Source organism: Haemaphysalis longicornis, unplaced genomic scaffold (assembly GCF_048455015.1).
Source record: "Haemaphysalis longicornis isolate Haplotype H1 unplaced genomic scaffold, Haemaphysalis longicornis Haplotype H1 scaffold_2, whole genome shotgun sequence".
NCBI lineage: Eukaryota > Metazoa > Arthropoda > Arachnida > Ixodida > Ixodidae > Haemaphysalis > Haemaphysalis longicornis.
Window position 1 is genome coordinate 51,018,355 of NW_027526295.1, and position 144,179 is coordinate 51,162,533.

The following is a 144,179-nucleotide window of genomic DNA, read 5'->3' on the forward strand; positions in this document are numbered from 1 at the left end:
GTTGCTCGCTGAGCAATTATGCGGTCATTCGCTCCAGTACACATGAAGGGGTACGTAACACGCCAGTTTGCTGCAAGCAGAGATCACAGGGATTGTTAAGATCACGCAGTTTTTTGTTAGTGTGAGCTGAAACAATGTTGAATTTACGTGGGGTTGTTCGTTTTCAGGTTGTATATTTTTGGGAAATGGGGGGGGGGGGTGAAATTTGGGGGCTATTTTTCAAACTTATAATCGGGGAGAAGTCGGGATTTTTTTTAATACGCCATTCCGAAATTTGGGTTTTTTAGCCTAAATATACATATGCACTATGTAATACACTCAATTGTTTATGATCATAATGATCATAACTCTAACGCGTGAAAATTGTTGTTTGAAGCTGGTAATCGGGGGGACCTCAAGGTTTTCTACCTAATCATCTCGTAAATTTGGTGTTTCTTTGGAAATGAATCAGTAATGATCACAATAAATGGCATTGCTAACTTCTAAAAATAAAATAGTTTGTTCTCAAAGGGGTGGTCAGCGATGTTTTACAGATCCTTGTTTACATACATTATCATCTGCAAGCGCAACATGTCGGTCTTCATTCGCGACATATCCGACCATTGAACGTATCTGAGATGGGAGAAAGTCATCTCGACATGACAGCTGCCGTTCGCTAGGCACAACATTGTCAGTGCAGCGCTTGCAGGCCTGCGGTAGCGAGAGATAGACTCATGACAATCCGCAATGAGTTCGAAAGCTGTGTTTGTGGGGCTTGCTTCCGGCAAATAATGGTTGAGAACGACGGACCGTCAGCCCAAGGTTGTGCATATCGCTAATTTGAAAAGATTCACACGGGGAGAAACTGGGTTTAATCCGATAGACGGGGTGTAAAAATCCCGGTTTTACCCGAAAACGAACAACCCTAAATATGAAAAGAGGCTTGTATTCACGCAATCCAATGTCTATTAGCGCGACAGTAGGGACAGTACAGCCGTTACTATCCGTAATGTCCTCTTTAACTGCAGCTATACTGCTTCCGTACGAGGTGGTAGTAATTCGAATTGCAGGGCTGAAACAAATGCCTCAGCGGCTCTGAAGAGCTCCAGTTCGCATTGTCTGCGCCACACAGCGGGTCTCAGTGGCAGAATAAATATGTCTACGGTCTATGATACTTTTCAAGATGTCCCATACATTTCAACTAAGGTTGAGGCGGGGACCTTTAGGACACTATGAAGACAGTTGCTGCCCCAGGTAATGCCATACTCTTCCGGACGCGTTAACCGGCGAATGGCCCTGTTGGAGCGGGAAGTAGCCATCAGGGAATATAAACCTCTGGTTTAAGGTCCCAGCACAACACCCAGTGGGTCACAGCACTGCATTGATATTAAAGCACGCAACGCGGTAGTTAGTACCGAGGCCATTCCACGCGTGTCAGGCGCTTAGTTGTTACACGACGAGAGAGAGAGAGAATAAACATTTATTTAAAACAACAGGTGGGATTGTACTGAAGCCTGAGGAAGGCGTCCTCAGTCCAAGATAAATTGAGCGCGGGCAGCGTCGACAGCCCTGTTAGCCAGCCCAAGCTGGTCGTCCCGGCCGGTACTCGCCAAGGCGCTCTCCCAAAGCTCGGCAGTAGAAAGTTGCAGGTTGGGGGAATCATTGGGGATTGGTCACACCCGGCGACCATACAGCGTAGCGTTCCGGGTATCCGCAAAATCGGCAAAGCGGGGATTTCTGGCGGTCAAAAAGGTGAGGCCGAATAGGATTGGGGAATGGATTCGTCTAAAGAGCACGTAAATGACGCTGGTGCTCTGGCATTGACCAGGTTACCAACAAGGCACTCATCAACCTCGATGACGATTAAATAATTGAACTTATGGCATAACTCAACGACGTGTGGCCGGATGGTATACTACCAGGGGAATGGAAAAGTGCGGAGGTTCGCTTTATAACAATACCGGGGAAACAACTATCTACTGAGAATTTTTAAGGCCAGCATCCCTCACGTCGTGCGTCAGCAAGTTAATCTTAACCGTTTGCAACCCTATCTTGAAGACTCGGGCCTATTCCTAACAACGATGGTGTTCCGTCCTCACCTCTCAACCCAAGATATCCTCCTGCAGCTTAAGGAAGAAGTCATGATACCAGCTACCCGCCATGCCCCAACGGCCATCCTGGGACTTAACCTCACGGGTGCTTTTGACAACGTACACGTGCGGCACACAAAGAGCCTGCAGAACCTCAGCGCACTTGGCTGCGGCGGGCGCGCATACAGATACGGGAGAGGCTTCCTTTCCAGGGCGAAAGCAACCATCAAATGGGTGATACGTCCGCAAAACCGTTCCTCGTGGAAGGTTGCGGTAACCTTCAGTGAGCAGTGCTCTCTCCCCTGCTCGTTAACATTGCCCTCATTGGGCTGCCGCCTCTAAGGACCATTAGCCGCCTCTCCTCAACAACATCCCGGGGATCAGGCATGGCCTATTCGCGGATGACATAACCATATGGACACCCACGGGGTAAATTGGAGCAATGCAGGATCGCTTGCGAGCAGCAGCGGATGTGGTAAGCGAGTATGCCAAATCGGGCGCCCTTTCCCAAGTTCGTTTCCAGCAATCCTGTAAAATTCCTCTCTTCCTGCGTTAAATCCACGCACTACCGATATGTCACGCTTTGCTGCGCCTTAAACCTATTTATTTCGGAATCTGGCCGTCCCCCGTGTTCGCCGCCAGTGACCATGATGGGCTTCCCTCCAAAATCTGCCCGCACATGAATCCTACCGGCTCACTGCCTCTTTTTCATCACATAGCGTTTTTCAACATGCTCATATTGGAGCTGTGCATAATGATATACTTGAACACCTTACCACATAGTCACGTTGGGCTAACGTGGCCCTCCTTGACGTGACGTGAGCCTCCTAACCTATCCCCCCTTTCCACACTAGTGGCCTCCAGTCCTCCTCTCCTCAATAAAAAAATGATCAATGAAATAATGAAATCACCACATCCTCTTGAATCATTTCTTGCGTCACGACAACACGAGGAATTTGAACGCTGCGCACAACCTCATTATACACACATATAATATATATATATATATATATATATATATATATATATATATATATATATATATATATATAGTCGTGAAGTGGAGTCCTTGTTGCTGCAGGAATACGCACAAAGTAGAAGTACGCTCTTCGGAGACCTTATTTCCAACGTTTCGACCTGAGACAGGTCTTCCTGAGGAAGACCTGTCTCAGGTCGAAACGTTGGAAATAAAGTCTCCGAAGAGCGTACTTCTACTTGGTGTATATATATATATATATTGTCACGAGAAGACGATGAAGAGGGCAACGCAGCGTGGCTCGGTAATCCCAGCCTGCGACGACGAAGAAGATCTGTCTGTGCGCTCTGCCTGCGCGGGCTCTGGCTTGGCCGCCATGTTGCAATATATATATATATATATATATATATATATATATATATATATTGAAAGGCGAATATCCGAGGCAGCCTTTTATTCAGGCAATCGGAACACCAGATCACACGATGATTATGATAATCTACAAAATGAAGAAGTGGCGGAGGCCACTGTGTGATGATGGGGATTTACAGGTGATGCATAGAAATGCGCCCTTGTGAGGGGATTGACCCTCACACTAGTTCGTCCCTCCAAGCGATGCAGCCATCTGACTTAACTCAATCCGTCCCAACACTATTTCCTCCCTCTTCGCGAAGGCAGACGCCCGTCGCCATCAGTCCTCACAATATATATATACGATAGAGAAGTCACCGAAGTCACATTGAAAAACAGTATTTATTTTAACGTTTCGACCGGGGGCCGGTCTCTGATATATATATATATATATATATATATATATATATATATATATATATATATATATATATATATATATATATATATATATATATATAGCGTAACACAATGGGAAATGAGGGGCTCGGTGAATTAAGACAGAATAAGGGTTGGCAGTCAAGAAAACTTGGGAAAGCAAAGGGTGGAATGTGGTAGGTCATAAAAACAGATGAAGAATGTTTTGAGTCGGAAAGAAAGTGGTGAAAAAATGTCCGCCGAGTGTCAACCCTTATTCTGTATATGTACATACCCACACACACACACACACACACACACACATATATATATATATATATATATATATATATATATACAGTAAAAGCTCGTTATTTCGGATTTCTAAGGACCGGAAAAAATATCCGAATTAACCGAATGTCCGTATTATCGAATGGTCGAAATAAACACAATAAATGCAAGTTTTTTTTCTACATACCTTTATTTTACGAAGTAATCGCGTATGCTTGTCTGCTTTCGAGCAGAAATTCGCGCGGACACAATTTTTCTGAGCCCTTCAAGGTGCTCAGCAACGGGAACACAGCCACAAAATGGCACCGATGGCACCGCCAAACCTACACGCGAAGAAAAGACGTTCAACCAGTCTCAAGTCAAGCCAAGTCGATAATTGATGTCCATGGCGATGCTGCGTTTGAGCTTCACTTTTGTTCTGAATTGTTCTTTTTTTCGTTTTTGAGCCTCGCCAGCGGCCTGAAAGTCGCCGAATTATCCGATTTGCGGTCGTTCAACCAGCGCGTCGTCCTGTGTATTTCTTTCTTAGTCTACGTCTTTCCGCGCCAGTTGTCGATATGAATCAGCACCAACTCGCCCAACTTGCCATCTTGTTGCGGTCAAATCTGTCCGAAATAACGAGCGCCCTGTCTCATAGAGTGATGCGTATATTTCCAGGGACCAGATGACCTGTCCGAATTGACCAATTTTCCGAATTAACCAGAGTCTAATTAACGTGCTTTTACCGTATATATATATATATATATATATATATATATATATATATATATATATATATATATATATATATATATATATATATATATATATATATATATATATATATATATATATATATATATATATATAGTTAAGAGAAAAGGTTCCTGGCTATAAGGGTAACTGTACGATAGAGAAGTCATATTGAAAATCATATTTATTCTAATGTTTCTACCGGGGGCCGGTCTTTTTAAACATACAAATAGTGCAGATCAGTTGGGTTTAAATACATTTCATTTGTGGGCGGGGCAAGAAGATTTGTCACGCAAAACGTAGGCTCTACGCGACAGAAGCATACGAAGCATACATTGGAGTCGAGGCATTACTTTGCTTTCGGCGGGCTAGAGCTGGGAATCTCCAACCCATATCATACGCTTAGCACGGAGAAATACCGCCATCCCGCGGAGCCAGATGTAACCAGTAATGGCGCATTCACATAGTTGCCTAAATGCCTGCCTCGCTATTGAAAAGAGCCATGAAGAGAAAACAAAAGTTTGTTTTATTCGAAAGATTAGGTGTTTCATAGTATCCTAAGCGCTTTCCCGGAAGCAAATGATGCTTTATTCACTGAGAAATAAGGCAATTTAAGCCACATTTTTAAATCTCCCGCTAAATTGGACATTTCGTGACGTGAACAATGGCGTCATACGAGCCGGTCCATGAAGCAGATACTTAGTATGTCGACTCCATATACACCATTTTCCATAAGCAGCCGGGAAAGGAGGAAAAATTTCCCCGCATTTCCCCGAGGGGAAGAATGTGAAAGTGCGAATGCACGAGTTGAATTTTCGCGGTTCGGTAATGTTCGCGAATAAGAGATCACACACACACACACACACACAACTACAAAGAAAGAAAGATGCATTTATTCACAGACACCTATTTGTGTTGTCATTGTACTTGATTGCTAGAGCGGATCTCAGCTTTGAAATTTCGTGTCAGTACTCCTTTAAGCGGGTGCATTAGCCCTTCTCACGCCCGATTCCTGGCCAATCGCCCACGTGGGTATGTGCCATGCACAGACACCTATTTGTGTTGTCGTTGTACTTGATTGCTAGAGCGGATCTCAGCTTTGAAATTTCGTGTCAGTACTCTAGCCCTTCTCACGCCCGATTCCTGGCCAATCCCGCACGTGGGTATGTGCCATGTCAGCGGCCAGGCAGCGCGCGCCCATCTCCCCCCATTGCCAAGGAAGACGAGGAGATTCCTGGCCAATCCCCCACGTGGGTATGTGCCATGTCAGCGGCCAGGCAGCGCGCGCCCATCTCCCCCCGTTGCCAAGGAAGACGAGGAGCGCGCGCACCCGCAGCTGTTGCTATGTGGACGGACGGCGGTCGCCGGAATTCAGGGTCGCTTATAAAGTGCATTCGCACTTAAAATACTCTCAAACCAGTTCTCTCGGCGGCCGACCAGCGTTGCCTGAGCGTGCTGGGCTGCTAACATCGCTCGGCGCGGTGTGCGCCGCTGCGTAGTTCAGGAGTATTTCGCACCGTGTGCTTAGTTTTTGCGGAACTTTCAACTGTTTTAGCCAATGATGCGATGCCGTTCAAGGCGCAAACGTCGCTTGGTCAGCACTGCGCGGTGGTGGGTTGTTGGACAAGCAGAGAAAGCGAGAAACAGTCGCTGACAGCACGCATGTGCACGACACTGCTTGGAGAAAATGCAGTGCGGTTGCGGCGTGTTTTTGCGGCATCGCTTCCCAGCGCACACCGAGTTGAGATATCGGTAGATTCCGTTGATAAATCGCAACGACCAACTCCAGGGTTGGTTGGGTGCACTTGGACGGCAAGCAGACGGAGCAAAATCCATTTATCACACGCAAAGCTGCGACAGGGAATGGAACTCCCTGAAATGTTAGAAGCAACTTTATCCTGTACAATACAGCATTGATTGGTTGGTTGGTTGATTCATTCATTCATTATGCTGTTTAACGCCCCGACGCTTCATGGGTGATGAGGCGCGCCGTAGTGGAGGGCTGCGGGTTAATTTTGACCACTTGGGGATCTTTCACGAGCGCCGATACAATACAACACTACAATAACTTCTGGTTCCTTGTAGTCAATTTAAAATACCATATATTGTTTGGTCATTACAGCCGATTGGCAATAAACAATCCCCTTTTCATCTAATCTAACCTTTAAAATCACGGCGTTTTGTTTACAATTGCGGAGTGGAATGCATTACGGTTTTCTCTGCGCGAACTGCGGCCGATTTTTCAGCGAAGGTGTTTGCTGCCCTAGAATAATTATCATCTTTGTGTCAAGGTTTGCCCACTGATTGCTGGTGCTTTTCTAGTTTCTGTGTAGCTCTTGAATGGTTGAGGATGTTTTATTAGTGGGTTTCATTGCTTGTTGGGAACACTGCGTATTTGTTTGATCCTTTTGTTTCTTTGAAGTTGAAACATTTAGGGTGGTCTCTTAATGTACGAGCTCTATTGTACAATGGTTTTGTTTTGCTTAACCTAGAGACATAGAGTGATCGTTGCAACTTTTTAGTTTACAATGAGTTTTGCACTGAGCAACGGTTTTTGCTTAAAATAGTTTTGCCGTTACTTCCTACCTGAAAATGTGTGTATAAATGTATGTATGTGTGTGTATTTGTTTATATATTTATACTTTCGTGTGTGTGACCAAAGCATGGTAATTGATATGTATTCACCGCTACCATGCGATACATGTAACTTTCCCTTCTGCCCTCCTGCTTGGTCCTTAGAGGACTGCAGTATCTACTAAATAAAAAAAATAAAATAAAACTTTTTTCAGGCCAACGCATTACACTGCCAAACGATATGAAAGGATAACTTTCTCCATCGCACACTGCTGGTCGATAGCAGGATAAGCAGGCAGCCAAATGTGGAAACGCAGCTCGAGATACGCGTGAACGCTGCATTTGGAAAATAGCTCAACCTGTTCACAACGCGGTCAAAGGAAAAGCTTCCAATCCTTTTGCGTTGTCACGGGATCTAAAGTACTACAATTACAAAACAGTTACTGCTGATCGCGTAAAGCATTTGTGGTGCAAGCAGCGGTTTCACAAAGGTGGGCTCCGAGCGACAGGCCGCATGCGCTGCGCAGAGTTAGGCCACTCATGATCGCGATCATGGTCAATCAATATTAACTCGCCCAAATGTCGATCCTTCTGCTCAACCTTCGAATAGTAATTTCACTGGCTGTGCGGTCGTGTTATTTATCAGCCCTGGTAATTTCGTTTCGTCAGTAACCGTCATATCATAAGTCTAGTTAGGAAAGATTGTATTGCGTTGCACTGTCAACAGCGTACCTCGTCGTAAGTCCATCGCGACCCAGACAACACAAACACATCCTGAGCACATCCCGAGGACGTTCTATTGAGGACATCATGATGTCCTCAGTATGTCCTCGTCTGATACTCAATTGGTACTGAAAAGGTCCTATTGTCCGGCCTCAGCACATCCTCAGAACATCCTCAAGATGCAGCCAAGGATGATTACAGCACATTCGCAGGACTACTGTACGACGTCAGGACATTTTGAGGACTACTTTCTAGCCATGCTTTTTTTGCTAGGTGTTATGCACAGGGTGTTTGAGAAAGGAGGGGCCTGGTCTTGATACTGCCATCCCCGAGGTATTTGTGCAATTGACTCTTTGCCAAGGTATGTCACTTTGTGTACCCCTGGAATCTCCACTGGGTACAGCCTTTATGTGTAGCTATAATCTAAAACCAGTACTGCCCAAGCCTCCTCATTATGACACAAGTATGCAAAATATGCTGGAGATAATGATTTATTGCACAAGCAAATGCATCGTAGTGCAATGTGAGGCGACACATGCTGTGAATCGTCACCGGAGTCCACTGGAGAGCCTAGTAGTCACTGGAGTCCAACTGCCCCAACGACCCTAGAAAAATGATACAAGCAGAACAAATTAGCAAAGCATATACACAAGAATTTTCTCTGAACTGGACCCCACCATTTTGTAATTAATGATGATCCAGCTTCTGGGCATTCCTTGGGGACTACGGGGCGAGCAGACGATAGCGCAATCACACCCTGTTGCGCTGTGGCGTCCTTGGTTATCAGACATCCCAGCGGCATCGAAACTCGGTGTCACTTATTCGGTATGTCAACAGCGTGAACTTTAACAGTGCTTAAGGGGAACGTTTAAAGCGACGGGGAGCAGCCAGCTTTGCCCATTAATTCCGTTCTCAACCCGCTAAGGCGGCAAGCATGCACCCTACGTGTGCTGTCGTGATGGGGGTTGCCTGTGAGGATATGTTTTGCTGTGCCAGCAGGACGAATGCCCAACTTTTTATCACCAATTGACGTTTACTTTCTTCATTGTGGGCAGGTTTCCGTCATTGACTTAACTTGGCAATGCACAGCAGCCACCCGTCCGGGCGTCATTACGCCGTTGTTCGCTGAACAAACTATCGGCATAAGCGCAAAGTGCTCACACAAGAAACGTGTCAAGTGCACCACGACAAAAGAAGTGTCTGCATGTGTGGAGTCTATTCACTTCGCAAATTTCCTGCATCCCTCGAGAGCCGCCGTGAATGGGTCGTCATGCTGAATCGGAAAGTGTTCGAACCTAGCAAATTTGTGAGAGAAGGTACGGTCCTATGCTGCTCTGTAAGCACTGTTTATTTACTGTCATGCTAAATCCTTATCGCATGTGTCTGTGCTCTGGAGGTATTCTCTGTTCATTTCATCCACGGGAAAGTGGTAAAAATCAACCCTACACCTTTGCTGCAGCTAGGGTACGCGAAAACGGCAAGCTGAAAGCGAAATAGGAGTGTCGCGGTGGCGAAGCATGCCCGGTCGTTTCGGTAAATCGCTAAAACGCAAAACCTCTTTAAACGTGCAATAAGTGTTTAGCATGAGGGTGAATAAACAGTGCTCCCAAAGTAGAGTACGACGGTATTTACCCTCACAAATTTGCTACTTTTGAAGTCTTTCCGCTTCAGCACAACGACCCATTCGCGGCGGGACTCGAGGGGTGCAGGAAATTTGTGCAGCAAATAGACTCCCCACACGCCGACACTTTCTTTGCTGTGGTGCAATTCACACGTTTCTTGTATGAGCACTTTGCGCTTACGCGGATTGTTGGTGCAGCCAACAATGGCATAATGATGCTCAGACGGATAGCTTCTGTACATTTCCAAGTAAAAGCAATGACTGCAACCTGCCCTAAATGAAGAAAAAATATATATCAATTGGTGATAAAAGGTCGGGTGTACGACCTGCTGGTGCGGCGAAATGTAGCCTCACAGGCAACCCCCATCAGGACAAAGCGCACGTAGGGGGGCACGCTAGCTTAGTGGGTTGAGAACGTAATTAATGGGCAAAGCTGATAGCTTTCCAACGCTTCAAACGTCCCCCTTTAGGCACTGTTAAACTTCACTCTGCTAACATACCGAATAAGTGACACTTGCCGATTTTCCATGCTGCTGGGGCGTCTGATAACCACGCACGGTACGGCCCAACAGTGTGTGTGACTGCGGCGTCGTCTGTTGGCCCCGCAGTCCCCAAGAAATGCTCGCCAGGTGGTGCATCGGTCGCCAGAAAATGGCCAACCCGGCAAAATTCTTGTCTATAAAAAATGAGAGCATTGCAACTTCGTTGCATTATTACAGACTTTGACAACCTGACTAAAATGCTAAAAAATTTGCTCACCCAGCTGCACGGCTATATTTTCAAAGTTCTAAAGGGGAAGTATTGCCGGTCATGGTGCAGTGCCTTCCAAGGTGTGCTGAATGAGTAGTAGCAATTATTTAATTACCTTTACCCAACTAGCTTAGAATGCAGAATGCATAGACCACGCTCCAAATGTTTCTCTAAAATTTTAAGCTATTTTCTTCCCAAGGTATTGACAGTGCCCTTTCCTTCACACCATCCTCCATGCCAATTAGATCTATCAACATACTCGCAATTCACAGGTGGGCTAAATTTAAATTTAAGTGGATCGCTATTCCTGATCCTGTTAAGCAAAAAGTCGATAGCGACTGTGAAGTGTATTACAATAACATTTTAGAAGCTTCAGGTAGCATGAAAACACATTGAAAACCGGTAGCATGAAAACACATCACTGAGCAGGCAGCAGCTGTTCCTTGCAACAACTCCAAGAACCACAATTCCGGGACCCATCACTTTCTTAAACTGTGGGTCCTGATAGGGAGCAACAAGTGGTCCAGAATCATGTGCAATGGCCAAACAAGGGCACCTTGTAGGCTTTTGAGGTTTTTCAGATTTATATCCTTTTCCGCCAACCTACAGCACAGTTGCACTAGGGGATACTGGGGCTTACGCACCACCCTCTTTAGTGTCGACATGGTTCTCAAATGGAAACGCACTCCATGCGTCCAAGGGGCCCAAATGCTCAACATCAGATGCCAAATTGCACAATCCATGCACACTGTGCGTGACATTGTGCTCACCATAGACAGCAGCAAAGCCCTTAACAAAATACCTCAAAAGACTATTTGCATACAGCACACCGCATCCAGGCGTACAAGATGTTGTAAGGATTAGGATAACCACATGGAAAGTGAGAAAGTTCTGGTACAAGTTTTCAGGTAATGCTGTGGAAAGGACTACAGGCCCTTCGTACAGCAAACAAAGCGTAGTTCAGCAGCTTTCGAGTGATCCAGTTCTGGAAGACTTCATAGCCTCCTATTGAAGTCACACGGAACATATTCGGCTAATTCAAAGTTTCCTTCTGAAACCTCATTGGTTACAAGTGTCCACAGGTTTTATCGTGGCTCCCGAAACCACAGAGCAAGTAGTTTGCGCATAACACCAAGACAAACATGTTGCATGTAATCAAGGGGAACGTTCTCAATAAGGTCTATAGGTATACCCGCGTGCTGTTCTTCCTGTGCCTTGTCACGAAAGCTCTGATCTGTGCGTAACTCCTGTCTGATATCTGGGTAACACACCCTGTTCTCATGTTTGCCTTTCACAATGCACTTTGAGCAGCAGAAGTATGGATGGCCTTTTGTGCACAAAACAAATGCTTTAGCAGGAGCATCACATACTAATGCATGCAGCATCATAAAAAGGGGTTTGTGATCTAACAGTTACGCCATCACCAAACAACACTTTCATTTCATCAACAAAATCTGACAGCGAATCATTCGCGTCACTGGGCTTGCTACGGCCGAAGAAGCACTCACATCAAATAGCTCCTTCTCAACATTGTTCACATGGCCAAGAGTGACCCAAAAGGTAGTTCTCGTGCTTTTACATATTTCTAGGCTGTCTATATTGAAAGAAAGGCTGAGTTCTGCAGGCAGCTCTGGACAATCCTGAAGTATTTTGCACAGTCCTGCTTTTACACTGAAGTGCTGGTACAGTTAAAAGCTTTATTACAGTAAATACAGGAGCGAGTGCCGCTCAATCCATGCAGAGCGCTCTGGTGAGAGGATGGCGTGCTCGGTTGGCGGATGAACTCCCTGAAACGCCTTATCACATGCCTGCCTGCTGCATCAGTTAGTCACGGAGGATAACATTTTTTTATCACCCAATTAGGAAGCGAAAAGAAAACGTTTTAATCCGTTCGCGCCGTTTCGCGCTTGATAAAAAGCCCTTCATCGGCACATGTATTCTCTGGAATCATGCCCAGGTATCCAACGTAACTATACTGCAGCAGTGCAATCAACCGTTGCCAGGGGGTGGATCCGCCAAATGTACGAGCTGCGACAGTTCGCCATCCCATCACTAGACCTCTCTGCATGTACTGAGCGACACATGCCCCCGTGTTTACTGTACAGGGTGTTGCGACGATAATTGGAACACTTTAAAAAAATTTCCTGAGGTAACCACCGCTCTGTTCGCACTGAAACTTACCACGAAGGTCGCATTTTGTGGTCTATTTTGTTTTATACCGGGAACAACGACGGTACTTACCTTTGTATTCTGAAAATAAATAAAAACAATTTTAGCCTACGGCAAACTGGCGGCTGATTTGGACGTGCGAGCCAGCGCAAGTTGATGTTGGAACGACGGAACCACCGGGGGCATGCAGAGCGAAACGCACGTTTGGGATTCAAGGCAGGAAGGAGCCAAATGGAGCATCAGACGATCAGAAAATACAACTAGGAATGAACTAGCAGACGATCAAAAAACCCTGTTTTCGGGCTCGCACGCCCAAATCAGCGCCATTTTTTTACAGGTGAAAATCGTTTTTATTTATTTTCAGGATAAACAGGTAAGTACCGTCGTTGTTCACGGTGTCAAACAAAATAGACCACAAAATGCGACCTTCTTGTGAAGTTCGAGAGCGAACCGAGTGGCGGTTCGCTCAAGAAAAATTTTTAGTGTTCCAATTATCGTTGCAACACCCGGTATAAAGCTTTCGAGTGTACTTTCCCCCTGAACGTTGCGAAGTACCATTGGACCTTGGTGTGTGCAGCAGGGCTCTTCCAGACGATGGCAGTGATGGAAAACACGTGTGGCTGCGCCTGCGCAACACACCAAGCAGTGATGTAACTGCGGCAAGGGTCGATTTAGAGTTTACCGCCCTCTCCTGCAGTTTGTGCCGAAACGCCAACGTGGTGTCTCCATCGTCTTCGTTAACAAAACTGTGGTCTGACAACTCGTGATCTCCGCTGGACAGGGGCCACGCAACGCGACTCTCGATGTGGCGGCGGTTTATTACAGACACAGCAGTATGTCACGAACTTTGCTGCTGGTGGTTGCTCGGACTGGGATTACGCCTACAACTCGAGCGTGTGCTCGCATCTAATTAAGTTGCTTCTAAACAAAGCCCACGTTGTTGCGATGTCGACGGCTTGGGCACAAAGTCGATTTGCGCGCTGCCAACTAACGCGGAAAATGCATCGACGTGGCGCTTCCGTTCCCGCCTGAGCTGCCGCTCGCTGCTTTCTGACATTTGGAATCCAGTAAAATTATACAGAGAGCTCACGTTTGTTATTTGCACCCACGACAGGTACTATAGTGCCCTAGAAGTATATTCTAGGCACTATAGTAGCACCCACACGCGGGAATCAAACAGGAACCGGAACTCGTGCCGAAGCCGAGACGGCGGCCATTTAAAAATACTAGCAAAACCTTGTGCACCCGCAGCCCTAGTCATGGAATCGCCTGATCCGGAGAACAAAACTCTCGCCGAGAAGCTTGGGCTTGCATTTAACAACCTCACACCACTTGAACGCTCAATGCTTCTAAGTGCACGAGCGGCAGCAGTTGTGGGCAAGGAGGTTAAAAAAAATTCCTCCTTGGTTGTGGGATACGCGGATGGACCTGAAAGCGACCATTCCGCGATAGCCACAACAGACGAACGCCCAGCCGTCGGCACCGCTGCCTCGTCAGCCCCGTCGCGACGGACGAATAGAGACTGGTACGGATGTGCCGTATTTTTATTACGGCTAATAATAGTTCGATTTCAGTAGCAGTACCGCTTATGCCAGTTGGTCGGTGTCGTGTATGGAAAGCCGTTCGCGCGAACTCTCTGCGCCGACCAGAAAGATACGAGCGTCAATGCGCGGTGTGTACGGCATTTTTTCCCCCAAGGTCAGAGCGCTTTGACGGCGATTTGACGAAGTCGGCGACGAGCGCCAGTATGTCCCAGGAGTGAGCTAACGGTCCCTGCCGTAATCACTTCCTCGGAAACGAAGAGAGCACACTCGTACTTCCTTTAGCTCTCTTTCTCCTCCGTTTGCAAAGTTCACAAAACGCAGCCACTTGCTTCGCCGAGGTTCGTCGTTGAGACTCACCGGCGGGGATGTCGCACTCCCTCGACGATTTGCCCGTACTACATGGGCATTTCAAAACGCAGCAACGAAATTTCATTGTAAAGTACTCGAAAAACTGAGATTTTTAGTGGTTGTAAACTGGAAACGAGCTCCTAACAACACCACCAAGCCAACACCATTCCGAAACTTCTGCGACGACTGTCACTATCTCGTCGCTGCTTGCTGTTCCTTACTCCCCTCGTTTCTATTTTTACCTTTGCTGGTTGGCGATATGACGGCCAACCTCCTGTGAAGGGATTACGATACCAAGCAAGGTCGCGGCTGTGCGTGCTGGGACGGTTCGTTGGCCCCGAAGAGCCTCGAACCCGAAAATTCGTCTGCGCGATGATGAGATGACGAGTTCGGCTGGCGGTAGTTTCGTGCGCATTGGCATACACGCTTGCGTGTTTATTCGGAACTTCAACCGTTTACTCCACCGTTCTTAGTGTCATAAAATGAATGTGCAGTATGTTTAACGGGCATATAGCTCACTGTGCAAACTGGTAAGCCCTGCCTAACTTGCGTTTGCCGGCCTCCGCCAATCGCAGAGCATTCTCGTGTGACATCATAGGTTCTGTTGCGGGAAATGAGCTGGTGGGTCGCATGGTCATTCCCTTTCTTCCTAATTATGTAGCTTATTTGAGCGAAGTTTGTGTTAAAAGTGGTGTCAGTATGGTTCTAACGAGGCAATCTTTCGAATGAACCAAACTTGTGTTTTCTTTTCGTGGCTCTTTGAATACAGGCAAAACCACGATAAAAGGTGTGTTCCGTAAAGTGTTAAAACATGACTGTTCTCGACCAGGAACAATTGATCACTGCTTTGTAGATTACAGAGATGCTGTCTTTTTCTTGACATTTTTCAGCGAACACTCAGAAGATATAGATATCATGCCTTTCTCGATCAGATTTTTGCCATTCGGCTATCCTGGTGGGCCACCCTACGACATATTGTTTTCATTGGTTTGTACAGTCTAGCGACGTCACTTATGATAGGCATGCTGAGCTACCTAGATCAACAAAGCTATATTTCCGAAAAACTGTGGTGTATTTACGCATTATGTGTAATGACCAACCACCTGACTGGTTCCCTCTTTTGAACGCTTGTCCACGGCCGCTGGATAGAAGGCGCACTGAAGTGCGGCCTGCCGCGTGCCCCGAAAGTGGCTGAGTACGCCTAGAGCCAAATACTGCCACCACGGCGCCACCGTTCCGGGACCGGTTGCGGCGAGCGCGGCCCGCTGGCTTTCGGGACGCTTATTCCGAAGTGTGGGCATAGAGAAATAAAAAAAAAAATTAGAAGAGAAGACACAGGCTTACCGCGGCCGAATGGCCTGACTGTTGTGCCGTCCGGCAGTTGGCGCAAGTTGTAAAAAACTATATATTTAAAATAAGCTAACACACAATATTATACTTTTTAAATTTTGTTACACATTAGACCACACATTATCGCACAGCTGGTGGGGAGAGGTGCGGACGGACGCCGACGGACGGACATAGCCCCGAGCAAGAGATGCTTTGCATCTAAAAAATCTGCCTTATTACGGGTAGAGGTTAAGCATGCCAGCGTTAGCACAGATGATCATCCAAAGTTATAATTAGTGGCTAGACATGGTTAAACATAGATATCTTTTTGGACCCTCCCAATAACATACGGTTTCAATAAGCATACTGGGGGGCGAGTAGTGATGCAGAGCTCGAGAACCCAGCTCCTTGAATTCCTTTGCTAGGTGACACACAACACCAAGGGATCAAAGGACTGGCCGACAAGGCCGATTACCTGGATGCCGTGCCCGACACCCAGGTCATCAACCTCTATCACAGTGGTAGTACTTCCCCGTTCATGTTATAAGAGAACAACATGGCGACAGTTTTCTAAAGCACTAAATCTCATGCGAAAAAGACAACAGAGATGGCGACACAGGTGACGCAGCCTCTATGACGCAGCTGGTGCTGAAGGCGATGGCGCCGCTATTGGCGGGCACCCTCAAATGCTGCAGCCAATCACTGTTTCCCACTCCGGGGGAAGCCGCTGGTGATTCAGGTCATTTGGGAACCTCGCACAGGTGGTTGCCATCTGCGCTGCCGTTCTTGTGAGGCGCCTAATTTGCCCGAACCTCCAGCGGCTTCCCCCAGAGTCGGAAACAGCGATTGGCTGCAGCATTTGAGGGTGCCCACCAATAGCAGTGCCATCGCCGTCAGCACCAGCTGACATAAGTGCTAGTTTCAATGGCGACGAGGATTACAGGTAAACAAGGAAAGCAAGAACAATTCTTTTTGCATGTTTGTTTGGGCTACTGCATTATCCAGAGGTGTATCATCTACTATGTGTGTTCGTGAACATGTGCTTAGTGATTGTGCACGCAAAATCACAATGTCTGGAACCCTATTTAAGGGTCACCAGACATAAATGCTGAATATAGGATTACCAACACACCCACTCAGCTCGTTTCAGATTGATGTTGACAGCAGCTGTTGGAAGCTCACGTCTCGTTCACCAATTGATTCATTATCTGATTCACCAATCTGAGCCGCCAATGAGCGATGTCAGCTTGCCGACCCAAACGTATCTTTGCAACTCAACAACAAATGATCACCAAAAAGTGGTGCTCACGGATTCTCCCGTCATAAGAGAAGGCTTAGGCACCCTGTAACATTGAAGTTTCGGCCCCGAGGTGCCCAATTTTAAAGGAGACCACACATAATGGTCGGGTATTTTCTTTTACTGCCATGCAACTAAACACCATGTTAAGAAATACTTAGTTTACTGCATTATGTTCCTTAATCCTCTCCTCCAGCAGTGGACATACATCCCAATAGCTCTTCAGTAAATAGTAATGGTAAAGCTCTCCAGGATTCTCATGAATTGTGTCACTGCCTCAGAATTTTCCGAAATGATGCCGAATTGCATTCAAAGGCAAAAGCCAGACAATCAAAAAGTGGCTTTGTAGTGTGCAGTAAAACATTCAAACGCAGTTGGCACTGCATGGTCAAATGAGCGTATTTGGTCCTGCTGTGCACATCCTAGCCTTAGCAACCTGCTGCGCACAACTTGTGATCAACTATCTTCCATAGTGCAGCCTCCGGATACATTACTGTCACACAGATTTGCATGTGGGGCACTTTTGACTGCAGAAAATTATTCCCTGAGAAAACATTTCCCATGCAGAAGACAGCACTTGGTCAGATAAAATGGCAATTTTTTAAGGTGAAAATTTCCCAAAATTACCAAAAGGTGGCAACACACCTCAGGCCACTTCTAATAAACGATGGCACAGCAGGCTGTAAGAGCATTTACTTTATTCACTTGGAGAGAAACACAAACGTTACAAAAGTTGCGGGGAGGGAGGACCAAACATGCAGCATACATTGAATAAAATCTGTATCGTAAAGAACACGCCTTTAAAAATGACATTTGTATTATTTATATATATTTATACACATATGTATAAAATAAACACACTCTTTAGCATTTCCAACTACTTGTTGGCCATAAACAGAACACAACAGCTTTCTCAAATTGAAGCGAAAAAAAAAAAAAGCACCTTGGAACAGGGCAGCCTCAAATACCTGGAGAGACCGCAGTACAGAGAGAGAAAAATAGAGACAAAAGCTGTGCACAGAAGTATTGTACCAATAGTTTGCTTCAGCTTGGTGAATTCTGCAAGAGGGACCACATTGGTTTGGCAAACAGATTACTTTGTCCACTTCAAATGTGGGAAGCGAGAAATTTGGTAAGAGTTCGGAAGTGCCGGACTGCATATTGACGGCAGGGGAAGAAAAGTTTTATAGCAAAAAATATCATATTAGAATACCCTCCCCGTGCATGGAATTAAAAGCTTTTTAAAAATTTCGCCGGATTGACCACCAAACCAGGCGGCCACAAAAACATGCAACAGTCTAATAAAAAAATATGTCTTCGACTACGTGTGCCTGTTGTGCCTTCCGAAACAGTTGTTCAGCCTGACTGGGGAAGTTAAAAAAGGCTACAGCACAAACAACATTTGCTCTGTAATGAATAAAGAATGCTGCTGCCTCCCTGACAAAGAGGCAGAAAAAAAGTAAACAAAAAGTAAAATTGTTCAGACAAGAATGTGTCGTCACTATGCAGTGTTCAAAAGTAAATATGTTCCACAACAGGGAGGTGCCGTGTTAAGAGGCTTGCCACTTAAAAAAAATAATTATTTGCACAGCATTCTGCTTGCACAAAAGTGAAGGTAAATTAATAAAAGGAAGAGCAGAGGGCCCCTATAAACCGCCAAGCCTAGGCACGCGATAAAAAGCATAGGGCCGAGTACTGTCCCTTGTGGCACACCCTCGAACGAAAATGAAAGTACAAAAGGTTAACGAGATTCTGCAACAACAGGGTCACAACGGGCGCTCACACGTTCCTATATAGCACACACACGACTTCCCGCAACAGTTCCGCCCTTCAACAAAGCACTCTGCCGGCAGGTGGCGGGATTTTCCGCTCCTCTGGAGCGTCAACATGCAAAAGACTGTAAAGCTACTGTACAAAAAAATAATGAGCTGTACACACAATGCAGTCAACCGCACAAAACTTGCCCGGCATATACACTTGGGGTACAGAGGAATTACCAGAAATACTTGGCTGCAGAAACACAAGCTCTCAATGCTAGACGAAGCAAGATCTGTTGACGATTTTCTCATCATACGCGCAGGCGCTGTAATTCTTATGCTATACATACCAGAATTACAAGGGGAACATGTGCACTGCAGGAACTAACTGGCCTTGCACCACTGCTGCCTCAGAGTCCCCACTAGAATGGGGGTGGTGTAGCGCCTACAAAAGACAAAGCTGTCTAAGCAGTCGTGCTGCCTAAAGAGCGCACTCAGGGTGCGAGTAGCGGCCCCACTGGCCAAACTGAAACACCGATATGAACCTGTGAGAATGCACAAGAACACTCGCTCGTGAAATTAGGGAAGCACGTCACACCGCACTGGCGCCTTTGCGCACGGTTGCACATGATTCAAAGGCAGTGATTGTCGGAAAATGCGAGCGCTCAAAGTCTCATCCGCTCCCAAACATCTGAAACATGCTGGGGGACGTAAATAGGCTCTTACAAGGCACATTTTTGAGTTGAAATGTGGTTCCGGCTTGCCAAACGATTTCCCACCTTTGAAAGCTTGTCCGCTCATAACTTTTTGCCCACCAAGCTGGGAGAGTTTAGTGTTCTTGAAAGTGAAAAAATCACCTTTTGGGGCTTTATTCTGACACGCCAAATCAATTTCACTGCAGGCAGCAAACACCCTCGACAATGCTACTTTCACTCACAACTTGACTTTCCTGAATTCGTACCCCAGCCCAAACACGGGGATTCAACCAAAGCCACTTTCAAGGGGCCACCACAGAAATTGCAAAGAGAAAACAAATGCAACACAGCTGAAATCTGTGACAGGCAATACAATCCACTTGAAAATTTTCACAATCCAGCCATTCTTTTAGTATTCAAGACATTCATTGCCCTTTAGTGGACGCTTCCCCTGCCTTCAGTAAAAACCCTCAATGTCAAAAAGAAAAGGGAGAATATTATTGCTGGAGAAACGTATGCTCCATTGTTCATATCTGCAAGCCAGTTACAAAGCATCAGTCAGTCTACTATGCGGTTAAAAAAAAAAAAAAAAGAAAGACGTGCTGAGAGACAAACATCACAGGCTCAAAGAGGGAGGGGGGGGGAGAAGGGGGGGGGGAACAACACGAAACAGTGTCGTTATGCATACTTAACAATCTATCAGACTATATAACTATGTATACTGTCTTATGTACACCCGACTAAAACGTGCACTGTAAAACACTAGTTTCTGCAGAAACTGAGGAAAGTAATCGTTAACGGCAGCACCTACAGCTGTAGTATTTTCTTCAGTTAGGTAATACAAGGCCATGCTGAGACCTTGGAGGAGCGTGAAACCGCAAGAAAGGTGTAAGAAAAAAAAAGAGCAAACCAGGCAGACACACAACCAAGAAAGGAAGCCTACCAGTTGAGCAGGTCAGCTATAAAAATACTCCAGGGCTGGGAATGTAACGCAAGCCTAGAAGCCCTGCTCGCGCAGCTAAAGATCTATAGTTTGCAGCTCTGAGTGTTAGGGGGGTTGTTCTAAATTAAAACAATCCATAAAGCCAACGCTGCTGAGAACAAAAAAGGGGAAACGTTCCACAATGCTGCGAGCAAACTATCAAGTGTGCCTCTGCCACAAGAGACACCGCAGAGAGCACAGAGAGATTCTTAAAACCCAGTCACGTGACGGCCGTTAAATGCCGTTTTAGTTCAGGGCTAAACAGTGATGTACGCTAATTCACTGCTGCTGTAGTGCAACACGTGCTTTACAAAAATTAGGCTAAATTTAGCGACGGCACCGACAGAAAATTGCGAGGCAAAAACAGCATTTTCCCGACGTCATGCAACGGGCAATACACAGCGGCGCCACCCCCCACAGAAAACTCCAGCATGACAATTTGCAAAAAAGCGGGCCAGTGGCCATTATGCGAACTCGGGGTGTGGGCGTGCTTGGAATGTAAAAAGTTCAAAAAACAAAAGACAGTGGAGGAAAAAGCTCGCTTCGGTAAGAAGACTACCGACAGCTCGTGCAAAGTGCCGTCATATAACAAAGGAGGACAACAGACACAAAGAATGCTGCCTGGTCCTAACAAGCACAGCGGCTTGTTTGACTTGACGCAGATCAGATATATTCTGCGTCAGGTCAAGTCAAGTCAAGACATATTCTGCCGGCAGCGTTAAAAAATCGGTAAGAGATAGCTAAAAGAATGCAAGCGTGCGAGCTACGATGATAGGTGGGGATGGAAACTGTGTATGCTATCCCCATTGAGAAAAGGCACTTTGTCGTGTGAGATCGACCCAGAGAGAACTTGTCAAACCAGGCTTTGCTGCTGGTGCGGCAGAAAGAAAAAAGAGCGCCTGCATTACAAATAGTAGACCACGCAGCAAAAGGCTCGCAAGGGGAGTCGAGACAGAATGAACACAGGCCTCTAAGAAGTTTAGGTCAAACCTGCGAGGCACTTCAAGAAAAGAAATGCTGAAAATGCCAACACACGTGAAGGTAGAATACCTTCGTGGTAATGGTCAACTCAACCCAGCAATAAGGGTTTAATTTAAGCTTTATCCACAGGCTTAAGTAGCTATTAGCAACCCTTTGCATGCGTCCAATTCTCAAATATGGCCTCAAGGAGCAATGCACACACAAACCCTAACAGCCTCAGCCACCTCTTCGAGGCAATAGCTTAAGCAAGCGAGCTGGGCTCTACAGAGATGTCCTCAAATACAAGCTTAACCCCATGAAGTGATTATCAGGACAGCTGCGCGTGTCAGGTAGAAAAAACAGAGCAAGTTTCGAATATTTAGATTGCCTCTTGAGTGCACACGACTACGCGAGAACTGCACGACATTCAAGCAAGAAAATGCAATCCAAAGTGAGCGGCAGACTGCCACGGTTAGAATAGCTCTATGAATGGCGATGAGATCAGGAAAAATGCTCCTGGTGAAACGTAGCATGAAAAGCCACTAAAGAGCTGCACCCACCCCATTCGACGTGAGAAGGTCAGTACAGCACAGCTTGCCAGCGAAAAAACTAGAACAAAAAACTCATAAATGCAAATTACGTCTGGCACAAAGGCGGTAGGGACGACGACTCTTGATTTTTTTTTTCCCAGCTGCTCGCTGTCCACCACACTGCCAGCAACAAAACTTTCCGCCTGTGTTTAAAGAAATGGAAAGCAACAAGAGGCAGCCTTGGGGAACGCCGAAAAGCAAGGTCGGTGGTCGCTGCAAAGGAGGTCACGGAGAACTTGCACAAGCTGGAGCTATGAGCAAAGAGTAAAGGCACGAGTGTCACCACACATTCCTCCGATGAGTGCCAACTACCACATTACCTGGGCTGTGGGTCCAAGTGACACCATGAAGATTCGCAAAGCACACAGACGCTACTTCGCAAGCCAGCTGGTTGAGCTTTTGCTTTCTTTGCTTCGTTTTGACTGCTGCTCATCGTTCACCATGCTGCCAACTTTCCCACGTAGCGCTCAACGCTCCCACACCAACTGCTCGCTAGGAAGTGAAAAAAAAAAGTTACTTTGCACACGAGGAAGCGAGCCTGCTACGGAAAGGAAGGGGCCACGTCACGCCACCCTAAAATGCGCGTATTCCCAGCTAGGCTTCAAAAGGCTCGACACAACGCGATGGACCTGACATGCTAGGATACCGCGAATGCATGAATTTCGTAGAATGCAGCGTCACTGGACGAGAGGAGGCGTTGAGCCCCATCCCTGACCTTTCGGGCTGCAACATTGGGAGAGTGCAGCAGAGGGCAGAGAGTGAAGTATACGGGTGAGAGGAGGAGGAGGGGGGAACGGACTCCTAGAAGGAGGAGTGCACTGCTCAGAAGAAGGGTGGGTGCTCCTCTTGAAGTCGCATCCTGGCAAGCGGAGGACGTCTTGGCAGGCTCGTCGTCCCGGAGGAGAGCCGTCTCAGATGTGCACTGAGGTGGCCGCCGTGTAGCGAGCCTCGCCGTGAAGCCTCCACTGGCTCGGACGGTACTGCGTGCGGGAAGGAAGCCGACCAAAGGACACTTTTCACAAGATGCTCGCAGAAAATTTAGAACACGTTTTTGAGCTGGCTATTTATTTTTTTTTCCAGTATGCAACACCCGGTATGCCTTTTTCAATGCAGTAAGTAATGCGGACAATACTTTCTTTTCCTCCTGTAGCCACACTGTATTGTCCCCTCTTGCACCTGTAATAGCTGAAAGCTGGGCTGACAGTACAATTAATTAATGAAAGAAAGAAAAAAAAAAAAAAAACTATCTGATAATGAAATCTTATGATCATTCTTGTCTGAACCTAGCACCACAGGTTAGGTTAGGTTAGGTTTCGTTAGGTTAGGTTAGCTTAGCTTAGGTTGGGTTGGGTTGGGTTTGTCTAGCCTGATTTAGGCTTGGCGACATGATGTGAGGTTACATTAGGTTACGTTTGGTTCGGCTTAGCTGGGTGATGTGACACGAGGTCAGGTTAAGTTAGGTCGCCGTGTTGCGATACATTGTTTGCAACCAGCATATTGTCACTCAACATCACCCCACCAAGCTGCCTTCAATGGGGGACAGCGGTATGACCACGACGAATACAAGACTGGAGCGGCAAAGTTACACCTTCCTATTAGCGAAACTCGACTGGAGGTCAGTGGAATCGATTACACCCCTCACGTAGTTTCAGTTAGGCGCACCAGAGGAGCGGAAGAGAATAAGAACGACCGAGCCGCCTTGGTGCATGGCTAGAAGCAGTTGAAAAAACGCACTGCGAAAACTAAGCAGCTGACTCAGATGGACAGCGCGTGTACCTGACCGACATTTCTTTCAGTTGCCCAGCAGTTATTAAGCACAGTCGCAACACTGGCCCTTTTTGGCCCACTGACGGGGTTGTCGCCTCGATGAAACTGCACGCATTCGCAGACGGCCCTTCACTCTCCCCCAAGAATAACTGCATATGCCCCCAGTGTGACTTCTAAGGGGGTAATGCTTTAGTAAGCAGAAACGGTGCTTTGAGCAACCCATAATTACATGTGCTAATCTATAAATAAATAAAAATGAACATGCACAACAACAACAAAAAACAGGACACTTTTTACCTAATTTGTTTTAAGGTATGATGCAAGAAATTTCAAATGTGTTTCACCTCACCATGCACAAGAAAAAAAAAAAGCGAAAGCCGTTCCACTGCCTGGCCTAACCTAGCACCAGCCAGGCCTAGTACCGTGTGACGCATTCAACATTACCCAACTACAACACTCACCAAAATGTGCAAAAAGACCCACCAATAACTTCACCCCGAAGAACTGCCGCAAGTACGAGAGATGCGTTCACTACAAGGAGGTTTAAAAAAAACTTCTGGAGTGGAAGCGGCGGCCCGCCGTTGAAGCCAGCGGCCGCCATATTGTTCCGGGCAGAAAATGTGAAAGCGGCCACATGGGTCCACGCAGCAGTTGCGGCGTTTGCGGTGGTTCTCCACTCCCCGGGTGCTAAAATGCTTCTGAACGCTGTGGTGATCTCACTTCTTCCATTCAATGCGCTATCTCGCTCGAGCAGTGCAGGCGCAGTTGCAACCGAAAAGTTTCTCTACTAAGTTCTTTATGTGGCGAATACAGAGCGAAATATGTTTTTGTGCGTGCATCACTGGTTCCCAAAGGACAAACGCTGCGTGAGGTTCGCAAGGACGGCTGGATGCAAAGAATGCGCACGTTCTTTTCTCGGAGCACTTTAAAGCCGGCTGCTTTGCCCCGATGGGCCAAACAAAACGTTGCGACAAGGGAATGTATTCCTACCGTTTCTCTGACTTTCCACGAACATATACGCCGAAATCTCGACTGCTACGGCCATTGGTGATGATCACGATCGATTACACTCATTGGGTGGACTTTTGAAAAAACCTTTCGCCTGTTGTCGGCACAGTAGTGCCATATATATAAAAAATTGTGACACTGAAAGTGCATGGTTGCACATTCCGCGATGAATGCTGCAATGAGCTGCTGTCGAGTGAGCTGCCAGAAGCTGTGAAAACTAATGGAGGAGCCATGAAACCATGTGCTGAAGATTGGCCACAATGTGGACAGGGCAAGGGCTTAAAATCGTTATACGCGAGTAGTGACCACGCCTCATCGTAAAGACGTTGGCAGTGGCCTATGAACAAGCATTATTTGCTCAGTTGAACTGTCCTCGATACACTCAATAACCAAATTAACGCTTTTGTAGCGAGAGCTACAATGGCCGTATTCTCGGCGTTTCGACGAGGCCGGTAGCCGCGCTGCGAGCTCAGCGGTCGCCTAGCAACCGCCGCAGCTGGCAGCACAGGTTGCCGCGCCATCTGGCATGACGTCAGAGGAAGCGCCTGTGAGACCGCGTTGCAAGAACAGAGGAGGAGCCGGCGTTGCACCGTATACCGTATTTACTCGCGTAATCCTCGCACTCGCGTAATCCTCGCACCCCTAATGTGAGCCACCAAAACTTGGATTTTTTGGTTCCTCGCATAATCCTCGCACCCCCAACTTTGCAGTGGCGAAAGTTGCCTGCTCGCGAAACCCGCATGGAGCACGCGCTCTCCAACGCGCGCCCTCCCCCGCCGCCTCTTCGTTCGGCGGAGAGCGCTATCCAAGGCCATCCAGGCGCCCCAACAACCTGCGTGGCTACTCCCTAACAGGCGCCCTAACACGCTACTCGCACTGTACTTGAGCCGGTTTCGCGTGCGCGCAACTAGACTGCGTTCGCGCAGCCCGCTGTCGTGTCGTCGTGTCGCTGTCGTGGTCCCGTCGTTGAGCAGCAGTAGTCAGTGAGTCACTCGCATCAGTGGTGGATATCTCGCTGCCATTTTGAGAACTTTTTGATCTCTTTGTTTTGTGCTTGGTGTCGCTTCGCCATGGGGAAGAACGCCAGCTACATTGCCGCTTTCAAATTGAAAGCGATAGAGTACGCGATCAAACACGGCAGCCGCGCCGCAGGCAGGCACTTCGGCGTCACCGACTTCAACGTGCGTTACTGGAGTAGGGCACGCACGTGACGCCGATGAGATAGGGCGCGCGCCAGAAAGCAAAGGCGGCAATTTCATGAACACTGATCGACGGGAGACTGTTTACGTTGTAAATAATAAAATAAAAAGAAATAGCTGCTGTTGGCAACACTGAGCTTACATATACAAAAAACGACCGCTACATTTAGCAGGACTGGCAGAAGGCAAATTGGCAACACTGTGCACCGGATTTTTTTTCCCTGCATAATTCTCGCACCCCTATCTTCGCATTGATTTTTCCGAAAAAAAAAAGTGTGAGGATTATGCGAGTAAATACGGTATACAGCAGACTCTCGATAAACGGGACTTTAGGGGACTGGAAAAATTACTTCCGTTTAACAGGAGTTCCGTTTACTGAGAGAGATGTGCTAAGGTGCAAGTTTATGTGCGTACACACTTCTAAGGGCATTTCATGAAACTCTAACCACTCGAAAGTGACTAGCTGATAGTTTTCAGAAAGCACGAAAACTACAAGAAGCGTAGGCACAGCATTCACAAAGTTGATTTGGCAACAATGAGTCGCTGTGCACTACAAAATGTGTCAATTATTTTTGTTTGAGTCCTCGCAACTGCATCTTCACGCAGGCTAGAGGCCTCAACTTCGCGAGTGCTTACGAGCCACTGAATTTAGGAGACGGCAATGTGGTAATGAAGTGCGAATAGCACCACGATGGCACGAACGAGGCGACAGGAGGTGAGCCCTGTAGCCTCGGCGTCTAGAATCAAGACCGAACGACTGGAACAAGAACTGCGATGTTGCATTCGTTGCGCTAACACGGCTAACCACTTACAAGACAAGGCTTACGAGGCCAACAAGGCTAAAAAAGCATGGAGGAAGAAAAAAAAAACAAGAACGAAACAGCCGGAACCGTAAAAAGCTCATTCTCATGCCAGTGGATTTCACAAGAAGTTCCATTTCTGGTTCCGTTTACACGGTGATGCGGAAATTTTAGTTCCGATTACCGAGAGTTTTTCTGAATACAAAACCAACCAAATTCCAGGCAACGGTTCCGTTTAAGCGGCAATTCCGTTTAAGCGATTTCCGTTAATCGAGATTCTACTGTATAGAAGAGATGGCTCGGTGGGATTCGTCGTCGATATGGACAGTGAACCCGCCGCGGTGGCTCAGTGGCTAAGGTGTTGTGCTGCTGAGCACGAGGTCACGGGTTCGATTCCCGGCCGCGGCGGTCGCTTCTCTGATGGAGGCGAAAAGCAAAAACGCCCGTGTGTACGAGATTTCGGCGCACGATAAAGATCCCCAGGTGGTCAAAATTAATCCGGAGCCCTCCACTACGGCACGCCTCATCGCCTGCGTTGCGTCGCCGCGTGAAACCCTACAATCAATCAATATGGACAGTGAGTCGGAGACACTGAAAGAAGTCGTTTGAATGAAAACCAAGAGGAGGCAGCGAGCCGAGGAGACAGAGGAAGAACGCGCCGCACGCCTCGAGAAACGTGCTAACCGGACAGAGAACCAAGCCAAACAATAAAATTGACAGCACCTCTCACTACGCACACCCAGGCATAATGAGTTAAGCCATAGGCGTTTTTTTTTTTTTCAAGGAAGATTGCCAGCAAAGGTCGGGTTTCATCAATTTTGCAAAGAAACCCACCAGAAAACTCAAACAGCGCGGTACGAACGCAGCTTACAGGGACTAATTTTTACAAATCTGTAAATGACGAATCGGAACCGTAGTGCCAGCAAGCTGGCCAACTGGTCCGACTTTGTATTCTTTTATATTTTTCTGCTGTGCTTAGTTGTTAAGGGCGCGTGTTTTATTTATGTACCTAGTTGCCTGCTGGACTGCATTGTGATACTAGGTAGCTCTTGTGGGGCTTGCTGCTTTTTTATTCACGCGTAGACCATACGGCATGTACTTTTTTTCTGATATTGAATAAAGCCTGGTAGTGGCGCAGCCTGAACTGTTCTTCGAGCCACCGCAAAAAAAAAAAAAAAAAAAAAAAAAGAGAAAGAGCCTGTACGCAAACATCATTTCATTTCCTAATCTAATTTCCTTAGTTCTTGTTTTTGCGTATTAATATTACTGATGTGACGTGCGAACAGCGTAGACAAAAAAAGGGCCAAAATGCAGAGAAGACAGACGGAAGAACGCACTTTTCCAGAAATTTTGGGGAATATTCTGACACCAAAACGCCCCTTCGCACCTTCTGGCTACGCCCCCAGAGACTGGGATAAAATAAAAATTTATTTACCACTTTATCTGTTCCACAGTGCCCCTCACATCGATAATGTTGCAAGTGAATGCGCACATACGCGAATACCTTTAGCTCATATATTATCGCATAAGGAACTGCACTGTGTACCATGTATAGGTTATATAACATAAAAAAATATGGGCAAAATCAGCTACACCAACTGTCCTGTTTCATACTGAAACGCCTTTGCGAAAGCTCGCTCTTTGCATTGCCAGCGCACACGATGCACTCGCTCTTGCCTGGAGCAAGATGGCCGCCAACCGGTTTTGCCGGCTTCACCCGCTCGCGTGGGCGTGTACAGGGGATGTCCACTCCAGAAGTTCTTTTTAAACCTCCTTGGTTCACTACATGAGCTAAGACAATGTAAAGCGAAAAAGTGCCAACTCCGTAAACACATGGTCTCTTTTTTTTGCCTGCTCAAAGCAGCTCTGAGCAGCTCCAAGCAGCTCCGTATTTTATTTGCCCATAGAACATCTATGACGGGAGCAGCTTTGGGCTGCTTGGAACTGCTCAGAGCTGCTCTGAGCAGGCAAAAAAAAGAGACCTACATACAACCCTGTTTTCGTTCGTTCATGCCCTGCTGAGGGATAAGATTTTATGCGCTCTAGATTCTCTTCTAGTCTAAATCTCACCTTAACTACTGCGCCCCACTTCCACATGCGTATTTACCTGACCTTCGTTGCAAGGCCGTCCTCCTCACAATTCAAAGGACACGCGCTCCCATGTGGGGGCGGCGAGCAGATGAGGCCATCGCGTACCCCCTCTCGGCTGCGTTTACCCCCGATTGATAGTAATCAGGGCTGTGGTGATTCATTGTGTCACATGACGCTCCGATTTGCATCCTTAATTTTCTGAAGGGGCGACGTGGCAAGTAAAACAATTTTTGTTATTCATGGACTAAATCGTATCATATTAGGAGCATTTATGCAGTTGACTATCCTAATAGCAAAGCTGAAATCAGATTAGAAACATCTCCCATACCTTATGAGTTACGAAACTAATTAGCTTCACAAAGTCACCCTAATGTTAATTAACTAATTAGACAAGATCTCAACAAAACCTTTATGTCAGAGTGATCAGGAAGAATCAAGGCGGAAATTTGGGCGAATCGGAATACGTGCATCTTTCACAGCGTAAAAAAACAAGGGACACAAGTAGGAAATAGACAAATAGCGGTTGTGGTGTCTATTTCCTACTTGTGTCCCTTGTGTTTTTTTTTTTCGCTGTGAAAGATGATCAGGAAGGTCTATTCTGTGCAAAGAAGCTATTAGATTACCGCTTTATTTCCTTTAGGCATCCAGAAAGAGAGAAATTCCACTTTCTTTTTGACATGAAACTATTTGTGATTTCGAAAGGCAGGTGAAAATTTCCCTGCTCTTTCTTTACGCATAAAAGATATAACGTGACAACCTAATAGCTTCCTTGCACAGAATAGACATTCCTGATCTCACTGCGTTGTAAATATCGTTGGCTTCTTGCCTAATTAGTTAATTATGCTAAAAGCAACTTTCATGTAATTAGTTTTGTAACTTAGAAAGTATAGAAGGTAGCCTTAAACCGATTTCAGTTTTGTTGTTAGACTGGTAGAGTTCCATAAATGCTCCAAATTTGATTAATTTTGTTCCATAAATAAAAAAGTTGTTTTACTTGCCATGTCCCCCCTTAAAGAAACTAACTGCGTGGGCCATTTGGTGCATTATGAGACACAATGAAACAGCGCAAAAAAACAGGACACAGACTTTGTTTGAGTCCTGATTGAATCTGCATACAGTTTGCTTTTCCGCACTTTCCTTGCATTATTTTTGCTGCCTACTTTTAAGCATGATGTCACAAAGATGCAGCAAATCTTAAACATAAGTACTGCTTGAAAACAAAAGTAAAAAGAACAAGAGAAAAGGCGCACGTAACAAAAACGAACGCGTGTGCTGCAAGAAAAAAAAAAACTCGTAAAAGCCACTGCAATGCTACGACAAGTAATGACACTCCAAGGCACATCATGCGATGCCAGATGATATCCGATTCCGGAAGCAACTGGAGAATGGTAGGCATTCTAGGTAGACAGAATGCCTGCAAGTTCTAACCCCACCCCCCCCCCCTCTCCTCCTCATTCTCCTCCCCCCACCTGACATGTTTCTACAAATGCTAAAAGAAAGAGGGGGAAAAGAATTGCGCAATCTTCCACTTTGTGAAGAAGGATGACCAGTGAAACTTAGCGCAGTCCGAGGAGTGCCCGAAAAAAAACACGATTGCTCGTAATATGCGATTAAAAATACTTCTTAGCTAATCAGCTGAACAAAACTTGGCATGTCGACAGTTTTGCTCTAGAGGACAGACATGGGGCTGTCCGTTTGCCTACTGTAAAAGCCCATGTACTGAAAGCATCCAGGAATCCACCAGTATTTTCAACTTCAAGTAGGTGAAACTCCACGTAACATTAGGGTTGTCTTAGCGGCTAATTGTCAGATAATTGGTTTCTGGAGAGTTTCGATAAGCGAAGAATCACAGTACACCCCCCGTAAATGGCCATGTACTGACAGCAGACAGGATTAAGTCATGACAAGTACCGTATTTGCGCGATTCTAACGCAGCCCCGATTGTAACGCGCAGGAAAGTTTACTTAAGGAAATTCGGAAAAATAACTTCAAACCGTTTCTACCGCGCAGATGTAAAAGACATGACACCACGCACTTGGCAGAAGACATTTTATGTGATGCACGCAACTGCGGCAGCAAAATCTCTTGTCTTAAATCCTAATCCAGATCCTGCTGCCCTTAAAACTAAGGCGGGCAAAAGCCGATTTCGGTTACGAGCTCGATTGTAACTCGCACGCAAATTTTAGGACTACTTTTAGAGAAAAAAGGTGCGCGATAGAATCATGCAAATATGGTAAATGAAACTCTGTGTAACGTTACAGTTGTCCTAACAACCAATTTAGTTATAATTCTTTTTACCTCAAGCTACCCACACTAGATTGGCAGCTACGCAGCATTCACCAGAGAGCTGGCTTTGCAGCAGGATTCAAAATTCTTTGTCAACGTGACTCTGTCTGCAGATGCAAAAATTTTTCGGTAACTAGCCACGGATGGATTCGCCGGAAAAAAACCCCACCTTGATGAGGAGCTGCCCGGCGGGGGTCTGGGGATTCCGGTAGGCATACAGCAGCCACACGCCCACGGCCACCACCAGAACCAGGATCATGATGACCGCCACCACGGTGCCCGAGCTGATGTGGTGGGACGATGAGCCACCCTCCGACGAGGGCATTGCTGAAACAACCAGGGCACTCCAGTTAGGGCAGCTGAAATACCGACTACCACATTGACGGAGTCCCCTACCCCCACCCACCCTTTTTATTTTGGGGTTTTACCAGGCCGAAGCTCCACCTAGGCCATGAGGCACCCTGTAAATCTCACCCAACAGGTATTGTTGTTTTTCGCCACCATGAAAAAAATTAAAGCCGTTCCACTCAATGTGAAAGATGCCGGAAGTGCGGAACAGTGATTTGCCATAATGGGCCGTGGCGCCGTTATCTGCTCACTGCTACCACCCATCAAGCTCTTCGCTGCCCTGTCCCATTCCTTTCCTGTTGAATGCAAGGGAGGTTTGTCCAACGCATTTCAAATTTCCCGCCTTTGCAGTGCTTGTGTGCCTGCCCTCTGCCTGAAACTGCACCAGCGGGAGTTCTGTGCATTTTGTGCTTGCTTTTTCCTCCCGCACGTGCTGGCATTGCGCCGCCATTTTTTTTTCGCTTACTATCACAAAAACCAACGCAATGAGCATTCGCCCACCCGGCACTTTGAAGCATGCCAAAGACAGGATAGTGCACCAGGATGCAGCCAGAGACGGGTACCGTATTTTCGCGCGTATAACACGCACCAAAATGTCGAAAATTTCAGTGGCAAAGTAGGGGTGCGGATAATACGCGGGGTTCTTCCTTTAGTGCAGCTTCACGGGAATGTGCGTTGTGCCGTGAAGATGACCCTGTGTACAACACTGAGGACTACGGCTCAAGTGATAACTCTAGCGAGAGCAGTGACACTGATTGAATTGCGACTTTCGCCTTGCAGTCATTCTATTCTACTTGCTAAACATATGTTTTTTCTGTCTACATAGTATCTGATGTGTTTTTTGAGCAGTAGCTTTGGTGCAGCCTTTCCTGTATCAAATGTGCGGGCAATACGCGAGGATTTTTTTTTTTTCTTTTCAAGCGGGCCGAAAGTGGGGGTGCGGATTACATGCAGAGGCGGGCTATACGCGCAAAGATACGGTACCCAAGCAGGATGACCAGGGAGGAACTCACCGGCGGCGCTGTGTGCGGCAGCGTCAGCGTGCACCTCGTTGGAGTCGACGGGGGCCGTCTTGGGCTTGTAGCTCACCACTGCGGGCACGGGGGCAAGGGGAGAGAGACACTGTTCAGAGCACCTGTCATCCGCACCCCAGTACCGAACCCTTTCTTTCACCGCCACAAACACGAAGCCTCTGCCACGCCCAAAAACACTTCTGCTGCCTATCTACCCAACTCCTCGCCCCTCCCGAGAAAACTCGTGTAAGCGAAATACTGGTGACGTGTGGCAACATCTACCGAAAAGTCAAACAAACGCATAAATTGTGTTGGGTAAATTTTTGATGACAGTCGCAGCCCTTGCTTCTTCAATCCGTGCCACTTTGGCTTATCTCAGCAGCACGGCCGCCGCGTTGGCCGTGGCAAGTCAGACGAGACCAAAGCAGCCAAGGAGGTCTCGCTATCCGTGTATAAGGTGCGAGATGCCGCCTTGAGTGCTGCCTTGCTTTGAAGAGTATCTGACTAGAAGTTTTCCGAACAGCCAGACATCCTAATTAGGAGGTAATTATTTTAGTTACCGTTTAAGCGTTATTTTTTCTATTCCATACAACAGCTTTGTTGGATGAGAAAAACGTAAATAAAGTGTTTAAATGTTCTGCAGAGCATCGCAGTGCATTACAAGCCTAAAATTTCCGCCAAACAAACCTGAAGAAAATTATCTCTAATTACCTTCAGAACTAACTGACTTACTCAAAATATAATGGCATATTTGAAATCAGTGGAAAAGAAGCAGCAGCAAGACTGGCAAGTTTTACACAGTTTACTTAAAAATTACAACGTGCTGTTTTAAGAGCAGTGTCCCACCTTAAACCACTTTCCAAGTTGAATTTACCCATTTTCTTTTCTCTACGCAGCATTCAAACGTTTGTCTCGAAATCCCCCCTTCGCCTCAATGTACACATTTCATGCCCCCAATTCAGTTCGGAGTACTTCAATCACGGATTGTAAACAATGAGCAATGCAACTGGAAGGTATAGTTGAAAGCAATGAAGCCTCAACATATCAAAGTCGTTAAAATCAACACTGCATTTTGCCACAGTGAAATTTCATTTCATCCATAGTTTGTCCCTGCCACATTGTGCAAACAATAACCGCTTACTTGCGAGCTGTAAGCACTCATTGATAACAGCTGTGGAAATAATCTGTGGCGTTTTATTAGTTTTGTTTTGTTTTGCACCTGCTTTGTAGTTGCAAAGGGCGTCAAGCTGTGTTTGCAAGAACGGGGCTCGCAAGGATATTTTTCATGTCACGGAACTTGTGAATGATGAACGATGAACACAAATGTACGATGAACAAATGCGTAAACTGTGGCCCACATTGCTTTTCCCAAGCTGTGTCACAACATGAGACACTGGGTGCGCCAACATTGCCAACACTTACACAGTTTGTCACTATGCGGGATTTTTTTTTTTAATGATGAAAGCAATATTGCTCAATGCTGCAATAAAGGGTGCAGAGCGAATCATCCGATTCGCTCTGCATGCCCCAGGTGGCACCACCGTTCCAAGATCAACTTGCTCTGGCTCGCACATCCAAATCGGCTGCCATGTTCCCATGGGCGTAAATCGTTTTATTTATCCTCAGCATAAGCAAGTAGGTACCGTCGTTGTTCCCGGTGTCAAACCGGTGACCACAGACTGCAACCTTTGTGTGAAGTTTGAGCGCGAACAGAGCGGCGGTTCACTCAGGAAAAATTTCTAATGTGTTCCAATTATCGTCGTACCACACTAGTCATTAGGAATGTTCTCATGAAATGACTTTTTTTATGTTTGATGTACGGTGTAAGTTACCGCATCGAAACTGTCGGTCTAGGGGGAAAAAAAGGGCAGACAGGTCACCCACCCTCAACAGGCGCAGTTGGCACTGGGGGCGGAACCGACGTCGGGCCTTGTGGGGCGCTGCACTGCGAGGCTTCCTTCTTGCCCTGTCGGGGAGGGGGGGAGGTGCACAAAGAAGCGCACAGCTGCCGACAGTCGTTCCACCAAAATGACCTGTTTGCATACTATTCTAAACACATGAGAAAAAAAAAACTGCCATATTAGATTTCGATATTTATTCGATTATAAGGCGAGGGTGCAGTTGGGAGAGTCGAAAAATTCACCACACACAGACGCACACACACGCATATATATAGACAAAAAAAAAGGTTTTTTTCCAAAATCCGTTGTCTCAAAGTCGGGGTAAGGTGGGGCATGACTTTGAGACTACGGATATTGGAAAAAAAACCTCAGCTTATATTCGAGTAAATGCGGTACTACATTGCACTGGCATAACACCAGGAGTAATTTGCCAAGATAGCTTTCAGCTGTGCCCTGCCCCTTGAGCACCAAACTTGCTTCTTGAAAAATGTGCTCTGGCCTGGTAATCAGTGCACACAAGACCAAATGCAAATTTGTTTCATTCAAAAGATTTGGTGAGTTGCACCACCCTCAGCACTTGGCTCGCACCAAATGATTCTTTCTTCTCTGCGAAATCTAACATTTTCAGCCAAAATATAAACTCTCCCAATTGGCAGCATGGTTCACACAATCAACTATGATGTATTAGAGGCAGGAACATAAAATGGTGAGTTAGTCCGCTGACTCCGCGTAGCTTTTGCCTGCCAGAACTAATTCCCTCTGACCTTCTGACTCGCAAATCGGGTGCGGCAGGCTAGATTTGAGGCCGGCAAGCCCTGACTGAGGATATGTCACACAATTCTTCCCAAATTGATGATACCACAACTGCCGCTGACATGGCCAGAGCAAACACTTATACAGTGGAATCCCGACGTTACGTCCCCTGGTCTGACGACGACCCGCTTCTCACCATAGAATAGCCGCAGTCCCAGCCAACTCCCCATAGAAACAATGCATTAAAAACCCTGACTATACAAAACTCGGGTGCACACGGTCCACTTCATACGACGGACCCTGGCGGGAGAAACCGGCGTTTTTGCCATCTTTTGCACCGTCTCATCCCAACGTTCATTCTTAACCCCCGTTTGACACTGCTGGATGAGCAAAGGTCTGCAGGCGGGCTAGACCACTTGCTCAACAAACGTAAGCAGGCAGGCGGGTACTTGTGAGCGGGACTTAACCTGCAACGGCCTCACGTGGCAGCAGTACGACAACGCGCCAACCGCGAGAAGTCAAAGACCAGGCAGCCAGCGGACCGCAAATTTGACGCTCTCATCGAGCCGACGAACATGAAAACGCATACGACCCAACCCCGCAGCGATGACCGAACACCCGCTTTCCTCGCCTGCTCGATCCAAGTTTCTTCCTTTCACGACGCTCTGTCGCCCCTCTCTCTGCTCTCTGCTTACAGGGGTGATCCAGCCATTCGAACTATTGGAGCAATTTTTGGAGCTGAAAAAATGTTATTTTGGAGCACTATTGTATCAGAGCTTGATTTTGGAGCAGCTTGGGAGCAGCACAAAACTTATGTTGCAGCTTCATTTATCTGGAGATAAAGAAGGCTGGCAACCATTCAGGCAACGCTAATTACCGTAATTACCCGATTCTAACGCGCACCTTTTTTTTCCGGAAAAATAGGCCGATAAATCGCATGCGCGTTAGAATCGGATACGAAACCGAAACTGGCGAAACAGCTGAAATTTTGTTCCACCCATTGCCATCACCATCTCAAGATGGCGCCAAAGCTTTTAGCAACAATTTTTTGTATCTAGGCACCTAGGCTTTCCTATCGACGTTCACACAAATTGTCAAATTATTCCACTTGCGCGCTTGATAACAGCAATGGCAGTAGCGGCAACGAAGGTGCGCTGCTTCCACGGCTTACGAGCTGCTTCAACGCATTCACGAGTGGTTGGCTGAAGCGTACGCCTCTGGAGAAGCTCGCAGGATGGGCGTGCGAGGCGTGGGCCACGATCCCATCGAACATGGTTGAACGTTCGTTCAGAAGTGTGGCATCGCGAACGTGCTTGACGGCACCGAGGACGAGATGTTGCGGTCAGCGGAAGGCTACAAGGAGCTCTCGGAGAGCGACGAGGTGTGAGATGAGTGAAATTACTTCGGGAAATAAATCGCCCGTTTCTCTCGCATTCGTTTTTCTCGCTCACAAAGTTCCTTGCGCGTTACAATCGGAGGTGCAAGTTTTTTCGGTTTTTTGCCTGGAAAATCGGGTGGGCGTTAGAATCAGGGGCACGTTAGAATCGGGTAATTACGGTACTTCCCCACAGTTGTACTCTGAAGCTTGTAACTAAAGCACCAAAATTTTGTGCCCCCACAGCCTTTAGACACTGCTGCAAGTGAAGCAGATGACAAGCGTTTCTTTAACTTAAAAAACAAACACCAAGTAATCATTACAAAAACTTACTGATACCAAAAGGGGGCCCATTTTGATTGATTGATTGATTGATTGTAGGGTTTTAACGCGCCGACGCAACGCAGGCGATGAGGCGCGCCGTAGTGGAGGGCTCCGGATTAATTTTGACCACCTGGGGATCTTTAACGTGCGCCGAAATCTCGTACACACGGGCGTTTTTGCTTTTCGCTTCCATCAGAAAAGCGGCCGCCGCGGCCGGGAATCGAACCCGCGACCTCGTGCTCAGCAGCGCAACGCCTTAGCCACTAAGCCACCGCGGCGGGGGAGGGGGCCCATTTTATTTACAATAAAATTATTTCACTATCTCAAACATATTGCACTGATTTGTTGCTTCTTGCCGTTTCGTTCAGTTCATCCAGCTCGGAGGGTCCGGCTCGACAATATTTAGAGAGATAATATTGCACTTCACACACATCACACCATACTATTGCTTCTTGCTTGCCTTCTTATTAAGTTCATTCAGCTCGGAGAGGGTGTGGCTAAAGGCAGAGTTGCGTTCTGGTAATAAAGCCTCCCCTGATGAAATAATGTTTTCAGCCCTTTTCAGCAACGCACGGCATGAGATCCCCTTTTCTTCCAAATTCCACCTGAGCCACTTTTCATTGCCAACATCAGCACCACATTCCCGGCCACTCAGGCTGTGGATAAGAGCAATATGAAGGGGCTTTATTTTCAATACCGTCACGCGGAACGAAAACAAAGAACAAAAAACAAAAACAAAGAGAAAACCTCTGCGAAAATCCCAAACGGCAAGTTGTTTAAACTTACGCTGATGCAGTTTTGGCTAGCGCTACTCCACTGCAGTAGCCCTAAATATAAGGCCGCACAGTAATAAAACGATTCGCCGCGAGCGCAGAAAAGAATAGACTCTCGTTTGTGCATCTTGTCACGAGTGGCCGAACGTCAGTCGCTAGTTTTCTACAAGCGATACACATGAAGTAATGCCATTATGCTTGTTTGCAGCAGTGCGGGAAACCACTCCGTTGCGGTCCACGCCACCGGAGTGTATGCATGCCGACTTGCTGAATTACCATCTCTGCTCTGAAGCGGCACCGTGGCTGCACTATTGCTGCACTGTGGCCAGGCCTCGCAAGCTTGGACGTTCCCTGGTTTCCCTATAGGCGGCGTAAAAATCGACGCCCCACGTGACCAACCTAAAGCGCTGTTTTCGACCATCAAGCCCACCAGACGGCGCAGGCAAAATGTTACTTTTGGTATAGAATACAAAACATTCATTCCGTGACTCAAAGAGCCCACACAGTTCGCTTACAATGTGTTATTTAAAAATACTATTAACAAGTTCCGCATCAAACATCCGTTGAGCAAAAATGTACGCAACTTTTTACGAACAGCCGACTGGTGCACCACCTCGTTTCTGAATTCGCAACCACAAAGCCGCCAATTCAAATTGAAACCGCTGCAACGGCCGACCGTTTCAATGTGCGCGGAGCACCGGTTTCGTGACTGTTATTGCTGTTATGTGCTTTTGCGTCCATCAGTTGTTGAGAGGACTGGCAAAACACGGGAATTGAGTGCTTGTGGAATGACAAATGTGGGAAATTCCGCATCGGAAGGCAGCTGTCGAGGCCAGAATATTCGATTCTTCCAACAGAAGGTGAGTGTTATGCACTCCGCTAGAAAGACGGTGCAAAGGAAACCGTTGTCGCCGTCAATACTTCATTTGTGCCCTTCGTTTGAAATCTTAGCGCAAGTGAACGAGTTGTTATGGCAAAAAAAAAATGTTGTCACGAAAGCGACGTACAATTGCAGCGATCGAAATGAAATGATGTCCTGGCCTCTGTAAACTTGCGGATGTCAATAAACGATTTGTTCTCACTTGCTGCTCACTGTGGTCTGTGCCAGTCGAGGCCATCTGGTCACCTGGCGTAACATCACTTCACTAGCGCGGCGCAAGTAAACACGCGACCAGCGTGCCAGCCAGGAGCCAGCAGGAGCAGCCACGGCCGGACTCGACGCCCCTTTCGCGCGCGGGAGGAGGAGAGTCGAGTCCGGCTGTGGAGCAGCGAGCCGGCGGCCGCCGTGCGAGGGCAGCCATGTTATTAAGGAGCTCAAGCGGCCTGTGCAAAAAGCATCCGCCATGTTTACAAAGCCGTGTTTACAGCGCCATCAAGCGGGCGTACTGGGTAGTTCACGACGCCGCCACTACGCTTTTTCTGGCACTACAGGCAAAGCTAGACCTTTGCTTCTCTAAAATCCTCCCTGTTCTGTGCTGTGGCTGCACCATGAGCGGAGCTCGGCTGGGGCAACCGAATAATCGAGTGCACCGCTTCCTCCAAGTTGCCAACCTAGGAACCATCGTGCTGGTTAGCGGTAGAATGATCGTCTCTCGCTTCAGCTGGTTTGAGGGGACAACTCTCGGCCGAAAGACCCGGTTCAAGCGGTTCGGACCATTTGGCGCAAGTAAAACACCACTGGGCGCAGGAGAGTACAATTGTAGCAAAATGGCGCAAATGGCGCAGCTGGATCACCCCTGTGCTTATCAGTGTCTTTCAAAGCCGCACTGCCACTCCGTTCCCTTGCTTCCCGCCTTTTTTCCATCACAATCTTTCACTTGGCCTTGGCAGCTTCACACTGTCGACCTTTCCCCTCTCAAGCTGCTTAGCCTCGTCAGCCTTGCCAGCTCATCTCGCCCGCACGAGGTGCAGGGCTGGTGGGCCAGCGCAGACGCCGCAGAGGGGAAGGGAGAACAAAATACAGTGGAATCTCAACGATACGATTCTCATTGATACGAATTTCGGGATGATGCGAATTTCTATAAGTCACGGCGAAACTGCATTGTTTGCAATGGGAAAAATTTCGGCTCTTACGCACGGGCCTGCGCAGCCCGGTGGACGATACGAACGAACCAGCAAGGCGCCCGACTGCCTAGCGAGCAAGCGACGGCGACGTATGGCTCTTTCCCCTCTTTGTCGCTCTTTCTCCACGAACGGCCGGGCTGTTGTTTTTTCCTCGTGAAAATGCGCCACACACTCCACAGGCGCGCTGACGCCACCGCGAAAGCACCCGCACACTGCACGGGGCGCGGCCAGCGGCGGCAACAGGGCAGCGGCTTCGGTCGCGAAGTGGTGCGCGGCGCTCGAGTGACTGCTTCTAACCACCCTTTAAAATGCCGCTCAAAGCACACACAAAGTTGCTTGTTCGGTAAATGAGCTAATAATGTGGGCGCCCATGAAATATCTGTCAGGGTGATAAGCCTAAACATCTCTAGGAGAGCCAGTAGGCTGTCTCGAGCGCTTCGAAACTGCCGCCATGAGGCGCACGCCTTTTCATTAGCGCAAGCGCGCAAGTCGTCAAGCGTCTCGCGTCATTTTCTGATTGAGGCTCAGGTGGTCGCAAGAGCGGAATCGTCGATGCAGGCGTCAAAAAATCGCACGCGCAACGCCGACGTGCACGAATCACGTGCAAAAACGCGACTTGCGGTTCACGCCTTCACTCTACGGCGTGTAGTGAGCTTGGGCACTGCGAGTGAGGAGACGAGAGACTAGAAAGGACTGCTCGGAGACGTGGAGGTTAAAAAAAAGGCAAAGAAAAACCTGACAAATTTCTTCCCGCTAAAGAGAAGAAATAAACAAAAACTTTTTTTAGTGCTCAATTTTTTAGTCTGTGTTGGTTCATACGAATTTCGGTTGATACGATAATTTTCGCGGTCCTGTGAAATTCGCGATTGATTGATTGTAGGGTTTAATGCGTCGACGCAATGCGGGCGATGAGGTGCGCCGTAGTGGAGGGCTCCGGATTAATTTTGACCCCCTGGGGATCCTTAACGTGCGCCGAAATCTCGTGCACACGGGTGTTTCCCTGTGAAATTCGTATCATGAAGACGTTACTGTAGGCATTTCCTTTTTTTATTTAAAAAGAACTTCACATTTCAGCTAAAGGTGTGCAAATTACACGAGAACATGCTAAATATAGTACCGTATTTATTCGAATATAAGGCGAGGTTTTTTTCCAAAATTTGTATTCTCAAAGTCATACCCCGCCTTATATTCGAAGCTCAGTATATTTTACAGCAGTTTCTTACTCTCCAAACTGCACCCTCGCCTTATATTAGTGACCGCCTTATAATCGAATAAATACGGTACTTTAAACAAGTTCTTAAGGGGGGACGTGGGGATCGGAGTGAACTTTTTTGTTTTTTGGCGTAGAGTGATGAAATTCGGCAAGCACATTGGAAAGCACTCCAAATGGTGAAATTTAAAATTTCATGATGATACCTTCAGTAGTTCTTGTGTTACAGAGGTTTACATGTTGCCCGCTCGTGAAAAGCCTAGCAAGGTATTGACACATGCTAGGAAGTTCTGAATACTTCTCAATTATAGTCAAAAGAACACTACAGGGCAAGACAGTCTTCAAATTTTTTTTACACCCTTCATTTTTTTTACAGAAAAGAATAATTTCACTTGTAACCTATAGGACATAATTGACCTAGCCATAAATTCCACATTAAAAAATAATGAGGCCTAAAATGAAAATCCAAGACTGTCTCGCCCTGCAGAACTCTTCAAGGATCGAAATAAAACAGACAGGGTCAAAATCTGCCCAGTGATTGCCACGCTATCCTTTCCACGAGCAACGAAGAACTCGTAAAATGCACTTTTGAGAAAACGGCTCTTAAAGTTTACGATGATGTCACAATTTTCAAACTGCACCAGCAGCATAGTCCTTGCTGCCGTTGCTTGGGGACAACCTCGCATACCTTTGCCCTTTGATTTGGTGCATCTGGGATGCCTTCCTGGCTCATTGGAGGTTTCTATGTGTAGGCCTTTAGATGGCAGAAGCACCAGTTTTACGCAGAGTGTACCAAAAAGTTTACTATGGGCTACTAGGGTACCTATATTTTACTTCATGTATGCCTAATGCATAGCTGTCTCCAAAATGAAGAGTAAGGCATGGTTTTTTTTTATTAATGTGCCAGCAGACTTTCAGCTTATTTCTGGGTGTCATAACCTTGATGAAGCTACAGCTTAGTACATGAGGCTGTTCAGTGTCAAAAATTATATCAGGGCATCACACGCATAAGATGAGCTATTTGAAGGCAGAATATACATTTGTTTTACATAATTACAACATTAATATTATAAGAATGCCATGCTCTTCTTCAGGCGAAAAAAGCATTGCAAAATGGACATTATAATTGCAAACATTGCAAAAATAGAAAAAAATAGTGACATTAAAATTTTTTAAACGCTGTAACATTACGGCATCTTCTCTAATTATTTTAATACTGAAAATATAATTGTGTAATCCCAGACTTGGTTGTACGAACTAGTTTAGAGCCACGGAAAAAGTTTCTCAAATAAGCCGGGTAACGTGGTTCATTGCACCCCCCCCCCCCCCCTTCCCTACAATCCCCGACGCGCACGTTCACCACGATCGTAATTTAGGTAACCTTACTATGTTTAGCAACTTTACTTTTGCCATTAAATTACACTTTGCGTGCATCAATTATTACTACTCGCGCGCAATAGCAACCGATCCCGCTATCGGCCGCTGCCCGAACACGTCGCGCCAATGCAGCGCGCGCCGCAACTTCTGGCGAGCCGGTCATTCCATTCCTGAAGCTCGCGAGCTCGCTGTAAAACACAGCAATAACTAAGCGTTTTATAACACGGCAATGCGTCCAAAAGTTCACTTCACGAACACCAATTGTACACGGACGCACCGAGTTTCCCACTCAAGGACGCACCACGGCGATGTCGCGGGCACGTTTTCGATGCGTCTTTCGAGCCGCCCACTTCCCTATCTGGCGCACGATCTCAAGCATTATCGCCGCGATAACGATAGCGTCACTGTACGGAATCGCAAAGCATGAAACCACTGAACGGGAACCGAGCCGACCGCGAAACCGAGCGACACGGAGTGCGTGCGAACTGCGCGTCAGCCGAAACGCCCGGCGGCCATCTTGTTGTGGCCATGGCGGCACCCAATCCGGAGAGCCGTCTTAGCTAACGCGGCCGGAGAGCCAATCGCGTGTTAGATTCTATCGGTTGCTTCGTTTCACCGTCTCTCATTTTCCGCCGTTTGTGCGTTTGTGAATGAGCGACAATGAAAGCAGCGACAGGAAATCGGAAGTTGAAGACTCTGCCAATCTAACGCGACCAAGATGGCGGCGCCCGGTGCCGTCGTTCCGGAGCCTATGTTCCGGAGATACAGCGCTGCGAAAATTGCGGTTTTTTCGTCATTTTGCGGAAATAATTTGTCACCTCAGCTGACGTAAATATTTTTCTTTGGCACTTCGCGATCGTTTTCGACGGGGAAACTTTGCAGACGCATAGAATATAAAACGTGCAATCCGAAAATGTGACTTCCGAAAAAACGATTTTTTGGTCACTTTTCGCCATCTGATCCCCGCGTCCCCCCTTAAGTCAACCTGTATTGTGAGACCATCTACTAGACCGGAATTTACCCCGACTATCAGCATCCCGGTCATGCGATTCATTTGCACGGTCACTTGACGGTCGTGTTATCGAACTTCCTCTGTACTTTATGACCATTACTAGATGCCCACATGCAAAAACAAAGCTTGCAGCTGGTAGCATTCCAGACCCACTGTGCTGATTAGGACTGATATGTGACAGGCGGGTTTTATCGTTCAGTTTCAAATTAGGTGTGGATGAGTTAGAATTACAAGCGAGTTTTTTTTTTTGTACATCGAAATGTAGAAAACACCTGTTCTGATAGCTCGCAAGGCAAAGTTCACAGCAAGCGCATGAAGGTTTGTGCACCACTAAATGAGCCCCAATAAGCAACGTCTTTCAGGCACAGATGTGTGCTTTCAATTACCAAGAAAATGGCAAAAGCTGGCCACGTGTTTCTGTTTTACATCTCCTGAAGATATGGTAAACCCTTTGCCTTCCCACGGCTTCAGGGAACTGCACCCCTCTACGGATGCCAGAAGTTTGGCAAGACCTACTGGCTACGAATCCCAACTGCCTCAACCTCCTTCGTCTATCCAGATTAGTCCAGATTAGTCTAGTCTTTTTCTGACTAGGGCATCTGTCATCATTTCAGAGCATTCCTTCGAACACAACATCCACTAGTTATGTCCCCAGCATTGCTGTAAATGACGTCACTTTCAGCACGACGCCACCACCTCTCTGTCAAGACCACAGTGGACATCCACTGGGAAAGTACTAAGTGTTTGGGCCTAGCATTTCATAAACAATTTTCTTCGCATGTGAGCAGCGGTGACGCGACTCTCACCTCAAGGTCGCACTGGTTCTCCAGCCAGCTCTGTCGGTGTCGGTCGATACCGCTAGAGCACCGCTGTACCGCATCGCACCACGAGCAGCTGAACGTGAGCTCCGCCGTGCGACACTCCGCGCATGTCTTCAAACTTAGGCATGCTGAGGACAGGAAAAGGACACACAGTTCATGCTAGTTTTTATTGTCACATATGCAAAAAAATGCAAGGTTCTTTCAGTAAGCAAGGTTTAAAGGAGCTCGGCAGTCTTGCTGCTTTTTTTCTCTACTGATTTCAAATATGGCATTATTTTTTCAGTCGTTCAATTAGTTCCCAAGATAATTAGAGATAATTAGTCATTTTTGGAGGAACAATAGTCAAAACAGTGTTGGCCGTAGAACTGTAATCTTGACATTTTCCAACACTATGAACACTGGTGAGTGCAATAAGAGAATCAGTTTTTCGATGCACCGCTTGGAACTACTTTTACAGCTCATTAAACTTTCGTGGCACCAGTGGCAAGGAACCATTTTGATACGTATTTCAAGCACCAAAGTTTAATGAGCTGTAAAATTAGTTCCAAACAGCAGTCCAGTGTACTGGGGTTGTCTCACACGGCACTGGCCAATCGGCATAAGTAATGCCAAGCGGTGCATCGAAAAACTGATTCTCTTATTGCACTCACCAGTGTTCATAGTGTTGGAGATTGTCAAGATTACAGTTCTACAACCATCACTGTTTCGTGTATTGTTCCTCCAAAAATGACTAATTATCTGTAATTATATTGCGAACTAATTGACTTACTAAAAAAATAATGGCATATTTGAAATTAGTGCGGGAAAAGAAGTAAGACTGACATGTTTCACGGAGTTTACTTAAAAATTAAAAGAAATAGTTTTAAGAGCCATGTCCCCACCTTAAGGGCCAAAAAAGAAACGAACTGTGTCCGACCAATGAACTGCTTCTCATGTTGACAAGGGAAGGCATTTTGTCACGGTGTCTTGTTTGCCAAGCTTATCAACAACACCTTACCCTAGCTCACACGACAAGAGCAAAACTTCCTGCAGACAGACGTGTCTAAGAAACACACTTTTCTGATATGCTCACCACAAAAGCAGCATTGCGTTGAATGCCAATGCGTCAGTGAGTTCTTCTTTGCAGAAAATTTCAGTTTGAAGCAGCCCTATATCACCCTTGATCATCACTGATCAAACAAACTCCATTTTTCACAATTCTAAGTTGAGGTCAGGCACAGAATGACACATGAGGCTCTAGTCTGGCTTCTAGCCGGAATCCTAGCCACTTCTCCGGTGGCTAGCATCCAGGATTTGTTGCGTAACCATAGCTCCGGCCTAAACCAACAACCTTTTGGTTCCGGTTTTCCTTGTCAAACCAGATTCTCTAATGACTGGACACCGAAGCAATGTGCAACAGACTTTTGTGACGTTACAACCAACATTCGCATAGACAAATGTAGTGCCTAGCAAGACACTTGCCAAAAACCTTCGTTTTTGTGAGCTACTCAAGATGTAACAGAATTACGGGGGATGCTTGGAAATCTTGAATGATATGAAGCTGAAAGCAATCAGGGGTGAGACAGCTGAATAAGATTTGGGAGCACTTTTTGGAGCAGCGAAATCTCGATTTTAAAGCAGATGAACCTTGATTTGGAGCAGAATGACATTTATTATGTCACCTTAGGTGCCTAAAAAAATCACATTTTTGGCAAGTCAAGGGGAGAAAGTTCACTTTTTAATCGGTTTTGAACGTACATAACACTGAAACAGCCTTTGAATAAATTTTTTTCTACCAGAGTATCACGAGGTACGAAATGCACTACCTTTTTACAAATCATTTTTAAATTCTTAGGCTCTATGCATAGATAGCGTGGAGTTCCATTGAAAATATCAAATTGAAAAACTAAGCATTTAAGGCATTATAAGCATTATAAGGCATTTTTATTATCATGCAAATGCTGAAATTATTATTTTTGTAATCTCAGACTCGGCTTTACGCACAAGTGTAGAACCACAACAAAAGTTGCGCAAAACGAGGTGACAGTCGTCGCACCCCACCAGCTTTCCCATTTCAATCCCTAAGGTGGACGTTCACGATCGTAATTTGAGTAACGTTGATCTGTTTAGCCACCTCCCTTTTGGCATTAAATTTCACTTCAAATAGACAGATGATAAATTTCACTTCAGATAGATTACTAGTGTGCAATACTAGCCAGTCCCTCTATCGGACACTGCTTGAACATTTTGCGGCGATGTAGCCTGCGCCGCCCTTTTTGAAGTGTCGACCGTCCCATTCTCGCCGCTCGCAAGCTAGCTGTCAAAGGCAGGAATAACTCCGTGTTTTATAACACCGCAATGAGTCCAAAATTTCACTTCAAGCACGCACCGCACCTCACACGAAACACGGCGAATTTGCGGGCACCGCGTTGCTTTTAATGAACTCTGCCTTTCGAGTGGCATAACTTTTCGTAATAGGTCAAACAACTAAATGTAAACCTAGCCACCCCCATAACCAAAACCACTGTAGAAATCTGCGAAGAGTGGTCTGCCTGAACTACGAGCAACTGCTTCGCCCGCCGGCCATGTTTTCCGATCTTCACCTCACCAAGATTGCGGCGCCCAGTAATGTCGTTTCGGAAATACGGCGCTCTCAAAATTGCCGTTTTTTCATCAACTTGAACAAGTTTTGTCGCCTCAGTATACATTAGTATTTTTTATACAGGACTTTGCAATGGTTTTAGAGTGGAAAGCTTTAAAAACGTACAGAATATAACATGTGCAACCTGACTTTCGAAATAACTATTTCGGGGTCAATTTTATGTGGGTTTTTTTATTGAATGATCAATCAATTAAGTTTTACAAACAGCATCACCTTGGAGGTGCTGAAAAATTATGCCGTTGGTATTTTTCCCCACTGAAACTGACGGGAGCGTTAAAATCATTCGCTCTCAAGACTGTTTTGGAGAAGTTTGGCGCAATTTTTCCAATTTTCAAGCTTTTGGAGCAGCCTGGCACAGAACAAATGTGTATCAAAACTGCGCAATATGCGCAGCTGGCTCACCCCTGCTAGTTGGACTTCCTTTGGATCTGCTGTTGAACTTCCCGTTGAACTTTAAGGCTGCGTATATCACCCCTTGACGCCGGGCAGCACCACCCGAAGCTCGCTTTGCGGCAGCAACTTGTCCTCCTCCAACCTGCCCACTCCCCTGTTGTGCCTCACACGCCTATTTTTTGTACCTCACAATTCTCCGCAGCCCTTTAAAGAAATCTGTGACACTTTTCAAGATACAATGACCAGGAGCACAAACATGCAAACTTATTTCAATTTGATGCAAATGAAATACCAGAAACGGAAGCCACAAACTTTAGGTGTTTCAGCTGCCGTCATAGCCCAGACATATCGGTCGTGCAATGTAGAAAACAAAACGTTCGCTGCACTGCAACTCACTCGGCAGGGCGGTGAACACAATGGCCGTGTTGCTGCGGATGACGTCCGTCTTCTTGCTGACCTGGTGGTACTCGTAGATGGTCTTGCGCTTCACGACTGCACACACGAAAAGAGCGAAACAAATACCATGCAATACAAAGTAAGAATAGAATACAAGTAGAATACACAGCAACAAGTGTAGAACATCTGCTAACAGATTACTTCATCAAACAATTTCGTTAACTGAGCGACTACAAACAGACACGTGAGCTCCAGCACTTTAGTGCCATCAAAGGGCAATCGACGGAGACCATACAATTTCCAGTCCGGGTATTGGGCGCGGTTGACTATTCATTGAGGTATGCTGCGTTGACTATTCATTGAGGTATGCTGAGTTGACTATTCATTGAGGTATGCTGCGTTGACTATTCATTGAGGTATGCTGAGTTGACTATTCATTGAGGTATGCTGAGTTGACTATTCATTGAGGTATGCTGAGTTGACTATTCATTGAGGTATGCTGAGTTCCTTTAACCTCTCAACTGTTTAAGACAAATTCAATCATTGTCAGCAATTCTTAAAGCCCCAGGGGATATCCAAACACTGTTCTGTGCAAACACTGCACAACAACACCTCTCAACAGTTCGAAGTCGGTAAATCTGAGATTGTGAACAATTTCTGCGACAGCCACTTTTTTAGGTTTGGTGGTGGCAGGCAGTGTGGGTGCAGCCGTTTGTCCAGTAGCATCAGCATTCTCTGTCATTGTGAAGCCACGTTCGCATACAAAACTAGACACCAATTAAGGGTCTCCCACTACTCACAGGCTTTGTGGGCCTCCCCAAAAGCACACAAGACTTTCTCTTTTTCTTTTTTTTTTTTTCCATTTTTCATTTTGGAGCACACCTGGTTAACTCATTTTATTGGCGGTGAGCGCGAACACAGGCGGCGCTGCGAAGCGCGCCTCCGTGACGTCAGCTTCGGGATTCTCGCATTTGTCGTCTGCTTCACTCAGGATCGCTCTTCCTGCTGTTTCTTTGCGCTCGGTCAACGTCTGATGCTTGTCCGCACCAGAATTGGCGTGTGGGTAACTTTTTATCATAATGATAGGCTTAAAATCGCATACACTAGCTCATGGTGTCAATTAAAGTATAGTTTTGGATACCGCTACGGGAGAAACATTGCCGGCGCCACCCCATTCCTTGCGAAGCCGGTCCTGTGCGGAGCGCGAAGAGTCGGAGCTAGGCGTCAGCTTCTCATGTAAGCATTCGAACAAAAGGAACAGTCAGCTGCTAATAACCGACAACAGCGAAAATGGAAGACCAAAACATATTCTAGGCCTTCAGGGCTGTCGGCTTTGGCAGAAGGCATCACGATTCCCGGTAATCATATGTACGGTAAAACAGTTTTTGCAACCTTGCCGAACGCTCGAACGCGTTTTGTCACATCACTTTACGTTGTCAAAGCATGAAAGTTTGCCGACATGCACTATAGACTGCAAAAACTGTAGGTTGAGTTCCAAATAACCCAGTGTGTATATACGCGCGTGCCGATTCTATACCAGGCATATAACCAGTATGGAGGTTTATTGAGCAAAACGAGTCACGTCTTCGTTAAATTTATAGTAACACATATATGCTTCTTAATACCTGGAGGGATATTTCAGAACATTTTGCACAGCCATATCTTCCCGATATTCGGATATGCGTTATAGGAAAACTGCACTCAAGTGGAGGAGGAGGAGTAAGGGGAGGAGGGGAAAACTTTGTTTAACAATTAAATCGATCTGGTTAGTGGGCCGGGTCCTCAGTCCAGGACAAGAGAGTAAAAGTAATTTTCTTCAAATCATAGAACGCCATCCCGAGTAGAATAGGATTTGTTCTTTGCGCCTGGAAGGATTGAAAAGCAATAAAGAGCTACTTGGAATTCTTCTTTGGTTTCGAGTCTTGCAATATATGCAGGTATACTATTTATTACGTTAGTTAGCGAGTATACCATGCCTTCAACACCGTAATCATGTCATCATTGTTCGAGTTGAGAGTCAGTTCGTTATGATAATGATATAATTACGATAGAAATTCGGAGCACAAAAGCCGCCTTCGAGTACTGTGGACCACGTTGTTTAGGGCGCTATCGCGGTGGCGTAGCACAAACCTTCTCATTATAGCACGCTGCAGATATGCACCTTCTTGCACGCAGCCGTAATGAAAGCCATTTTGTGAAGATGGGAATGTATGCCATACAAAATGAAGGAAATATCCACACGACCTTTGCGAGGCTCCCAAACATCCCAAAACCTCCTAATAAGAAGTTTGTGACGGCGCAGAAAAATTAATGCGTTGGGCAGAAAAAAAAGCAAGAAACATTAATCCGATACAAGACAACAATGAAAGAAACAGAAAAAAGCCGCTTTATTTCCTGCTGTGCGATGAGCGTGTAGAGGCCGCTGCTTGGTACGTAGTATTAGACTGTTGAGTCTTCATAGGAGCATCTCAAAAATACTGTAGGGAAGCCTACACATTTTGAATACTTATCGAGAAGCTCCGATCGCTGATCCTCGCGAATAAGCAAGAAAGGACGAGTTACACACAATCTGATTGATTGATTGTAGGGTTTAACGTGCCGACGCAACGCAGGCGATGAGGCGCGCCGTAGTGGAGAGCTCCGGATTAATTTTGACCACCTGGGCATCTTTAACGTGCGCCGAAATCTCGTACACACGGGCATTTTTGCTTTTCGCCTCCATCAGAAAAGCGACCGCCGCAGCCGGGAATCGAACCCGCGACCTCATGCTCAGCAGCGCAACGAGCGCAACGCCTTAGCCACTGAGTCACCGCGGCGGGTAGTTACACACGATCTTCTGACCGATACTCTGAAGAAAGTTGTTCTCTATTTCTTCGTGTGTTGCAAACTTGTGGGGGATACAGCTTCAAATTATGTAGATGCATCAGAAGCTGGCAAAATAACTGAGTCGCTAGAAACACGCTTTTTAACGCACTACAGCAACGAAGCAGGCGATTTCTAGCCCAGGCACTGTTGCCCCTCACAAGCGGAGTGTAGCAGACGACAGCGGCGCGAATCCCTAAGCCGACGTCAGAGCCAGGGGGCGCCACTCAAAGTTCTCACCGCCAATAGCCCACTGCGCTTCGTAGCAATTTCTAGTCACTTCAAGAAAACTTTTGCTTGCTAAGCTTCACCTTAGGGTTGATTCTGCTCAAAAGAAACTCAAATCGCATCAGAGAGCCCAGAAATGCGAATGGGAACATAAAACTTGGACCACGGCTTTACACCTGGGCTGCAAGGCACATTGTAGTGAAAGCCAACACATTTCATACTACCGAGGGGCCTCTATAGTGCACCAAAACCTTTTATACACACACATCACTTTCTCCGCCCACCAGGGGTAAGAAAAAATGGCTGTGGCAGAGGCCAAGAATGCAGCCTTCACCCCCGTGTTCAGAAGCATAGAAAAAAGGCAAAATAGTTTCCCACATTCGACAGTCTGCTATCATTGTGGTTCACTAATGCTAGACAAGCAACTGGTCAAACAGAGAGATCCATCCACAAGTGGCACTCACAGAAGACCATGCGGTCAAACATGTAGGCGTCCGAGATTCCGACTTTGACCGGGTGGCTGCGGTCGGGGATCTCCGTCACAGCCATTGGCAGCTGCAAAAACACGCAATACATGTGCACAGTGGTTGTATGAAACAGAAAGGGCAGTGACACACCAATCATTCACTTCAAATGCTAACTTTCTTTGGAGTTCAGGCTGAGTGGTAAGCATGTCTTCCCATCTTCGTTAATTTACTGTCATGCCAGCACAGTCCATTGCACACACAGAACACAGGTACAGCTCAAGCACCATTTTTACTTCTGAGCTGATCAGATTTTTTTTTTTGGTTTCCAAATACATGCAGAAACTCTTGCCAGTTGGATTCCTGCAGCACACCCATAATGGCAGGAGCATTCATAAACAACTCAGTCTCAATGCATTCTTGAGAGGACATGATATTGGTGATGTTGTGAACTCTAGAAATGGCATTCTGTCAAGGTAGAGGGGAAGGGGATCTCCTGGAATTTAATTTTCTACTTTATTTTGCCAGCAGCCTACCCACCTCAAAAAAGTAAAAAAGAGCGCGATGGACAAGGGCAGACAAAACACGAGTAGACTGGACAAGCGCCTCCAGTCTAAAATTTAAAAAGGATTTCTTTTTAGACCTACCCATCGTTCGTACAGCTAGAAGGGTTCGCAAAAAAGTAACTGAGAGCCCACCATCATGACCAATGAGTGGTCTGGCGTTCTAAATTTGTCACCCCCCCCCCCCAAGAGAAGCATAAAACATCAGCCTGGCCGCACAAAATGACAGTGGTATCCATCTACCCTGCACCCTTAAAGGGGTCGCGAAGAGAAAAAGCATTTGTCTTTGCTTAATTTTGTCTGCTTCAACGACCTTTGACAGGGTTCGTACAGGCTTCAAAAGCAAACAAAAATTCAAGGGTTTTCAAGGACTTTCAAGGAGCAGAAAACACATTTCCAAGTACCCCATCTAATGTTTTATCCTGGATTATTTACAACTTTTTCAACACAATGCAAAATTCCGTTATTGCCCAATTCCTAAGCACGTTAGTGCACATTTAGATAGGCGCTAACGGGTTCGTGAATGCTCCCCCAGCTTTATTTTTTTATTTCATGGCTGGTATTTACAGGTTTTTCTTTTTTCTTTGTTTTTCTGACGCTGTTTGATTTCAAAACTTAGTTCATGTTGCCTGCATGTCCTGTTTTGTCAGCAAGAGCATCAGCTGGAGCAAGTGTTGCTTCAAGGCAGGACGAACTATGTGCACGTCCACCATTTGCACGTACAAGCAAACGTAGATGGAGCGTATGAGGCACAGACTAGACGGAAGATGCAAGATAGAGAACAGAAGCTGGCTTTCACTGGATTGTATCACGATATGAATTGGATTGACAAGTGCCTGCTCCCAATGTTGCCTTGTAATAATGAAAATCCACCAAACGTAATTTCACACAATACACTGAAACTTGATTGTTACAATGTTTCTTTACATTTGTTAACACCTAAAATCCATGAAAAACACTTTAAATTCTTGTGAAAAGGCAGGGCCATTGATTCTCTCCGGAAAAATCATGGGGCCATTTAAAAATTCCAGGACTTTCCAGGCCTTGAAATTGACACTTCTAAATTGAAGGGTTTTCAAGGTTTTCAAGGACCTGTGCGAACCCTGTTTGAAGAACATAAATCCCAAATATTTTCACAATTCATTGCTTCTGGAATTTAGGAGACGTTTTTGAAATTCTCGTTTTGAGGCGCATCGCAAGCGACCATGCGCACATCGTCGGTTGGCAGCACAACTAGCAGTGACATCACAGGAAGAACATTCAAAAGTTAAACGATCTTCGTCTACAGTCTACGCTCGTTACAGCGGATCCGGCAACAACATACTTCCGGTTACAACAGACCATTTCTGTTGGTTTGTAGTCCCCATGCATTTTAAGTGGAGTCCACTCCGCTCATAATGGACCCAGCAATAGCGGACTATCGGCTGCAACAGACTAAATTTTAGGCGAAAATTGTTTTGACTGAATGCTTGTAGTGAACTTCCGCGGTGCCGGCACACGATATGCTTTTTCTTTCTTATTTTGGCAAGGAAACTTATGTCCGGTCACATTGTCAGCACCCGGGCCGTTGGCACAGTCAAGCCAAGCCAGTGCCGCTGACCTTTTTTTTGTTTTTGTTTTGTTTTTTGTGCGACCAGCAGCATGAGCGGCAGGCTAGCTGATTTCACTGACGGATAAACTAAGCATGATTAATGCTGTCGAACACGACGAAAAACAGGCTGACATCGCCAAAAGTACAGGTCTATCTAAGCAGACGGACCGGTCCGTTCGACCGTCAAGAACAAGGCCGCTGCCGATAAACGCGACTGGCGAGATAGAACACCAGTGCTCTCGAATACGCAAAGTGATGCACTCGGAGTCGAGTCTGCCCTCCATCTTCACGGGTTTTTTATGTAATACAGAACTCGGGTTCAGTGAAGCTCGGCATTTATTATTCCCACGCATGCATCGTTCGCACTCCGTCCAGTTTTAAAAGGTAAGAAATTCCTAAAGTAGGAGGTTGGTTCCCATCCATTGTGTGCAATCTGCCGGTGGCCGTGCACAGTCCAACTGGCAGAACTTTCGAAATTTACAGCTGTCCATCAGATTATTTCGTATCAGCTGCTTTAATGCCCAGACTACAATTATAAGAGCGGAATCTGTCTTGGGGGAACGTCAAGCAGCAATCTGATTTGCTTGACAAACGGCGCCTCGTCACGAAGGGTTTTAAAAGAGCCTAGCTAATTCTGCTGGCTACGACTGATTTTATAGCGGGTTAGTAATTGCTCCTTGTCATATTCTTGCTTTCTTTGCTAAGCTTGACCGCATGTGCTAGGCTTTTTCCAAGTGCCGGTGCTAAGCTTCGAAAACAGGGTTTTTAGGTGATTCTTTCCCCCGCGCGAACGCTGTGCAGAGGTGCTGCAGGCGCGTAGAAAGAACAGTGTCTGTAGCATGTATGTGCAGTACTGGTCAAAGTTCGCACTTTTGCGCTCGTATGCCTCCTCCTCCCCACCCCCAACCCTGGTCGGATACTGCATACTTCGACTACAGCCGGCGTTTTTTTCTGAATTAAGAGGGTCCGTTGTAATGAGCATAGACTGTATATTGTTCTGGACAACTGCAAACCCAATATTTTAAAAATTATGCATCCTTTACTCATTTCCACAAACAGTTTTCGATCGACGTGGGCAGTGTCGCGACAGCTCCGGTTATCTGGCAACCAATGTAGCGGAACGCAGACCTATTGGTTGTTCACACGATTGGTGGCCAGTTTCCCTGGTGAAGTTCACGTTGTTTTGCCGAATACTCTTTGGAATCATACTTTAATTGCATCAATAGGCACAAAACCGCTCAAGGAAAAACAAAAAAAAAATAAAAAAAAGAGGTGCCCCCCTGTGCAATTCGAGCTTGCGGCCTCCGGGCCAGCCCAACGGTACGGCCAGCCTGCATTGAAGTCGCACACTTTACCCACTACACTATCGAGGGGAGAAATGCGCACAGGCAGAAAATTGCGGCATACAAGCCACTTCCCATTTGTAACCCAACACTGTGGTGTTTTTTCATAACTTCTAATCAACCGAGAGCTTTAACCCCCAACTTACTGTTGAAATGATTCTGCAGTAAGCCGTTAAAAGCATTGTTTATTTGAGGAAACAGGAAAGCAAATGCACTGCATGATGGCGAGAGTTGGCGACTCGGCGCTGTAACAGTGCGTCCGACCCAAGACAACAGGGGGCAGGAAACCCCACAGTGTTGTGGTATTGTTTTGTATGGTCTCCCTCTCTGTCGTGCTTGTCATTCGCACTGTTTTTTTCCTCCGCCACGCTACACCAACTAGTCCAAGCTTCCGCATGAGTAATCTATGCGTTTGCAATGTTTCTCTGCCGAAGACCGTTGCGAAGTGCCATAGAAAACTAGTTGAGGTTACAAAATATGTTGGCAAGTCAATGAAAACAATGAAAATATTTGAACGCTGTATCTTCGAAACAGCACCACTGGCAATGGCCATTTTCGTACTGTCGGATCAGTCGTGCCATCGTGTTTTAATTTCTGACTTCCTCATTCATTGCTGCTTTCCCACAAATGCCCAAATGCTACAAAAAGGAAGACAGTGCAAGAAGCAACTGACAGACTCAGAAGCACGATTGACACTCCAGCCAAGACTGGCTCAATACAATGTGGCAGTGCTTAAAGAACGTCGTTTCGCCTGAAGGAGGAAAGCAATGCATGCTAATACCAGTTAATGTCAAAATTGTACAAAAGGAAGTAACACACACTTTCCAAGAAAGTCATTTCAGGCATGTTGCCCATTAGATATAAGCTTTCGACAATCACAGTAATTTGGTAGCCTCTGGGCATAAAACTGCTGCTTCTGTACCCCACACACCCCCCACAACGAAGCCTTCACCCCCACTATAATTTCTGTGTGCCCTCGCAAATTTCGTTGCAGTGCCATTTAACTCGCAAGTGAAGGCCCAAGTTGAGCGGCTTGACGATGCCATTCACGAGGGACCTGAGAGGGCCCTCAAAAGGCTTTTCGTAGAAGCAAAAGCCTTTAACTGGACTGTTCACACCCCGTCAGCCACTCCGCCAATTGGTGAATTTCAGTCAGTAGCTAGTGGGCTAGAAGTACATGTTACAATGTTAGCTCGTGTGCAGCGCCCCCACGCGGCGCTGATAGTTTTGTGTTCAGCCGTGAAAGCCTGGCACAGCGGCGAGTAGCCGGTTTGTGAAAATAAACACAGTTCGTTCTCGGCAAACGGCTTGGCATGTTCTCATGTGTTTCGCGGGCCTGATGGCCTACTCCTGTTCACGGTAGTTACTTCCTACCACTCGGCCATCCGTACTTCTACGCATCTAACAGTACAGGTGGAAGACAACCTCCCAGCCTGTCTCAACATAATCCCAGAACACTTCCTTCTCAGCACAATCCCACTACGCCCCAGAAGCAACACACTGAGCCGCAGTCACATGGAAACAAAAGCAGTGAAGGCCCACTCACATCTTTGTAGATGAACACGATGTCACCACTCTTGTGCAAGACGGCCTGGAACGTGTAGTTACCACCTGCATGCAAAGACACTGCAGTCAGCCTGCGTGCACTCAAACAACTACACAGGTGCAAGTCAAGTCAAGTCACGTCAGGACAAGACAAGTCCATTTTTATTTCCAGATAAGACTGGGCGGTTTCGTGGATAAAAGCCGCATAAGCAGCTTGACAAAGCACAGGGAAACCTCTCTGGGCACGTTGCAACACAGTGGCGATAACGACGAAGACGATGATAAAACAAAACGACAGAGTTACGAGGTCTTTGCGGGAAGGGGGCGTTCCGCAAAGGACTAGGCCGTTCAAAGAGCACGACACGCAGGGTGTGATCCGTAGTCGCTTGTTTTCCAGTCTCACTCAAATGAAAGACACTCGGATACAGCAAAGTGTGCCTTGTACTAACAATAAGAAACGCTGTCGAGATACCACGAAATCGCCTTTCCCAACCAGTAAAGCATTACTTCACATTTAGGGCAAGTAGAATACAAAGCCATTTGGAAGCACAAATGCTTGGTGTGCACTTATCTCACAGAAGTGCCACTGCATTGCTTGTGTCATCTTTTGCCCGAATATTTGCCATCCTTCCAATGCACATGCTCGTGAAGTGAACCGCTATTGTTTTACCCAAAGCAAGTGCTCGAGGGACATGATGAATGCATGTTCCCAGCAACTGAGCAAAAATAAAACAGAAAGTGCGCTCTCACCGTCGGGCTTGTCCTGTAGCACTACCTGATGCCACTCCACCACAAAGGAGGTGCCTGCGACAAACGAGATCATCGCGGTGTCAACTTCCCGGGTCAAACGCAATGCAAAAAAACAAAAGAACGACAGTAACTCGTACGACACATGGAGCACATCCCACACTGTACCGCCATCCCACATTAATTTCCCTGGCATACCAGCAAAGTGTTCTTGTGCAATACAACGCAACATTTTCCCTCTCACGTTCCCATTTTTGTCTCTTGTAGGTCTCTCCACTCAATACGACAGCAGTTCAGACAAGCACTGTCCATCCCAGTGTTCTCACTGAGTGGTCACTGTGTCCATGGAATGCATGAATGATTGCTGCAATGCTAATCTGTTGCATCTTCCCAGAAAAGAAAAAGGGGGATCTCCACAAATGCAGTGAGCGAACACACTGCTGCTCCTCACAAAACCACTCACAACGTTTGCTATCAGCACACGACTGCCCACATGTGGCGATTTCAATAGGCATTCAATAGCCATACTGCATTAATGTTACCATTCACAAAACAAAAGCATGTTGGGGTTTGCAAAGTAAGCACGGTAAAAAAAAAAAAAGAGCAAAGGTGTCCAGAGATGTATACGAGGTTTTTTTAGTCGGGTCGTTCCATGCCAAACGTCCCAGCTGTAAAGGCGACCATCACGGATTTCTTCAGTAAAAGTTGTGGCTCACCCTTGCATGGTCTGCAATGCTCCCTCAAAGTATTTTTGTCGAAATTTTTTTTTCTTTTTCTAGCCGCTTTTTTATCTTGACGGTTTAAAGCAAAGTTAGGTCTGGCAAAAAAAATCATAAAAAATTCAGATCTTCTTCAGTCGCCATCATTGTTGCGTGGACATTATGTTAAAGCCCTGGACCGCCCTATATGGCATTTTTCTAAGATTTTTGTTTTTTTGTTGTTCTCATTATGCCATTCCGAAAATACACACTATTGAGCATTTTCAAACTTTTTTAGAGAATACAAGCACACTCTCTAAGCCTATGAATCATTTCTTTCTAAATATCATCATTGTGGACAATTCGTTAAGAAATATATTGACACTGAAAACAGGAGAAATGTGCGAGAAAACATTTGTGACATTTGGGAAAATTTCCTTTCTGGCCCATATTCACCCCTAAATTGTGCATTGTCGTGCTCGTTGCAAAAGCATCAAATACAAGGCATTCGCTAGTACAAATCATCGCAGTTTATTTCAGAAAGTTTAATCGAAACAGTTTTTGTTGCGACCCACAAAGCTTAACTGGTCGTCCACGTTCAGAGTGCAACGGCTCGACTTTCTCTCACCCTCTGAAACACGGCTGCACTAGTACGTGACAGGACGCAGTCTTCCCACTCACCGTTGTCGACGTACTTGATACAGGACTGGTTGCTGCTGATGGTCTCGAAGTTTGCCATCAACGGGGCGATGAACTGCGTGGCGGCTAGCCACACGTGCAGCATGTAGCCCGTGAACAGGAACCCTGCACACGGGGAACACGGGAAGCATCAGAACCAGAGAGTGTAGGGACATGACAGGAGGGGAAGCCCCCCTTCCAAGGGCGGCCACATAATGTCACGAGCGCTTGGCCTAGGTTAACGGGGCACACTGGTCATGAAACGTTTCTATTTTGCTTTCCAACGAATTTCGATGAAACTTCATGGAACTGCTCAGCTTTTTTAGCTGATGTCACATATCCAATTAGTTTCGATGTGAGGCAAGTAGTTTACAAGTTAATTAAAAATCTTCCTTGATTGTTCTTGAAAACAATATGGAAAGAACTATTCAACAAAAATCACCAGCAGGGCATGAATAGGTACCAGAAGCTGTGGAGAATGAAATGTAAGATGCAGTTTTTTTGTTTTGTTTTGCAATCACATACAAGTTTACATCAATTCTAATTTGTATGTCTGAAGTACTCCTGCTAACCATTAAAAAATAACACTAATTAAACAACTACTGAAACACAAAATGCAAAATCTGCTTCCCTTATTGGATGGTTCAAACATTCAGCTTCCAAGTGCAATAGAAATTATCTTCCTAGCTTCACTACATGCTGGGATGTACCTCTCGAAAATTTCCTATCACTGCCATACCACTCATGATAAAGTGGGGAATTATGAAAAAAAAAAAAAAAATAGAGCTTCAGTGACTTTTATAAGTGCCTGGTACTGTTCCAAGTACAGAATTTTCGGTGGAAAAACTGTGCAAATCAAGAGAAAAGTGATTCCTAAAAAATTGCTTTTTTGGGAAATTTTTCTGCCCCAGCATCTGTCGCAGGAGAAGAAACTGCGCTGTCGCTGCATTCAGCATTTGAGTTAACAGCCCCCGAATGAATTGTGACTGCTATCACCTCATCCATCAGGTGCCACTACCCTCTCCTTCACCGTCATAGCTATAAAGCTTTGTAGTTCGTGTTGGCTTTCATTAACCTTCATTAACCTTATGCCCGCAGCAATGGACCCTTTCGCCTCCTATATATAATCTTGCTGCTTGGCCCAAACCACCATCCCTGCCTCTGGCCGGCAACTTCATGCAGGGCCAAGTCTGCCACAGCAAACAACGCTTATTCAGCTCAAACATACTGGTGCCATGCAAGCTTGAAGAAATGGCCACGCTTTTTTTTTTGCCACCCCTACAAGCCCCATCTGACATGAAGGCCCCAATCTATCCTCTTTCAGTTGGTGATTCCACATGTGAAAGTGTTGCTGTGGACATGAGCCGTGCTGCTGTTGAGGGCCTTACAAAGACCACCCGGGCATGTCTCGAATGTGCAAGACCTCGTATGTTGCAAAGTTTGTTTTTTGTCCCCATTTTTATTAAAAAGAGAAGAGAAAATGCTTATGTGGCCAATTCCCCACTCACATTTGAGAATCAAACTAAGGGGCATTTAGAATTCCACGGACACTACCTAGTGCACAAGATCTCAAATGCCATCCTCGCACCAGCAACACACTGCATGCTCTCAACCAAACTCCCCGACAGAAAAGTAAGGATTGTGTAGACGCCTGCCCATGCTTCCACGAAGGGCAACGAATTTTCCCACCACAAGGCCCGAGAACTTGCCGACCAGGCCTCGAAGGATGTGGAGAAACCTATTGGCCTCGAGGACATACCGTGGCGCCACCAACGCGTGACGTCACTTGTAGGATGCCGAATCGTGTTGTCGTCTGCTACAACACATTTCCCGTGCGTATGCGGAAGCGTGTTTTTTTGTTGTGGCCACCGCCTCCTTGTGGATTTGATGCAAATTACCAAAAAAGTTGTCTGTAAACCAAATAATTCGCGCAAGCAATCAGCGACTCGCTTGTTCCCGGCGACACCGCCGCGTTTAGGTAGTTGCTACCATCGTGACCCACAGCTCTTACATACACAGTCAGCTAACGCCAAGGACGATGCAACTGATGCCGAGAAAAGTACACTGTAAATTCATTATGAAATACTTGTGACGGGACATGTGTGTGCAAGGAAACACTTTGTAACAGCGACGGAAACACGTCACTCACTTATGATCTCACTGCGCGAACTGCTCGTATTGCCTGCTAAATGAATTACTACGCGAGAAGGGTGATCAGATTGCTTCGCCGCACATGCTTTTATTAAAAGTATTGTGATGGTCTGCAGTTTGGCTTAATCACTGCCTATCTCCCCCACCATGTTTTTATAGTCATTCCCGGATTTGATTAACGATCACTGCCGTAGCCTGTACTCTGCACTTTACTTTTCGCGACTTGTCCGCAATGTATGAACGGTATGAACGGAAGTTTTTAACGCCTTCGAGCGAGTTTGGACAAGGCTATATTTAGTTTTCGTTAGGTGCTCGGCGTGGTGATTTATAATTGCAGCGTGTTTTGTATGTTTACAGTGAGCCGGCCTTTCTCAAGCATCAATTTCGAAACTCACGACTGCTCACAGAAGGCGAGGCTGCATACGAGGCGAAACACGTCGTACCCCAAGAAGTTGGAGGAACCCAAACACAACACCCGCGTGCGCAACAGCTCGCAGCCGGTTTCGGATGCGCGTAATCGGATGTTGGGAACTTTAGGCTTGGCGTCGCAGCAGATATTTCATCACCGTTAGAGTTGCGAGTGACAGTCCTTAACAGAACGTTTCACCGCGCTGGGAACTCTGTAAGCGCGGTGATTTCCGTTGAAGCGATCAACGATCAAGATACCTGCACGGCCTCGGCCGATTCTTGCGCAGCACGCATAGCCATCCTTCGGCCGCTCGCCGCATCGTGCGTGAACGGGCCAGCGCTGCCGGGACAGACCTCCGCGGCCGGTCGGCGTAAATCGCGGCAGATATTTGAGCATCTCTTTGAAAACCACACCTGATGACACTACCTATCAGAATTTTCCATCACACTAACATCCACTTTCACCAATCTGGAACTTCTTTTCCACGACTTGTGTGATTTTAAAATCCGGCGACAAGTTGTTGCTGCCGCGACCTGCGTTGGTTCGAGCCGCACCGTCGGCCGTGCGGGCAGGCACGGCGGGTGCGTGTGCTTCTGCGAGCAGTTAACGCTTCACGATTTCCTCTTTTATACATTTCTTGCAAACAAGGGAAATCTAGAAACTTCACTCAGCGATCGTCGTAGTCCACATTGTTGATCGGGGAAACAACCCGCTGCTTACGCTTCGGTCGCATACATAATACATCACCACACTCCTGGTGTTTGCGGATAATCTACCACAGTTGATACGGTTATAAAGTCCCCATGAGGTTGCACTGCGCTTGACGCACTGAGAATTAACTGCAAACGAAGGAAATAAACACGAAAATACTTTTAGAACGCGCTTCCTAAGCGAAGTGTCACGCACTGCAAGCCAACCACGCAGCAAGATAGGAACGGTGATCCTACAAGTGACATCAAAACGATCGCAGCGCCAGCCTCTCCAGTGGTGGGCCTCGCGGCCAATACCTCTTGTAACATACCACAAAATAACACAACATAAGTGACGAACTTTCCTGCGACCTCACCCAAACCCCATGAAAGGTCAAGAAACAACCCTTGGACTCCTACAAACCAACACCTTCCCGCATTCAGTTAGGCTACACCAGATATGCCCGATCCAATATCCAGCAGAATGCAAATATTGCCAAGAGCCTGGTACACTAAGACATATTATCCTAGAGTGTAAAAAAAAAGAAGGACCCACCACCCCTTCCCCGCATTTGAAATCCTCAAGGGCAGTGGGAGACACTGCTGTCCAGCCCCTGCCTCTCGGACCAGCTCCTGCTCACTGAAAGGGCAGCCGGTGCTAAGACAGCTCATGGATTCCTTAGAAGAGAGAACCACTCCTACAAGAACACCGTAAATGCTCCGACAATAAACGTCTCTCTCTCTCTCTCTCTCTCTCTCTCTCTCTCTCTCTCTCTCTCTCTCTCTCTCTCTCTCTCTCTCTCTCTCTCTCTCACCCCATCACCCCACATCACCCCACACTTCTAGCTAATAAATGTCTCCGCCGGTCTCCACCCACTGGCCCCAAATAGCACGGGTGCCACATGCAAAAACAACCTAATACAACGACACTGCTGAGGCCTTGTGTATCACCAAGGAGGGGGTTAACAGCTGCATGAGCCAGCCACGTCCCGTCAGGGCCACAGTTCACGTTCGCTATGAAACCTGCTGCACGGGTAATGTGCTCGTGCCCATTTTGCAACTTTTCGCTGTCCCGTTCTGGCAATCAGAGCAGAGTTGAATATTAATTACAGAGCATCGGCGAAGGGGAGGAAGAGACTTCTGTGTATGCAATGAAAGACTCCGTGCAGATACACGGCTCATCTCTATCGGGTCAGTGTACAACCTGCGTGTCCCAGCGTACAGCTCTGCCATGCTTCCTGCCGTTTTCCACCACGAGCAGCGCACTCACCTCCAGTGGCAATGGTGATGTTCCGCACGGGGTGTCCGTAGAACGGGAAGTCGAACGTCAGGTTCACCGTCTGCGGGGAGACAGAGAGGGAAGCGGCATAAAGGTAAACAGCGTGGGAGAGCAAAACAGGGGCATGCGAGAGAGCGTCATCTCTCCTCATTCGATACAGTCAACCTCTACATTAGTAAAAATAAGCCATACAGTGAGCGCTCGAAAAACACTCCAGGAATCGAGTGAAAATCAACAAATTTTGAACGGCGTTCTGCTAAGATGTGGATAGGTGTTACTGGGAGCTTACGACTTCACAGAGTATAATGAGCACAGGAAGACCAACCGAATAACAAAACAGGCTCCGAGGGGCAGGATGAAAAGTAGGATAAATGGAGAACGCACTGGAGGGGTATCATGATGGCATTCAAGGGCAAAGAAAGGAGGGCGATAATGGAAAGGGTTTGCGACGGTTGGAATTCTGAGGTTTCCGCCTTGCAGAAGCAGAAGACTGCATGTTCAACTAATTCTTACCCCATACACAAAGCCCCATTTGGTCACAGATGAAATTAAGACAATGCCTAAGGGAAAAAATGGCAATCACTGATGGAACAAGGCACAGAAGGGCAAGAATGTGTTAAGTGGGGCAGTGGCGCGCCGTTTCGTGCTGCAATATGAAGCCAACCTCATCCCATGCCAGAGGAGGCCAAACTTTCTTTGTAAGGATTAACATCTATGAAGAAGGTCATTTCTGGATAGCAAGTTAGCCACACCAAACTGTGTTTTATTGATAGGTCTCCTGTGAGCCTCCCCCAATAACTGAAACAGGAATCCAAACAGCCTTTTTGGCCAAAATATTAACTGGCTTGATAAATGCTTTTTTATTTTTCTGCACGTCTGTGTGCCAGCGGTTGTTGATCGGACCGCCTCCTCCAATTACCGCACACCTAGCGTAACACCCCATTGGCTCTGAATGTTGTCTGTCGCAGCCTGAAATAATGTCCCGTCATTAGGCAGGTGGCATTTCGCGCAGCGGACTACCGAAAAATACCACCAACTTTTTTGAGTTGAAAAGGTGTCGGGCAAAAACCTGCTATCTCCAATGGTTATAATGTTATTGTACTCCCCGGTGAAAACATTTGTTTTAGTTCGATAGATTAGGAAAAAAATTACGCCCACCTCCCCTCGTGGGAACCCTGGTGTGATGCGACGCTGAGGGAGTTTCAAGCGCAAGCGGAGAGCAACTGTCGACCGAAAGGCCGCCGGAGAGCGGCACACTGGTTATATGCGCAGCGCGCCCGAAGGAGAAGAGACCGCGGAGAGAGAGAGACAGTGCCGCGGCTATGACGCAACACAATCCAACACAATCCACTTTAATCCAATCCAATCGAATCCAATCCAATGCCCCTCGCAAGAGAGTGTTCGCTATCGGAGAGGAGAGGGGGAGAGTGGCTGCGGACAACAACAACACGCAGGAAGGACAGGGCCACCGAGAAGAGATGCTCTCAGCAGCGTCGCATCTAAAATCCCCAGCACCCAACAAGCCCTATCTGGAATTAAAAGTGTTAGGAATTAGGGTGACAGTGATCCACTGTGTTCTCATGACCATATACATAGGCTGTACTGCCAGAACAAATGCGGCACAGCTGCAAATATTTAAGAAGAAAAATGCCTTGACATGTTTTCTTTCTTAAAGCTTCCTGACTACTTACAATAGTTGGAAGCATGTTAACATGACACATTCCTCGAAAGCCAACCTAGGAGAAATTTTGTGACTTAATTTCTGCCCTCTTTCGATTTTCTTTCTGATAACACTGCCTGATATGCACTAACCAAACTTGTAGTTTGTCTTCGTGGCTCCTTCAAGCATGACTCAACATCAAACAGACCCTTTACTAGCTCGTGTATGCCTCTCATAAGAAGCGACTTACAGCGGCCCGCCGGTGCGAAACGGAGAGCATGTCGTGCGTAATGACGTGCTCCGATGGCAGCGAATCCAGGTCCGTCCACAGGCTCTGCACCACGGCTGGGTCTTGGTAGAAGGTCGTGTTGTAATAGTCGTGGTAGTCCTAAGCACCGAGGGCAGAGGATGGGGGGGGGGAGAAAGAAGCAATGATGAGCAGTCAACAGCAACAACAAAATTCCTCAGTGCACCTAAATCTGCTTAGCCGCTTTGAAGGCAAAGAAGCCTGGCGATAGTTATTAACGTCTTCATTGCAACATCGCATTTGCATGTCTTTCTCCACGTTCGTTTCTTTGTTCTTTGTCTATTGGGACGAATTATTTCGATCAGCTTCTTTTACAGTTGTGTGAATTAGCAAAGCGGTCCCATTATCCCCTCAAGGCTCCTGCTTCCTGTCCAATCCCCCAAGAGTGTATGTGCTGACAAAAAAAGGGACAAAAATGACAACTTTTGTTCTACCACTCGCAACAGGCTGCAATAGCAGTCGGTGCAGCATCAGGCTACTGTTGTGGGGACACGGGTTCAAATGCCACCGGAACACACGTTTTCTATTCATTCATTCGTTAGAGTGGCAGCCATTTTCTTGACCGGACGACACCAACAACAGTGCTTTTTCCCATAGTGGGGCACTTAAGGCTTTCTTCACCTTTAAAATACAATAACATCCCACACAGTCTCACAGCATTAATTTTCCAATGTTGGAATGTACTTTCCGGGTTCGATCAGCCTTATAGTACTCGAATTAGCTTCTGCACAGCGTTAAGCTTTCTGACCAATTCCAGGGAGGGGTATCTGCCCTGAGAGAGCTCCTCTTATGAACGGCCTTTCTGTGTTGAATCGCCCCTGTACAACTTTCTTTTCATTTACATTAGGACTCAACCCGTCCTCCTCCTCAACGTGTGCTTTACTTCAATACACACATGCTTGCCGTTGACAGGACTGCTTCTATACAAGGCGTGGCTGTTTTGTATGGACGTGTACTGGGTTTGACGCTGCGAATATCTGATTGTAAGGTTTAAAGCGCCATAGCTACACCTGAACGCCGTAGAGGAGGGCCCCAGGTTAACTTTGACCATCTGAGAATCTTTAACGTGCGTCGAAAACTCCAAACACGGGCATTTCACCTCCATTCGAATAGCGGCTGCCACAGCCAGGAATCAAACCCAAGTCCCGCGGCTTGGCACTGCAAATAACTTCAAGTAAAGTATTACCCGTGACAACAGCTTATCATACATGTTTGATACTGCGTGTATGGCCAGCTTGGTTTTCCAACCGTCACGCATTTCAGAATAGGCACTCGAATTGAGAAGTGTCGGTTCTCGACTTTTTCATTGACAGAAGCAGTGCAACACGTGTTCCCAAGGGCACATTGTTGCTTTGAAATACAAGGCCCAATTATTTCGAAGTTACAGAGGTAGAACAGACTACATGGGTTTGGGAGAAGTCCTGGGGGCAGGCAAAATTGTATTTTGTAGCACGCTTGCAGCAGTCAGAAAGGCCGTTCGGACGGCCACAGCCTGCTGTGCCAGACCCCTGCAAATTAAGTTTAATCTTTATACCTATATATTAGGCGTTCTACCATGCACTAGAACCTACTCTGAACCAGGAACGCAGCTCTTGTACTATATCTGAAAATTTACAATATGCAAAGTTATCTAGCTTTGGCCCCAGCGAGTGCACTGCGTTATCACTGTTCAAAGGATAAGCCTCACACACAGAGTCGAAGGGGATCAGATAACAGGCCTCTCTTCGTGTCAGGTAGATGGCACTGTTAAGTGAACTCACGGTGGCATTCCGTAAAACAGGGCGTTTGCACCGGGCATCACGAAAATTCTATCTCGCGGCTCTATTCAGGCTCTGCGGCACAGGATAATGCTGATAAACGAGTCTGGCGCAATAGGGGCGGTTCAGCGCAGGATAGCGCAGGATAAACAAGTTTGGCGGCGCAGCTGTTCTATCCCAGGATGTGAGCACCTTTCCCAAAGCAGTACAAATTTACTGCCCACTTCCACAAAGAACCAATTATAATTCCTGCAAGCCGATCCCTAGAAATGTATCAAAGGTCCCTGGCTACAAAACTTATCACTGCAGTCAAATTAGAACTACAATTCTGCTTTGTTGCAACTTAAATGCCTTTGTTAGAAGAAGAGAATCGCATAACATACGAAACATGTCCAACCACCACCATCGTTCCTCATCGTCCTCTCCTAGAAACATCTGGGCTCACTTCTTTGTCGCCGCGGTAATAAAGTTTCAACACTTCCTCATACAAACCATCCCCAAAAGAGCCCTGCCCCCAACGCACCGTCTTATTCTGGTATCCTGGAGGCAGCGTGACATTGCCGCCGGATTCAACGAACTTCTCCAGCTCTTCTTGGCTGGAGAACGGCGGCATGAGCGGTGCCTGCGTCGTTGCAACCGAGGCATTGGAAGCCGTAGCTGTGACATAAGCCGTAGTATTGTCAGACGGCTGCGGCGAAGGCGGCACAACGGTGACGTTACTCGATGCGTTGCTGTCCGGCGTAGCCAACGCCACCGGCGGAACGGTGGTGTTTGTCGAAACAGCAACGAGCGTGGCTACGGTCGGCTTGGATTGCTCGGCCGACTTGACTGTGGTCGGCTTGGTGGGGGCCTTCTTGAGCTCGCCCGTCGGCTTCTTGGTGCTTGTGACGTCCCTGGCGTCGTTGCGCCTGACGCGGTGCAGTGACACAATGTTCTCTGGCGAAAGCCTGACCACGTTGCCGTCTGCCACATCGTAGGACACACCTGCGAGGTGAGGGGAGGACAGTGAGTGCACACAGCTCTTTAAACTGCAGCACCAAACAGGGGACCGCATTTCAAAGGTTATGAAAACAAAACACAAAGGACATTGTACTAGCGCTGAAAGATGAGACACGGGAAAGATACCCACAATACGAAAGCTAGATATCAACTGTTGCACATCAACAGGTGCCGTCTAGCATTTGTCCTGCATATACCTTTCCTGTGCTTCGTCTTTCAGCGCTAATACAATGTCCTCACTATCAAGTAACCAACTAGCCCAACTTTCTGTCCTTAAAGGGACCCTGCAACACTTTTTGTGCAGTGCAAGTAAACCTGCGCGACATTTCGATTACACTGCAGGAATACCTGAGCCAAACATTACACGCGCACATGAAGCGGTAAGCGCACAAATGGCTGTGAAAGACGCGGAAAAACCAATGTGCCCTCTTGGATTCTCCTCACTATGCACCCCTGGCATGGCCTAAACGATGTCATTGCAGCCATGGCTGTCCTATTGGCTGTCGCTGGTCAACTTCACGGCATGTTTCTCGCATTTCCAGTGACGATCCACCGTCGTCGGCACCATGTACCAACCTCTTCTAGCCTGAACCTGTACGCATACTTTTGGTGTTTTGTTTGTGTTTTGAGTGCACGCAGAGTTTTAGTGATGGACTCAATACTCCCCTTTCAACGAGATCACTCGACAACAAGCGTTTATTGCTTCAAAAACGCCCTACCTGCCTGCGCGCGCGCGCTTGCGAGCAGACAGCCATGCCTGCTTTTTTGCGACACCAGACCGCAAATAGGCCCCTCCACGTAGCAGAGAAAAGGAGAAAACTCCCCGGCATGTGATATATCAAAGGCGGCTGAACAGAACGCCGCGAGCCGCCCCCTTCTCCAGGAGAGAGCGTGCAGCTTTCGTCACGTTGTCCGCGGTCGAGTTGAGAGGGAATAATTATGTGCAATTTCTCATCACGCGTAGTCTCGGTGATAGTGAACGGATGTTCATAATTCTTGAGGGAGGAGATTGCTAGGAAAATAGATTTTATCCCAAAAGACATTTTGAGTAGTCGAAGGTAAGTGTTGCAGGGTCCCTTTAACAAAATACACCCTCGTTCAAATTCAAAGGACTAGCATTGGATAGCTTGCTGATCTCCATTCCAACACCAAAAGTAATTTTTTTGAGACTCGGGATAAGATTTCAAAATAACGGGAAATTTTCTGTATTCCCCATTACATGATGTCAGCAGTAATACAACACAGGAATACTAAAAACAGAGTACCCAGCGCGTTAACTGACATCTAGCAGTCAAGCAATATGACCAAATGGGACTAGAAACACCCCTACAATCGCGCAACCATGCTTCTTGGCAATGGCTTTGGTTGGCACGACATATTTCCTTTGATGGCACAAACAAGTCCTTGTGATGTCCTCAGGACCCTGCGAGAAAATGGCTGGTGGGTCGTTGCTGCTTTGTCTGTTTTCCTAAATGTTTAGCCTAGTTGTACAAAGTTTGCATTAAGATTGGCTTCGCTGTTCTGGGCGAATGTGGTAAGCCTTCATGGTTCATTTGAGTACAATCCTGTTTGCTTATTACATAAGTGGCCCATTGAAGGACAATAAATGGGTAAGACAACAAACGGGGCAATAAACACTCATGTGTGTTTCTCGTTCCAATGCTATGCGAGCAAAGATTTACATTAATAAAAGCAGTGCAAAGGACGGGACATGAGTGAAAACAGACAGGGACGGGCGCGCTGCCCTGTCTGTTTTCACTCGTGTCCCGTCCTTTGCACTGTTTTTATTAATGAATTCCTACCGACTCGCTGAGCTTTGCACTCTCGTTCAAAGATTTACAGTCGACTCAATGATTCAAAATCCCTTGATTGGAAGTGATGTTCTGGTCCCGACAATTTTACATACAATTCAGTTGAAGAAATTGCTCGATCATTCCAAGTTAAAACCCATCACACAGGTTAATTGGAAGTTCTTTCAAATAAAAAGCACAGCGGTGACTGTCATTACTCGACAAAATTCAAAATTACACGCACGAACCTTATTTCAGGCTTCAAAAACCCCACTTTTTTCTAAGCGGGACACCACTCTTGGCCAAACATTTTTAGCCTTCAAATACATTACATTAAAATGCATGCAAAGAGTACTGGACACAGCACGACAGAGCACTGGGTTGCCTGTGTTACTAGGCACGTCAGAGCACGTCATGGTCTTTTTCAACGGTCTGTGCAATCAGTCCACAACATTGAAACTTGCGGGGTGCGCGACGCCTGCACGGTTAGGAAAGCCAAATGAGCACGTTCAAGCCGGTCTTGTAGGATTACTGATAAAGTGTCGCAGAGCCTGTCGCACTTATCAAAGCGACAGCTTGATGCAAGACCTGACCGGAAGGGCACGAAGCGGCAGCAAAAACAGGACGACACACAGGAAGGCAGAAGCAAGTGGTTGCAAAATCCCATTGAGTTAACTGACGAAGCGCCTCAGTGGAAAACAACCGCGCAAGTCGAGTGCAAATGAGGCCCTTTAGCTATGCCACCATGATCATCAAATTGAAGGGAGGCCCGAGCAACTGTCCCTTTGTGCTGCAAAGCAAAATGTATGGGCAGTGGTGTGGGAACACAAAAGCAGTGGGTTCCTGCTGTAGACACTAATACTACAAGTGCGACCCGACAATGCTCGCTGAAGCTTTTATTACAATCCGGCCTGTCTAGGCCCAACGGAACTTTTATCGGCAGCTTCCGCCAGCAGCTCGCAACAGTGAAAGCTTCAAAGAAATGTTTTTACAATGTCCAGCATGGCTACCTGAATCAATTCTCAAATACAGTCATCTGCAAAACTCCCCCCTTTGGGCACCATCACCAACTGTGCTTGCTGAAGGGTGTCACCCAATGGCTGAAGGGTGTCACCCAATGGCTCCCGTCAACAATCGCTGCTGTACGTAAGCATCTTGCTTTTCCAAGAAAGCGAGTAAGTAGAAAGCAAGCAAGTAGAAAGCAAGAAAGCACAAATAACTTGCTTGTGCCCGCTACGAAAGACAGAGTAATTGTTGGTTTTCTGTGGACTCTTCCAAAGAGGTGACAGCAAAGTGATCTGTGGACTCTCTCAAGGAAGTGACTCCCTATGTTCATCTCCACTCCTCGCAGAATTTCTTCAGGCACGAAGTGGCTTTTCATTAAAGGGGCTATGAAGTCAAATGACAACCTTAAAATTAAGTAACCGGCCTTTATTAACGCACTCAACTCCATTCTGGCCATAAAAGAAGTTTCTTAACTGAAAAAAAAAAAATGCAAGAAACCTTGAAAACTTCAAATTTTGTGCTACAGTGACGCCATGGAGAGAAGCGACGCAAAAGAGGCCGGTACAAAAAAACTGCATGCTAGCGTTGAAGTGATGCAATCAAGTGGAACTAGAGGCCCCATTGGCATACCTGCCAACCTAGCAGCATGCAATTTCAGGAGACCGCACCGTCGGGGGGGGGTTGGGGGGGGGGGTAGTTAGTTATTACGGAATCACTGAGACTGGAGACCGACATCAGAAAGGCAAGGGTGTTTATTTTGAGTTGCTTTGTTCTTGCATAATAAAAAAAAACTCTACTCTTGGTTCTTGTAGCCGAGAGCACCAAACTTCTTTACTTGTGAACGGAAACTTTTCCCTCCCCTCCTTTCGGTACGGTAAGGAGTGCACCTCGCGGCCGGCCTGTGTACTCTATAAACAACATACCGGCACCGTCCAGATGTGCGGTGCATGCGGTACTATAGTGCTTAGAATATACTTAGCGGTACTCAACGGTATGGTTACAAGGAACTATATGATGGCGAGTGCTCCTCTACAGCACCGCAACTGTTACAGCAGGGAAGACTTACGTTCGTGCGTGAATAAAGAAAAACTGACCTCTGGGCTGTGGTGGCCACTTTTCAGGAGATTCAAGATAGCATTCATATAATCGGGAGATGTGGTAAAAACTCGGGAGTCTTCCAGACAATTCAGGAGAGTTGGCAGGCATGCACTGGTGTCATCGTTATGAGGACAAAGCAGTCTTTAGTTATGCTGACTCGCAGCGCTCGGCATGCCATGCCACACACCGTCGGCCGTCTCAGCGAAGAATCTTGTGCGATATCGTTGCATCCTTTTAGAGGTTGGAGGACAGGCCCCACAGGCATTGTAATAAAGCTGCTCTGATGCCATCACTACAGGAATACGAGATCCGCGAACATACAGCCCAAAGTACGTCCAAGCTGACCTGTCCAACGGACATAGCAATACGCAGCGTCACCGTCATAGTCAAAATAACCAGTGTTTGGTCAATTTGAAAACTGCCAAGTTAATTTCGGAACATCTAGATAGATACACAGTGTTACTAACTCGTTCGTCCAACCTTGCTCACAAGCCAATACCAACAAATTTATGGTGGCTAGGATGCTAACACAGAAGTGCATTTTCTCCAACCAACACCTTTTTAAAAGAAATAGGGAAAATGGTGAAACAGCAGTTTTCACCACCGCAGGGAAAAAGCAAATCAGCCATAGCATAAAACCATAAAAATAAATCATCATTTTGAGAAGTACTATGAAGTAGCACTCTAAAGAACAAGAAGCATCATGCTAATTGTATACGCCTCGAGCTTTGCGATCACTGCGCCGCCTGCCGCCGCTTCTCCGCGGAGTTGACGGGATTAGCGCTGCGCGGCCCATAGGGGTTCATGCAGTGTTTGGGTTCTCTGTCACTTCTTTTTGCCCTTCGAAGCGCTAAAAAAACTTGTTATGGTGACGTCTGTAAGTAAACAGTACGTTTAGGTCACTTCAAAAGCCGCTGCGTGTTGGTAGGGTGCTCAAACACCAACAATAGCTATTCTCCTTCTCGGCCGCTGTTACGGGCGTCGGCGAATTGCAGCAGCATACCACCAATGTCACCTCCGAATACGTCCGGCACAAGTGAATTTTATTGTCGCCTCGTTTATACCTGATACTGGCACAATGAGAGGTGTGTTTTGTTTTGTAGCGCGGACAACGAATGCGGCCTCGTTACGAATATATGCGTCGTAGAAAAATATATTTCGGGGATGCGATTACCCAATACCTGATAATAACTTGTGCTTTTTACAAGAATATAAGCCACGCGAAAATGTTAAGCATATTCCAAGGTTCTGCGTCGTGAAAGATGTGCACTCATGCCTTATAGCAAGAACCAAGAAAAGTGAATTAAACCACTGAAAAATTAATGGTCTGCAAGTCCGGAAGAAACAAAATAGCTCGTACAGAAATGAAAAAAAAAAAAAAAAAAAAAACTCAGTGCAGCTTCGTAAATGCTAAAGACGTTCGTATAAACTTAAGCCGGGTAGGACTTACGAAACCAACTAGTGTGCGAAATGCACCGATATTTCACGAGGCATGGGGAGGGGGGAGGGAAGGGGGACGCTTACGTATCGTTGTGTACGATTGCGGAGCGCAATCAAGGAAAGAACGTTTTAGTAATCAGACATACAAGTTACTCGTTCACGTCAGTCTAGTTTTTAGACTTCAACTAACAGCTGATCCCTCGGCGAACGCATTTTTTGAGGTATACAAACTCAAAACTTATAAAAGGTGTCGTTAGAAGAGTGGGATATCTGATAAGGCCTTCTGATTTCCGTTTGTGCTAGATGCTGCAGGCTCCCTCCGTCATATGACTAAGCTTCGAAGAAACATTTAGTCGCGAACGGGCATTACGGTAGAAGCCCTTCTCCGGCTTGCTCGCGGAGGATATATGTAACATATATGAATGTTTGCGGGCGCTCAGCTCACGACAAGACGCCCCAGCATTTTTTTTTGTCGTGCGCTGATCCCGGGTATAATTTTGGATTATCCATCACACTTATTTCGTAGAATGTTCGTGAAATTTATGTCCAGGGTAGTGATCAATATCTGAAGTATGATATTGGCAAGCATAACTTCTGTCAGGTATGAGCGCTCCACTAGGTTATATAAGCGCACAAAACTGATTTACATCGTAGTGTATAGCCATGGCATGACCATCTGGGGATATTATGCTTACGGAGACACTGTTAGTAAATTTCAGGGCAGTGGAATCACAATCATCTCCATATGCATATCCCGGTTTCGCGACGCCGACCTGTGACGCACACTTGGCGCTTGTACAGACCGAATGTACCAGACTAAGAACGCTTCACACACATTTACACTTTCGTAAACACACCAGATTTGCGAACAGAGTGACTGCTCCACATAAATATGTATTTCCAATGCCTACAAACGGCAAATCTCAGTCGTGAACGGGCCCCGAATGCAACGGTGACAGTAGGGAGCGGGTGGGCGACTCCCGCGGCTGCTTTCGAAACGGGCCGCTAGGGGGATTTCAGTGGCGCCCCTACAGGCCGCGCTCGAGGCGTATACCGTAAAAAAATGCCAATAAAATTTGACATTACATTTAATGCCCAGCCCATAACAACAAAAAAAAATGTTTGTTTTTATGAGCAGACCCCGCCCACAAGATATCCCCAAAAAGGCATACTGCTTCGTTATTCCATGTGTACAAGCACGACACGATTGTTTCGAAATCCAGGGTAGGAGCTCCATGAGCTTTGGAACAAGCCTGCGCTGGCATGCTTCTTCACACGAGCTAGTTAGCATCGGCTTCGTGGCCGCATGTGCGCGTATGAGGCAAAGGTCACCGCATGCAAGACCCCAGCACTTTCACTTTGTCTACCCCGCACTGGTTTTGGTCTCTTACGGGGTGCTTTCAGCTACAACTAAATCTTCCAGAAGTAATTGTACATAGTACAATACGGAACAAGTGCTCATCTTGGTGCTTCACATTCCATGTAACCGCGCCAATGTTTCAAACAACTTCCATTGTCTTTTCAGCAACAACTCAAAAAAAAAAAAAAAAACAACGACGGAGAACAAGTACCAAAACTAAGTGGGCACGGAGGCAGTCTACACAGCACGGCTTAAACTTCTCACCTTCACGCTTGTTGGAGCCTAGTACCACCTCATTTTATGTCGAGAAAACTGCCAATCGTTTACTGTTGCTCCCATGCCCTAGAAAATTGTGTGAAACTACCACCAATTCTTTTTTTCCGTAGTGCTATTGCGGTTATGGTTGGGGGATTGGAAAAACTGATTGCAGTCCTGCAACATCTCATCACAGTGTAATCATTCTCAAAGTAACCTAAAAATCACCAGGGCAACCATCGAACAAACTTATTGGTATTACCAGAGTCCTTCAATGCTTTACTGGTCACGAAACTGCTCCGTAACTCAATGGGAGAGCTTCATATGCTGCGTTTGGCCGCCGCGCGGTGGCGCCACCCTCTCACTGAGGTCACTCCTCGGGCGGCGTTGCGCTGGCTCGAACGGCGGAGCCGCGGCGAGTTGTGTTTGTTTTGTGCGAAAAAAAAATGTAACGTGCATTTCGCGCTCTTGTGATGCAACTTAAGTAGTGCAACGACGATGCCCAACATGTGTTGCGTCCTGGGATGTCGTTCCTTACAACAATACCACAGAAAATGTTTCCTTGTTCTCTTGACCGAGCGACGGGGAGCTGCGTGAGAAATGGAGGCGCGCAATTCCAAAGCAAGCAACGCGAGATTTCAGCTTCGATTACAAATGTATGACAATGTGAGGAAATGCACTGTGTGTGAGAATGGAAAAAGCTGACAATGTGAGGAAATGTACTGTGTGTGAGAATGGAAAAAGCAATGTACCCTTTTGAGAGCATCGTGGACCTAGAATTGTAGAAGGCTAACTTAAAATCGGATTTTTGTCATATCAGTCAGGTTGTAGCGGTGCTTTATTACCTGTTTGCAATCTTGTATTATGTTGGGCTCAGCTCGCGTGTAAAAAAGCTGTGGGACGTCCTTGTGCTTTTACTTTTCATATTTCCGTGAATTCTCCCTTATGGTTCGTTTTGTTTGTTTTGTAACCGCGCGTGGCCGATTCCAGTTTTTTATCTGGCGTTTCAACCCGTTTGCTCTTTTTATCGTACGTCCCGTCGGACAATATTGTTTGATATGGAAAGGGTGCCACCTTGTTGCTAACTTGATTTTTTGTTTCTTCGACAATATTCTCGATCATATTTCCATGTATCTGAAATTAATAACGTTCCGAGAGTAATGCATGCATAACAAACGCCGTGCAGCTCGCTTTATTGACATTCATCTGTGCACATAACACTCCGGACTGCTTCTTCGACGTTTTTGTTTCATTCTAGTCTTCTGTAGAACAGGAGCTCGCTAGCTGGCTGCGTTCAGAAAAGCTTTGCGTCGTTCTTGGCTACGTGGCAATAGTTTGTTTCCTCCGTGTGCTCCACATCGCAGCACTAAAAAATAAATTTTTGTCCGCTGGACCATGCTCTTTTGTCTCCCTTCGTAACATTGAATTTTTGATGCGTGTGATAAAATCAGTTTTATTGTTCTGTTTTCGCTTCCTGTTTTTGCAAGGATTGCAAAGCGTGGAAGCGGAAAGACACATGGTGCAACATATATCTTTTTGTGTTTTGATCCTTCGCGTTTCTGCAGCGTTTTTAGATGTTCTCAAGTATGTACCCACTCATAGAGACGACAATACTATTGGGCTATCTCTTTTAGTGTTCTATGCATTCCAGAGCAATCAACGGATTCATTAAGCGTAGTCTGAACGACGCGTACTTGGTTTCTTTCATTTTTTTTATTGTATCATCGATAGGCCCGCAGCAGTCCGTGACTACGCACCTACCGTATGTGTGGTATTTGCAACTTTTGCTTTAAGAAAAGAAGAAATAGAGATTTAAAAATCCGAAAACACGACGGCACAGCGCTTGAGCCAGAGCACGCAGAAGCCGTTGCCGTTCGCGGCCGAAGTCTACGGTAATTTACTACGAAAAATAAAACCCCATTGAAGGCAGGTGATGACTGGACTATTCATCGCTAACTACTACGAAAAAAAAAACACACTTAATCAGCGCGCAGACACCAAAAGCAGCGAGCGTTTGCACGCCAAGAGCAGGCCAATACGCCGCGAAAGCGGCGGCTGGATGACCTTCGTGCGGCGGTGGCGCCTGTAGTGGCGCGCGCAGTCCCTATATGAAACGAGCGCCGAAGTTTCGTGACCAGTAAAGCATTGAAGGATTCTGGTATTACTACATACCTCCCCCCCTTTTTTTTTCAATGCGCTTAATGATGTTATCAACATTTTTTGCATGTGTTAGACGCCCTTAACAATTCCCTGGGAACATGTTCTGTTTCTTCTTTAACCCAGCTTGTCAGGCAGACAATAGATCAATGCAAACAACCCCCAACATTCTTTACCTTGTGCTCCCTTCTAGACCAGGTTACATTTCCAGTATTGCACGCTTACCGGACTGTATCGTTCACTGTATGCTATGGTTTTACACAGACTTTTCACGTCGGAAATCTATAAACAGAATGAAAATGATTGGGCATTGTGAAAGAGGCGATTTCGGAGCCATCAAAAAAGAATTATGTGGTTTTCTTTACACCACTCTCGCAGATTTCAACTGTCGCTCTGTACAAAATAACTGGCACATTTTTGGTGATTGAATTAATTAAGCGGTAAGCACGTTCCCATGTGCACTTCAAGTAGTCTCAATATTAACGTGCTATGGTATTCGGACTATTTCTAGTGCCTATGTGAAAATGGTGTTCGCGTAAATTAGCCAGGTTATCCCCTAGCATTTGTTCACTGGCCTTGCAAGGCGTCATTAAAAAATTACATCAACACCCCTACAAATGCTTAGGATACCTTTTTGATTATTGCATTGCTATCAATGATAGTGACTCATAAAAAGTTTTGATGCATTATAAACCCAACAAACAATGGCGAAAATCTAAAACTTTCTGACACACATGTCAATGGCAGGCTCTCAGAACACTGATATGCATGCCAACAAGTATGATTGCAGCTGCGTTTCTGGCCACACACTTTGCAAGCTGCAAATGTGAAGCCATGCTTCGTAAGACGGCCATTTTGTTGCAGTCAAAAGACAAAGTTAACCGGGAGAATCGCGAAGCATTCGCCATATGTTTGGAGTGCTCATGGGGGTGTGCTAGCTCCCCTTGCACTACGCTCACCAACCCTCAGAAGCTGTTTTTGGAAGAATCTCTGGGAATGCAGCACTTGCCACTGGCATGACCTATCAATTGCTTGATGTCCTTTTCCTCCAATCACATTCCGTTTGCTTTACATTTCTTGTAAATATGTTGTAACATCATTTGTTCTAAAAACAGTTGTCAGTGCATGGTCTTTACAGCAAGTGCTTGTTTTTTTTTTTTTTATTGCAAAGCAGTATATGTCTAACCCCCTCCCATTTTAATTCCGGTGAAGCCGATTTACACCACTTTCACAACTGTTATTCCCCTGCAGCAGGGTTTGTAGTTGGGCAAATTGGTACATAACATTAACAAAACAGCGCGAAGCACGGGACAAAGGGAAGACGAAGACTACACAAGCGCTGACTATCAACTGTTTATTTGAAAGCAAAGAACGAAATATATAGGCGAAATGTTATCAAAGAGTAGCCGCACGCATGATCAGTGAATGAATTAGGCTATTTGCTAACAGAGGGAAAGTCACAATCAATGGAGGACGCTATCTTGACAAGTATGATTTTTTTTTTCCAGGAGAGCTACTGAAGGGTTGCTTACACACGAGGTTCCTCTTTTGTGTATCGCAAACGCTTCACAAATTTCGCGCGTGCGCTGACCCTTGTATCTTCATAAGATACTACATTTGTCGAACTGTGGTGTACATCGGCAGGCCTTGACGTGTTGGGCAAGCATGCTGCCCGTGCCGGTCTTCAGTGTGTTGGCATGCTCCCTTAACCTGTCGTTGATGCACCGCCCGGTTTGTCCCACGTACGACTTGCCACAAGGCACCAAGGGGATCTCGTAGACCACCGCGTCCTGGCATTCGACAAAGGGCTTGGTGTGATTTACCTGGCATCCTTTCTCCGCTGCTTGATCTACATTCACTCTCCTGAAGAGCCCGCCCAGTTTGAAAAACTGTTCGACATTTTTCAACAGTGTATTGCGACTTCGACCTCACTAAGGAAGAGCCCGAGGGTGAGAAGCTACAATTCCTCGACCTTTGTTTTAAACTGAGCCCTGAACACCTGTATTGGACATATTCCCCGCATTCGAAGAAAAACCTGCTCCCGTACTCGTCAGCTCATTCTAAGGTTGTGAAGCGGGGGGTCGCCACGTCCGTTATGAAGAATGCACTGGTCCGGTCTTGCAGACACACCGTTCTGACGAGTTTCACCGTGCAAGTCCAGCGTCTTTCTGCGCCGGATTCCCTGATCACCTTCTTAGCAGCATAGCCATAAAACTTTTGAGCGACACGAGGAAGATGGCCACACCGGAAACGCCGCAAGAAAGCCGCAAGAAAAAAGCAGTAATTCCATACATTCATGGTGTCAGCCACAAACAAGATAGTAGGACGGTCGGGTGTACAGCTGCTGCTTTCTGCCCCCAACAAACTGGGCGGGCTCTGCAGGAGAGTGAATGTAGATCAAGCAGCGGAGAAAGGATGCCAGGTAAATCACACCAAGCCCTTTGTCGAATGCCAGGACGCGTGGTCTACAAGATCCCCTTGGTGCCTTGTGGCAAGTCGTACGTGGGACAAACCGGGCGGTGCATCACCGACAGGTTAAGGGAGCATGCCAACACACTGAAGACCGGCACAGGCAGCATGCTTGCCCAACACGTCAAGGCTTGCCGATTTACACCACAGTTCAACAAATGTAGTATCTTACGAAGATACAAGGGTCAGCGCACGCGCGAAATTTGTGAAGCGTTTGCGATACACAAAAGAGGAACCTCGTGTGTAAGCACCCCTTCAGTAGCTCTCCTGGAAAACCAGTTATGATAATTTAAAACCTTAGCTAAGAATGGCGCAAAATAACTGTTCGTTTAGCTCTTTCAAACTATCATCACACTGATAGCATAATGTTCATGAAATGTAGCCTTCAACTGCCAACTTTTATCTTCTTGCCATACAATTTTCTGTTTTTTTTTGCCATGACTAACGTATACCCAAAGGGGTACGTGGCGACAGGCTGTTTCTGGCTATCTGCAGCTCCACCTTAGCAAGCTTAAGCTGCCCGACCCATACCTTGTTTTCGGAATTCTACGGCTGTTGTCCCCTACCCAAAGGATCGCAATAGAAGAGGGTGCATGGCATGTAGTGTAGATGTACTTTTTTTGCTCCCTCCCTCAGGATAAGCTTTTGGAGTTGTTACAAAGCTGCATCTTTGACAACAATGATGGGGTAGTGCTCAGGAACAGGACCGGGATATCCGTTGAGGCATTCATGGAACTGCTGGCATTTTATCCGAGTCCCACACATGTGGGTTGGGAAGGACAACTGTTTGTCCGAAAGTCGAGCGCTTGCATTGGAGCAGGTGTTGCACCTGTGCCAAGTGATATCCTCTTGAGTGACTTGGACAGGAGTCCAGACCGGAACCCAAGCGATTTGCACGAGAAGGTGTATTGCTATGTTGATGATTGCGTTACCTTTACAGAGAAGCATAGATTTGATGATAGAAGGCTCAGTACCTTGGAGTCCTTGAAAAGAACGGGTGTGGTTTGTCTTTTACGCCCCAAGTGCCGGTGAATGCACAAATCCATTTTTTGGATTTAACACTATTTTCTACCCGGGCATGTTTGCTAAACCTATGTGCCTTTCACACGCCAAATCGTTGGAATATAGCTTGGGGCACTCTCAGTTGGTACAAAAAGTACCAAATTCCGAAATCAGGCCTGCAATGTGCCTTGCAAAAGTCCTGCTCCCAGGCAGCTTGATTCTTTCAGCAAACACAAAGGCTCGAGGCGGCGCGTTACCCAGCCAGTGAGTTGGTTACCATCAGCCAGTTCAATAAAAAAAAGGGGTTAAACAAAATGAGGAACCACCAAAGAGGGTCAGAATGAAGGAAAAAGAAAGGAGTTTGCACTAATCCCCTACGTGCACCGGTTATTCCATTGGTTGAGGAGTGTCACTCACAGGTATGGTATTCATACGGTCTTCTCAGCCCCAAATAAACTTTCTCGAGTGTCTGTCCCACCATTACGAAGCGACGGCGGGGGACCACAAGTGAAGCAGGTGGCAGACAAAGCGCAATGTGTCTTGTTCAGTGCCGGCGGGGGGTTGCCCACTGCCTACCCCATCATGTGGTAGGGTGTATGTGGGCCACACTGGTCAATGCCTCAACACGCGCCTGCAGAAGCACAGGAACACACTCCTCAAGGAGGACAACAGTGTGCATACATTCGTGCACTGTGGCCCGTGCAGATGCGACCCATGCTTCGGTGACAATGAGGGGGTTTTTCAACGCAACGACCTGCTCACCCGCAAGGTAGTAGAGGCGTTTCACGTGGCAAGGAACAGCCAGGTGTATCAGCCGGGCCTCTACCAGGATGGCAGAGAGAGAGCTTGACTTTTTGGTTAGTGCCGTATAATTATACACGCACCCTTGTCACTTGTATTTCCGTATTCGTGTGCTTGCCATTAAGCACAAAGGAATGCGCACTGTGTGAGTTGTAATCTTCGTGTATCTATATACAGGATTCTTGCTGGTTTGTATGGCGAAAATTCAAGGGTTTTCAAGGACTTTCAAGGCTCTTCGTATGATTTTTCAAGGATTACATTATCTTTGAGAGAAACAGGGAAGGGAAGAGGTAGACCTGAAATGATGAGAATTAACCAAAAAGTGGGAACACTGATGGCGCCAATGCTTCAATTGTTTCGAGACAATGGCCCTAGTTGAAATGATGGCTCCAGCGATGCTTCTTTTTTCATCATTTCTCGCCATTGTTTATTACAGTAACACATATAAGCACTTTAAGTGAGCTACAAAATGCAAACTTTTTGTTTGCTAAAGAAGATCAGCCAAGGAACATTCACTCAGGGCTTAGGTTACTTCATGCTGGTTTCATGCTTATTAAAACGTACAATTTAAGAAATTCAAGGATTTTCAAGAGTCCGTAAAAATTCCAGGACATTCAATGCCTTGAAAACAAGCTCTTCAAATTCGAGGGTTTTCAAGGTTTTCAAGGGCCCGCGTGAACCCTGTTATATATATGTTCTTCCTGGGGATAAAAATTTGAGTTGTTAGTCAGCACGCGTCCTGTCACCCTTTTTTGTAAGTCTGTCATCTTTGCGCTGTTTGCACAATACAAACCCGTACTAACTTGCCCTGTTTGCAGTCCTTCTGCACTGTATGATTACAGGCTGCCTCGTTATTTTCCCCCATCACGTTCCACATAGTACTAGCCAATTTCGTATCCATCACAGTCACTTCGTTATCTTAATACTTACCTAATAATGTGCCAGCTATAGTAGTGCTTTTAAAAGCCATTTCTGCGTCATCTTCTAAAGCCATTCGCTGCATTTGCCATTAGTTTGTTCATTTTATGTAACCACTCCCCACTCGAATGCTTTACGAAACAAAAGTAACTGGCACAAACAAACAATACTGCACGGTAACCGGAAAATACAAGTAGCATTGGAGAAACAAATGCGATGAAGGAAGCAGGGCCTCAGCAATAGCTTGGCACAGCAGCCAGCTTGCAACGCGGAGCCCCAAAAGGGGGAAAAAACTGCCACAGTGTGGTCCTTTCCGTTTCTTTTCCCCTCAATCGGTGGACATTGCCTGTTTTGTTTTCTTTCATGCTGCTTAATTGTAGAGGGCAACACTAACTGCAACGGTTTCATTTTTGTGAAACTCTTATTTCAGCCCACAAAGGAATGAATATGAATAGTGTGGTCAAGTTAATGGTAAAAGCAAATACCCAACCAGTGGTTGCAGGGCAGAGGCTATCCAGAATACCAAAACAAACAGGTGGCTTGTTTTCCCTCTCTCTCTCTCTCTCTCTCTCTCTCTCTCTCTCTCTCTCTCTCTCTCTCTCTCTCTCTCTCTCTCTCTCTCTCTCTCTCTCTCCCCCCCCCCAAAGAAAAACGGCACTACAGGGCACCACTCCACGTTGTGGGAATACCTAAAGCTTTCCAATGAATGAAAACACCTTCCCTATCACAGCACTCTCTAAAATAAACGTTATGTCACACGTAGTTTTATGATATTTGTTTTGTGGGTCCTGCAATAAGTACTTACACAGCACTGTAAAAACATTTCTTATGAACTCTTCTTAAATGCTAACGATCTTTTTTTCGCTTGTCACTCACTCAACAAGGTCAGGCCATTTGTGTTGTGCAGCCTTGCCGGCACCCATACTCGGATTGACATTTCAAACACAACTTTTGTTTTTACATTTGTGCATTTGTTTGGTGCCTTGAAACCCTGATGTGTTCTTCAAGATGGTGCTTCAAGCTACTTGGCATCAATTAACTATTGAATATAGTGACATCCCTGCCCTGAACTTTTTAGTAGTGCAACATTATTACTAAAAGGCCCCTTTTGCAGTTATTGATCACATTTCGGCTCCTTACACTGCTGTCTGCTTTCTCCGGCTAATTGCGAAGTAAACTAAACACCTTAATTGAGAGTAGGCGGCAGCTAATGATATGACTGAACATTCCCAATATCTGCCGTTAGCACTATGCTCCAAAGTGTGTTCCTCCAGCCAGAAATTTACCAAAGCCCTTTACAGCTTCCCCTAAATTGCTCAACAGCATACACAATTGTTAAATTAAGTACACACCTCCATTAGGTGATAATTAGCTTTTGTGATGCCACTTCTCCTAACCTGTGACGTTATTTCTTAAAGGCAAAAGAGCACACAAAAATTACAACGGCATTGGACACAAAAAAAAACCAAGCCATTCTGAATTAAAAAGAAAATACGAACATGTAATTCTTCAACAACAAAATCGAATTAAAGCTAAGAAAGGTAAAACCAAAGGAGAAATGTTTTAGTGTTCAAGTTGCATACAGATTTGGGGTAGTTGCAAGGATAATTAGAGTACACTAGCAAAAAATTGAAAGCTATACTGTTTTTAGCTACACTGTGTTTATGCTCCTTAAAAAAATTACTTTTACATACAAAACAACCCCTTTTGGCTTCGTAGGCCGCAGTAGCGTTGACACACGCAGGTATCCCCGCAAAATAATTAAAGCAGCGAAACTTCTTTCTAAAACAGGCTAGCAAACAAAACTTCTCCCCGTGGCAAGGCGTGCCTTCGGTAGGCTAAAAAAAAAAAAAATAAACGTTCAGCCTCTATGAGCTCACCGGGCATGCAGTTCCTGTTCGGTACGACATTCCCCTTTATTGCAGCCAAAGCGACAGCTGGTAAATGGGGCAATGTAATTATCTGTTATGGGGGGGCACACACTATCGGAAGCCGTGTGTCAGAGGGCACTGTCACAAATATGGTCACAAGTCCCATTTCTCTCTCTCTCTCTCTCTCTCTCCCTCCCCCTCCACCCCCCCCCCCCAAAAAAAAAAAAAAAGAACGGCACTACAGGGCACCACTCCAAGTTGTGGGAATACCTAAAGCTGTCCAATGAATGAAAACACCTCTTTCACGGCACCCAAACAACAACTGCGCTTATTTCCCACGCTCCGTAAAACAGCCGTTTCGCCATCACGCAAGCGTCCTTCCCCTCCCATTTATATTGCCACCGGAGGCAATAAAGCCAGCTTGCTCGACAGCGCTGTCAAGAGTCCCCACGCCCCGTTTTACTACTGCCCGCAGCAGCGCAGTTCTCTTTCCAGGAAGACAGGCCCGGGTAAGTCCAGGCCCGTACCTCTTCGCGTGGACCCATTGTTTCAGGCAATGACAGCCGAGTCCTCGTGCCTTGTCAGTGACAGGAAACACGGCGCTTGGATCACGGGGCATCACGTGCACGACACGTCTGCACCCTTGGCAGAGCAAGCCCCCTTTCACTGGCCTTCTTTTCAGCTGTACACGCGTACAGGTGTAGCTGACATCAAATTTGTTCGGCACTTGAGTACTAGACTTAAATTTTGAGGGTGTAACCTACCGACAATACACCTGGGCTATAAGCAGTCTTGGGCAGTAACTAGTTACTAGTAATGCGGTAACAGTAACTACCATTACAGTTACTTCCTTTTACGTTAAAGGCCGACGTACAGTTTGTGCTTTCTACCTTTTCAGACCTTTTTCTCTCAACCTTTTCCCTTTCCACAACATGGCTCCCCTCGCAGTTTAGGAGAGGAAATCGCTTAGAGTGTGGAGGGTTATCTTTCCCGCAGAAGACTGAGGTGGGAGGTAGGAAGAAAAAAGGAAGAAATTGGAAATTACAAGGTCTCAGATGCCAAACCTGAGAAATAACTCATCCTAAGTTACAATGAGTTTTAAAAATAAATTCCCCGACACCAAGGGTGCGTCAACAGAAATGTTGACACAACAAAATCAGGCGTATACGACGATTCTTGGTGCTGGCCTCCACTGAGCACCCTTTTAGGGTCTTCGTCGAAGTTTCTGCCACGTACAATTTTGAGTACCCGCACGGCATACGCTTATACGAAATAAACTCTATCATTTGTTTCGTGATCTATTACTTCGTTTTATACAGTAACAGAAAAGTAACATTACTTTTCACAATAATTGTAACTGCAACAAAGTTACTTTTTTGGCTTTGGCAACTGTAACTAACATTGTTACTTTTTACTAGCAACGTGCCCATGACTGGCTATAAGGCACATAGCAGTGAAGCGGTCCGGATTAATTTTGACCGCCTGGGGATTTTAACGCGCGCCGAAATCTTGGCACATGGGTGCTCTCACTTCTTGCCTCCATCTCAAAAGCAGCCTGCAGCTGGGTGCAAACTCGCATCCTTGGGCTCAGCAGCACAACGCCTTAGCCACTGAGCCACCACAGCAGGCGGCACATGAATACTAAACGTGATTTGTTAATTTAAATGAAAGAGCAACAATATATGAATGTGTGCTGAAATATTGCTAATTTGCTCCCTTCCCATTGACGTACACACGAACACAGGGTTGGATTTTCTAGGTGTATATAAATTCTAACATTTTTTAAAGGATGCTAAAGAGTGTTTTCATTTTACACAAGTTCCAAGTCACGTACAACTTTTTTTTTTTTCAATCAAGCAGAATACCCAAAAACTTGTGTTCCTTCTTCAGTAGCATGACTACAAATTCCATGCTGCTTCAGAAATAAGACATGCGTCTTGTCGGAATTAAATCGTTCTTGTTTGCCCATTTCGCAATACCGTTAACAGCTAGCTATAGTTGCCATTCACAAATAGACAGGTTACTGACTGGGAAAACTGATCGTCTACATAAACGTAGCAAAAAATTGTAGGTTGCAGTGCTTTCCAAGTAATGAAGCTTGTATGCAGCTAAATACTCCACCCTGGGGAATGCCGTTTTGTTGTGTATACATTCTACATAGTGCTGCCACAACCCTTACCCAAATCCTCCTATTTAGCAGATGCCTTTCCAACGCGTTGAGCCGATTCCCAGAAACTAAAATCCAAATTTTGCAGGTTTAACACCCCAAAGCCACACCTGGACTATGAGGCTTAACATAGTGGAGAGCTCTAGGTTAATTTTGACCGCCCCTACAAACGGGCATTGTCACTTTTTGCGTCCATCTGAAATGAGGCCACCATGGATATCAATTCCATTTCCTTAAGTCTCCTTACGGTGCCATAGGCCATCGGACACCGAGTTCCGATGATTTCAAACATCCCGCAAAAGCTAAAAACGGCGCTTGGCAGACAACAAACGCCATCTCGCGTAATAATTGACAACTTATTTTTCGACTTTATTATGTTTTGTTGATATTTCGCGTGCAGAGACCGCGCCAAGAGTGAAATTTGAACCCGCGATAGTGGCGAGTTGTGTAAAAACGGCGTCCGCTGTATTTAGCCTGTATTTATAAACAAAACGGGCTTCCTATCCGATGACTGCGGCTTTACACATTGATGTGTAGGGTCTGGACAAGATACGGTGGGGATATTTTGCCAAATGCGCCGCGTCATATTGCGTTATCACCTTCATGATAGCCTGGCACTCGTGTCAGATTACCGCTACGGAGCGATGCGCGACACTTCTCAAGAGCACTGGATTTTTTAGATGCAGAGCATCTGATTCACTCGCCTTGTCCCTCCGGCGTCGGCGTCATCAGCGTTGTCCGCCCCTCCCCCATTCTCTTCGCCGCGCCAGCTGCGCTCTCCGCCGCTCACCCCCTCTCCTCTCCGATAGCGAACATTCTCTCGCGAGGGGCATTGGATTGGATTCGATTGGATTGGCTTGGATTAAAGTGGATTGTGATGCGTCATAGCCGCGGCAGACGCGCTGGGGCCGGCGCATGTGCAGTACTCTCTATTCCGTGGTTTCCTCTCCTTCGGGCGCGCTGCGCATATAACCGGTGTGCCGTTCTCCGGCGAAGCAACATCCACGCTTGGCTCAAACACCTAGAGTCCACGCCGCTTTACAAGTACACCAACATCGTCATCGACTGGGACCGGCTTACGCAGTCCCCTCAACATTATGCGCGCTATAAAATGCGGTCGCTCCGCCGCTCCGCCTATGCGTCGCATCTACACAGGGGTTCCTGCGAGGGGAGGTGGGAGTTTTTTTTTTTCTGGTTTTTTACCACTAAAGTGACAAGGATTTTGCGTCAGAACACAAAAAAGTGTGCTTGGATGCATGACCGACTTGCACTCGAGTGGCTTTGAGGAGTGGCACAGCCATCAGTTCCGCTAGGTTGACAGGCCCACAAAAATACAAAACTTGGTGTACAGTGTTGATATATATATTGAATCATAGCCAAGAAATGTAGGAACAATTTGTATATCTTAGAATTCCTAAAATAACTTTTAGGCTCATTACAAGCGCCTATATACGGTGCATGTATACTTTTTTGTGGATTTTTTTCTGATTATTTGACTAATAAACTGTAAGTAATTGTACCTTTCACAAAACTGCTGTTATGTGTTTGTAAGAGCAATCAATAAGCTACAATTCCATGCATAGCAATGCTAAATGTGTTCACTAGCTCAAGAGAAAGAAATAGTTTTGTGAAAGCACTCAAAATCAGCCGTTTTTCCGCCGTAACGAAAGAGTTATTAGCTCAGCAGCACAACGCCATAGCGGCCACTGTGGCAAGTATATTTCCAGAAATAGTGAAAAATTTCAGGTCCATAGCATGTCATATCTCCAAGCAGCAGCAGAACAGGGCTTTTCCAGATAATACAATACAGACATGCAGTGTTGCTTGTTAACTAAGAGATTTTTTACGTAATATTCCAGAGCTACAGAGTGGACCACCTGCCTGATTGAAAGCCTGCCTGGAAACTACCGAGAATACCACTGCATTCGAGGAAGTATACCGGCTTTCTGTTTGTAATTTCCAAACAACTTGCGCAGGAGATTGGCCAAGGCAATCAGGCGATAGCTTGAAGCGCAGAAGGCATCCTTTGCCTGCTGTAGTAGTGGATCCACGACAACCTGTTTTCATGCCTTGAGAAAACGTGCAGCACACCATATTTTGTACGACGAAAAGAAGGGAGTATTGAGTGCGTCTGTATCAAAGTGTCTGATCATTGTGCCCATAATGCTGAAACATTGCAAGATCTGTGGTAAGAGGCATTCGATTGCTTGTGGTCACATGTAGACTTTGAGCTGCAGATTTTTTGTACTCTGCAAGTGTGTTTGCCTGGTTTTCTAATGTGTCCCCAAAGGTACTAACAAAGAGCAAGCTATGTGTTCTTTGTCTGCTGCATTTTCTTATCCTGTCCCAAGTCCTGTGTGCATCTGTTTAAAAACTTACACAAGAGGAGCATCTAGCTGCTCTTTCCCTTGGCTTGAGCATGCTTGAAAGCTAAGAGGTTGCGAGGAATATCCTTTTGTCTTATATCTATCCTGAAGTGCTTGCCAACATTCCTGATTCCACCATGGTCTCATGAGGTTACGTGCGGTGCCAGAGGTCTGCGGAATAGACCTTCTTGGCAGCGCCCAGGATATGTGCCGTGATGAGGCCACAAGCTTCACCAACCCCTCAGTGGCTTTTAGAAGCACATGATGGTTATGAAACACCTCACTGGCTTACAGAAGAACATGACAGTTGTGATTTGTGCTCAACTACTGCCCCGTCTGCCCCCATTTATGGCCACCACGTACGCATAAAAGCAAACTCAATTCACAAACAAACTACACAAATGCTTTCACATTCGCTGCATTGTGGGAAGTTATTACAGGTCCTCGTACTACCGTAAAGTTCCAAAGAAACGCCCACCCAAAGTACAGAGATATTAAGTGAAAAACATTGGATGGGCCAACTGTCGGGTCGGGTGTGAAAAACTGCAGAAAAGTGGCAGCAACGGTAACCAAAACTGTAGAGATGCTCTCGGGTCAAGTGCGGAAAGGACGAACAAGTGACTGCATCAACGCATGAACGGATTCGCATTTATTTTGTTCACTCATCAGCACTAAACCCATTGAATTTGGGGGGTGGGCAATCTCAGGGGTCTTTAAGTAAACTGAATATTTCACCCCCCTTTAGGGGGGTTGGCGATGTTTCGGGGCAGGGCATTCTCTCGGAACTTTACGGTATTTTTTTAATGGTGGTGCAGTTTGTTTCATGTCCGAGATCCTTCTTCATATTTTTCCGTCAGCACAGCAAACCTATCACGCATAAAAAATTATTAATTTGTACGCTGCTTAATACATCATCATCGCCTGCCCATCTACATCCACTGCAGGACAAAGGCTTCTCCTATAGGTCACAAGCACTGCCTGTAGTTTGTTCCCTGTTCAAATCGCTCGCTTCTTGCCCCAAAGCATTACATTACCGTATTTTCCGGTCTATAAGTCGCACTTTCGTATACGTCGCACCCCCTACAAACGGCAGTTCTTCCGAAAAAAAAAAAAGAAACGTATATAAGTCGCACCGGTGTATAAGTGTGTATAAAACGCACTTGTTAATCAGGTAAACCTGTAGAGGATCAGTTCGCTAGAAAGTTCAGCGAAAGTACATGGTTGCAGCGGCCGCCGCCTCTGAACGCACCCCCAGTAAGCAGTGCTAGACGTGCATATACCGTCCAAAGTCTAGACAGAACTAACTTCTCAAAAATGGTTTATTGATACACACAGATGGCATGTACTTAGAGACGGCGTTTAGGCAAAACCATCGAAGCCTTCTTCCTCCGACTTGCTAACATATAATTCATTCATTTAGACCATACAGCTGTGTCTCTTAATGTGCACTGACATCACGCAGTGCGCAGGCACCTTTTCGAGCGCGGACTACGTGCAGCCGCCACGTACCAAATTAATTCTATACATAAGTCGCACCGGTAGATAAGACGCACCAACGAAAATTTCAGAAAAAAACTGCAACTTATACACCAGAAAATACGGTAATCATTTTTCACTTCATTACTTGTTCGGCTAGCCTGAGTTTTCCTCAAAGGCGCTTAGTAAGGCACTAAATTTCTGCCCCATGTTATCACCAGCAATGTGAATTGTTTGAATACTATACTTTTCAGTGACAGAAGCAGCCCACTATTCACCATTTGAAAATGCTTGATGCTTGATTTATTTCTCGAAGTAATCTCACTCATCTCACTCCTCGTCGCTCTCCGCTGACCACAACATCTCGTCCTTGGTGCCGTCAAGCGCGTTCACGATGCCACACTTCATAACGACGTTCAACCATGGTCGATGGGATCGTGGCCCACGCCTCGCACGCCCACCCTGGGAGCTTCTCCAGAGGCGCACGCTTCAGCCGAGCGCTCGTTTTGAACGCGTGAGAGCCGCTGCAGCCATTGCTGTTATCAAGCGCGCAAGTGGAACGATTTGACGGTTTGTGTGAACGCCGATAGAAAAGCCTACGCGCCTATGCTTCCTGCGTTCGAAAAATCGTTGCTAAAAGCTTTGGCGCCATCTTGAGATGGCGATGGCAATGGGCGGGACGAAATTTCCGTTGTTCCGGCAGTTTCGGTTTCGTATCCGATTCTAACGCGCATGCGATTTTTCGACCGATTTTTCCGGAAAAAAAGTGCGCGTTAGAATCGGGTAATTACGGTATTTCTAATTTATTCATGTGTATCTTTAACCCTGGGACCAAGTTTTCCGAGTTTTTAGCAGGCATTCTCCAGGCTCACTGAAGAACGACACGTTGCCTGCAAGTCTCAAGTGGCTCAAGCATTCACCATTTACCCATAACCACAAGTTGTGCCAGTTAAGCTTCAGGAATACCCCTTCCATACAGGCTGTAAGAAATTTTTTGTGTCCCCTTGTCTCCCTCCCTGCTTGACAGGGAACATTTCACACTTCTTGTGAAGAATTACCTTGCCCATAAATCCTCCGAAAGCCTCATGTAAGCCACCTGTTTCCGTGGTCTTTTAACATTTCCAGTACTACAACAGTGTCTACAGAATCTAATGCTCTCTCTAGCCTATAAAACCATGTAAATAGTTCATCATATCCCGTGAATTGTTTTTTTATTTTCATTACCTGACTGATAACACGAACATGATCAATTTTAGCACGTCCAAAAATCCAGCCTGTTCTCTCAGGTGCTGGAAATCTTGGATAACACTTAAATGGTTCACTATTATTTTTGTAAACAGCTCGTAATAAACTGAGAATATGCTGCTAGGTGGTTAATTCTTTAGCTCTTGAACATTACCCTTCTTGTGAATCAGAAATATGTAGGCATTTTTCTAGGTGGGGAGGGGGGGTACTTTTAATGTTGAGGCTATCGAAGAATAATTTCGGAAGCTCTTCTAGTACAATGTCTTCTCCTTTAAGTGATCCACGGCCATTCCATCGTCTGCAGCTTTTCCCCTATTCACACGCTTAAGTGGCTGTTCCACCTCCTGCTCAGTTAATACTGAAACCTTCCAGGAAGTCATAAACAGATATATTCATTCAGCAGTAGGGAAAAAAACTGGATACGTGCAGGCCGTTTATTTCACCCATCACCCAACAACCCCGCTGAAACTGCGTTTTTTAGGCACATGACAACTACAATACAGAAATCCCACTTATGTCGCAATGCTATTATTCGGAGAAGCAATTTTTCACATGAATGCAGTACGAGGCCATGGACACTGCATCTAAAGGGGGCAGGGACCTCGTAGAATTCCATGCAAGTGCCTGTCATACTTTGAAAAGCAAATAGAAAAGCCACATGATTGGCAGGTTTGTACAGTGGCACTGCCGTGCAAATGGCACTACCGTGCAAATGCAGCCCTAACGAGCTCCAGCAGGGTGGTTAATCTACTATGAAGATAGGTTATGAACCCACTGCAGTACTCATTAGCGATTTGTCACCTGCCTTAACCCTTTCAGGACCAATGACATACATGTACATCGCCTGCAAACACCTTGCAAAACCATCAAAATTCCCGGATAATTTGGGAAACCTGGCAGGTATGAATATGCTTTCCCTTAACTAACTAGGATGGCTCAGAAACTACTGTAAGTGCAACGATGTCCATGTTTTCAGGTTTCTGTACCTCTGTATGTACTTTGATACTAAAATAATTATTATTTCACAACAGCACTCAACAGTTAGCAGCTGCTGAAAATGACTTCCCCTGCACATTGGTAACACATAGGGTGTTCCTCAAGGCTCACTAAGTGACTCAGGCCGGTTTTTTTTCAAATTTACTTGGGCAGCCTCTTCGGTAGCATTACTTCATCAATGAAAACATGTGGCATCAACAAAAAACTAAACCCGTAACAACTGTTTTCTTATTCACAGACTTGACTTCTAACAGAAATCAAAAACACAATTACACGTTTAGCTAATTCATGCTTTGAGCTGCTGCTTTATGCCCCTGCCTGATATTTCGATCAAAAGGGAACAGAATAAACATGTATTTCTTCACAAGAGAGCAATCCTAAAGTACCACTGGAGTTTCTCTTTGGGGAAAAGCATTTTTCACCCAAAGTTAGCTTCAAGCTTAAATTTGTAAATTTACATGTTTGTCCTCGCTCATAGTTCCAGCTGTTTCAATGCGCCGGGGAGCAGGTGAATAAATGATCAACGATATAGGAAGATGAGAAAAAAAAAAAAAACAAGACATTACTGCTCTACACATGTGGTGTAAGAACATGTTTTTTTTGCAAATGAAAAATTTCAAACACTACTTCTCCCATCTCCATGCATAGCACCAATCCCTGCTTACTAAAATGTGAAAGACAGCACACCAAATGTTACACACTTAAGTTCTACAGCAACTTGCTTGTGTTCCGTTCGAGTATATGCTGTGAAATCCACTCTGTTCATTATTCCATTTAGCATTTGCGTGCTTTTTCTTTAAAACTTTTGTAATTCCCTTTTCCTACGCAGCACCCAAAGATCCTGAAATCAAATTGATAAAATCATTGACAGTGATCAGCAGTGATGACATGTAGGGTAACAAATGTGCCAAAAATGACAAAAGAGGGAGCACAGTGAAACAATACTTAACTGATACAACACCCTCCCACCACCTCAAGGTACCGAAGTATTTAGATGCTCTCTCTCTGTCTCTATACATGTATATATATAAATATGTAGCGAATCCGAATGCCCACCCTGCGGGCATTTTTCTTTTCTCCACTTTCTTTCTATCTCCAAATTCTTTATCTGTTTCAATGACCTACCACATTCTCCCCTTTGCTTTTCAAGGTTTTCTTGCCTGCCAACCCTTATTTCTGTCTTATATATACACACAGTATAAGTAAAGAGTCGGGTACACAGCAAGAACAGCAGCAAAGAAGGTTTACTCACGTAACGGCAATGGAACTTGCCTTCATCAGAGTACAGTTACATGATTAAAAGCAAGTCCCATTGCCACCACGTGAGTAAACCTTTTTTGTTATTGTTCTTGCTGTGTACCCGACTCTTTACTTACACTATTTCGGTGCACTTTGTGGGGTTTTTTTTTCTTTTTCTAGATTTCTATATATATAGATACTTACGTATCTAAATAGACCAAAAAGGTTGTTCACCTAACAGCATGTTGAAAGGTACGTTGTAAAGATACGCTGCACCCTAGTTTGTTCTTTTTCTCCTCAAGATATTCTCACAACTTGAAGGCGCCTTGGCCAAAAAAAAAAATGGCAGACGCACTTGGTGCACTTTTACGTACGGATAGCAACGGACGAACAGAGGACGGGTGACACACTCAACTACGCCCATCTTTTGCAGCACGAGAGCCGGAAACATGTTATTACCGCCGATTACATGCACACGCAAATAACAGGGTTATCAGCTATAATAGCACAAGTGCTCTGGGAAGGGATTGAAGTCGTGTGCAGTAGTGTACATGCACTGTTTACCATGACAAATGCGCTAAGAATTTGAGTGTTCACTTTGCTCCCCCAAACTTTTTCCAATTCAGTGACGGCACATAAGCTGCGCGTCTTGTCGTCGAGATAATAGGACACAAAATTGGTGAGCAACGAACTCTGGCAAAATTCTGTTTGTGTGTGTTCCAAAAGTATATGCAGTGAGGCCTTCATTGGCTGAATGCTGACTTTACGAATAAACAGACGAACAATTCTAAAAAAAAATCACCTCAGAATTCTGCCTCTGGATTGTTACGCAACAAAAATTTACAAATTGACATCTCGACCCGTTTTTTGCGGCCATTTATTTATTTTATTTTATGTATTTAATACATACTGCAGACCACAGTTGCGGTTAAGTAATCCGCAAGTGGTTATATTTTCACACCTCATCAGCCCGGCATAATCAAACTCGAATAATCGTTCGTGTTCACACTGCAACGACGGACTGGCCTCGAAGGGCGGGCTCATAAGCAATGCTAATTGTTTCCTTTGGGAATACATCAGGAAACAAGTCCGCGCACTGGCCCCACCCAGCCCGCTGTTTTGTCAATATACTTCTAGAAGTGAGAGAAGTAACACGACGCCAGTGCAGGCATTTTAACAAGCCCGCTCCATGACAGCTGCTCGTAAAAACGCTCTCGCAAGGTGACCATTAAACTTAACAACAAGCCCGCGAGCGGGTCAACCCAGTTTCATGCTTGGCGACATACAGGGCAGTGCCGTTCAGCCAAGAAGCTCTACTCAAACCACGCACCGCACCCCTCCTCGCCGAGACTGGAGTCAGTGCACACGAGGTCACCGAGGCGGCACAATTAGCGCTGTCGCCGTAAAACGACTCGAGGCAATAGTTTTTTTCCCGCGTCGCCTATCCTCGCAAAAACTCCGGCCCGCGAGGTAAGAGGTCGGGGTAAAACTGGCGGCCAGCGAACGAGGATGCGACGTTCGGCGAAGTGAGACGCGCCAACGAGACTCAATTAAACGGCCTGATAGCGCCAAGGAAGCAAGGCGACACGACAAGAGCGAGAAAAGAAAAGAAGTAGCGCCCAAGCGGACGAGTTCGCGGTTCCGAAGGCGGCGACCCGTGGACACGCGCGCGGATCGGGTTTCGGCGCGGCCGCAGTAGCGATAGCGGAGCCGTAGCTCGCGCCTCGCGCGTTTTTTTCCTGCCATCCGAGGCGAAGCCAACCAAATGAGGAACGCATTCGCGACGACAAAGGAAAAAAAAGAGGGCGACCCGTACACGAGCGTCCGCGCGCGCACACACACACGCTTCGAGGAAAACGCGCAGCGCGCGACATGGCACGACGGCGCGAAAAGAATCAGCGAGGCATTCGCTCTAACAGGTAGCTGCCCGAAACGTGCGCTACGCCACTCGTGGAGGCACCACAAGGACGCACGGCGGACTCGCCCCGAAACGCCACCGCCCCGGCCGCCAACCGAAGTCGACAACTACGCCTTCCGTTTCATTCGGCTTTGTTGGGCGAGGCGCCGGACACCGCAGCCGCTACTGCGTACAGCAGGCGGCGGCGCAGCAGGCCGCTTAGTGTGGACAAACAGCTGTTGACAAAAGGGAGCGCCCCGAACTCCACTCGGCCAGTCGTTCACCGCGTCGGCGAAGGCCGACCAGCGAACCGAGACGTCGCCTCGCCTCCGGAGTCCGTTTCGAGGTCGAAAACGCGAGCGGCCGAAGACGGGAAATGCGTCCGCCGCCGAGAAGCGTGCAGCACGGGAACACGTTGCAGGGAAGATCGCAGTCGGCGATATCGCGGCCGACGGATCGATCTCCCAGGCAACGGCCTTGTTGCTGAAGCGTCCACGACAGAGAGACGGCACGCGATGACATATTAAGAAGAAACACATAAAACAGAAGCACGAGACTGCAGCGCGTTTCATCAGCATCTTGTGACACCAATACGGAAATGACACTGCTACAGGAAATAGTCTTTCCGGTGCCGCTCTGGTTACTGCGAGCGTCGTACTAGCACGATCCGAGCTGAACGGTGGCTGTCGAAGGTTTATGGGGTTGTTAGCTGAGTTTTGTGGAAACTATTTGAGCACTGGCAACGATTGTTGCGCGCATGGAAGTTCGCGTGCGCGTTCTGCGGAGACGTCCGTAAACACACTGCGTGTAGCGGCGATGCGGAAACAGACGCGGTTTGGTTTTGCAGGTTACTGTAGCTGCGGATTCGACAACTCGTTTCACAGAGTGGTTCACTTACCGCTGCTTTCGACGCCGAGGAACACGCAAAGGCACAAAACCACAAAGACACCCGTAAACGAGAATAAAGTACACACTCGAGCCGCCATCTTCAAAAAATTGACTGGAGCGCCGACTGATCGCAGCGCAAGACAGCGCACACGGCCAGAAAGAGACAGGCAACCATGCGAAATTGTGAGCCTCGCACTAGATCCGCAAGACGTCGCCTAAAGCGCTAGTGATGCTAAGTCGTAAAAGTGTCGAAAACAAACAAAGATTGCCATCTGCCTCTGCTATCTGTAAAAATGTTGTAATTTAGTTTTTTTTATTACAAAATATGGATGTATGTTGCATTGATTTAAGTTACAAAAGTGAAAGTGCATTTGTGTGCGTTCTAACTGCAAATGCCGCATGGCGGCGCCACTAAGCTTTGGCTCCCGTTTCCGCGTTGACGGTTGATCGTAGCAGACGACGCCGTTGAGCGCTGCTTCTCGGTAGCTTGTTTTACGGGTTTCTGGCTATGTATGCTGCTGTCTGGAATAAACGTACGTTTAATTATTAGTAGCCCCCCAAAACTGGAGCGCCTCGTTTGGCCCATATGTGCTGCTGAGTTGAGATAACAACTCAAGCAAAACCAACCAATTTGCGAAGGGCGCGCATTACATCGACCATGACCGACCTCAAAAGAAACGGTTCAAAATATTTCTGACCTTTGGATTATTTGTTATTGAAACATTAAGCACGGGTGAGGGGAGCGTAATAATGGTATCGCAGGGTTCGAAGCTGAAAGCTTCCGTGGGAGTATGTCGTTGTGACTATTCCTTATTTCGTCTGCACTGAAAAAGTAGTTACTGGTATGATATCTTAGAGCGAAACAGCGCAAAACACGAAACAAAGTGAACAAAAGATGTACACGCGTCCTTGATACTCCTTTTCTTCACTTTGTTTCGTGTTTCACGCTGTTTTGTTCAGGGAGTGCCAGCTTGCTTAAAGGGAAGCTGAAGCGCTTTCCAAAAAAATTGAGTTAGATTAACAGTTATGTAGTTTCTTGCGCACTGATTCCGAATATCACATTGAAATTTATCGTACATGAGTCCAAGTGGCATTTATCTTGCAAAAAGCGCGGCCCCGTTTGAAAGACGCGCGCTTTTCGTCTTTTGACGCCCCTGATTGGTTGTGCCCGTCATGACGTCAAAGGAGGACATCCTTCGGCCGCGCGGGTTGTCGGAAGCATTGCGAACGATCGCACGGTTGACTTTGCGGCAATTTAGCTTGCAGTTTAATTTTCGCACATGAGTGGAAGTTGGTTTTATAATTTCCCGTGCTGTTGGTTCAATTATCTTGGAGCTTAAATTTGCTTTACACGACAGAGAACCCCAAAGCAGTGACTGTGACGTCGACTAGTGGGTTCCATCAAAATATTTTTTAATTAGGCAACCAGCATAGGGGGATTTTATACCTTATGTTAATATTAGGTACTGCCTTATCTGTTTCTTATTATACACAAAACCATTTATGCCGAAGATTAATGGGCGTTTTATAAACAATCTACCAGCGAAAAGCACGTACGTGCACTGCGCGAAAAAATAGCGTTCATGCGCTGTAAACGTATATGCGAGACACATCTTGCCGGTACACGCATAAACCAACAAGCAGACTCTGCTTCCGCATTTCCTTTGTTCGTTGTCGCCCACCCCAGCTCCGTTACTCATCCCCGTACACAGACCCACACGCGCGCGCCATTTCGGCAGCGGCGCTACGGCGCCTCCGCGATTGCTAGCTGCACTTCGATGAGTGGCGTCTTACTGCTTCACATGCATTTATTCTGAAAACACTGCAGCATACTAGTGCCTGCTCAGCATTATTGGCTGTAGTAGGGCTTGATTTTCACTTGTGCGTTGCGCATTCTGCTACAATATTACGGCCACCTCGTTATAATTAACAGACCAGTCGGACAAGGCAGTTACGTTGTAGTTACGTTATTTTAGGTAACAGTCACCAAACGTTTGTGATAATGAATCGTTGGCCTGTTTCAGCATTTCTATATTTAAGCATTTACCGCGCTAGTCGGACAGAGGCCGTATATTTACTCTTGGCTCCTAATTTTTTTAGTATCATCATTGTATATATCACCGACTATCACTGGAGCACACTTGAGGTTCAGTGACAACAAGTGCTTGCCAGGTTATAATATGCAGCCACACGGAATCTTGGGCAAAAAATTAGGCCCCCGCAGTCAACACAAATTATGGCACGGTGGTGGTTCGGAGTGGTGTTTTTTTTTAAATTCCAGACAAACATCATCTTATCGTGACATGTATACTTGCAAAATAAGTAATCTGGTTGTCTTGGTTCTTTTACTTTGTAGGAATACTGTTTACCTCTTAGCCGGGAGAGAACTTCTATCAGGATTGGCCCCTTGTTTTAGTTTCGCCAAAAAATTGTTTTTTTGGACACTGTCCTGAGCCCATATGGAAAGAAAACCGACGCGTTTAACGAAACAAGTATTTCCTGAACAAATGTGACTTGGTTTCTGGAATGGAACGAAACAACCCCGGCCAAAGTACAGCAGTATTCCCCATCCTTCCGAAATTTAGGATCTAATGTGAACATTCACGTCCGTCGCATCAAAAAAAAAAAAAAACTCATTGGAGGGGTTTACAAAGTATTTAACGTAGTGTAGTATATTCTCTGTCATCAAACACAGCCACCTCGGCTGTCGCTTCCGTAAGTTATCAAGCATCCCGGCGTGGCATTATTCTGCTTAGGAATACGGTATGATAACGTATGCCTCGTTTGGCGTTCGTGCATACTTTCTGAACACGAAAATTGTACAAATGAGTGCTATCAACCACAACAACAACAAGTATCATTCACGAGGAAACACGGCGAAAAGAGCATGGCCGAGGCGGCCGATCCGGCCGGAAGTCCAGGTATACGTTTTTCAGCCGGTTTTCGCCCGCGCTCTTCGGTCTTCCGGCATCGCGCGGCGAGATGGGGGCGGGGCATCGGGCCACTTTTGTATGCTCATTGCGCCGCTTCTATTGCATGTATTGCGAAAATATTTCGTACACGTGAACTATTCATTGTGTACTTGCTGCTAGTCAACTTTTCTTTTAATTCTAAAACCGCTTCACCTTCCCTTTAACTGACGAAAGTGGCTTGGCCCCGTCAGGCATTCCTTCGCCTTTTTACCCTTGTCACCCGAGACAATACCTGTATAAGAATTGTCTGGAATAAATGCAAACACTTGTCACAAACAAGGGGCTTAACCCCCCTGATCTCTGCACAATTTGACGAATGATGGCTCTAAAAAAAAAAAAAAAAAGAATGCGTGCCTAGAAACGGATCCTGGAAGGGCTCCAAAGCGAGAGGACCGTCGGCAAAGACTAATCGACACTTAATTTTAAATTCAGCTCCCTTTTCTTCGGGCAGCTTGTAACTGACACACTGCCATCACTAGAGTTTTGCTTCTCCACCAAGTAGGAGTAAAGACTGTTCTCTCTGTCTCCCGTAATTCTATTCGCGTTGATGCTTGTCGCGTGAAGGCGCTTGCAAGTGCGTTTCCAGTGTCACTCAAAAAAATACCATAGCACTTCCCTAATCAAACAAACATTATGTAGGATGTTTGAAGTGTACAAAGACCTATTGCCTAAAATTAATGGTCAGTAACAAAAGAAGCGACATGAGACTGGGCGCTCAGCGCCCAGTCTCGTGTCACTTCTTTTCTGTTCTGTCCTAGCGCTGTTATCAAACTAAGCGTGTACCAACAAGCCCATATTAACACCGTTTTTCTGTCGTTACTTCTCACCGACCTCAACCAACTTTGAAGCTTATTAAGAAGCCACTCACCGGTTGTGAAGGAAGAGAGAAAGAGGTTGATTGAAACGATTTTGTGCTGATTGTTGAGCGTCTGAGATTGTGTTACGGCGGGACAGGACTACGAACGGCGGGCCAGTCACTTTTTTTATTTTTTTATTCTTTTTTTCTGTTGCGGACGAAGGGTTCGCGCACCACCTGGGGTGCGCGGAGCCTTATTTGGGAATCAAAGTTCTAGGGAATGCAAACAATATAGGGAAAGTAAACGCGGCTGCATCGGTTAACCGCAAAAGCAGATACGGCCACCCAAGTTCACTGGCGTCGCAACGCGGGCATGCTGCAGTGCAGGAAGGCTTTGTAGCACTTTTTGGTTTGTTTTATTTCGGAAAACTGAGCGCAGATTTTCACACTTAGACGTATAGAGTGCATAAAACTCTTATAATCCTTACCAGTACGCGGAACTTTGCCTAATCCAAGCATGTGCCCCAAGTGGAAGCAGTGAGACATGGTTGTGGTACCAACTTGCATGACGGCAGTGAGAAAAATGGGCTCCTGTTGGGCCGGTCGGTGAACTGCATCAAGCACTGTATGCACCTGGCGACGGATTGAATGGTGCCCGGTCGCTGGAGTGCAAGCAGAGAGGAGCCGCGAACAAAGGTAGGGTGCCTCGATGCACGCGCCGGCCTTGGGGCACCCAGACAACAAAGGCTACAATTACCGCCACCGGCGGCGAAAGACTTCAGCTCTTCTGCCCACTGCGCCCGTTCCAGGAATCAGCCGGGCAGTGCGACGCACGATGCGGGAATGGACAGCGCCGGAGCACCTTGTTGAGACTTTTTCCACCCCCACTCTTTTCCCTGAGGGGCTACTCAACGAAAGAATAAAATGGGAGGAGACACAGCAAGGGGGCATTCGTCAGTGCATCCCTACGTCCGTCGTCGATGGCCCCCTGTTTGCCGGATATGCGTGTGCCCGGCTCCGGTCTTTTCGGTACAGGAAGTTTCGGTACAGGGCGTTTCGGTACGGTCTTTTTGGTGCACGGACCTTTCGAGACAAGAGCGTTTCGGGATACGGACCTTTCAGGACACGGATCTTTCGGGGCGCGGGTGTTTCGGTACAAAGACGAATTTCCGCGAGCGCTTTAGGCTGCGCGCGTTGTTTACGTGGTGGTTGCAAGCACGCAATTCGCACCTATTTATTACAGATGTTCTTGTTCGCAATTCTGCGTTATTTTAGGCCAGCAGTTGGTTATGCGGCCTCGTTAAAAAAAAAACCTCTGTTTATTTGTTGAATATCAGCCAGGATATTTGTAGCTTTAGACAAGCTAATTGTTCTTTTTTTTTTCGTGGGTGTATTTTTCAGAAAATCAAGCATCCATACATTTTTAATAAAGGAACAATGCAAATATTGCCTCAAATGTGCGTAATGTTTTGTTTTGGCTCAACTATGATTATAATTATTCACATTGTTGATATTGCCACCGGATTTATAAGCTTAGAAATGGCTCTGGGTATATAAACTTATACCGTTCAACCTCTTCACTGACTTTGGCCGGGCGGCTGAATCGACGGACAGACAGACAGGCAGACAAACAGACACACAGATACCAATATTTCCGCGTTTAATGAGCCACAGAAACACTACCGTCTTTAAAAATATATTGATGGGAGGGGGGGGGGGGAGGGAGCTGCAGGTGCCATTTATCTCTGATAGGAATAAAATCCCCCCAAATTATGATAAGTATAATTTCGGTCAAATCGCTGAAAATCACAAGCGAACAGTCCTGGGAAAAAATATATCGAAGTAGGTTGCAGAAAACATTGCAGACAACTTTGAATATTATACAAGGCCTTTTAAAGTTCCAATTCAGAAACACAGTAAATCCAACATAATAACTGCTAACGACGATTAGGCCGGGACGGGAGCGTGCGACAAGGTACAACCGATGACTTTGGTAATGAATTGATAATGGCGGGGTATGATGTGCAGTGCGTTATCAGGATAATGCAACGGCCACAAATACGGAATGCAAGATCTTCGTCATGACGTTAGAAAGACACAGGTTCCTTTTTGCCCATGCGGTGGCGCTTAATTACACAGCTGTTATTGCACCTTGGGGAAAGTGAAAAAAAGTTACTGTCAGTGATTTTTGATAAAAAACGAGAGAAAATACATTATGATACTTTCGCTGATCTGTTTTATAAAATGCAGGCGAGGGTAAATCGCTAAAGAAACGAAGTAATGAACGAGCTATACATTTTCTGGCTTCGCAAATAGATAGGCATTTTTTTGTCGAGGCCGCATGAATTTTTACTGGCCTAAAATAACGCAGAAATACGAGCAACAACAGTTGTAATAAAAAGGTTCGATTTCAACAACACAAGCGAATTTTGCTGCTTCAAACGCTCGCCCGAAATCGTTTTTGTAACGAACTGACCTGTACCGCCCTGTACCGAAATGTCCGGTCCCGAAACGTCCGTGTACCGAAATGATCATACCACGCCCTGTACCGATAAGACCTAGACCCGCATTTGCCATCATTGTGCAGTCTCGTTTAAAAGGAGTTGTCGTTTCGGAGATCCAGGGGTGAGATCCTCGACGCTACGTGCTCGGAGGAAAAAGCCCCGGGAAAAAAACTGTATGCGGTAACTGTACAGCAACTTTATTGGCGTGAGCTGCTTGCGTTCTTTGTCTCATGAGCTTAGCTTTGCCGCCGGGCTTGTTTTTCGCGGTTGTTTTTGTTTTTGACCTGTTGTGCTCACATACTGACTGTGGCTTGTTAAAACCCTAAAAGCGGTTTAGCTGTAGTACTAACTAGTGCTGCTTTTAACGTTTTCTTTATGGACGCTACTATGTAGGTATTTTGTAGTAACTCAGATTAGTCGCGCACTTCCCCACGACAGGGGAAAAAATAGCGTCAGGTGATAGCTCCCTCCACCCATTTAATTACACATACCCTCCTCCATTCCGCCTCCCGCTCCATTTTGTTTATTGCGAAAATTATTCTTTCTCATACTTTCCCATGCTGCAGTTTTTTTTTTTCCTTTTCGTTTTTGCGAAACGTGGCCGAAAGGGAAGAACAAATGAGGCTTCGGCGTCGTGTGTTACGTTAATTCCCTCTTTTGTTTTTTCTTTTTTTCCCGCTAGTCGAGATCAATTTTAACTGACGTTTTCTGCTCGCTTCGTTCTAATGCAGCGCATTATTGTATTCAGGGCGCTACAACGCCACTATAAAATTTTAAAAATTGATTCTATCCAATCCACTGGCTCAATCGCGCCAAGATTTCCCATGAAGGGTATATGTTGTAATATATTTTGCTGAAAACCGAAAATTGGCAACCGCATCTACCACACTAAAAACGTTTGTTTTTCAAATGGGACCGGAAGCCTATTTTTACAAACTTTTGGAGCATCGGCCCAGTGACTCAAACAGCAGAAAGTGTCAGGGCCAAGCATGGCAAATCATTAGTGACCAGTCAAAAGTCCGGGACAGTAAACCGAATGCCACTCCATCGAACATTGTTTAATCGAAAAGAATCGGTAATTTCATCGAATGTATTACGTAGAATATACCGTTTCATCGAATCGATGGTGCTCGTTTTGAAGAAAAATCAGCACTTGCCCTCGGTGCACAAAAATTTTAGGTAAATATTCTTACCACGTAATTACCACTTGTATGCCCTATTTGTGGTACATGTAGGAAAACTTGGTCAAGTGAGCTTTCAGAAGTGACCGCAAATGCCTATTTTGCCTGCATTCCCCTCCAATATACCAATGTTAAAACACCTAAACGACGACCTCTTGCAGCGTCCTACAAGCGTGATTTGATGTCGCAAAAATCAGCAGAAATTATAGAATTGCGGCAGATAGTTTCTTTAAAGATCAAGTAAGTGCTTTGAAATTGCCCGCAGAAGAGGCAAAATGTCTGACAGATAAACAAATTACACCATCTTCCGGTAGGGGAACCCTGAGTAGTATGCGAAGCAGCCATGGGGTCGACTGAAGTTCCCATTAGTTTTCAGTTCGTCGTTTCCGTTGACGTTCGGCTTCGCGTGCCTTCGTTGTATCAGTAGGTTCGTGACGTAGTTTGAATAAGTGAAGGACATAAGGCGCGTTCGTAGCACATGCTCTCGCCTCGGTTTGTAGCGCAGTGGGAAGAGCGCCACGTACCTGCCGTTGCGGCCAGAGAGTCGTGGGATCGAAACCGGGCGCCGCCTATTTCTTTTTAGATGCGACTGCATCTCATTCACTCGCCTTGTCCCTGCATCCGGCGTCGTCGGCGTTGTTGTCGGCGTCCGCCCCTCCCCCATTCTCCTCGTCGCGTGAGCTGCGCTCTCCGCCGCTCACCCCCTTTCCTCTCCGATAGCGAACGCTCTCTCGCGAGGGGCATTGGATTGGATTCGAATGGATTGGCTTGGCTTGGATTGGATTAAAGTGGATTGTGTTGGATTGTGTTGTGCCATAGCCGCGGCAGACGCACTGGCGCCGGCGCGTCCCCTCACCGTAATGCGCGCTATAAAACGCGGTGCCTGCGCCGCTCCGCTCCATCGTTCCAGCGCCGTTCCTCCGCTGTCCAACGCTGCAACGTGAACCCCCTATGCGTCGCATCTACACAGGGGTTCCCGCGAGGGGAGGCGGGAGTTTTTTTTTATAGTGGACTGTGCTGACGTCAGGCCAAACGCTGACGGGGCTAAAGAGACGCGCATGCGCAGTAGAGTGCGGACGGTGGGCAACGACAACGAGGGAGGGAGCATAGAGTTTCTTAGAATATCCACTAGAGAGGAATCTGGCGCTAGCGTCTATACGGCTCACACCAAGGCCGTCTGTGTCGTCATGGACGGCCATTATACATCGCGCTCGCCTTAGTTTCATCATTGGCTTGAATTGAAACGTTTTAGTGACCGAAAATTTAAACAAAGTGCCGCAGAAACGCGAAGAAAAGTGTGCAATATGGAAGTGGAAAATAAAAATTTACACCATCTTCCCGCGAGGGGAACCATGGGGTAGATGCGACGCATCGGGGGTTGCCGTTGCGTTATTCAAATCATCGGGCGATGTCATCGGAGCGCCGGCGGCGGAACGACTGAGCCACAGAACAGGGAGGATTTTAGAGAAGCAAAGGTCTAGCTTTGCCTGTAGTGCCAGAAAAAGCGTAGTGGCGGCGTCGTGAACTACCGAGTACGCCCGCTTGATGGCGCTGTAAACACGGCTTTGTAAACATGGCGGATGCTTTTTGCACAGGCCGCTTGAGCTCCTTAATAACATGGCTGCCCTCGCACGGCGGCCGCCGGCTCGTTGCTCCACGGCCGGACTCGACTCTCCTCCCGCGCGCGAAAGGAGCGTCGAGTCCGGCCGTGGCTGCTCCTGCTGGTTCCTGGCTGGCACGCTGGCCGCGTGTTTACTTGCGCCGCGCTATTGAAGTGATGTTACGCCAGGTGACCAGATGGCCTCGACTGGCACAGACCACAGTGAGCAGCAAGTGAGAACAAATCGTTTATTGACATCCGAAAGTTTACAGGGGCCAGGACATCATTTCATTTCGATCGCTGCAATTGTACGTCGCTTTCGTGAAAAATTTTTTTTTTCCATAACAACTCGTTCACTTGCGCTAAGATTTCGAAGGAAGGGCACAAATGAAGTATTGACGGCGACAACGGTTTCGTTTGCACCGTCTTTCTAGCGGAGTGCATAACACTCACCTTCTGTTGGAAGAATCAAATATTCTGGCCTCGACAGCTGTCTTCCGATGCGGAATTTCCCACATTTGTCACTCCACAAGCACTCAATTCCCGTGTTTTGACAGTCCTCTCAACAACCGATGGACGCAAAAGCACATAACAGCAATAACAGTCACGAAAACAGTGCTCCGCGCACATAGAAACGATGGGCCGTTGCAGCGGTTTCAATTTGAATTGGCGGCTTTGTGGTTGCGAATTCAGAAACGAGGTGGTGCACCAGTCGGCTGTTCGTAAAAAGTTGCGTACATTTTTGCTCAACGGATGTTTGATGCGAAACTTGTTAATAATATTTTTAAACAACACATTGTAAGCGAACTGTGTTGGCTCTTTGAGTCACGGAATGAATGTTTTGTATTCTATACCAAAAGGAACTTTTCGCTTGCGCCGTCTGGTGGACTTGATGGTCGAAAACAGCGCTGTAGCTTGGTCACGTGGGGCGTCGATTTTTACGCCGCCTACCCAGTAAACGCAAAACGTCCTGAGGACGTCCTCAAATGCTCTAAACGTCCTGGATCCTTTACTGGGCGTCCAGGGGACATCCACAGGGTTAGATATTGTAAATGATCCCTCAATGGTCCATCCTAGAGCTTATTTTGGACCACAATGGATTGCGAATGGTCCCTAAATGATCCGTTGTATTACTTCTTTTGGATCACAATCCGTATAGACGTCTGACGCTGCCGTTACCATGGAGGAAAGGATCTGGCACACTCGTATCCCTAGCAAAAATTCTGATAGAAACTTGTATTAGTCTTATACATTTTTGTATGGTTTTTGTATTGGGTGTATATATAAGACGCTTATTAGTCTTATACAAACTTTTATCAGTTTAAATCTCCGTAAATCTCTAACCAAATTATTATGCAAAATAGGTCAACATTTTTTTTTTCACTTTCGCCCCTAAAAAATGCGCTGCTATCAGACATGAAGAGAGCTGATGGGAGCTAAGAGCGCTAAAAGCAGAGTTACTGGATATTGAGTAACTCTGCGCTAAAAGTGCTGCGCCTGTGAGGCCGCAAGAAGAGCAAGAATCTAACCCGAAAAGACTGCAACGAAGTCAAGCCAAGCCATGCCATGGTCTTCGTTGGGTAGCCAATATGGCGACAAACATCAAAGTGCGGTTGGCGTGTGTGAACGTTCAGGAAGAAGACGGCTAGAAGCAAACAGCTTGTAGCATTATTTCACATCGGACGCGTGTGCATCGCGTCATCGAGAAGTGTTGGAGATGTGTCTAACGCTCGCATAACTTTGGCAAGTATGGACCAGGCCGCCGCGCAACCCATCTTGGACCCGTCACCTCGCCGCTTCGAACATCTTTGCTCCTTCTGCTGTGCTGTGTAACGAACGCCTGACATGGAAGAAAGCGTGCGCATCACGTCATCGAGAGGTGTTGGAGATGTGTAGCGCCCGTCTAACATTTACAAATACAATCCGGGCCGCCGCCCGACCCGTCTTTCACCCATCACCTCGCCGCTGCGGACATTTTTGTTGATTCTCAAGGGAATGCCTCACGCCGAAGAGATTCCATTCTAATCGCGTGTTGCGGAAGGGTGAATGCCGTTTTGAAGTTGCATCGAAATGCGAATGGTGTTCAATCGGCCATTAATGCGCTCGATGTGTGCCTATGACTGGACCGTGCAGGTTTGACTTCAGCTTTTTTGATTGCATGCTGCAGCTATTTGGTGGATTCGCATTGCAATTTATTCGTTTGTTCTTAATCAGGTTACGAAAGTATGCATCGTTAAATTATTCAGCCAGATTTCTGTCAGCCAGAGGAATTTGCCTGTGTACAGGGGGGATTAAAAGAAATACGAACGGAGCACACAGCCTCCGACGCATGCCGCACCGTCTGGCTGCGCTGTCAGTAAACGGCGCGCATGCGTAATTCTTTCAGAGTGTTTGAGAGTGTGGCCTACTGTTAGTGGAAATGCTTGGTAAAGAAGGGACGCCGGCCATTTATTTTGGGGCGTCTTCTTATGCTCTGTCGCCACTGAACATATTCGGGAGCCAAGCTCGCAGCAGGCTGATTGCAGCAAGCATGATGCCCTTGAACGATCACCCTACTCAGTGGCGACGCAGCGTGAAAAGACGCCTCTCAATAAACGATCGGGGTCGCGTCTTGATCAAGCATTTCCCATAAATATAGGCCACACTCTCAAACGCTCTCAAAGAAATGCGCATGCGCGCAGTTTACTGACTTTGCAGCCAGACGGTGCAGCATGCGTCGGAAGCTGTGTGCTCCGCTTTTCGCATTTCTTTTAATCGCCCCTGTACCCTGATAATAAAACGTGTTGCCATGTTTCATTGCTTTGTTTGAACTTGCCACTGGTTCTGATAGAACTAGTACACTCTGGTAGACCTACCAGACTGATAGATCTAATAGACGAATACAGACTGATGGACCTAATAGACTAATACAGACTGATAGGTCTATTAGCGGCAATAAGTATCTACGTGTATTAGAATTTGTATCAGAATTTCGCCAATAAAAGAAAAACAGTTAAAAAGTTTATCAGAAGTTCTTTTTTTTTTTTTTTTCAAAATTAGCTAAGTCCACCTTGGGTGGAATCGAGAAAAACGTCGTTTTTTGCTCCCAAAATAACGGTGGCAACTGCTGAAATAATTTTTTGCTATGGTGTAGAAGCAAGGAAAGGATGAAGTTGAACAGTGCAGGGACGGGACTAAGGGCAGAGGCGACAAACACGGGCGCCTCTGCTCTTAGTCCCGTCCCTGCGCTGTTCAACTTCATGCAATGAACCAACTAGCCCGGTTACAAACCCTCCTAAAGGAAAGGATCTTATTTGAGCACTGAAATAGAAATGTGGCTGCATTACTTCCCTAAATGGTAAGTACTTGTAAAGTTCGGATCTGGCACACATTGATGTGACATGCAGGATTTGACCCATTTTGGATGAAAAGTTGTTAATTGCACAGGTCTTTGCGAGTGAATAACGGCTGGAAACATATCACTTAAGGGCTTTTTAAAGTAACCTGCACAAAAGTAGTAATATGACTCATTTTTCAGCGGCAATGCCTTGCTGCTCTGGAACTGAGGTCACTGGGTGTCGAGAGCACGATTGATGCGGACAGGAGTGTCTTCTTGGCAACATCCGCACTCTTCCTGTTCAACAGCTGCCTTTTCTTTATCTTGGAATATCCTCAAAAAGTCGGAAAAGTACTTCAACTCTTCATGCAGCTGCCATGATTCTCCTAAGCTAGAGAAGTCCCGTGATACCTTTAACCTTCAGGGGGGCTTACGTTGTGCTCGTACAAGCCACGCCTCTCTGGGGCACCTGAAAGATTCTTCCCTTTACCTGAAACTGAAACAAAATTTGACACCAAGAACTGGTGATGTGGTTCTGCTCGAACTTCCAGGGTTTGTCTGTTGGGGTTCAGCTAGCCTATATACTCCGCTTTAGTTTTCTTGGGTTACCCGTGCCGTCTTTTCGGATGCAGTGTTTTTGCCTTCCCACCAGGCACGGCTTCCCCAGGTTCTACTGTAATCATTTAGGACGTGCCCGATTTCTGTAGTGAGGCCTGTTGCATTAGCTTGTGAAAAAAAGACCGAGAAAAAAGAACATTAGTTTGTATCCTGGAAGTGTACGAAAATTGTCCAGCGGCATCATTTTGACGACGTTCTGAGGATGTACGCTGGACGGACAAACGGACCCCGATTGGACTGGCTGAGGATAAGATATGGACAACCTGAGGATGCTGAAATGTCCAGAGCCGGACATCCTGAGGATTTACCCAGGTTTGTTTTGCGTTATCTGGGTATAGGGAAACCAGGGAACGTCCAAGCTTGAGAGGCCTGACTGAGCGGAGCGGCGCACTTACCGCGTTTATATGCAGCGGCATGAGAGAGAGAGCAGCGCATAGCAGCGCATAGCAGCGCATGCGCATGTGTTAGCCAAGCGCAAGCTGCGCGCTAACGCACAGCTGGCACGGCGACTGGAGCGAGCTGACCGCGCTGACGCACAGATGGCGCTGCGGTGAGAGCGACGGAGCGCACAGCTGCCGCGCCGAGGATGCGGACTACGCCGCGACAACGAGACGCAGGACAAGGCGAGTTAAAGAGATGCGTTGCATCTAAAACAGTCTGTTTTAAAACTAAGGAAAAAGGAAGTAAAGCGTATTTTTGCCGGAACGGTTGTGCCTGCTATTCTGCAGGCCAAGGTTGTAGTTGCGAACAATGTTAATATTTGGGAGGGGTAACTCATTAGGGACTTTGATTTTATTATTTTACAATTATTGCAAATAATAAGTTGCTTGAGGAGTTTTGAAAGTTTTTTGAGCGTGACTTAAAACGTTGCCTTCGTGGTGCACCGGTGCACGGATCGCCAACTAGTTAAACAAGAAAAAAGAAAACGTGGCGCTAAGCAGTCGTGTGCACGATGACAAGATAGGACGCATGCAAGCGCCCGCATCTGTCGTTTTCCCGTGCTCGTATCTTGTCTACGTCGAAGTACGTTTTATTTCTTCTTTTCGTCGGCTACGGATTTCGCGGCAACATATTACCCGCTCAGTCATGCGTCCTTCGACTGCGGCATGAGCAACGTCAGGTGCGATCACGCACTGCCTGCTGTTTCACCGAACACGGCTAGAGGGCATATTATCGCAAATGAAAAAGAGGAAATCCAGTTCTGGCTCATTGTGTCCCACCAATACGAAAGTGCCAATTTTAGCTTGCTGAAGGACGTTAAACAGCCACCGACAGAAAGAGCTAAGGTTAACATTATCTCAATGGTGACGCAAAGTTTGGGAACTGCGCTGTCAGTTCCACATTTTACGACAATTTTTCCGAAGTTCTTCAGGTCTTGACACTGGCTGGTCAACCCGACGCGGAAGCAGCAATCGCCAAACTAAAATCTCTTCATAGAGGTCGTGCCGGCCAACGTCGGAACACCTGCCCTTCAGGAGAGGAATTAACCAACCTTTTGGGCGGGTGAGGAGCATCGCTAGGCGGATGTGACGTCACGTTTGCTCGCAGCGTTCCCGCGCGGTATGTTTACATTTTTCCGAGTGCTGCCTACACGGCGTACGTGCCGTAGCGATTCAAGTAGTCGCGTTCGACCAAGAATTCATAAACTGGCGATGGTTGTCGCCCTGTCAGTCGTCGTTCAACAGCTCCAGCGTCTTCTGGCACTACAGCTTTGCAGTTATCTGTGGGCGTTCAACTGTCCACCATCGGCCGACCAGGTGAGTGTTTTTTGGCGGGTTTGCAATCAGTTCGCATATCTCCTACTGCAAAGCTTGCTTTCTGCTCGCGGCAGTTATATTAGCGACGTTTACGAAATTCTTAACGGCGCGTTCTCACCGTCTTGCATTATTGTCGCTGTTTATGCTGCTCTGTTCGCGTCTGTCGGCGATCGCGAGCTGTTGACGGTTTGTTGCACGGCGCGGAAACTCGCTCGCATTGCAAACCCGTCTCGCCCATGACGTTTCCTTGTCTCTTTAATGTGGCGTCATTAACATCACTTGTTTTCCTCGACGCTTTTTCTAGACAACGTGCCTTGTGCTAACCGATCTTAATATTGTAACGAAAATGAACTTGCAGTACGATCTGTTGGTGAAGTTAGGAGCGTGACAGGTCCCTGTTGGCAAGGTTTTCGTGTGGTTCGTGAGGGCGTTGTAACACGCTACTTTAGCCTGTTGCACTCGTTGCTGCATCCAGCACTTTTGCTGCCAGGAGTGCCTGGCAAGGGATGCTTACGTCGTTATGTGTTTTCATCTTTAATAGTGGGGCCAATCGACGTTCAATAACCGATGAAAATTCAGCGGGAACGACCCGGATAACGCAGGGCGGGCAAGAGCACTGCTTGTGTGGTCTTCGCTTTCGTTTGCCCTTTTTTTAGTCATCCTAGATTGTTTATTTATTTCTGCCTCAATGGTGCTTCATTCCTCATGTTCCATTTCTTTCTCTTGCAGCATCTCCCGACTGCAGTCACGGTGCCCCTAGCCTGCCTGCAGCACTCATCCTGCCATTCTAGTGGGAACTGCCATTCTAGTGCAGGCCACTTGTCACAACCAAACGGGTTCCCGACTTTTCCTGGCTTCTATTTGATGGTATACTTTAGATCCACCAGTGCGTTCTCACTCCGTGTACATTTCAAGCAAGGGTTTACAGTAACACGGCAGTTGATAGCCATGAAGACAGCAGCGTGTGTACTAAAAATCAAGTTTAGTTATTTATGCCAATGTCAAAAAACCAACCTGGTCTATGCATCCATTCCAGCCTGACATTTTCAAATACAAGTCTTTCAGTGACTAGTGAGACAATGAAGAGGTAGGGATAGCTCATGCACTGCTTAGTTACTACCTTCATTTTTTTACTGTTGAAAATTTATGGATGATGCTATATGTACCACCTGGTGAAGTTCCACCAGAAATTGTTATATGCACTACCGATATAGCACAATCTATGAGGTGGGCTGGCGTGACCTTCGTGCAAACAGCACCGTACGTAGTTTCCGTCACGACAAAGTTTGCACTGTAGTCTTGGGTGTGTAATGGGTTATGGCTGACCACAGGGCCATTTACAGTGCTTTCCAGCTTCCAGTGGAGGCAGGAACATAAATTACGTGGTCGGCCAGGGCACAGTACATGGTGTTAGTCAACACCATAGATATACCGTGCCTCGGATGCCCGCGTCATATATATATATTTTTTAATTTTACTTTTGAGTTTTGTGTAAGCAAGGATGTATGTAGTGCCCCTATGCTGTCTATCCTTGGTTTTTGTAAACACTAAGTAATATCGCACGGTAGCTTTATTCATCGTAATGAGATTTCTCAGGTGCCAGATTGCTCAGATCTCACATGGTTTCCTATGGCTGCAGGGATATACAATGTCTTGGGTTCGATTCTTGGCTGCCGGGGCTGCATTGAATTTATAAAGCCAAAAAAATTAACCTTCTGTACACGATGTCTTGGTTTACGCTAAAGATCCTTGAGTGAGAGGTCTACCACACTGCCCTGTGCCTCATAGTGCGAAGTGACCTCAGTTTACTCGATTATGATGCAATTACTTAATGCCTTCTCATGTAAACTCTTGAGTGCAAACGGGAGAAGGTGCACCTACCTCGCCTTGAGCTGCTAGACTAAGTTGCCTTTTTCGCACGACATCTAAGCTGTGTGAGAAAGCTATACAGGGCTAAGAATGTTGTAAGAAATGCCTCTTACGTGAGGCAGCTCATACATAATGTTAAAAAAAAGCGTGTCACATTATTTTGCAGTGTGCTCTTTAAACGTTTTACACCCCTCCTACCGCCCTGCTTTTATTGTTAATAAAGGCACTTTGCATAAGTAGACACAGTAAAATGAAGCAGAAAGACATAGATTTTTTTTTCAGCTGCACAGTGTCGCAGGCTATGCACCTGACGCAATGCTGTTTGTTCGTCACGGTTTGCACTGTGCTTTGAAACAGTTTGTTACCAAGGTCCAAAGATTCACTTGGCTATTTCATGTCAGGAATGATACAAAGGGATCATCTGTGGAAGCAATGCCCATCTTATTCTTGTCATTTTGTAATTTATGAGCTGCTGCAGCCAAGCATTCTATGGTATATTTATGAACTAGAAAATGCATGGGAAAGGCAGTCTCTAAGCTGGAGGGAAACTATCGAGTAGCATATGCATTTAGTTTAAATAGTGGCGTGTTGCCCAACTGCTGGGCAACCGCATTAAGTTTATGCCGTGCTTGTGATTTGCTCAAGTATGAACTAGTCTTAGGCATTTACGTGTTGATAAAAGAATTCCGTGCTATCTTCATTCATTCACTGCAACTCGTTTGTGCTCATGGGGAGCATTCGGAATATGACCCTTAGCATGATAAAAATCAGAATACGCTTTACTCAGTTGGACTCAAGATATACCTGATCAGGACACGTCTACTCCTGAATGCTTAAATACCTGATCACATAAAAAATGGCCAACTTAACAAGCTGCAGGAAAAGAAGCAGCCCCATTCCTTCACCATAAAATAAAAAGAAGACAAGAAGAAACTATTTTACATTTGCAAAAGGTCCAGGCGAGGCTGTCGTTTCTTACGCTTTCAAGAATACATTAATCCTGTTGTTGTTTTACAATATAAAGTGAATTTTCCTTACACTACTTCCTCGACTTCAGTTGTTTTCCTTTCTGGGTGACCTATGAGACCAAAGGTGCAATGTAATTAACAGTATGGCTATGTTGGTTGTAAACATGATAGAAAAGGACCACAAAAATATGCATGGCAAAACTAAGGTCTTTTGTTGTGTTGTTTTTCATTTATAGTTAATTTTGTTTTGTCCTATGGCACAATGCAATTCTTGAAACCAGCTTTCCTCAGAAACCTATTGAGCACAATTTTTCATACTAGGCAACATTACATGCAATGGCTGCACAACACTTTTTGCCTGAATATAAATGTGGCTAAAAAATGTCTGTTATTTTGAAGCAGGCAGTTTTCATTGCCAGTCAGACAAAATGGGGCCAGATGCCATCTGTGCAGAACCGCATGTGACCGCACCATGGGAGGAGGAGGACAAACATTTTATTGAGCCTTTAAAGGCCCCTTAGGGGACGTGGTGACCGGTGTCCGCAGCAGCCCTCGCCGGGACCACCCGTTGGGTAGACAGGTCGGAGCTGCCCAGTGCCTCAGCCCAGTGCCCACCGTCTGCAAAGAGAGGATAGGGGTTGTGGGGACAGTTCCAAAGAAGATGGTTCAGTGTTTCCACTGCTCCACAGGCCGTGCAGTTGGTGGAGGGGTAGACGGAAGGATAAATACGGTGCAGGTGGTAGCGACATGGGAGGGTATGGGTTTGCACCAGTCGCCGTAGCCATTCTTCCCTGTTGGATAAATCCGGGTGTGCGGGGGGGGGGAGCTGGCGGCGTAAGAGGCGGTAATGTGCCGTAATGTCTTGGAAGGTCAAGAGACTGTCCCGAGCTGATAGGGCTCCGTGAAAGTGTTCGAGGCTAGGGCCTGCTCGGACGGTGAGCTCTCGAGCGGCCCTATGTGCTGCCTCATTTCCCCCCACGCCCATGTGGGCCGGAGTCCAAATCAGCTTTATTTGCATGGTAGCAGGATTTTTGAGGAGAATTCCGAGCGCCAGGGGCGAGATCATGCCTCTGGCGTAATTTCGAATGGCCGTTTTCGAATCCGAGATGATAGTGATAGGGGGCAGCCTATGTGTAAGGGCTAGCGTGATAGGTGACCGGTAAAAAGCGCAAAGGCTCATGGGTACGTTGTCTGCTCCAGCCACTTCCGGTTCGAGATCTCGCCTGGCCTCCCGTACGCCGGCGGCTTTCACGCGCGTGCGTGCATGTTGTTTATTTGTCACAGAGTGCTAACCTTTCAGAGAAGCCCCTAGTAGAATTCATTGTTGTTACACATTGAATGAGCGATGCATGAGTGGTTTTTTTTTCAGTGGAAACAGATAAACAACAAGCACAAGCGTGCGTGAAAGCCGTCGGCGTATGGGAGGCCAGGAGAGCTCTCGAACCGGAAGTAACACAACTCCGCGGGAGCAGACAATGCACCCATGAGCATTTGCGCTTTTTACCGGTCACCTATTGCCGCCTCTTCCACCTCAGCGGGTCAGTTGGTGCGGTCTGTTAGGGATTTAAGAGGAGGAGTGTTGGGATGGTTGATTACTGCTGCGACAGCGTATGCAACCTGCCATCGATAGCAAGCTGCGTCCACGTAAACCGTAGTGGGGTGGACGGGGTATTTCTCTGTAAGTGCTTATGCTCGTAGTTCCCTACGCTGCTTGTTGAAAACAGGGTGATATTGCGCGGTAAAGGGTGGATAGTGAGGGAGCCATGAATGTCGGCTGGTACCGGGAGCCTGTCATCACAGAGGATAGGGGCTTTAAGGTTAAGAGTAATAAGGAGAGTGTGACCGGTGGGGGTGGATGAGAGCCTATTTAGCTTACCGATAAGGTGGGCTTCAATGAGTTCCTCCGCAGTATTGTAAATGCTGAGTTTCTCGAGTCTGGCAGTGGTAGTGCTCTGAGGGATTTGTAGCGCCGTTTTTTAGGTCTTTCGAATGAGGCAGTTGACTTTAGAAAGTTTCGTACGCGAGGGCAAGAGATACGGGAGGGAGTAAGTGAGAAGGCTGAGCCCAAATGCCTGTATCAGCCGGATATGCTCCGTTTCTTTGAGCCCCTTGTTGCGGGCAGCAATCCTGCGGATGAGGGCGATCGTCTGATTCACCTGAGAAGTCAGCTGTGCTAGGTACTTAATGTTTGCGCAATTGCGCTGTATGCAGAGCCCAAGTATTTTCAGGACTTCCACTTGGGGAACATCCCTACCATCAATCCGGACCTCAATGGTGGGTGTCTGGGCTGGGTTGCCGGTTGATTTTGCGGGGAGGATTAAAAGCTCAGATTTTTCAGGTGAGCATCCAAGCCCAACTTGCACGGCGGCGGTAACTAAGTCAGCTCCCTGTTAGAGAACCTCCTCGATTTGAAAGTCGCTGCCTCTGGTGGTCCACAGCGTAATATTATCGGCCTATATGCTGTGGAGTAAGCGAGGGATCGCGGCGAGCTTGCTGGGAAGGTGGATTAGGGCAATGTTAAATAGGAGTGGGGATAATACTGCGCCTTGAGGCGTGCCAATGGGTGGGAAATGGATAGTGTCGGATTGTAGGTCACCGAGCTGAATAACAGCCGTGCGGTCTGAAAGGAAGTTACGGATATAGTTGTATGTGCGGCGACCCGGAGTGAAAGTGGCAACGTTACACAAAATAGCCTGGTGTGATAAGCGATCAAAGCTTTCTAAAGATCAAGTGCCAAAATGGCTCAATTATCTACCTTTGAAGGGGCAGTGATAATTCCGTGTTTTAATTGCAGGAGTACATCTTCGGTTTCTGCACCATGGGAAGTGTTGTCCAGTTTTTTGCAAATCGCTTGTTAGCCCTACGGGAACCGCAGCCTGTGTAGTGACTGCCATAATCTTTGTCTCAGCCTTATAAATTGACGTGAACCTTTTTCCTCCTTACTTAAAACAGATTTCCTTTTTGTTGTTTGATCCTGTTTACAGCAAGCACTTTTTTGTTGAGAAAAGGAACTGCCACCTGAATAAAACCACCTCTGCTTCAAAAATGCACTGATCAAGATTAGTATCATACTACAATGAGAACATATAAATGTTAAAATGTAAAAAATTAGCCATATATAGAAATAACTAATGAAGTGTGCCGCTGCATAAATTGGTTTTCAATACATAAACAAAGGAGTGCTTCAAAGAGAAAGGACAAGAAAAAGGGCAGGGGTGTTTTCTGGTCTGTTTCACTACAACCTAAAATGATGCTTTGGCTCTTGGGAAGATTAAGTACACTATTTATATGGTACTAGGAAGTGTCCAAGCAGCATTTCTGACTCGCCCCGTCTTTCTACGAGCATTACTGACAGTTTCTCTCTTGTTGATCGAAGAAAGAAGTGAAACGCGCTGAAAGCATCAAATCTGCATTCGTACCGTTCAGTTGCATGGTCTGGCTCATTAACAAGGAACCACACGACAAACAGACGTGCTCACACGTCAGCTCAGAGTTGCGTATCGAGAAATTCTGGGCGAGCTAGAGAAGCTTGCCAGGTCTTGCACTTAAACATCAGTAAAGCATGCATTATGCGACAAACCAACGACGACAGAAATAGCTACCTTCATACTGGGCAAGTATTCGAACCACTGTGGCGTGTTAACGCCGCGATCAGAAAGTTGCCACGCCAGCTTGACAGCCCTGGCGCGAATCGTGTGTGTCAGTCCGGCCCACAATTGAAGACTTCTGCGTTATTACCGTGATTTGTGGCAGCCAGATTGGTGGGATCGACCCATGGATGATCGGTCAGAAGCAGTGACAAGCAGCCATGTTGAGCCTCCGAACGCTTGAAAGTACGTGTAAACATATAAAAAAGTGTTTCTGACTGCACATAGATAATGCTATATCGGTGGTGGGTATAGCACTTCATAGGTTGTATTCACTGGTGTGGCCCACAAGTGGGCGACCCTGTATGTGCCACAGCGTCTGTGATACGTCGGACTCCATGAGATTGCGGTAATGGACCTTTTTCTATTAGCAATCTGCACATGCGCGGGCTGGTAATCCGCCATTCTAGGCAGTCGTCTCGGGCAAAACAAACAAAAGGGTGCCCCCTCCACTTGTTGCTGGGGTAGCAGCTATGCTTTCTAGTGATGCACGTTTTTATTTCTTCTTTTTCGACAGCATGTGGTGAGTTGTGCGTGCACACATAGGATTTCAAAGGAAAGGGGTGAAGACTTGAGGTTGACCACGGTACGAGCACATGGCTACCAGCAAGGGGGTGAGCGGTGCAAGCATGGCACAACTCGGGAGATGGCATCACGTGCACTGGCTTCATTTAATATAAATATAGAATATAAATATAAATCGGCGTGTGCATAAAGCATTTCTTCGAAAGCAATATTTGGTTTTTGTTTTCAACTGTGCATTAAACGGCACTTGTGTCAACATCGGTAGTCGCAGGCGACTGCAGCGTTGCCTCTGGCATGCCGTGTCGCTTTCGTTCATAGCCGCAGTTTCACTCTACAGTGATGCAAAGTTCTTGAGGGCAAGGAGAGCACCACCACGTAATTTGAGTGCAATTAATAGGTCTTCTCTTAATACTAGGGCCGACAATCGGGTTGAAGTGGTGCAGACGATATGCACCGAGGTTTTCTTTTTTCTGCGAGGTGTGGGCACAATGCGCAGGCACAGACGTGGTGGTTTCCAGTGTTGTCGGGTGAAGAAATCTCCCTCTGAAATTTTCAGTGAATACCATCTATTGGGTTGCAGTCCAGTATTTCTGAAAGGTTCTTCACTGCTATTGTGACAAATTTTTTAGTGCAGTCACGGAGGCTAAGATGGTAGTCATGAGAAGCTGAATCACTGTTCCAGAGGAGGCTGGAACAACTGCGCTATTGTTCTGCTTGTTCCCAGGCTTGGGTTGCGACATCAGTGTCCTGACAGCACCACACCTAGCTTGCTCATCCCAGAGCTTGCAGTCTCCTCCTGATGCATTTTTCTTGCTCTTTGCTCCGCCTCCTTTCCATCTTGAGGTTCGTGCTTAAATACTCTCATCATGTCTTTGCAGCACCTGCTGACTGGGCTCTAGCCTGTGCCTGCTGGTGAAGAGAAGTTTGCTGTGAGACGAGGGTGTGATGGAACATACCCACGAAGGGGACTGACGCCGTATTCTACGCGAGAAAGACGAAGTGCAAGGCCAAGCGCCTGCTGAGGAGTTGGAAGAAGAAGAGGTGAAGGAGGCACGGGCGCAGAGAGCGAGACCCCAGCCAGGGAACGAGGCGGACTGAACGGGGCACGGCTCTGTGCGACCTCAGGGCGAGACGTCTGGTCTACGTGCCACAGTGAGGCAAGGCCGTCGCCAGTCTCCGCTACGGTTCCGGGCGTCGCCGCCAGGGCCCGGGACATCGTCGCCAGCACGGGCCACCGTCGACCGGGCTCCGGCGTTCCGAACAGCGTGTGACCGGGCTCGAGGCGGGAGCAAGGTCGTCAGCGGACCCGGCGGAAAGTCTTCTGGCTACGGAACCTGGGCAGCCAACCTCAACGACGCGGACACCGCTACGAGGGCGACGTCGGCACCCGCGTCCCATACAACCGATGTGAGCGTTTCCTGCCCCGGGACGTTTACGCAGGGACGGTGCGCGGACTTTGTAGTGGCGGGCGCTGGAGCGGGCCGCGTGGGCTGTTTTATTATCTGAGTTTCCCCCATAACGCTTTGTGAATTCCCTTTGTCATTGCTTCAACCCTCTGTGCTGTCCAGTCTGTAAATACAATGTCATTTCCTCATCCGCACTAAGAGCGTTCCCTCCGTTTCGTGTGATCCGGCCCATTTCATTACAGAGGGTCTTGATGAGCACGTAACTCCTGTTGTTAAAGTGAAGCTTTCAGGACCTCACTGATTGCATTCAATGTGGCTACATAATGCACTGCAGGAAAGCTAACTTTACACAGTGAGTTTCACAAAGCGATGAGGATGATAAGCAAAAGCACATCAAGCACCTCAAGAAAAAACGCTTTCCACGGTCATAATGGAACCAGTCCCTTGCATTATGAAACCATTGTCTGTCAGACTGTGCCCTTCTGATACGGTCGAAGCAGTTTTGACTCAAGTCGCAAGAGAGAAAGAGAGAATAAACTTTAATTAAATGCGGAAAATGCTTCAGAGAGGTGTCCTCATTCCAGGATGCCTTGAGCTCAAGCCGCGTTGACAGTCCTTTTGATCAGGCGCAGCTGACCTTCGAGGCCGGAGCTGGCCAGAAAGCTTCGAGTTAGAAAGGAACATCAGTTTTTGATCAAAAATTTTATTTTTACAGTTATGATGATAAGAATTGGGGGATGCGTGTGGTTTTTCATTGAAACTGTAGATATGAAATTTGTTTCTGTGTAATACGACTCTATTCACATTTATTTGGATTTTTATGTTTGATTTTACGACAGCCTTTATAAAAAAACTGCTGGAGGGGCGCAGCTGAATAAAGTACCAGTTTGCTGTGCACAAGTCAAGGAGTGCAATAATACTAGCATTATCATTCTATCTGGTCTGTAGCAGAAGTTACAGCCATGTGAAGTTTGGGCCTAGAAAATGGGAACCAGGAAAACTGGTGTTGCCGTCCAGGCCCAAACTTCAAACAGCTGTCACTTCTGCTACAGACCATATATAATGATAATGTTGGTCTTATGGCAGTCAGTCCTTGATTTGTGCACAGTTCACCGGTACCTTGTTCAGCTGCATCCCTCAAGCAGTTTTTTTACAAAGGCTGTCAAAAAATCAAACATAAAAGCCAAATAAAGTTGAATATAGTTGTTTTACACAGAAACAAACTTCATATCTACAATTTCAATGAAAAACCACATGCATCACCCAATTTTTATCGTCCTAACTGTAAAAACCATGTTTTTTTTTTGTTTAAGACCAGGGTGCCCCCTTAGAAAAGCCCCCTTAGGTAGACAGCCCGGTAAAAGACCCCCAAAAAGCAAAGATTGTGGTGTGTTTCCACCATACTACTCTAGGGTGCTGGTGGCAACTGCCCTGGATGAACTGCTTTTAAACTTTATTTCAGGAAATGAGTGAAGATCAATCCCCTTTTACGGTGGGGTGCTACATGAATGGTTCATTTTTAGCCACTAGATTCAAATGTCATGTCTTCATCCTCTCTCTAAGGGGTTTTGGCACCTCCCCTTAAGGGTGATTGACCTTGACTTGTGACAGCCACGCAGCACTTTTTTCATTTGTAACATCATGGCAATTCGCAGTCCCACTTCCAGTTTGTTTCCTCCTACTGTGTACTGTGGAGTACAGACTACTGGGTGGTAGTAGTGTCGCCAGCAAGCAGTCCTCTAGCTCCCACGTTGCTGTTCATCTATACCATCCAGCCACACGCCTGGTTGATAAGAAAGTACAGTGGCTACTAAGACTCCCAACCCTTAATTTTGTCCATTTGCTGTATTCTTCGTCTCTGTTCAGCTGCGTGGGAAGGTTCAGCCGCAGCTGCTGTGCTCTTCTATTGCTCAGTCTCCTATCCAGAGAGTTCCTCTCCACTGTTATGTGCAAATCTGTGGTTGTCAGTTTCATCATTGCTCTCTGTTACTTGTTCTGTCATGTGTTCATTAGTTGCTGTAATTGCAAGGAAAAAAAACGTGCACGCTTTTGTCTTACAACAATAATGGCTTTTTTTTTAACGTTTATTGAAATGTAAAAAATAACACCCGGGGGCCTCTTGCTAGTGCATCAGACCCCCTTAGAAGTAGCGATTAGTTAAAGTTCACGACGGGTATGGGTGGGAAATAGCAAGGGAAAAATAGTGGGTCGGTATATGAAATGCAGGAGTGTGTCCCACACTGCCTCCGCTAAATTAGGTGGGTAGGAGGGACGCAAGAGATCATTTAAGGAATTTGGTTGTAAGTTAGTGGGAAGGGTGTCTGAGAACCTGTCTTTCAGTTTAACTGAAAGTTTTCTCGTGAGGGATTCCTTGCTTGATTGTCATCTGAGCTTGGACGTTGCCTCATTGAGCTATCACTTTTACTTGCATGCAGTTTGGACTTTTGATGGCAGTGGCTTTGAAATTTCGCCGCTTGACTTTCATGACGAAAGCTTCGCGTTCAGCTGTCGTCGTCATTAGATTGTGAGGTGCACTATTTTTGTCTAATTTTGCATGTCGATGCACCGCTATCCAGATTCAAACTGCTTCGACCATGTTGTAATGGTGTCACGGAATAGATGTTGGTTTCACACCGCGAGGGTCCTGATTTGTTTGACTGCAGGAAGCGTTTTTTTTTCTGCACTTCTTTACCGACGATCATTATCATTGTCAGAGAAAGTTGGCTTTTCTGCAATGCCTTTTTGGCATGGCATATTCCACTGGCGAGACATAGAAAGTTCAAGCACTTTTGGTCCAGTGAGTAGCAATCTGCACGTATTTGTAACCATACAATACTGAGTTAGCACCCTTCGATCCTTCCTGTCTTGTGCCAGCAGTCTCGTCATCCAACACATGAAAGTGCCCTCGACTTTTGCCCGCACTTTTCACTTATGCCTGACCCAATAACTTTTGTTGATTTCCAGTGTTGCGCAAGTCACATTTTCTTTCAGGGTCACCTTGGGGCAGATAAGTGCGTGTGTGTATTTTTATCAAGTGGTTTTAGCCACGGAGCATGCTTTGCACTCTTGTGTGAGCAGCATTATGGTGCCTTGTTGCTTGTACAGCAAGTGATGTGATGCCATGTCAATAAACATTCTTCAGTGTTTGTGACGACTTTGGTGTTTTCTTGGCTTCACTTTCATATAGTGAGAGTTGCTATCCATCAAGAAGCATACACTTACAAATGCTATGTATTCTTATTTTTTCTTGGAGGTGAAATTTACAAAGTTTCCTTGGCAACACAGCATAACATCAAAACAAATAAAACCAACTAAAATAGCAAATGTGGCATATTTTTAAAATTAATAAACGGTGGAAAAACAACACAGCACGAGAGAGAGAGCACGAAAAGTGACAGCACTGTCTGTTTGTACCATTCTGTTGTTCTCGTGCTAAATATTTTCAAATAAATAAATATGCAAGGAATGCAGTTGAAGTAGGGTAACTTTTTGTTTGAGCTTGTCTCTTGGACATACAAGTACATTTCTTGAATCGATAGCTGGAATGCTGGATGCAATTTTCGATATTAGGCAAGCACTGCATTCTCGAATGGACACAACAGTATGTTTGTTCAATTCTTATTTGCAATTGCATTGTGCAGTTTAACCCGTACAAAACATCTGGCCAAAGTCCAAAGCATTGGTTTAGGTAGAACAAAAAAAAAAAAAATGCCTGTGTGCCAAGATTTCGAAGCATGTCAAAGATTTATAGGCGGCCTGACTTAACCTATAGCCCTCCACTGCAGTTACCCTTCATAGCTGGCCCAAGTTATGCTGAGCTTTTCCTCGTGAAACCTAAAAAGTTGAATTTTGATGTTTACAGCTACGCTGTGCAATGTATAAGCCTAGCATAATTTACTCTTCAGTATTTTTACTCTATCCTGGTTTTGTGTTTATTACACCACAATCAAAGTTTGCAGCCAGTGTTGAATTGACGAGCGTCAACCAATCCAGGTTGAAAGCACAAAATGCTCTAACAGAAATCGCAGTCTTCACATGTGACCAAATACGTAGTTCTTTAACACTAAACAAGGCTACTGCAGAATGCTAGGAGCGCAAAATATACTCGATGAGGTGCAGTTGGCCAGTGTGTAATTTAAGCAGCATTGTTTTAAGACAAACGGGAATTGGTGAAACAGCCATGAGCTTCTGACAGCAGCTATCATCGTGACTGGCCAATTCACCTGAGTGGGGATGTTACGGCTATGTGCTGTAGCTTAAAGGCCAACTGCACTCAAATTTTTGTTTGTCCAAATTTGATCCAGATAGGTAGTCTATGCTCTTAAAGTCACCATGGCGAAATCCTTAGCTCCGGTATTACAGAGCACGCCAGGTACCTTCGTTCAAAGCACCCCCGAGCAGACGACGTATGCACCTGGCGGAGAGTCGCCGAAACCAGTTTCGAGCGGCCTTGTGACGGAGGTTGGGGAACCTGTCCCGTGAAGCTCGCGCTTCTCCGGCGTCTTGCATGGCACTGCGCCGGCTGCAGGAATGCGTTCGGCCGGGATTTCTCTGCTACACCAGCGCGCTGTACCGCCGCCATCATCACATGTTTAAAACTAACCGCATAGGTAGCAATATCCGCCTTTTTTTTTTCAATGCAATGAAAGAGGTTAGAAGCCTACAAACTATTTTTACTTGAAAATATTTTTACTCAAGGGAAAACAAAGCGCGAAACGAGCAGTTGCCCTATATTTGTCACTTCTTTTGCACCTACCACAGAAAGATATATTATAAATTCTTGACCATTTGCACTTCCCCGTCCAATATCGGCCATATTTGGGCTGGCCCAACGCCACCTTTTAGACCTTTCCAAAAGTTTCACGACCTAACTAGAGTTGCTGTACACGCAGGTATAAACATTTTGTCGTCTTTTGCCTCACTCGCTAAGTGAACCAAAATTAGCCTTTCTCGTAGTAACAAATACATCCGCACAAATATCGGCCGTCGTCCTCGCGAAGTGCGAAAGCTAACGAAACTGCTTTTCTCCTAAAAAATAAACTAGATTTTTTGTTCAATTCTCAAGGGAAGTATTTACTAGTGGTAGAGCGTTAGACATAGTTCACTTGAAAGTGAAGTGTTTTCAGCAGCACATGCCTCTGGTGAAAGTAGAAAACAGTGCCACATATATGAAACTTTTTCGTGTTTTAGTACATCATTTAGATGTGGAAGCTGGCTTATAGTTTCAGACCACTTTTTAAATTCGATTCTCGATGTGCAGCAAGGTGAAAAATACTGGGCCGATATTCACGAAGCTGTCTGTACCTAATGTATTGTAGAAATAGTGATTGATCTCCGCCTGCTTGCAGTTTGTTCCCTTCAAACTGAGCGATGTGATTTCCGAGGCGCCGGCTAACGAAAGCTACTTTTCGATATCGTAGAAGCAGGTAGCTTTGTAAATCGGGGTCCGCTTTTTTACTCGCAATGCCAAGAATCGCCACTCCGGCAGTTATTCTGGTGGAAAAAAATTACTGTCGGACAGTCTACTTCACCTCGATTGATAGCAACGCGATGGCGGAATTGGGCATAACTCCATTATCATGGGCAAACGTTGGTGGAAGTTCTGTGGAAATAACAGTGCCAAACCGCGACGCTACCACGCGCATTTGAAGGCGGCTGTGAGCAGCCGTCGGTGCTAGCGCGGCCGCTTCCGTTCCCTCACGTACGTCACGTCCGGCCGCCGGTAATGGCCGCCTTTTCTATTCAGTTCCGGTTCCGAAAACGCCAATTTCGCGAGCCGTTTGCGTCGCGCGCGTTCATGTTTGAAACGCAGTATTTTGCATTTCGCACCCTTTTTATGTGTACTAAAAGGTGACATTATTTTTACGTTGTCGAAAATTTGAGTTCAGTTGGCCTTTAAGCGTGTGGCCTAATGAATTGCCAAGAAATTTAAAACTCACTGTATGTCGGGTTTTTTTCAGTTTAAGGTCATAATGCGCTCCCTGGGTCCACCTTTAGTCAGCTAGACCCACTGAGCTATAGTGGTGTCAAGGATGTGGTGCTGGACTTGCACTAGGGATGTCCTGGGTCTGATTCCCATGTGGTTTGAACTCTTCCCAAAGTTTTGAACTCAATCCACTCTTTGCTCTCTTTGCACTGCCGGCCGGTTTAGGAGCTGTTGTGCTAGTACAGACAGCGGATAGTGGCTTCTTAGTCAATGGGCCACTTATTGCTTTCGCGTTGATAAGGTAGAGTTTTCAAGATTGTGTGTTACTGTCGGTTACACTTGCCACATTTAGGGTGCTTAAATCCGACCATGTGCAAATTGCAGGCCTGTGATAAATGGGTACAGGTGATTATCTACATGCATAAAACTGCGCCTACTGTCAAGGCATGCCGTGAATTTGTTGGTGGAATGGACATTTACAAACATGCATTCGCATGATTTCCACTGCAGCATAAAAAATTGAGGTAAAAAAGGTGCATTGTAATAAAAGGTGCATTGTAATTTTGCAGCTCCAGAGTAGTACACTACATAAGACCAGCACTGCTTCCCCTTGCGGTGCTTTGGACGGCTCACAGCAAAGTCCACTAAGCATCAGAATCAGCTAGTGCTTGATGTAGTTGCTACATCTATTCCCTTTGAAACGCAAGCTGCTGGACACCAGATTTCCCTACACTAATAACATTAGAATTGGGTTAGAAAAGTGAAATGAACTGGAAAGCTGTGGGTGAAAAGTATGATCAACATGACAATTCCAACAGGGACAAGACCACCTTGTTTTGGGAGCTTTACCCAAAAAGACCAAGGCACTTGGCAACGAAAGGAGCCTCAGCTGAAAACAGAGCAAGGCCTCACGGCTTGTGGAGGGTGCTTCTCGTGGTAGAATATAACTGCCTGTCATCATGCGATTTCGACTGCCCAGGAGTCTTCACCACCACTGTGTTGACATTGAAGGAAGATGACAGGAAAGTGTCCGCAAAGTCGCACATCAAGGCTACTATTCCTGTTGACACTGGACAGACAAGAGCCAAAATAACAACTAAACTAGTTTTCTGCACAAGAAAGAGGTCACTTTCTTGTTTTGCCAAAGCTAATAACATGCCCTTAAATAATCTATGCATGACATATGTTCCCCACAGATGGGTTTGGGTGCACCAAATTATTTGTTATATGGAACCTTTTTTCCCCGCACTAAGCAGTGCAAACTCGCAGGAAGCAGTTTTATTTCGTGTAAGGCATTTCTAAGAGCAACGCAATCACTTTGTTCTCTGTCTACTTTACTCATACTATCAATTCATAAATTTATACCAGCAAATAGAAAACAAACAGAAAGAAGAACACAATTTAGCGCACGAGATATCCCCAGCTGTCCATTGCTTTGACACTCGCTGAAAGATTTGTAATGGTCAAGCTGGCATAGATCTGTAGATCGTTTGGTTTTGTTTTCACTGGCATTTCCAGTACACACGCTGCTGTCTTCATGGCTGTCCACTGCTGTGTTAGTGTAAACACTCGCTTTAAATGTATGCAGAGAGAGAACGCAGCAGTGTATCTGAAGTATACCATCAATTATAAGCCAGGCAAGGGCGGGAACCCGTTAGGTCGTGACAAGTGGCCTGCGAACATCAGTTCCCACTAGAATGGCAGGATGAGTGCTGCACGCAGGATAGGAGCACCGTGACTGCAGTCAGGAGATGCTGCAAGAGAAAAATGAAACGTGAAGAATCAAACAACGTTCACGCAACAGTAAATAATCTACGACGACTGAAAAGAAGGGCAAACGACAGAGAAGACCACACAAGCACTGCCCCTGCCCTGCGTTGTTATCGGGGTCGTTCCGCCTGCATTTGCATCAGTTATAGAACGCTGAGTGGTTCACTATTAAATATGAAAACACATAACGAAGTAACCATCCCTTGGCAGGCACTCCTGGCAAGCAAGAGCAGGAAAGAGGTGCAAGAGGCTAAAGCAGCGTGTTACAACGCCGTCACGAACCACACGCGCACACGAAAACCTTGCCAACAGCGTTCTGTCACGCTCTAACTTCACGTATAGATCGCACAGCAAGTTCATTTTCGTTACAACATTAAGAGAGGTTAGCACAAGGCACGTTGCCTAGAAAAATCGTATAGGATAACAAGCGATGTTAATGACGCCACATTGAAGAGACAAAGAAGCGCCACGGGCGAGACGGGTTTCCGCGCCGTGCAACAAACCGCCAACAGCTTGCGATCGCCGACAGACGCGATCAGAGCAGCATAAACAGCAACAATAATGCAAGACGGTGAGAACGCGCCGTTAACGATTTCGTAAACGTCGCTAATATAACCAGATATAACTGCCGCAAGCAGAAAGCACGCTTTGCAGTAGGAGATATGCGAACTGATTGCAAACCCGCCAAAAAACACTCACCTGGTCGGCCGATGGTAACAGATAACTGCAAAGCTGTTGTGCCAGAAGACGCTGGAGCTGTTGAACGACGACTGACAGGGCGACAACCATCGCCAGTTTATGAATTCTTGCGTTGACCGCATAAGTCGAACGCGACTACTTGAATCGCTACGGCACGTACGCTGTGTAGGCAGCACTCGGAAAAATGTAAACATACCGCGCGGGAACGCTGCGAGCAAACGTGACGTCACATCCGCCTAGCGATGCTCCTCACCCGCCCAAGAGGTTGGTTAATTCCTCTCCTGAAGGGCAGGTCGTCGGAACGGTAAAACTCGCCAAAGGTGTAGAAACCCGACCGCGAGCTCAATTGGCGGTGTGGCGGTGAGATGTTTGAGTGGCGCCCCCTGGCTCTGACGTCGGCTTAGGGACTCCCGCCGCTGTCGTCTGCTACAGTCCACTTGTGAGGGGCAGCAGTGCCTACGCTAGAAATCGTTCGCTTTGATGCTTTAGTGCATTAAAAAGCGTATTTCTGGTAATTCAGTTGTTTTCGCCAGCTTATGACACGTATGAATTACATCAAGCTGTATCCCCTACAAGTTTGCAGCCCACGAGGAGAAAGAGAACAACTTTCTAAAGAGCATCTGTCAGAAGATCGTGCGTAACTGTTCCTTGCTAGCTTATTTGCGAGGTTCAGCGCTCAGAGCTCCTTGGTAAGTATTCAAAATGCGCAGGCTTCCCTACAGTATTTTTGAGAGGCTGTTATGAAGACTCAACAGTCTAAACCTACGTACCAGCAGCGGTCCCCTACACGCGCATCGCACAGCAGGAAATAAACCGGATGTCCTCTATTTAGTTCGTTGTTGTTGACTTGCATCAGATGAATGTTTCTTTCTGTGCACAACGCTTTAATTTTTCTTCGCCGTCACGAAAGTTTTGTTAGGAGACTAGGGAATGTTTGGTAGGCTCACAAATTTTGTGTGGACAATTTCTTTAGGTTGTGTGGCAAACATATTCTGATTCAAAAATCAGCTTTTGTTATGGATGCGTGCAAGATGGTGCATACCCGCAGCGTGCGTTGTTTATTCACATACAAATACAATGAGAAGATTTGGGCTACGCCACCATGATCGCGTCCCAGACAACGTTGCCCAGAGTACTCAAAGTCGTCTTTCGTGCTCCAAATTTTTATCGTAACCATCATTATCATACCGAACTGACTCTCAACCCGAACAATTATGACATGATTACGCTGTTGAAGGCTTGATATACTCGCTAACGAACGCAATAGATATATAGTATACGTGCATATATATTACAAGAATCGAAACCGATGAATATTTACAAGCAGCTGTTTATTGTGTTCCAACCCTTACAAGCGTAAAAAACAAATCCTGGTCTTCTCTACGGCGTTCTATTAATTGAAGAAAATTACTTTTACTCTCTTGTCCTGAACGAGGACCTGGCCCTCTGATCAGCTAGATTTTACTCGTAAATAATGTTTATCCTCCTCCTTCCCTCCTCCACGTTTTGAGTGCAGTTTTCCTTTAACGCATATATGAATCCCTCCAGGTAGGAGCACACATAGTGTTACTGTCTCTTTACCTCACACGTGACTCGTTTTGCTCAATAAACCTCCATACTGGTATAAATACTGTAAGCCCAGCACGCGCCTTTTCACACAGTGGGTTACTTGGAACGCAACGTACTGTTTTTGCAGCCCATAGTAGATGTCGGCATACTTTCATATCACGGCAACGTAAAGGGATGTGATACAATACTTTCGAACGTTCGGCAAGGTTGCAAAAACTATTTCACCTTACATATGATTACGGGGAATCGTAATGCCTTCTGCCAAAGCCGACAGCCCCGAAGGCCTTCAATTTGTTTTGGTCTTGTATTTTCGCTGTTGTCGGTTGCTAGCAGCTGGTCGTTCCCTTTGATCGAAAGATTGCTCACTATACAGAAGCTGACGCCTAGCTTCGACTCTTCACGCTCCACACAGGACCGGCTTTCCAAGGAATGGGGCGACGCCGGCAATGTATCTTTCGTAGACGGTACCCAAAACTATACTTTACCTCACGCCTTGATCTAGTGGATGCGATTTTCAGGCTATTATTATGATAAAAAGTTACGAACACGCAAAATCTGGTGCGTACAAGCATTAGTCGTCAACCGAGCGCAAAGAAACACCAGGGAGAGCGAGCCCGAGTGAAGCAGACGACAGACGACAAATGCGAGAATCCCTAAGCCGACGTCACGGAGGCGCGCTTCGCAGCGCCGCCCGTGGTCGCGCTCACCGCCAATAGCAGAACGCCTTCCACTTGGAATTCGCTGCGGATATTTTTTGACGTCACCATAACGCTTTAGTAGAGTAAACAAACCAGGGTCCCTGCAAACCCCTGCACGTGCCTCACCTCGCCCTTTAAAGGAGTACTGACACAAAATTTCAAAGCTGAGATAACTATGTAGAACGCTTCCTTTTTATCAGGAGAAATCTCCCAGCAAGTTTCAATAGCCACCGTTCTGCGAAACATATTTAAAATCCATTTTATTCTTCGCCCGAACGAGAATGCCCAGAGCGGACCGACATGGCATCATCTGCTACTTGCCCCAAACTGCCGACGTCGAGGCTCCCGTGACGAAGCCGAAGCGCTGGTGTGGTTGGCGCGCGCTGCTCGGGCGTGTGTGCACGTCATGGTTTCGGGACTGACGTCATGCTGCCCGGGCCTGTGGGGACGGCGAAGACCTCCGCCGGTCTGGGCGGTCTGGGCGCGCGCGTGCGCTCGCTCTCGCGCGCTTCCAGAGCGGCAGCAATACGGCAAGAATGGTGACGTCACGTGATACCTCCTGTCATGGCGGCCGCTCGGCGTTCGTTTTGTCGAAACTGAAACTGACACCAATAAACGACGCCGTAAATGAATGTTTACGCTGCGCTCGACCATCTAATCTGTCATTCTATGATTAGTGGGCTGGTAGGCACGCATAGCATGTCCTCCTTCGTCAGTACTCCTTTAAAAATACCGGCAAAGGTTTAATAGGAATATAAGGGTGCAAATTTTAGCCCCCCCTCCCCACCCCACCCCACTGCTGGAACTCATACAAACGAGAACAGATGAAAACACATGCACGCAGCACGCGTGCACGCACACACGATATAATTGGGGGCTCGTCCTGGACTCCTTGATTCGGGCGCACCTTGATTCACACATGGGTGTGCGCTGTACGACAAGGAGAGCAGTTTAATTGCTAGCTCGAGCAAAGCGCGTAACTGGTAGACGTGTACATTTGTCCTCCTTCGTCTTTTGTGCTATTTTTGCGCTTTCCTCGTCTACCATGAATTGCAAATTGCCCAGAAGTCCGTCTTAATCTGTTAAGCTGCTTGCAGAACTATACATTGTAACAAAAGAATAGCGCTGAGGTAGACAAGGACGACACACAAGGGGGGCTACGCCGAGGGATGGGAGGGGTGCTAACCCCCAGTGTGTGCTAAATTCACTGGAACTTGGAGAGTGCCGTCTTTCTTTTCTGTCCGCTGCCGCCTGAATTCAGTGGTCCGTCTCGGTCACGAGGTCGGCGGCGGCCACATTCCGTCCGACTGCTCGATGATGCACTCCGAATTGCACGCCGAGCCTGTTCCTTCCGCCGTTGTGTGGGCGCCTGGCCAGGCACCGCTGATGATGATTGTGGCAGGATGCCCCTAGGGATTGGCCAACCAAAGAATCCATCACGACAGACGGACAGACAGACAGACAGACAGACAGACAGACAGAGAACTTTATTGAGGTCCAGAAAATCCGTGGCAGTCTTAGTGACTGCGTTCTGCGGACGCGGGCCGCACTTGCGCAGGGGGCGGAAGTCCTTGTTCCTCCGCTCCCTCGCAAGCAATCTGGACAGCCCGGAGTTGAGTCACGTACTATTCACTTTGTAGGGCTTCTTCCCACTCTTCTTCTGTTATAAAGTCACCGGGCGGTAACGCAGGGCATTGCAAGAGCACGTGGTTTAAGGAGCATGTGGTGCTACAACATTTTGTGCAGTGCGGTTGGATGTCGTGTGCGAAGTGGCTAAATACGCTTCTCGAGGGGAATGTACCCGTTTGGAGCATTCTAAAGGCAGTAGATTCTGATCGCTGAAGCTTGGTGTGCGGGGCTGCGTATTCCTTTCTCTCTAGCTTGTAGTGTGCCGTGATCTCGTTGAAAGTTTGTAGAGGATCTCTATACTCTTCCCAATCACTGGTCGTCGAGCGTCCTACGCTGCCGCGGCGGGTGATTTCACGCGCGCAGTCATGAGCCATCTCGTTGGCGTTGGGGATGTTCTCGTGTATTTCGTGTCCCATGTAGGCAGGAAACCACGTAATGTAGTAATAGTCGTCCTCGCTTCTGTTGTTAATGATTCGCGCTGCTTTCTTGGCTATCGTTCCTTTGAGGAACGCACGTACTGCTGCCCTTGAGTCCGAGTAGATGTTCGGTCTCGAAGGGTCGGCAATAGCCAGGGCAATCGCCACTTGTTCTGCGATAGCGGGTTTGTAGGTAACTACGGATGTTGCGTTCAGTAGTTTGCCAGCAGGGTCGGTCACGACCGCCGCGTATTTGTTGTAACGGCCGTATCGGGCTGCATCCACGAACGTCGACGTTCGCCGCCCTTCTTGTGCAATTTTCAGTAGCGCCTAGGTCCTTGCCGCCCTCCTGCCTTCGTTGAATTGCGGGTGTATGTTGCGAGGGATGGGCCTGGTTTCGAAGGGCTCCCTGGTTTTCCCATCGAGTTTTACTTCGTATGCTTCAAAATCTTCGGGGATGTGCCCCGTGGCGAGAAGTATGGCCCTCCCTGCTCTCGTAGTTAGGAGTCTTCGCCTTTGGGATTCCCTTTGTGCCTCGATGATCTCTGCTAGTTTCTTGTGCACGCCCAGTTTTTCAAGCTTTTCAGTGCTGGCGCTAATAGGGAGACCAAGTACCCTCTTGACGCATTTCCGAATGAGCGTGTCGACTTCGACCACCTCGGTATTGGCCCAGTCTACCGCTGCTGCGACGTAGTGAACGTGACTCATTAGGAATGCGTTGTAAAGTCTTAGGAGGTTGTATTCCGTTAAGCCCCCTCGTTTGTTCGATACTCGTGCGACGAGTCGGATTGTGTCTTTCGATTTCTTGGCGAGCTTTTTGATAGTTCTCGTATTCTGTCCTCGGGATTGTATTATTAGTCCGAGGACCCTCAGTGTGTCTACGATGGGGATGGTTTGCCTGTATTGTGTTTCGATTCTTATGTTCGTCTGGTTAGGGGGTGGTTGACCTCTGCCGCGCCCTTCCTGTTAGATCTGTACAGGAGCAGTTCCGATTTCAGCGGCGACAGCTGGAGACCCGAGTCACAGATGTAGCTCTCCGTTGTCTCCAGGGCAGTCTGCAGGGCGTGTTCCATTTCTGCTTCCGATCCTCCAAGACTCCATACCATGATGTCGTCTGCATAGATGGCGTGGTTGATTCGTTTAATTGTACTTAATCTGTCTGACAGTCCTTTCATGGTGAGGTTAAATAGCCAGGGAGACACGACGGCTCTTTGCGGTGTTCCTTGCGGCCCCAGCTTGAATTCTCGTGATTGGAGGAGTCCGATCTTGATCGTTGCTTTCCGGTCTCTGAGGAACGACTTAATTACGAATGGAATTTCGTCCCCAGGTTCTCTTTGGAAATGGCTTCAAGTATGAATTTGTGCTTAACAGTGTCGAATGCCTTGGTTAAGTCCAGTGCTAGGACGCCTCTCACGTCTTTGGAGTAGTTGTTCAGTATCTGGTGGCGCAGCATTAGCATCACGTCCTGGGTCGATAACCCAGGCCGGAAACCCCCTATGTTGTGCTTCAAGATATTGTGTTTCTCGATGTAGTCCGATACTCTGTTTTGTACGACGTGCCCGAGTACCTTTCCAATGCAAGACGTAAGCGATATGGGTCTCATATTGTGTTTTGTTCGAACTAAGCGTAGAAGATGCTAAGTTCGTGCATTTTTAGGCTCAACTTCGTGCTCTGAACTATGTTACTTCATCTGTTTTTATGACTGGATGTTTAAAAAGAAGCGTTATTTTAACTTTGAGATCACAGCAGAGCCTCGTCAATGGCGAAGGCTGAATTTTAATTTACTCGCGCTGTTTGAAGGCGAGCTCAGTTACACTTGGGATACAACACATTTGGTTAAACATAATCTCCAGCATCCTAGCCAACGTGGATTTTGTTAAGGTTTTTTGCTCAACGCAGTTTCTTGAGTTCGCAATGATTTAGCTTAAAGCAATAGATAACCGTAAAGTGGTTGAATGTATTTTTTTAGATTTCAAAAAATGCATTCGACGTTGTTTCATGTGACATTGTTAGTGAAGTGCGGGGCTATAAACTAAATGATTCGATTATTGCATGGATAGCCCAGTACCTCTCTCTAAGACAGCAGCCGGTCATTCTCAACGGTTGCTGTTCTGAATATTTTCCTGTGACCTCAGGAATAGACCCTATGCGAAATTGCTTGGTGATCTAGCAACACTGATGTAAACGAGACCGTCGGCCATATTGGTACGGGCGCCGATCGGGAAGTCTCGTATTGTTTACTGTGGAAGAGCAGGTGACGGTAACGCGGTATGGCTCAAACTGGACGGCGTTTCCCGGCTCCCGACCGCGGATTGTGGACGAAGGACTTGTCTGCGCTGCCGACTGTGTCCGAAGACTCATACCACTCGGGGTGCCGCGCCAAAGACCCATCCGAGCGGCAGCGGAGCAGGGCATGCCGCCTAGCCACCGAGGCGCATTGCTCGCCTTCATCAGTGCGGACAAACACGTGCGACTCGCAGTAAGTAAATCCTTCTTTGTTTTTTACTTGACGCGAGTTAACCGGTATGAGCATTTGTATGGCACTTTGTTCACCGTCGTTTACCATGCAAATGCGCAGCGGCGACCCTGTTGCAGTAACTCTGAAAGAGGAAAGCGACAATCGCCAGACCATACCGCTAGTGGGTGGATTAGGTATTTTCAAATGCTGTACATCGAATTTACGGGATGATTTTTGGCGAAGATGTTTACGGAAAGGTTGCGGCCGTTTTTCGTGACGGTCATCCGCCCGCGCGTTTGCCGCAAAGCAATCGTGCTTTGTGGCGAAGTCAACTACAAAAGCGCACATACCCCTTGAATTTTTTTTTGTGTGTGTTTTCATTATTTATTGCGCATGTTCTGTGCAAAAATCTGTTTGTGTGTCTTTCTTCTCCTTTTTTGGCGGTGGGGTGGTTGTGTTTGTTTCTAAAGCGCATGTTTTTGGTGTGCACGAATAGATAATACAGTAAAACCTCGTTAGCCCGAACTCACTGAACTAGAAGATTTTTTTAAATTCGATGAATCATCGGTATAGCCCATGTTTACCTGTTTATCTCGAAAGATTCTGGAAGTGAGTTCCAGATAATCATATTATTGCTTGCTTAAGTTATGACGAACGCGATTATGCGGGTACTGGTATCATTACCCACGCTGAGGTTTTTAAATGTTAAACTTCCTTCTTTTGAAAAATGCATTAACAAAGCATGCAGAGATACTTGCACGCTCGAACTTGACAAACAATTTTGACATCATTGCTGTTTGAGGTGTAGATTATTGCCCTTGCAACAGTGTTAAGGAAGACACAAAATCTGGTCATTTTGAGTCTGTTCCTTGCGGCCACTTGTTTCTGCTCTGTCCCTTTACCATAAACTGTAGCGGACTAGTCCTGTTCTTCACTGAGTGTTATTTACTGATACTCTCTCTGTTCTTGCAGGTTGGGCCTCATCCATGTGCTCAGCAGCTGCTTTCGCTCCCAGAAGAAAAGTGGCCGGCCCTAAGTTGTGTGCCTCACCTTTGAGACGGACAGTGGGGCGATTGGGGAGGCATCGTGCGAGTGCCCGGCGGGTTGCAGTGGAGCATGGAGTCACATCCTGGCTGCTGTGCACCTACTCGCCCTCTTGCAAGCCGAAGGTTTTAAGAGGTTCCACCAAAGCTTGCGTGCACTGAGCTGCCACAACAGTGGGGACGTCCGAGACAGCAGGGCATCAAGCCAGCGAGTGTCCAAAACATTGACTGGAGAAGCCCGCGATAAAATGGCCCCTCCCTTCCCTCGCCAATGCGTCTGTTCGATGCACGTCGAGTACAGGAATGAGTTTTTTGCCCCAGTTGTGCTGGCCTCCCGCTCCTCCCCCCCCCCCTCCCGCCAGTGACAGAAGGACTGGCATGGCACCTGAAGGGTCACCTATGAGCTACCAGCAAGCATTCAGGAGCACGCAGAGCACGCAGAGGCTGGGCAACGTCGTGTTTACTAGACCGCGACATGCAGGGGTGCGCGAATGCTTCTTTTTGTTCCATTTATATCCACAGTTTGCTATACTGCACGCGCTATAAATCAGCGAAGTAGTTTAATTTACTGGGATTTTCACTGTGGATACAAAAAATTAACGCAAAAGCTCTCAAGCTGATGCGCGGCAGCCTGATGCAACTGTGGCCGTTTTCTTTTTGAATAAAACTTGAAAATTGTCTCAGCTACCTACATCAATGGCCACTATCATTACGTCGGAGGCATGCGTGCAGCGTGTGACAAACTAGAGGAGTGAGTGTGTATTTTAGTCGCAAAATATTCGACAGTAAATACATCGTTGCTGGAATGACAATGGGCACCAAGTTAACTTGACGTAACAACAAACCTTTCAGCCCGGAAAATCGGGAACCAAGTGCAAAAGCTCGAATTTTCCACCGTTAGATCATCATAAAACGGCGTTCGCCACTTCTGCAACGACACGCGGCTAAATGCAACGTAAAGAAACCAACAACACACTCCCATACCGTGCGCGCCCGCCACAGAGGAAATTTTCGACGGCGTAGTGCGGCAAGAAAAGTTTGTTTACAGCCCTAGGTAAGATAAAGGCTCGTGTAGGGGCTAAGCGGTACCACTTAACAATAAAATGAAGCGGGCGCAGAGCCACAGGGACGAGTAAAGAAACAGCCTAATTTTGGCAACGTGTGGTACTGTTTTCCCGGTCGAGCGCCGCTGTCAGTCGCGCGAATAGGCGGCGCACGCTCAGGCTTCATTTAGAATACAAAGGCTGGACAAGAGAACTCCAACGCAGCTGTATTTTTCATACGGACAGCGACTACGGAACCCCGCGCTTAGCGAACCAACGACAAATATTCGCTCCAAGCGCACCGCGCTCAGCGTGTCACAAAGGTTGCTCGCGCCGGCACAGTTCGCGTCACAAAGTTCGTTCAAAAGCGTGGAACTTCACGTACCTTTTCTCCATTTTAACCGGTAATTCTGCATTGCGTGCTCTGCGGCGCGAAGCAATGCTCCGGCATTGTAGTCCATCACCAAGAACGGTCAATGCCCGCCTTCTATGTTTTGCTAATTGGTTTCGGTTTCAAACGACCGTACCAAAATGGCGGACCTAGTTACCGGAGTCGACGTGAGATGGCGGGGCGCATTTTGCATAGGGTCTATTCCCAAGGACTCAGTTGTGGGCCCTGTTTTGTTTCTGTTATATATAAATGATATTACTACTGGCCTCAAATATTCGTTCAAAATGTTCGCGAATGACTGTGTAGTTTACAGGAATATAGACAATGAACATGATTCTGAATACCTGAAGCATGAATTAAATGTCATATCCTAGTGTGCTGATTCCGAAATTCCGTTAAATTTTAAAAAGTTTGTTCCCGTCACATTTATAACATTTATAAGGAAACGTTCATACCTGCTGAATACGTGTAGCGTAACTGACGCTGCTTTAAAAACGGCCGGGGAATATAAATAACTTGGAGTTTATTTAACGAGTGGTTTAAAGGGACACTGAAGTGAATTTGTCAAGCTCCCGTTTTTGCTTGCACTGCGTAGACTGGCTCAAATTAGCACACTTTTCGTCGTTTATACGGTTGACAAATCGGTAATTATTTTACAAAGCGCGAAAGAAGAAAAACTACCATGCGCGGTTTGCGGCGGCCGCACCAACTAAGGCTGTGACGTTGAGAGGAGGGGCGCCGTGATAGGACGATGCCCAAGGTTAGCAATCACACAAGTTTCGGTTTCGGTTTCGGTTCTGTAAAACATAACCAATGGCTTTGTTGGATGGGCATTCTCAATATCTCAGTAATCATCGTACCGCGCTTCTGCCATGTTGTCGGCTGTAAAAATGCACAAGATAAGCCTCCCAGGACGGCTTGTAGTCGTAGCATTCACTAGCCGAGACCTACGCAGTGCATGAACGCCCTCCGCGTACCCGCAGACGCCCAAATGTCATGCGCTTTTCCCCCATATTTGGAGCTTGCCTCCCTCATGCCTGTATCGTAAAAAGCGTGTTCGCACCAGGCCAAGGGTCTGTTCATTCTGGCCTGTGCCCACTGCCTGCAAGCAGTCGGTGCTTATGGCAACAGCACGCCAACGAGAACTCGCTAGCGCGCCAGTGCCAGCCTGCGCGCGTTTTGTGAACTAGTTCGTGTAGCCATGAACGTTGCGGCCCCAAAAAAGGTGAACTCAATATAGAAAACATCGGCGGAAAACAAAAAAGTTAACTTACAAAAAAAAAAGCACGTACCCGCGGGGATTCGAACTCGTGACTCGCAAAACATTTGGGGTGAATTCCTAGCGCCCCAGACTGCTAGACCACGGAGCGGGACGGGGATGCCACGCTAATATAGGCTATATATTGTACAACCGGTTTACACTTTTATTTAGTTTTGGCATTTCAAGCCGCTTAGGTGACTATTTGTTGTACTGCGATCGTGCAGTAAGCGTCGCCCGAGTTTCCACAGTAGCTCACGTCTACCAATTGCATTTCGTAGACGGAAAAGCGTTCGCAGATGCGTAGTCGTGCTGCTGACCGCTGTGCTTGTTCGCCCAGCGCAAAAAAGTGCTTCCCGCGCCCTAGTTTTACGCTGTACGGTAAAAATATCAGTTGATTTTATTTGCTTAGTACCTATATTGACTTCGCTGACTCTTGTCCCGCCTTCAAGAGGCCTTATATTTTCCTACTGGCGTACCAGTCAGCGAAGCGTCGCATGTGCAGCGCTTGTGTGAAGCGACCTTGACTTGGAGCTAGATACAGTGTACAAACAAACCAAGTAAAGAAAGGCACATTCTTCCATTCACAAACGTGTCCTGGCTTCGTTTCAACTAAGCGAACGAATTGCGACCAAGCAATTTTTTTTAACCTCCTTGATTGCAACGACCCGCCGGCGGCCGGCGGACGAAACGCTGGGCCGACTGGCTCTGTCGGCCGGGGAGCCGTGCAGTAGCGCAGCCGTGGCGCAGCCATTTGCCAGCTCATCCCCTCCTGACGTCACACGAAAACGCCACAGAAAATGGGCGAGCGTAAAGAGAGGAGGACAGCGTTTTCGAATTAGTTTTTCTACTAAATAAAATCGCGTAAACGCGCCTAGAGTGGTCGAAACATGGCCTGGGGACTCCGGACTACAATTTGCGCAAGTAATCCCGCAATGTTTACATATCACTTCAGTGTCCCTTTAAGGTGAACTAGGCACCTTTACGACATAAAAGCTAAGACTGCATATGTTGCAGGTTTTCTGAGACAAAATTACTGTGAACCTCCATCTTATTTAAAAGAACAATCGTATTTCACTCGTGTGCGCTCAATGTTGGAGTACGCATGTGTTAGCTGTTATCCGTACACCAAAGAGCTGGTCGGTACGCTCGAAAACGTACAGAATAGGGCAGTGTCATTCGTTTTAGGCATTGGGATCGTGAACTTAGTGGGAGAGAAAACAAAAGTAAACTTAAATGGTAAGACGTGAAAGATCTCAGACGAAACCTCACTTTTAACTTTTTTCATTATATATATCATTCAAAAACTGGAATCGACAAGGAAAGTGTATACAAGCGCCATTCTTCATGCCCAAAGTGGGACCACAGTCTTATAGTCAATTATTAACTTTCCTTGAAAGGTGACGCCTTTCTGCTTTAAATGCAAAACATCTCACAAAAGGGCAATTCACTTAAACAGCAAATCCATGCCATCCTCATGCTAAGATGTCAACAAAGAATATGCATCAAAGTGCCCTTACAAACACGCAGCAATACACCTGCACCTGTTACAGCACACCTTCTATAAGAAGTATGTCCTCCTTAAGGAAAAAAAAAAGCTTGAGTAAAACTATAACAATGAGCACTACAAAACTATTCCACAGTTTAGTCGCACAATTGTATACTGATAACGCTGCGATCCCTAAAAATATTAAACTGTAAGCGTAGTTACCATTGCAGCAGCAGTTTCTTGTTTTCCGGGGCTTGCAGTCTCTGCAGTGTGGCACGCCTCGGCTTTTGGTGCCCGTTTTAGTTTCGCACATGAATAGTGAAACCATTTGCCTATGCAGTCTTTGCCACTGCACTCAACCATGTCTCCATATTCTTCACCGCCACAGTAGCAGTATTGCGCAACACCCCCATCATCACCCTCCTCCTCCTCATCTACATCACTGGCTGTTGATTGGACAGGAAGTGCAGTCCAATGTTTGAACATCAGCTCTGGGAGCAGAACTTTTTTCAAAAAAGCTCTTGCAGGTTTGCACTACCTCCATGCAATACGTATAGTCAAAAAGAACGCGCGCTACATACCAGTCTTGTGGGGTCCACACCATGAAATCGCAAAAGGTGCGTTGGCATGCCAGCATCTGCACTTGCATCTGGCAAAAGTAAGCATGTGACCTTTTCAGATTAACTGCACCACTGTTTGGGCATTCTAAACAGCCATCTTTTTTGTTCAAAACATTCTGTACTGAGCCTGCTGAGTAAGGAAACTTAATTTCAAGCAGCCCCTTACCACAACAATCACATGAAATGAGGCCATCAGGGCTCGTCGCTATGTAAGGGTATTCCGTGGAAATGTGCACACCAGCAGCCTCACACTTAAAAGAACTGCGCTGCTTTGAGATTTGAGTCACATATGCTTGTCTGGCGACATCCTCCTTGCGGCGTCTCCAGTCTGTGGAAGGAGAAACAAAGCTGCTCTCCTCCGGGTAACAAATCCGCTTCACAATAGAGACGGATGGACGAGTCAAACGTGTCCGGCAGACAGCATGCACCATCGATGCAGTGATTCGCCCTGCTCTGAATCTGAACCACAATGCTGAGGCAGCCTGCTGCTTTGTCGCCTTCTCAACAGAAATGCTTGCCTGCATTGTAAAAAAGCAAATCAAGCATGGTCACAAAGCAGATAAGTGGGCAGCTGTACATCAACAGTGAAAAAGAAAATGATTTGGAAAAAAAAAAACCACGGCGGCTGGCGTAATTACACACAAATGTGCAAAGAACAAGTGAGATGGAAACACCCCCAAGACTCGGCACTTTAGCCTCCTTCGAATTGGACAGCACACGTGGTGCACCTGCAGACACTATTCATGCGTTCATTCAACCTTTGTGCACCCTTAGCGCATTACCTTCCAGAGGCACTACTAGGTGTAGGTTGAGCCTAATCTTTGCGTAATATACTCTGGCCATTAATGAGCTTGTAGAAGTTAGTCATACAAAAGTAATAAAGCTCATCGCGATGACATTTTAGCAGGCACATTGATAAAGAGCAGTGTGGGCTAACATTGCCACTGACTCAGTACGCACCTCACTACCCTGCAACGTTGCGCATACGTGAAGATGGGAGATGTGTCTAGCTTCTGACTAAAATACAAAAGGGATTCCCAACGATGCACTTTCCCGACATGTTTCAAAACCCCTCCATTAAAGCCATCCAACCTTCCACGATAAGAAAGCTGGCTCTACTGCATACCTCTGTTTCCACCTTGAAAGTTTGTGCGAACATCCGACTCTCCTCCTGCACCTCATCCCACGTTGCAGGCTTATTCCTTGTGAGGTTTCCAAGGATGGCCGATGAGTATTTCACCGCGGCAGGTATAAATTCATCGCCGTAACCTTGTGCGACAGAAAGTATGGCAGGCTGTGTCCCGGAATCTTTGATTTTATCCAGAAATGCCTTCCACTCTTCGGCTGAGGGTTTATCAATCGGTGCTTTTGCCTTTTTTCTTGTTGTTTTGCTAGCTCCATCAAGCCTTCGCTTCTTCATGGCTGCCGATGAAAAATCAATCTCTGAAAGCTTCGCAGGAGGCACATTACTTAAATATGGTGGAAGCCATCCGTTTTCCTTGTCAGTACATGCTTGGCCATCTCGATGCCTGACAGCTGCCTCCAAGTAGTACAGAACAGCACTGACATGAGAGCAGGCTTCCCCAAGTCCTGCCATGCAAGTGCAGTGGCCTACCTCTACTTTTCCATCTTTTTTCAGAAGCACCCATGGCCCAGTGGCTCTGTAGACAGGGCCTGAGAGTGATTCACCTGCGAATGTAGATGTCGTGAAAACAGTGATGGAATCACATGTTTAGCTCAGTGCAGACAAACCCGTCAACACTAGTGGCAGTCGTATCAATAACAAAACTTGTGTCAAGGCTACTACAGTCCCTCAGACTGATGTTGATGGAATAATGTTTCTTGGAGCTAGTAGGGAAAGCCAATGTTGGAGAAGAATAACGTGTACATTGTTCTCTATGCAAACTGTCGAATATTGATTCACCTAGCTGCCATCCACTACACAATTACTAATGTCCACTGAAAGCATTTCAGTTGTGGGGCTATGTTAAGAGAGTTTCCGGTTAACTGCGGTGCCATACTCGATCGCGGAAAACGTAACACGGCTTCGTGGTGATGTTCATTCGGGAATTTCGAGGTTGTGGTTCGAGGACGCAAGATTTTGAGCTTGAAAGAGCATATAATGTTTGAAACAGCGCTGAAACGTCTCAAAGCAAACAAGTCTAAACCGGCTTCGCTCCTCTCCCCGTACGAGGTGCAACGGCGCTCTAAACTTACGCATGCCTCACACGTTTTAGAATTACAGCATCTCTACTTTAGAGGACCGGTGTTTCTGTCGTACGAAATTACAAAGGTAGTCGCAGCGGTTAGTCCAAGGTGACATTGGCAAGGCCACTTTAAAACTTAACAAAAGCGCTTACCTTTCCGCGCACAATACGCGGTCGCCAACTTGCTTCAACCGCGGCTGCTGAACGAAGCCACTGGTCACATAATTGTGTGCCGCTAGCGACTTAGTGGCCTTAAATTGTTCGTGTGTCACGAAACGTCTCCCGTGAACAAGGTAGTCTTTTATGTCCGAGTCTTCCAATGTAGGGAGAAGCGTAGCGTCGGTACACAGGTCGGAGTCTCCAAGCAGCAAAGGATCCACGCCACCGCACATAGCTATTTTTTCTTCGAAACGCTTTTTGGCGCCTGGTCCCAAATTCAAGGCATAAGCACTCAAGCTCAACGAAGGCCCATCATCCATGATCTGACAACCGTCAATGCCGCGCACGATAACAACGCTCGCGCATTTACACTGGCTGTGGCTCGGCCGGCTCGGCTGTGTGCCCCTGCGAGTGCCGCGGTGCCGCCAACGTTATGGCGTCGGCCGCCCGGGAGCGTCGAACCTGGGTTGCCAACATAGTTTTTGGCCTCCTGTGACGTCATGTGAATAGGCTCTATATAAACTCATCACTCTAATTTTCCTAAGGAGCGTTGCTTCGCTGGTACCTGTGATTTCAGAGGTCTAACTTTGCGGCTACTTATCGCAAGAGGATTCTAACACGTACGACATACATTGCAGGTGCCGTTAGAAAAATACTAGCAGCCAGTTCCATTCCACTCTGTCAACGTGGAACGCCAAACTCTATATCTCTGTGGTGTTGACAGTAGTCATCCTTTAGAAAGAGTTTTGCGTCTCGGACAAGATACACACAATAAACCGTGTGCATGATTTTGCCTAGGTTTAAAGCAATTAAACCAAGTTTCTTGAGCGAAAGCTCAGATTTCTGTACATGGGGTGCAGTGAACGCGCGCACAAAAACACCGCATGCAATACAAAACATAGAAGCTGCTCGGCGCAGTCGCCTCTGTAGTCGCGAAGGCGCAGTGAATTGTGACGTAGCGAGCAATGCAGTGAACTTTGATGCAGCTAGGGTCCCCAAATAAGGTATCAGAGTAGTCAGCAACGGCGAAAATGTCGGTGTTTATCGGTGTTGCGAGATTGCTGCGTTTACGGCCTTGCCGCTAACTTCGTCCGAGTAGTACGTTAACGACACTGCCGAAGATGCAGCAAAACGCCATCATCGAACAGACTTTTGCTGCTGAAATGCATCTAAATGCGTTATCTTTGATTTGCGGTCGGAACGACGTCAGTCGCGCGAAGTCGCCGAGCAGGGAGGAAAAGCTAAGTGTACCAGAATTGGCAGACTAAAACGGAGAACAAGAAAATGGCGGCACCGGTGAACCATCGCAGTATGTCAGTTGATGCGAACGGACCAGTTTTGATGGCAACGGCACAGAACAATATGAGAGAGCAGTGCTGATACTCTGAAACCTTATCTAGTGACAGAAGATGCAGCAATTTCCCTTGAATGATTTTTTATGGCACGCGGCTTTGCTCTTTCCTTTTATCACCCTATCAGTGACTCTCCCTTCGTAACAAACAAGTGAT

At 46.6% G+C, this 144,179-nt stretch overlaps 1 protein-coding gene across 1 annotated transcript; it reads right to left on the reverse strand.

The window, feature by feature from the left end:
• Nucleotides 1-17,872: 17,872 nt before the first annotated feature.
• On the reverse strand, nucleotides 17,873-96,306 carry LOC144168881 (plexin domain-containing protein 1-like). The gene is made up of 14 exons (XM_077697873.1): nucleotides 96,148-96,306; nucleotides 67,222-67,682; nucleotides 64,885-65,022; nucleotides 62,966-63,035; nucleotides 58,450-58,572; nucleotides 57,074-57,127; nucleotides 56,325-56,389; nucleotides 51,282-51,372; nucleotides 47,728-47,823; nucleotides 44,283-44,425; nucleotides 34,572-34,653; nucleotides 32,688-32,765; nucleotides 31,496-31,653; nucleotides 17,873-23,155 (listed from the first exon to the last, which is right to left on the reverse strand). The coding sequence occupies exons 1-14, from the start codon at nucleotides 96,233-96,235 to the stop codon at nucleotides 23,087-23,089; spliced, it is 1,716 nt and encodes a 571-aa protein (XP_077553999.1). The 5' UTR covers nucleotides 96,236-96,306; the 3' UTR covers nucleotides 17,873-23,086.
• Nucleotides 96,307-144,179: the final 47,873 nt, after the last annotated feature.

Bases quoted from the DNA above. Each gene is read 5' to 3' on its own strand.
- LOC144168881 (XM_077697873.1), bottom strand. From the start codon at position 96,235: ATGGCGGCTCGAGTGTGTACTTTATTCTCGTTTACGGGTGTCTTTGTG. The intron at 65,023-67,221 runs GTGCGTTGGGGG...CTCGGTGCTTAG, and splicing joins CAGGATACCAGAATAAGACG to GACTACCACGACTATTACAA. The intron at 34,654-44,282 runs GTGAGAGTCGCG...CCTCCCCGACAG, and splicing joins AGAACCAGTGCGACCTTGAG to GGCAAGAAGGAAGCCTCGCA.